This window comes from Clarias gariepinus, chromosome 9 (assembly GCF_024256425.1).
Source record: "Clarias gariepinus isolate MV-2021 ecotype Netherlands chromosome 9, CGAR_prim_01v2, whole genome shotgun sequence".
NCBI lineage: Eukaryota > Metazoa > Chordata > Actinopteri > Siluriformes > Clariidae > Clarias > Clarias gariepinus.
Genome location: NC_071108.1, coordinates 30,004,962 through 30,140,542, shown reverse-complemented (window position 1 = coordinate 30,140,542; position 135,581 = coordinate 30,004,962). Strand labels below are relative to the sequence as shown.

The 135,581-nt window shown below is 37.1% G+C and overlaps 3 protein-coding genes across 4 annotated transcripts; all 3 read left to right on the top strand.

Moving 5' to 3' along the window:
- The first annotated feature begins 50,955 nt into the window (after positions 1–50,955).
- Positions 50,956–74,298, top strand: adrb3a (adrenoceptor beta 3a). 2 transcript variants are annotated; one of them, XM_053503271.1, is made up of 2 exons: positions 50,956–52,864; positions 71,523–74,298. In XM_053503271.1, exons 1-2 carry the CDS (start codon positions 51,582–51,584, stop codon positions 71,548–71,550), a joined length of 1,311 nt encoding a protein of 436 aa, XP_053359246.1. In that variant the 5' UTR covers positions 50,956–51,581; the 3' UTR covers positions 71,551–74,298. The 2 variants fall into 2 exon arrangements, with proteins under 2 accessions (XP_053359246.1, XP_053359247.1); XM_053503272.1 differs by lacking the exon at positions 71,523–74,298 and adding an exon at positions 53,971–54,788.
- A 7,208-nt stretch (positions 74,299–81,506) lies between these two features.
- npm2a (nucleophosmin/nucleoplasmin, 2a) lies at positions 81,507–87,532 on the top strand. The gene is made up of 7 exons (XM_053503275.1): positions 81,507–81,838; positions 84,801–84,822; positions 85,165–85,291; positions 85,406–85,488; positions 86,536–86,646; positions 86,733–86,826; positions 86,915–87,532. The coding sequence occupies exons 1-7, from the start codon at positions 81,795–81,797 to the stop codon at positions 86,998–87,000; spliced, it is 567 nt and encodes a 188-aa protein (XP_053359250.1). The 5' UTR covers positions 81,507–81,794; the 3' UTR covers positions 87,001–87,532.
- A 286-nt stretch (positions 87,533–87,818) lies between these two features.
- Positions 87,819–101,290, top strand: got1l1 (glutamic-oxaloacetic transaminase 1 like 1). The gene is made up of 8 exons (XM_053503273.1): positions 87,819–87,989; positions 89,355–89,536; positions 93,564–93,687; positions 94,347–94,564; positions 95,184–95,334; positions 97,451–97,616; positions 98,792–98,934; positions 101,109–101,290. Exons 1-8 carry the CDS (start codon positions 87,869–87,871, stop codon positions 101,246–101,248), a joined length of 1,245 nt encoding a protein of 414 aa, XP_053359248.1. The 5' UTR covers positions 87,819–87,868; the 3' UTR covers positions 101,249–101,290.
- Positions 101,291–135,581: the final 34,291 nt, after the last annotated feature.

Genomic DNA, 135,581 nt, shown 5'->3' with positions numbered 1-135,581 from the left:
GTGTTTCCATGGTTTCCAAACAAAACCTTTTGACCAAGATACAGTACATTTTGTTAGACAGTCCCTGTGCATATTATTACTTCGGTCATATATACATTATATACAGTACTGTATATATTTATAGCTAAATGAGCAGTATAATGTACAAAACACTCTATATTTATATTTGAGAATGAAATGAAGGTTTTATTAAAAATAAGAAAAAAAACAGGCATCACTCCCAGGCTAAGACCTTTCATGCCTCACTTACTGAATGCAAATTGCACTCAATTTTTCCCGACTTGTTCCTCGGGCGAGCGGAAGATCAGAGCCTGGCACTATTGTCGGTGTTTGCATGATTTCGTGGTAATCAGACGAAGCACAATTTGTGTTTCTGTGCATATGTGGTTCTCATTTCAGTTCATGGAGTAGGAAGTATGTTTCCTCTCTGAGATAAATGAAGAGCTCAGGCTATTTCTGACTAATTGCCTGAAAGCACTAAGGCGCAGGGGCCTAGTAAAATACTAATCAAGTGAATCGGGACGGGAAAACGTAGCCATTTAAACGGACTTTTGGTCTTTTATGCAGACTTCCTCACGCTCACCAGATGAACGGCAAACAGGTAACAGTAATTGGAGAAGAAATGCGTGTGTAGATTTAAACAGACCGTGGAATATGTGAGAATTCTGTCCTAGACGTCTGTTGCCATTGGCCGGGGTCCTAATTAATAAGAGCTTTCAAGGAATAATGTATCTACATGCCAAATGAAACTCAGCGACACGTTTCATTATGGAAACGTTCTTTGGTTCAGTGCAAAACAAAAAACAAAAAATGAGCATAATATAATGTATATATATATATTTTTTTTTATATAAGAACGATTCTTTCTATCTACAATGAAAGAGGCAATATTATATCTGTTATTAAATCTGTCAAGACTGAATGTTGAAACATATATAGTGTGTTTGACTTGGCCTGAACAGGAATGAATGAGAGGTTAGTTACTGTAGTAATAACACAGTGCATGAAAATGTAACCCCACACCAAAAGATGACTTTTAAAGCTAGGGAATTCCAAGAATGCCAAACGCAAAGGTAGTAATGCTAGGTTGAGATTGTCAGTTGGTTTTCATCAGGTGTTTATTTATTATTATTATTCTTTGCCCCACCCTGGAAGTGCTGATTGAGATTTGGATCCTCGGAGTTCCCATTCGCACCTCAGGGCCATCAAAACCCGCTAACGACAGATATTCTCAGCGCGAGTCTATCACGCAGGGAAATAGCGAGCACCCGAGCAGGAGGCCGAGGTCGCGGGTATGGGTTGGGCTGGCCATATTTTGGTGGAGGTGGCCTTGAAGCAGCTGCATCCTCCAGTTTTCATCACCTACACAAAATAGGTTTCGGCCAAGTTCCCCACGAAAACCAGTTTCCACTTGCACCATATCAAAGGACTCATCAGAGGTGGCAAAAACAAGGCATTATCAGATAATGCTGTCTCTTAAAATAGCGAGAAAAAACACAAACAAAACAAAAAAATCCATGCATCCATTCACTTTTACCTGCCTTTACAAAACCTTGCCTGTTCACCCCAAACACCATACTGTACACATCTCTCATCTCTCATTCCATCTGTTCAACTTTTCACCATCTGAGCTAACTCATAAATCATGTTGAAACCCAGCACAATAAGGTTGCTAAGGCAAGGACTTTTCTACAGTTTATTTTCTGCCCGCCAGAGTTTGGAAATGAATCAACATTTAGCAATCAGAAGATTTAAAAATAAAACTGGCATTAAAAAAAAAAAAAAAAAGTTCTTTACAAAGAGTCTCTTGATCGAAAAAAAATAAAAAATCAGAATTGTTGCCGTGCCCTGCGATGGATTGGCATCCTGTTTGGGATGTACCCCGCCTCGTGCCCATAATCTCCTGGGATAGGCTCCAGGCTTCCCAGAACCCTGAACAGGATAAGCGGTAAAGAAAATGAATGAATGAATTGTTGCCCTGTCTAGAGTACACCCTGCCTAGTGCTCGAGTCCCCTGGGATAGGCTCCAGACCTCCTGTGACCTTATACAGGATAGGCGGCATAGAGAATAAGTGTGTATGCGCAAGAGAGAGACCAAAAGCTTTCTCTAGAAATGCTAAAGAAACATTTCTCTGTTGAAGAAGAAGCCACTAATCGTAACTCCACACTGAGCAACATGCTACACGTTAAACGTTAAACAGGACCCATGTTGTGGACAGAGTCTGCAATTACTGTATGTACAGTATGGTGGTGAGAAAACATTGGGTTAGAAGTGGTGGCTATGGTGCATGTGTGTGTGGAATGGCATCTGGTGGGTTTGTGGTTTGGTGGGTTCCAGTTTTTTGTGTTTTTTTACCCCCTGAGGCCCCACTAGTGTCTGCACATGTGCCTGGTAACGTACGCGGAGACATGGAGGACATGGAGACGAACGTGGAATATTTAAAAGAAACACAGGACATTAGAACATAGAATACAGAAAGTAGAACTACAGTAGGTAGAAGATATGGAGAAGACAAAACTGAACATAAAAAAAGACATGGAACACAAGTCAACATGAAAAACACACATTTTAATTTGGAGTGGACATAACGCAAGGGACATAGACATGGAACACACAGATGCCAATGAAGACCAAAAAAACAAATGTTGAATGAAGACAGGAAAATGGAAATGAGCATAGAACGCGGAAACATAAACACTGAAGACGGAAATGAACATGAAAACAAATGGAACACAGCAACGAAAATAGAACACGAGGAAACAGACAAACATGAAACGTAAGAAATGAGCACACAGTAGAACATGAAAACAAACGGGTTAGCGCAGACGTGAGCATGGAGGACGAAAATATAAACGTGGAAAATTTCTATGAACATACGAGGGTCGTTCAAGTCGAACCAGGACTTTTGATTGTGCAGAATAACAGAACACAGTTAGGAGAGTAAAACCTGACTTTAGTTCTCTAATCCCTGCTTCACTGATGCACTCATCCCAGAGATTCACTAGTGCTTGAATACCATCATGGGTAAAAAACTCTCAGTACCGGAGCCATGATCGACTGCTGCCTTTAAATCTGAAACGCTGGCCTCCCAGGAACTCCTTCAATGTCCCAAACATGTGGAAATGTCTTGCAGTGAGGTCAGGACTGTACATGGATGTCGCAAACAACTGTCGCCACCTCTGCCAGGGCCATTATTCACGGACATCCAAGGCTGAGTCTCATCACTGTACTGTGACTTCAATTGGTTTCAATTGGCTTCAATTGGTTTCTGTAAACGTCAATTGGTTTTACTCCTTTATCCACGAAAAATGTAAGCACAAGTCCCGGTTTGACTTGAACATCCGTGCATGAGGCATGAAATATACATGGAATAAATGGGGGTAAAAAAACACAGAAGTAAACATTTTGAAAAAATTTCGTCTTAAACAGAGCAAATTTTTAAAGAAAAAAAAAATTGCGCTAACAAAAAAACACCCTCCCGCAAAAAAACAAAAACAAACAAACAACAACAACACATCCTTGGTTAAAGACATTCTCAGGAAGCTAAGGGCGTTACTGGAAAAGCTCTAATCTGGTAACCAATCATGTCGTCTCTGTTATGGTTTTCATAGCCATTCAGCATTTCCAGCTATGAATACATATTCTAGCCACTTCGCCTGTCTTTTTCTTTTCTTTCGATTTTTTTTATCTTTAAACATAACGGACAAGTCAAAACAGGGTCCCGAGAGACATGCGACTCACATGGCTTACAATAACACTTACTCTCAAGTCAATTACAGATTGAGACACATAACAGGAATGGGAAATGACCAGCAATGTAAACACGAATCACTGAAGAGACACAGTAGAAACCACTACAGTATGTACTATGAGAACACAAAACTATGAGGTTTACAAAAGGCTACTTCAGACAATACGAAGAGTCTCCGCGACACACGGGACACACTGAAATGCCTGCTGGATAGCCAGACCGGCCAAGAGGAACTGGTGTGATATCTCGAAGCAACAACTTCCTCCTGGCTCACAATAGCACATTTGATTTCAGCCAGCGATCTTCCTTCATGATGCAAATCTATTTTAAAGGCGCATGCTCCTTCCCTGGATAAGCTTCACTGTGCAATCAGTGTTTTCTCACTGTACGAGCAAAACCCAGGCAAATCTAGCAACACCATTCCGTAGAGCTCGTGCTAAATATCTCTCAGCGGTAGCATTAGGCTAAAGTTAAGAACACGATTATAAATTAGAAAAACATTACATTATGTTTTCATCAGCTACCTCTACTTCTAGCTAAGCTCTTTCATTTTTTTCCCCTTCCCAAATCTTGAACTTTCACTGTGACATGAGCCGCGCCAAAACAATAAGCATATATCATGTAGCCCTGAGTGCTTATTAGCGTGAAACTTTAGCTTCGTTCCTGGTGCACCTCAGTCATTTACCGTGCACTCGCTACGGATGGGTTCTCCCCGTAATGCGAGGTCACCTTTAGCGACGTACGTCGTCAGAGAAAAGACCTAAGTCGATTAGCAGCCTCCTGATAAACGCGCGATTAGCTCCCGAGATAAGCGTCTCGCTAACACTTAATCGCATTGGAAGCCATCGGTTGAAGGTGTCCTGCCATCATTTGCGCCCGGTTGCGTCACCGCTGGATGAGATCGCTCGTGTTTCCGTTAAGTGGATGTGAGAAAAATGGACCTGTTTACGCGCGGCATTAAAACAAGAATTAAGCAAATGATATGACAAGTGGCGATAAAGGTAAGATGGGAATCTATGACATGGATTATTTGAGAATGTGGCAGGAACTTAGAAATTACTGGCAACTTGAAACTCTGAGGTTACAGGACTGCGAATAAATTAATGGCACTTAGGATTCAGTTTATTAGATATGATGAACTGCCTGAGAATTTGTGTTCCTCAATTAATTTTCATTACTACTCGTCATGTGATGGAGCTAATCCGCTTTACGCGCATTAGAACATGGAGATTTTTTTAAAATTATTATTTAGAAAGTGGAACTTTACTGTAGCTTCCTGGAAGTCGGCTAGTTACACGTTTCCCAGGTAACAACAATGAAAACACAACTATTTCAGAGGAAATAAACTTAGTGATAATTTTTCCCCCACATGGGGTGATAAACTTTTTTTTTTTTTTGCTTTTTTTATCTATCAAAACACATCTCCATCCTGCCTTGTTTTCTTTCCGTCTTTTTTTTTCCTTGTTAGCAGTTGCGCGCAGTCATGCCGGCGCCAAAATCATGATGGTTCAATGAAACAAGACAGACAGAAATTAAAAAGCATGATTCACATGGGTTCCATTTAAGCCGCGAGAACATGCAACCACATGCGGCAGTGTGGCCTTGTTTGCTTTTAAATAACGTCGTCTAATATTACAATGAAGATTGTACAGCAGGAGGGTTCATTTTTTCATCATCAGGTGATTACCTTGACCATTTGAAATGGAGATTGAAAAACCTGAGTATAGTCTAAGAATAAAAAACAATCAAGGTAGAAACATTCAAAATTATACCTCCATTTTTTTTCTCTTCAACTATATTTGTCTAAATAAATACAGGATGTGTTGTTAACAAGTTTAGCTTTTTTCGATGAAAAGTTAAATTTAGGGCTGCATAATATGCACACCATCAAGTTTATATCTGCACATTTAGAAAATGATTCGCTCAGAAAATCATGTTCAGAATGGTGCTAAAAACATTCGGGAAAAGAAAACGGATTAGAAAAAGACCAGACGCGATTTTTCCAATATCCCACTGCCTTCTGTAGACTCAGATTCATGTTTTTTTTAATATATATATATATATATATATATATATATAATTTGCAGATTTTGCATTTTTCCTATTACACTCAATATCTATAAATATATCTAAAATAATCCATGACCAAATACATACAAGGAGTGTTCAAGTCAAACCGGGACTTTTGCGCAGGGTAACAGAACATACCGTAGCTATGAGAGTAAAAACTAGCTTTATTCCTCTATATATAATCTCCTGCTACACTAATGCACTTATTCCAGTGTTGAAAGTTTTCTCAATATCCCAGAGCCATGATCGGCTATTCCATGGTTATGCCATGGAATATGAGCCCTTCCTTCCCTCACCATTCCCTTCTCATTCCATAATTTTGGTTCAAGTTAATCGTGCACAGTATTCAAAAAAACACCTTTTTTTTTTTTTTTTTTTTTTTTAAAGGAAAGACTAATTTCAGCATTTAGGTGTTACCATCAGGTTGCATCTTAAGGTAAACCATCAGCATTTACATTTATGATTGTACACTTTGTCAGTGATTAATATGAAGTCCCTCCCATCTAAGAGAGCTCGGCCAATCAGTTGCAGAGGCAACAGCATCACCCGGGAATCAAACTCATGATCTCAAGATGATAAAGCGGGCACTTGCAGGTGCTTTTCTTATTTTTAAGGATATACGTAATTGTCGATTTAGCCACTCACTCATCACTTTGATTAGGTTTTTCAGAAAAATGGAACATCTGTTTTGATGTACAGAGGCATAAATGCCAAAATCGCGTCTCTGTCGGAGACTTATGGTTCTGACTGTATTTGTTTATTATATCCTGTTTATTATGTGTAGGAAAATCAGGCCATTCAAAAGAGACGGAACAGAAAACAGACTGAACAAACAACCCGAGTGTTCTTATTTAAATAACCCAGTAATAGAACAGGTCCTTGCTCGCCGGCCGGCTTCTGCTATTTAAAACACAGTCACTGTTCCACAACAAGCAGGTAGATGAGATGCTATCAGACTCTACCCTCCTCTCGTTTCTCTCTCTTGCTATCCTGTCTCACCTCTTCAGTGACCGTGTCTCCGTTATGCACCCTCATCCAACATACAGACATGCCCACAGTATGATACTTTTTTTTCCCCCGAGCATAAGCTGTCTCTTTGCTTTGCAGATGCTTATCATGGCACCTTCAGTACATGCCAAGCTGGATTCCTGATGTTTTTTACACTTTGTAACCCTGCAAGCGCCACGAAGGCCCGCGCTGTCCTATTTAGCTTGCAATTACTGATCGTGTCACCGGTGACGTCCGTCTTATGTAATCCACTGTACAATCCTTGTCAAGCTGTTTATCTGGTGCAAATCTTTACATAACCAGTGAGGTTTCCTCTTCCGATTTAGCTTTTCTCTCTCTCTCTCTCTCTCTCTCTCTAAGCCAATTATATTTCTCTGAGCAACAAGCCCACTGTATATGAGGTCACATCAGGGTCATACTGTATAGATACCCCTTCCCCAGCTTGTTGATCAAATTTGGGCGTGGTTCAGCAGCTTATTTCCACACAGGCTGAAATGGCACGTTTGTAGGAAGAAAAGCAGTAAGTTAGAGACATAAGAAATGGCATTGGTGTTTCATTTTAATCAGTACCACACTTTAAGGAAGTAAAGTAATAACCAAAGTAAACCATAAGACCTTTAACTGGCGGCGTGGTTGCGTAGTGGTTAGCACTGTCACCCTGCACCTCCAGGGTCTGGGTTCGATACCCGCCTCAGGGTCTGTGTGCATGGAGTTTGCATGTTCTCCCCATGCTTAGTGGGTTTCCTCCGGGTACTCCAAGTTTCTCCCACAATCCAAAGACATGCAGATTACCCGAATTGGCATCCGTATGTATATCATCATCCCGCTCAGGGTGTACCCCAGTACCCCAGTAGTCCCCATGGCCCCCTGTAACCCTGTGTATGGGATAAAATGCTATGGACGGTGATGAGTGAGACCTTTAACGGAAAATCTGCATCCGATTGATTTGATGTATTTCATGAAGATATTTACATCATCATGAAGGTTTACAGGTCTACGAATCTTATCTTGTCTGAATAGTACAAAAGTCTAACCACTTCACAGACAGGCTCATGCTCAGACCAGTCAAGGGAGCAGTAACTCCAAAATAAAAACAGACAGAACCCAGGAGTCTCCGCCCACAGCTCCTCAGTTCAAAGTGTTCTCGAACATGAAATAATAATGTTTCAGGGAATGTCCTTTAGAACAAACAAGTCATGTTATGTCTCCATGTTTTGCTATTTGACACTTTTATTATTGATCCTGCTATAACTACAGTATACAACCACATGGCTATGTTCAACGTTTTTTTTTTTTTTTTTTACTGTCACTGTATTACACGGTGCACCACGATCCTAAAGAACGTCATTTGTTTCAAATGTATTCACAGAGTTACAGTATGACAATAAGGTGAACTTATTTAGGGCAAACAGTTTATTTAGGAGATTTTTAATATTTGTAATGTGGCATAGGGATCTGACCACGCTCTTCAGATTGCATCGCCTTCACTTCAGGTTCAATTCACACAGACATGACATAGACCTTAATCTTCATCCTTGTTTATCTTAAATCCAGAAGAAGAAATAAATACACAGACAATCTCAGACACTCTTACAAACATTTCTACAGAATGTATCTGAGCCTCAAAAGCAATTATAGTAGCCTGACCTCTAGTCTGTCTCTCTCTCTCTCTTTCTCTACTTGCTCTCTCTTTACTGTGGACCTTAAATAAACTATTGAATCATCCATGGGTTTTCAGATGTGTGTGTGTGTGTGTGTGTGTGTGTGCGTGTGTGTGTGTGTGTGTGTGTGTGTGTGCAGAAAAAAATATACCATATCCTTTTTCTATTTATGTATTAAACAAACCAGTTTGATTTTCCCAAAGTGTGACATCATATAAGATATTCTCCCTAATGTGACATCATATAAGATTGGTGCTCTGCATATGCTGGCTTAGTAGTAGATCATCTACACAAGGAGGAGTGAAACTAAAGGAGTTTGTTGCATGAAAAAAATGTTAACTTGATAAAAAAAATAGTTAAATATGGGACCTTTAAAATGTGAAAAAAATATAATGTGACCTGGGTTGGGTTGGGGAATTATATCGCTTTCTATGGCAAAAAAAAAAAAAGCTGGATGAGTGTACTGTATGTTGTTGTTCATGCTAACCTGCAGTGTTGCATAATTTTTCATATCATATCAGATTCAATTCTCTTAGAGTAGAAAATTAAATTAAACAAAAAGCTACAGTATGAGAGGGTGCAACATGCAACAATCAATAGAGTTTGCAGTGAAATTTATACATACAGTAGTAGATAGCTACAGTACAGTGTAAAGGACAGGAAAGGTGTTTGTGTGTACTGTATATTTGTCTGCGTGCATGTGTGTGTGTGTGGGGAGGGGGGGGGGTTACTCGAAAACATACTGTAGCACTGCATTGGTGGTTGTATGTAGCAGCATGTTGCGTGAGAAAGCAAGCCAAAACTGCAGGGATGGAATGCTCTTATCAGATCAGAGCATGACATGAATGTGAACGACCCGACCACAGTCCCTAGCATGGACTATCATATGAAAACTAGCTAATGAGCAGCTGCTGACTATCGAACCACAGAAGTCATTAGGAGCTCTAGGAAACCTGTACATTTATAGTAAAGCACATAACAGTCAAAAGTTTGTAATTCCACGAGTTTTTCTGATTGTTATTTCTTTCTGCATTATAAAACAATGCTGAAGGCGTCCAAAATATACATTTTCTTCGAACAGTTGATATTGAGATGTACAGTATCTGCTAGTTCTGCTCTGTAGATCCTTCATCGTGGCTCTAATCTGAGGTCCTGTTTGTAAATTGGTGATTTCTGAGGATGGTAACTCTAAATGAAGTCATGATTTGGATACGTTTTGGGTACATTTTGGTCTTGCTTTTCTAGGATGGTCTTCATGAGAGCCAGTTTTGTGCTTGACCCATTTATGCTTTATGGGTTTTGCAAATGCACTTTCAACAAGAACTGTTTCATAAGGGCTGACCTTCAGGTCTTAAAGTAACACTAGACGTTTGGTGTCTTCATTGTTACTTAATTACTGTATCTAATGCCATAAGTGTTAATTCATAGGTTTGAATGAAATCCAGTATTGCTTCAGAATGTATAAAATAAATCTGAACTTGTGTTAACTGAAGGTCCACTTAGAGAAAACAACTCATGATTTGAATCCCCTGTAAATAAAACCGGACTAAAGAATTTAGTATTTTAATGTATTATTTATTTATTTATTTATTGATTAATTGATTGATTTTTGCATATGACCTACTGCACAAAATGCTCACGTTACAGTATACTGCACATTTTGCTCTCTAATCCAAAATGATCTTGTCGGTCCCAGGATTTAGTTCCATATTAAACCAGATCAAACCCCACCCAGGTTAGATGACAATGCTATTATTTTGGTATGCTTTGTAAAACTATTTCTCATACTTTTTTTTTTTTAATGTTTTACAACATCCAGGAAACAACTTCATGTTATCTCTTTCACTATTCTGGAATCATGTTTTTGTTTTTTATTTCTCTTTAAGTTGATAAGATAAAAAAAGAAAATGCAGAAAAATACTTTCCATATTACAGAGGAACTTTAAACTCAAAACAATGTGGTTAGTCATTTAATGCTAAATAAAACCCTATGAATGGTGATATCACACTTGACACGTGCTTATGTGAGGCATCCTATAACATACTGTACTGTAGTATAATGTACAAGGTCAAAAGCATTAATAATGCATAAACGTGATTTTTTCTTGCAACTATAAACTGAAATAATTAATTTAGTGTATTTATGCAGAGAGAGAGAGAGAGATCTGACATAATGTAAACAAAACAAGGAATGTAAACAAACCAAGTATTCTGACATCAAAATTTTTTTTATTTATACATTAAGAATACATTAATTAACAGGGAACCCACAACTTTTAATTAGCCGTGTTTGTGCTGTTATTAGGATTTAAACAACAATCACTTCCCTCTAGAGCTCTATTTATTTGATTTGATAAAAAACTAAATTCAACTGTCCAATGTTTTTTTTTTTTGTTTTTTTTTTGCCCCACTTTGTATGCACAAAAAATGCACACTCATGCACGTTCACACATACATCAAGACAAGCGTGGTGGAGTGTGAAAGGCTGTTGGCTCTCCTATTGACAGGCCATTATCACAGCTGAACCACGACTGGCGTTGTAACTCCTGAGGACATGCAGCTAATCGCCTCACGCGCAGACGGAGATAAGAGCTCGCGGCCTCGACCCTGGTACCGGCCCTTCTCAGCGTGACTGAATATATCCTACAAAGCGTAACCTGGATGATTTTAGCTGCGGGTGTATTTATATCTGTATGAAGTGCATGAGTGAATAGGGAGTGTTATGCTCAAAGCCATAGTTAGAATTTCTGTGGATTAAGAGATGAGATGAGATGAGACTTTCCTAGTAACTCGGGGATTTCTTTTTCTTTTTTTCTTTTTTTTCCAAGGTCTATTACCAAGAACTCTCTGTATTTAAAGTTTACACACGTACTGTATATTCCCCTGGCGAGGTGGCATGGTACAGTAGCTTAGCACTTAGGATGTAACAGGTTAAAATCTCGGTTCTGATCTGGTTGTGTGGGGTTTGCGTGTTCTCCCGGTGCTTGGTGGGTTTCCTCCTAGACATGATTGGGATTTTCAATTACGTTTAGTGTATACAGTAGTTAGGTGTGTTCGTGAGTGTGTGTGTGTTTAACTTTTCCACATTCCTTAATAACCCTGAGATAGGCTTCAGACCCTCATGACCCTAAACAGGATTAGAGAAAGGCTGGATGGTTTCCTCTCTCAGCAATATATGCTTCATAATAAGAGCAAGTGTACAATTCCTTATTCTTTATTCAATAATCCAACCAGCCAATCATGCACATACTGTACAAGTCATGAGCTTCAGTTAATGAGTAACCGAACTGATCTCTGACATTGTTCCATTGTAGAATAAGTGCATTGGGTTCCACTACTACTGTACAGTATGTCTCCAGAATAGGAAACTGAGGCTACATCGTACACAGACTCACAGACACTAAGCAGAGCACTCTATCTAATCAACTTTCATCTCCATCGTCCTTAATTAACTGAAAAAAACAAAACAGTTGACAAATGATCGATGGTATTACGATACAAACATCTACCATTCATCACAGTTCTACTGTATGTTTTGTGCTTCATCTGTTTTGCTCAGCACTTCCCTGTACAGATGTTTCATCTCATGTTAAGTGTCGTATCATTCTGGGGAACTTTATTTCATTCCTAACATTACATTTGCCTGTGATAAGAGGAACAACAAGCCACGGTCTCCAAGAGAGTGTGTATACAGATGAAAAAAGTTTAACAGATGAGTTGGTTATGTAACAGTACAGATTAAAATGCTGAAGAGCTTTTAAATGTTACTTGTACTGTATGCTTAAAAGGCTTGGCGTACAGTACATTCTGTGCGAGGTGACGTCACAGTCGGCACAATCACGATCTAGTGAGTCAGAAATTACCCGCACTCCAGTTATAAACATTTTTTATTAAACTGCTGCGTGAGGAAAAATGTATCGCTCCCGGTGACGAGACATGGATTCATCACTACGAAAAAGTTCAAAGTCGGCCATCAGCTGGAAAATCGATTCTTACCGGGGTTTTTTTTGGATTCTCAAGGGCCAGTATTGGAACATTATTAGGTTCAACAATCAACAGTGCTCGTTACAGTGAGACGTTTATTAAAGACCTGAAGCTAAAATTTCGGACTGAACACGGAGGACTGACCCTTACGGAAAAAATATATTGTAAAATATAATGCAATATATAAATAAATAGTACATTTCCATATATAGAAAACTAGTGCTTATATTTATTAATATGTTGCAATAAACTGTATGAATGAACCATGTATGGCTATATATTGAAGACAAAAACCAATATATTTATACATATACAATAATTGTTTTATTAAAACATAATTTATTTTACACGCAGTTTTACTTTGTCAGTGTGCTCTGAATAACGCCTATAAAGTCCATGTTGTTCGAACTACATTAACATATAAGCATATTGTAATATAAAGAAATAGATATATTTAATCAAATTCATATATTGTATTATGAAGTACGTATCTTGTTAAATATAAAATTACATACATTAATATATACAGTACGTTTGAATATATTTTAATATATTTCTCAATATATAAAAAAGCGATAATTCCTATCGATATAACCTTTCAATATACTGTATATATATATATATATATATATATATATATATATATATATATATATATATATATATATAATATTATTCTGTATATTGTGAATATATATACAGTATATATATATTTTTTTTTTCTGGTAATTACTATGTAGTATCAGTTGATTTAGCTATGAGGTATATTGACATTATAAAATATTTCCAATTTACCAGTAGATCAGAACATGAAATCATTTAATACTGTATATTGACAGTTAATATATAGAGAAATATATTTTCCTTGCGTGAGGGGATATCCAAGGGTGTCGTGATCTTGCATGACAGTGCACGTCCGCACTCATCTGCCCACACTAAAAACCTAAAACTTTGTTTCGAGTTGCTAAAAGCATTCTCCCTGTAGTCCTCCATCAGACTTTTACCTAAAAGCAGCCCTACGAGGATGAAGATTCACTTCAGATGAAGTAGTAAAGACAGCGGTGCATTTGTGGCTCGCAGCTCAGCCTGAAACATTATGAAACAAAATAAATTCTACAGCCAGAATGTGGATCACTTTTTGACTCATCATCAGATAATTTAATTCCCAACATTACATTTTCCTGTGATAAGAGGAATAACGAGCCTTGTTCTCCAAGAGAGTGTGTATACAGATGAAAAAAAAAGCGAACTGTGTAACAAATGACTTGGTTAAGGAACGTATTACAACTTTACACACTGAAGAGCTCTTGAATGTTATTGTATGGTTAATACAGTACAGACACATACTAATACTAATGTAGTCTATACTATATCCATTTCTTGTACAGTAATTGTTGCACCATGGCCACTCCGCCTGTCTGTCTCTGTCTCCCTGTGATTAGCAGCATCAGTCCTTCTTTTATCTTTTGTGATCTCTGTGCTTGAGCTGGACTGCACTGTGCTAGCTATTTATAATCCGCGTCGGTCTTACGGCATCCAGTAAACGCCACTATTAATAATTAGCTAGCAGCAAATTACCATGAAAAAGAGCCTCCTGAGAAAAAGATGGTAATCGCCGTGAGAGCTGGTTAAATGCATGATAAGCAAGGGGAATAAACACAATAAACAAGTGATTAGGTGTGGGGAATGGCGTGAATGGTGCATGTGTGCGTGTTGCTTAGGACTCACGTTTCTACTAAACACAGCAGTTACTTTATTGACTGAAAGGCAAGTTCACCTTTCTAGCCATCTGTTGCATTCTCCCCCACACACACACACACACTTTGCTCCGTCCACTCAAACGAGCCCAGCGTCATCACGTCATGCACGTTTCTTTCATGCAGTCAACGGAGCCTCTGTCCCGCTCTATAAAGGTGCGCTCTGTTGCCATGCCATAACATGACCACCATACCATAAACATATTATCATATCTGAGAACTGACACCGTAATCAATGGAAGGGCTAAAGGGGATTTGAGACCAGACCGAGCATGTGTACTGTAAGGAAAAGAATGTTCAAACTGTGCATGTGTGTGCTCCGTGTGATTGACAGGTCCGCTCGTGGAGCCAGGTTTGCTAATGGTGGAGTCATGACTTTGACAGCGGCCTGGAAAATAAATAGCCTTTGCTCCTTTCTTCATCCATCCATCTCTCCCTTTCACTTTCTCTCTCACTCCTGTGCTAGGTCATGTCTACGGGCTAGAATATTAATCCTTTTTGTTGCTTAAAGAAAAAAAAAGGGGAATAGACACAGGCTGGTGAGGTTTGGCTAAAAGCATCCAGCGTTACTTTGACATGTCAGACAGCACATAAACTCTTTCAGGTATTTATTTATGCAGGAATTAAAAAACAAATACTTTTAAAAAATGTGCCGCGGCAAAAAGTCTAGACAAATTGCTCCTGTATGGAGGCATTTCCTGCTTACAGTCACACATGAAATTGATTATAAACCGTATTATTCTTGAAGGTTTAAATGAGGGTCAGTGTGGTACAGTATGGCGGCCTTAAAATGCACTTAAAATGGCAAATTCCATTTTTTTAAAACTATATACAGTTCTGAAATACTGTATACGAGAGTTTTGAGATAAGCTTCAATTACTGTACAAACTGCATTATTAGGTTAATGTAGCTTAACCCCTGTTACTGTACATTGAGCTACGTTCTTAAGATGTCCTCAAAAAAATGAATGAATGAACTCGTACAACTTGTTCTACATAGTACTATTGTCTCCTTTGATAATAGGAGCTCTTTTCTTGGAAATATTCCTAAAAATCCTGGTGAGCACATGTTCGAAGGAAGTTGCGGAAAGAACTTAATTAATGACGACATTGACCAGTTAACTAACACTTCTTGAGGAACTTCAGTAAAGTTCTCCAAGCAGTGTGCAGACTTGGAAGACTGGATCGCGTTCTGACCGAGTTGTCATTGGGACGTGGCTGTGTTGATGCTACAGGATGTAAATGGAGTTCTTACAACAAACCTATTCAAGCCTGTACTATGACCATGAAAAAGTTCCGTCCCATGTAATAAAATACCGAGGATTAGTACAAGTGTTGAAGAAATAGATACATGTACGTCTTGAGTCGTCGTTATAAGAGTGTGGTGCGATCACACTGGACCCCATAATAACGTGATTTGATCTCATCGGACAACGTGAGAGCATGATCATGTGTGATAGGACATCAGTGATAACATGATAAAGAACTCGACAGGGAAGTGGCTAAAACTGCAGGCATGATGCAAAGGTTTTTTTTTTATTATTATTATTATTATTTTGACCCCATTCCAACTGCATTCTTTAATATTTTTAGTACACAGCAGGAACTTACTGGTCTTTTGAGTGTGATGGGGCCCTTAGCTAACAAATAACTTCATCAAACCATGACGGTCACGCTGCATTCAAATTACCTTGGAAGGAGGAAACATCAATTTTAATATTCGATCGAGCAACAAAGTGGAGAAAAAAAACTGACCTGTCTAGTTCGTAAAGCTAGCCAGCTCACTAAAGTTAGTCATGTATCATTTCCTCCTCAATACAACAGTCTATAAATTCAACAAGTTTGAACAAGTCGTACAAAACACATTTTAATGTAATTTTTGTAAAATATATTTATGGTTTTTAATTTAAGGTGACTTTATAAGTAGAAAACTGGCTGTTTGTCGTTTAACATACTGTACTGTTTGTGAAAGAAAAAAATTATTTAAAAAAATTATGTTATACCCCTTCCACTCCAATTAGCTTTTCCGAATTTGATACCGACCGGCTACGGAGTCGTTGCGGTCGGTACCGATTCAGTTTATTTTTCAAGCGTAGTGAACCCACATCAAGCCGTTAATGATTTAAACAAATTCAAATTCAAGGACATGAACATATGACTCTACAGTGAATTCTAATACAAGGTAATAACAAAGCGTTGGTAACATAATAACGTTTATAATAGTGAGCCATTTAGGATTAAAACAATGTTATAGCAAGTCCTAAAGAACTGATAACGAAACCGTTCTGTAGCTACCTATATAGTATAAAGCGAAATTACAAGGAAACTAACAATTGTTACGAACTATTACCGAGGTGTTAGCGATGTGTCACTGACTTTATATCATCCTGTTAAACAGATAGAGGCCTGTTAAACAGACGACAACCTACCTGTATAAAAGAGCCGCCTGACTTCTGCATGTTCCAGTTGGAAGTCAGCCTCCGTCATGAGTGCTGCAGGCGGAGGGTTCCTCCTTTTAGTGTTATTGCTACAGCAGATTAATCGTATACAAGTATAGTAAATATCTACTGTAGTATAGTAAAGTGACTATTTCTTTGATTAACAATGTGTTTTTTTATTGTAAATCTAAATAAAATGTTGATGTAACTTATACAATGTGCTTTTATACTGTAGTAAATAGAATTTGATGACATTTGATGTATAAATGTTATAATGATATTAAAATTCATGAAAGAAATTTGACTCATCTTTCCAAAGTTTTGGAATGAAATTAAATGACCAATTGATGTGTATTTTAGAAAGTAAAATTATATGGGTAATTTGTCATCAGACCTTTTAGCATATTGCGTCTCAGACTTTAACATTTATCTTTTAATCTTATTTAATCATTAATATTTTCCTTACTATTAACTTTGTTCATTTTGTCATTACTTTCTTTACATTAAATACAAGAAATTATTTTTTTTGCTGCCGAACAGATAAAGACTTGATACCAATGCTTAAGAACTGATAACGACTCCGTAATGGTGCTTAAAATTTTAAGGTGTAAAAGAAAAATTTAGTTGGGAAACTTTTTAAACATGCTCCGAATTTTCGTCCCAACACTTACAACGTTAACACGACAGAATTCACACAGAGCCCAAAAGAAGCTGTAAGGACCCGTTACCAACCCCATACTGTTCCGAGCGCTCCAGGGGTCATAATGAATTTGCATCGATGTGAATTCTGTAGCAAATTCGGCCGAGTTCAATGAGATATTAAAGAACCAAATGTATAAAGCACGCAGCAGGATTTTTTTTTAGGTTACGTAGCAAGCTAGCTAGGTTTTATCTGCTTTGCTTAGTCAGCTTGGCTATTTTTACTGTTATGATACTTGAACTAGATGCTATATGGTGCTATAGCTATGAGGTAGGCTAGATTGCTCGATGCTAGGACTAAGACTGTTTAAACCGTAAATAATATATCTTCTATAAAAATTGTTTTAACATCTTATTGAATTAAATGCATGAAATACCATTTGTTATAATCAATGTTTTACAGTGTCCCTGGCTCTATGCCTGAGAAACACATCAGTGGTTTTCCCCACATGGCCACACATATGTTTTTCCGCTTAGTGCAATTTGGGGCGGTTTGGGAGAACATGACAGCTGAAGGCACCTTCACATGGAAGTCGGCTTAAGAATCAAAACGATCTAACCAGCTAAGCTGACTAGCGAAAACATGGAAACCTTGCTAGCTACTGTAGTTAAGTAATTTTTTTTAAATGTATGCTAGCTTTACTGGACTAGATAAGGTCAGGAGGTTGGCCTTCTCATTAAACATGATCAACTTGATAATATTTCAAGCTAATGCATTTTTGTTTTCGAAGTCATAAATTGATTGTGATCAAGATCTGAACGAGCCTAAATTTCACTAGCATGTCATGGTATTTCCTGCATCTCTGGGTGTTTTATGTACAAAAGAAAGGAATTCTACTCCATTAATACTTCCCATCTGTGGGGCTCACTGTGCTGCTCTCTCCCTCTCTCTCTCTCTCTCTCTCTTTAAATGCTGGTGTTTCAGCAGAAGAGCTTCTCACAGGTTCTCCAGCCCATTAATGTCAGAACTAACAGGATGAGTAGTGTTGACTGACACTTTACAGCTGTTTTTAAGGTTCTTTCTGGGCAGAGTTGTGCTGTTGTCCATACAATAAAATTTATTTTTTGCAGATGTGAGTTTTTACTGTCATGTGTCCAGTAGTAGAGATTTAACAAAAACAACTTTATTATTTATTGTCAAAAAAAAAGGACTCAGTGCAGCATTGAATAGCTATTATGGTCTTAAATGCATGAAATGTATAAAGGGTGTTCAAGTCAAACCGGGACTTTTGATATAGGGGACTCCCCTGCTACACTAATGCACTCATCCCAGCATTTCACTAGTTTTTAGATACCATCAAGGTAGAATGTTTTTTGAGTACGCCGGAGTCATGATCGCCCTGCCTCCTTCACACATGAAACGCTGGCCTCCCAGGAGCTCCAATATGGCCCCAAAAATGTAGAAATGGTTCCCACCTACAACCATCTTTTAAATGTCAATCGCTTTTACATCTTCATCCCATCACAAGTCTCAGTTTGATTGTATTTTCCTGTTATATTATTGTTGATTTTAGTTCATGCACTTAGGACTAAGGATATATTGAGTTTAATTGTTCAGTATTAGTTTCTATTTATATTTATCCACCTAATTTGTTTTGTTTTATTTATTTATTTGTAGTAAGTGCTTTATCTTGGTTAGAGTCACATATAGTAATGCAATAAGGCACACAAATAATGCATGGGACCCCACTCCCATGATGCACCACGATCACATCTCTATTAGCCAATACATCTCCAAAAAAGTATATATACTATGTAGATTTTTTTTCGACTCCACTGTGCTCAACTTCCTGACAGTGCAGTACACTACACTCTGCCACCCCAACCCCACCCCCAATATCATTTCGTACAAATAGCGTATTCAAGAAGCCCAAAATAATATAATGAAAGACAAAATGATTCAGGTTTTTTGGTTTGGTTATGACAAAAGGAAAATTATTTTGAAAACTCATTAAAAAAATTTGCTTTACTATTTAGGTTTTATTTTGTATATGTGATTAAAGATAATTCCCTTTTCAAATATAGTACTTCCATTATGTGCAAAGGAAATGAAATTCATTTCAATCAGCACCCAATGAACAAGCATGATTGGAAAAATTAAAAAGGCAGCAGTTTTTTTTTTTTATGATGGGTCTAAAAATATGACAAAAACTGTAAAAACTGTGATGAGTGTAGGGAGTGAAGATGTGCAGCGTTTACTAAGAGAAATTTGTCAGTTTGTAAATAATAATAATAATAATAATAATAATAATGATAATATAAAGACGTAGTAGTAAAGAAAGAAGATTAAAATAATAAATAATTTCTATTTTATTCTTTTTTCACTTTCTTCTCACTTTTTCATTTTCTTTCTCATCTCTTTCCATTTTCAGCATTTTTTTTTTACTTTTGTTTTCCTTGCTTTCTCTTCAGTTTCTCTCTCTCTCTCTCTCTTTCATCTCAATTAACAGCTCAGAGACTCACTTCTAAGTAATTCCTGTGAAAAAAGTAAAAAATGCCTGTCAGGTAAATAAACGTGAATAGATCAGGGGAAAAATGGTATGTCTTCATGAACAAAATCCTACAAGTCAACAAGTTGCTGATGAGGTGAATGATTAGTTTTTTTTCCTTTCCCAAACGTCCCATCCTATCCGGTAACCTGCTTCTCCCTGGGCAGATCTGCAACGACCACAAGCTTAATCACAAAGCCAGCTGCGTTCACATTCTCCCCTCCAGCACTATTCAACTTTAGCGAGGTCATATCATGTTAAGATAAATTATATTCAAATCCATCACCATATTTCTCAAGCAGATCATTTATCACTGTCAAAAAGAACATGCACGGAGCAGGAACTCGCTCCAGCAGGAAACCCAACAAAACCATAACAACATAAACACAACGACTGTGGCTTAATGATAACATGATCATTAACGCACTTACGAGAGGCACTTAAACCTCATGTAATGTCCCAAAATGTTGTATTCTGCTCCTACCACAGCAATTTACGAAAAAAATGTGTTATTTTTAACTGTTAATCTATTTTTAAAAATGTCCATAAAAAGGGAAAAAAATCCACAATTATGGACAAATTCCACACTTATGGACAGTCAATTTAACATATGAAATATCAGTTATGAATCACCTACAAATCAAAAGGCTATCATTTCAATTGAACCCTTTTGACTTTTTATTGTGTAAAAACTCCTATTTACGGCAAGATTATTTCACTCTTTCAATATTTATTTTTTCGATATGATCCGCTGCTACACTACTGCTCTTATCCTTGCGTTTCACTAGTGCTTGGATACCATCAAGGCAGAAAGTTTTCTCTGTATGTAGATCCATGATCAGACTGCATTCGTCATATCTAAAACACTGGCCTCCCAGGAACTCCTTTAATGGCCCAAACATGTCAGGACTGTATGGGGATGTAGCTATAACTCCCAGCCAAGTTCTTGTAATGTGCAAGTGGTGTTTGTGAATAATTGTGTGTACAGTTCCCACAGACATATGCATCTTTTTCTCAAGTTGTTGACAAGTTATCCAAGTTTCTCCTGAAGGATCAGGAGTTCCACTCACTGAATGTTCATAAAAACAACCGCACTGGGTTTCGAGCCACCTTAGACGGGATGGGCATGCATGGATGAAGTGCCCTAAGAATCTCATCATAATGTGTTGGAAGTCCCGGATTGATTTGAACACCCTTCGTTAAATATCCTTTCCAGGGGAGCATACGGTACATTATTATCATCTAACAAACGCAGTAGCACCGGCCGTCAGAAGCCAAGCCGGGTGTCACTTCATTACAGTTTGTGGTGTTGGACTTGCATTGCTCTTGCAGGCTGACGTAAAGAAGGTCAACACATCTGTCAACAAATATTTGTCATAGTTAATGGTGAAGCGAACTGGTGTGCTGAAGGAGTCGACTCGCTGGGACATGACATTTTCCATTTGCAGTCCTCACTCTGGGTGACTGCTCTAATCTGCACTTAACACTGTTAACAGAGTTCAACTGACCCCTGAGTAGACGATGCGTTGCTGGGCTTGTGACATAGTGTTATTACTGTTCTTACTTTGACGCAGTGTTTATCGAGGACATAGGTTACTGAGCTCATATGAGAAGATAAGACATTGTAGTGATGAATGTCTTCATTACTGTATTACCGCACATCCAACTTTCCTCTTCACCTTTAACCCTTTCTCTCACATTGGCAGCCTTTTTCAAAGCGCTTTTGATCATCTATCTTTATTTCTCTGGTTTTACACTACATGGCATGCTTGATTGCAGGTATGAAGTTAAAGAACAATGTTAGGGTTGAGAGCCTTAATGTTACGCTGATGTAAGTAAAGAATAAAAGACGTCTAAAGTCTAAAGTTGGCCTGAAATATTTTATTCTGATTCTACCAGCGCAATTTACGAATAATGTCCATGAAAGGGAAAACAAATTTACAAATATGGACAAATTCCACACTTATGGACAGTCAATTTAAAATATAAAATATCAGTTATGAATCACCTACAAATCTTGAGATTATCATTATATTATTTAATTTCATCTGAATCATGAGGCTGATTTTTGCTGTTCTAATGCATTCGCCATTTAGGTCTATTTTATACACAAATGCCTAAATAAAAGGCCACCATCCAATGCCTTTTTGCTGTAAAAATGTGTTCTTTTAATAAAGTTTTCTTTAGTTATTACTATTTTATTAGACCATTTGATATTGAAAACGAATGTGAATTGATTTTTTTTATTAATCAGCAATATTTTTTTTTATTAATAAAATATAAAATAAAATAAAAATATTTAAAATAAAATATTTTTTTGATTTTGCTTCCTTATGGCCAGACTTGTTATTTAATGTAGTGTTACCTGTTCTCTAGAGGTCCTGGAGGACTGTTTGTGTTTCTCTTTTTTAATCCAGTCCCTGTACCCTAATCTACCCTGTATCTAACTTAATGCATGAACTAGTGAGAAACAGGTGCAGATGGTGACAGATGATCAGACCAGTGATTAGTTATACTGGTGATGCTGACTGCTGAGTGGTTGGAACAGACGAGAGGGGAAATGAGGCTGCTGCTGAGGTACTGTATATAAACAACCCATTTAAAATTGCATCTTTGGGCACTTTGCAGTCTGTCACAGTTAAACATTTGTTTCAGTGTTTTTAATTTTATATACGTACATTACCTAGTTTAATTGAATCAAAAAAAAAAAATGGGAGGGAGGCTCAAGACTTTTGCACAATAAAGTTATATTAAAAACAAATACATCAAAAATCTGATTTCTGCAACAACAACTTTTTGTAAAGTAAAAATCTGTAAAAAAAAATATTTATAAATTAAATGTTTAAAAATTTTTGTTTTATAATTGTATCTAATTAGGCATCACGGTGGCTTAGTAAAAGTACTGTCGCTTTGCACCTCCAGGGTCCGGGTTTGATTCCCGGCCAGGTTTGATTTCCACCTCAGTGTGTGTGGAGTTTGCATGTCCTTCCCGTGCTTGTTGGGTTTCCTCCCACAGTCCAAAGACATACAGATTAGGCCGATTGGCTTTCCCAAACACGTCCATAGTGTGTAAGTGAGTATGTGTACTGGATTACCCCGCCTCGTGCCCTAAGTCACCTGGGATAGGCTCCAGCGGTAGGATAAAGCGGTAAAGACGATGAGTGAGAGTGGTAATTGTTTATTTGCACTATTAAATAGTTTAGACCCGAATGTTAACACTTCTAATAGATATCAAACATACTTTTATTTTACTTTTTTACTGCATTTCTGCACACTGTTAATTTTACACAGTAATAAAAAATTGCAATTTGACATGCTATTTTTTTTTATCTAAATAAATAATCTGTTCATTTAAAAAAAAAGAAAGAAAAAAAAGCTAATAATAACATGCTTTTTATCCATTAATAGTTACGTTAATCATGAAAGGAAGTCTAAAAGACAAACTACCTATAAAAAAAAAAAACATTTTTATTTCTCTCATGAATTTACCAATAATAATAATAATAATAATAATAATAATAAAGTGCAGCTTCTCCTCTTACCAAGAAACCACAAAGATCCCCTAAAGTCCTTCCTGATGTCCGAGGACTTTTCCCCTGAGAGTTTAAAAAGCACTGGAGTAAGGGGAGTATTTCTAAAAAAAGATGATAAATAACATATTAAATGTCTGCGATACTCCTTGCAGAATCTTTGCCAGAATTAAAATTTGTTTAGATGAAGAATTATTATGAAAGATATTACTGGAAAAATCTTAAAATATTCGAACGATTGCTACAATACTAACTTTGCAGCTGTAATTACAATCAAGGAAAAAAAATGAATGGAAACCTTCTGACCAATCAGAATGCAGAATCCAACAACAGTTTGCTATCATCTCATTAAATCTTTATATTTATTCCTTTTCCTTTCGCCTCATTAGTTTCTTGAGTGACACACAAAAAATGTATGGGTACGTTTTTTTTTGACAGATCAAAATGACTAAGCTGACAAAACAGAGCAGGCCAATAAACAGTGGAGTGCGGAATAATATTAAATCACACATCTATTTTGTAATAAAGAATTCCTTTAAATTTTAGCTTGTCACAGAACATTGTAAGATCTACACTGCTTATGCTCGAAAGGTTTACTGACAAACTCTTTTCCTCTTTAACGCTGACACATTTGGTTGTTTAGAGGAAACACAGGAGGGGCATCACCTCCCTGGAGAGCGCTATCCCACCCACAATGCCACGCTCCAGCCAGCGCCTTGTCACGCACCTGAACAGAGAGAGGGCTAATTTTAACTCGAATCCCAACACATGACCTGCTTTCCTTCACTCGAAGCTCAACCGGATCCAAGCAAGAAAAAACATGATAGTGTCAACTGCCACAGAATTTTCCTGTTGTACTTGGATCCTCCTTCAACTCTGGCTTGGCTATAGCACAAATTTTTGTTCTGACCCTATTGACGTAATGCATGTGCAGAACTTCAGGCTGGCGTTCTGGTACTTTAACTTTTTTTTTTTTGGTGTTTCTTTTTTTTCAGATATTTTGTTTGCATCTACTTTTTGCTTATGCTTTGCCTGGACAATAACTGTTAGAAAAACCTGGATGACATGAAGTCGCTTCAGTCTCCTTGTCACCAATATTAGCCAGCAACATTTACTTAATATTTAATAAACAAAAATAGTCTACGAGTTTACGTTAGATATTCATGTTTTAACATTTCATAATTGGGGTATGAATATTAATGCATACTATTTAAAAAAAAATACAAATTAATCATATGACCAAGTTTGACCCCAACGGCTTCCCATAATCACACCATGTGTGTGATAATGGCATGTTTAATGCGGATAATAAGGTGACTGAGGAAACATCACCACCAGCTGTGCTGAATGGCAAGTTTCATCATAAAAAGCTTCTAGAAACAAGATCATGTCCTTGAGCTACCTTTAAGGGGAACTATTTTTACAAGAAATATGGAAGTGGTCGCTCAGGTGGCTCAGGCTCTAGACTGCTGATTTTCGGATCTAAGGATCCGTGTTCGATCCCCACTGTCAGTGATTTGCCACACCTCATACAGTAGCACCCAGCCAGTGCATGCAGTGCCAGTTCCATTCGAGAGATTTTAATCTAACATCCATTAAATGCTAATGTTTTAAGATATTATAAAACTGCATAATCTGTTTTCTCTAACCAGTTGGTCATGCATTTCTTTATTCCATTGCACATTGCACGTTTATAATACAAGTAAATCTGAGTATTTTAAATTGTGATTAATCGCGGTTAATCGACTGTGAGTGTGATTAACTAGATTAAATATTTTTTATCTATTGACAGCACTATTTTATTCACATTTCATTTATAAGAAAAACAGACAAGCAGACAAGGGTGGTTTCCAGGGGTCTAATTAATAAAAAAATATAAATGCTACAGCTTAACCATAAATATTTGCACCCCTGTATATTTAATAGAATTTTCTCTTTGCCTTTATAACTCCACCCTCTTGAGCTATTTTTAGATCTCCTTGCATTCCAAAACAAATATTTTTCTGATCTTATAACTAACAACAACAACAAAAAAAAAAAACTTCCTTCAGATTTTACACGCCTTTTGGCAGTGGTTTTGTTTTTGGTATGTCTTCTTAGCTATTCTGGTATTATCACTGAAGATCTTAGATCTAGATAAATTGCAGAACACGGCTACATCTTCCTTCTTCTTAATGAACACTTTAGAAAAAGAAGAGAAAAATAATCCATTAAGTGCTTTCCTTTCCATCATACTGTATGAACTGTATTTTAACAGACCCTTTCCAAATCCGTTTAGCAGTTGGAAAGATTTTAGCCACTGTTTAATTATTTACACATTTTTTACCATAAAGTTCACAAAAAAAACATTTACAAAAAAAAAAAAAATACAGCTTGCTTAAATCATTTATTTCATTTCCTACTTTGTCCCCATAGACCGATTGTTCCTCGTTCCAGATTCTAAGATTTGATACTGAGATCCGAAAGACAGGCTTGGAAGAAAAATATGTTGTCGAGCATAGATCAAAATACTCAAGCACTCTCCAAGAGGTCTCACGATCATTATTATTTTAATTTTTTGACAATACACGACTGAAGATATACTGTATATCCTGTGATTTTAAATGTGTGTGTCCTAAAGCAGCATGCCCTGACACAAATTCTAATAATTCATAATCATTCTAGGTCATGACACATCTGAAAGATGAGATCGAAAAAAACATTTTTATTTTGTTGCGATCTGTGTGCCATGAAAACACCAGATAGACATCCTGAAACGCACAGAAGCCAGCCGTATCTCCAGACATCTCTCTCGGGTTTTGGCTCCAGGAGGAAACCTGTTATCTCGGACTAACTCTGCATGACATACTTGACGGCTGACAGTTCACGTGTCTGTGATTAATCTGTATTTTATTCTTTCTCTTTCACTCTTCCTTTTTTTTTTCTCTCACACACCCTGCGACACCCTTCTGTCTGAAAATACACACAGGAGAGACCTGGTTTGCACAGATGTACACGGCAAGATGAGTTCAAAAAGCATGGGATTACATCATCACTTTGTTTGTCCTCCTTCGTTTTACACACACACACACACACACATTTTCAGCCATGAATAGCAGCATTTAAATCCGCCACTTAAAAAAAAAAAAAAAGTCCCTTAATTCTCCAGATAAGACTCAGGTGTGCAGCGGGGCCTTAGCGCCCCTCCATGCCTGCTTAGCATTGAGAAAGAACCCATCTGCAAGCGTTTAAGCACTTAGCGGTGCCATTCTGATAATATTCGTTAATAATGTTACATTCTGAATTGGCACGCTCTCTCTTCCTCATGGGACAAGCTCTTAATGCGCTAAAGGGTACAGACGCACCAAAAGGCTTTTCACTACAACACCGTCTGCTCTATAGACAAAAAAAAAAAAAACAGCATGTGGTTCCACTCCCCAGGAAATGAGCGCGATTTCCTCACAACCTGATGGCCTTCCGCGCTCCCGATCTGCCCTCGGTGCCTTAAAAGCAGTAATCTCACGCTTTCCCGAACGTTTTTTTTTTTTTCCCTTTTCTTTCCACAATTATAACTGACATTTACTCATCTTGCTAATCATTATGTCTGAGGATCGTCTGAGAGAGAGTCCGTGGTGACTCGTAAAGCGGAAACAAACAAAATGTGTGCGCCCGGGCTTCCCATGCTCGAACGAGTTAGCATGTAGAACGGGAATATGAGACATGTGGCATCAAAGCGTGGTCACGAAACTCCAACGGCGGGAATAAAATAAAAACAGAGGGAGGCTTTTTTAAAAAAAATCCCTGGGAGATTGTGGTCTTCCCAGTGGCTTGTGGTCTTCTCATGCCCCGCTTCAGGGGATGTGGAGCAACAGTGCCAGGATTAGACTCTTCCTGCCCTCCTTAACATCCAGCTTGTTTTCTCTCTCTTTCTCTCGATCTCTTTTAGGGAAAACAACAAGATCCTGTATCTCCCTGGAGCATTTGGATTATACACAACAGCTCTATGTATTACTGTAGGTATGATGATTGTACACTCTGTAACTATGAAAGGAAGGGATAAGGTGTTGAAGTGGGTAAAGGAGTGAAAATCAAATATTATTCTTGGAAATTTAAGCATCTTGCGCCGGTTCTACTGTAATCCTCCACTCTAATTGGTCAGATAGTTTTGTATAACAGCGGTCTGACGTTAATGCAATTAATTTGCAGGGATTTGTATGGCGACTTGCAGAAGAGTCAGATCCGTTTTTGGGATTTGTACACACAATCATTCACCAACGCCAGGACTGTGGGAGGAAACAAAGCACCCACAGTAAAACCCACTAATCACGGGACGAGCATACAATCACAATGCTTTAATCGATTAAATTACCTGTAAGGCTTGTCAGATTTTCCTGAAAAGCTGCTTCGTCTATTGGTAAAAGCACTATACAAAATTTATACTGCTTGAGTATATGAAGAATCTTAAGTCACTTTGGAGTGTTTTCAATGAAATCTAAGTGGTGTAATGGTGTGCATTATAGTTTTGTTGAATAGGTTACTATATTAATGCATAGTCATTTCTAAACAACTTATTTTGTTTCTATAGTAACACCTCATACGCAGGAACTTGTACAGTTACACACTCACACATACGTCCTAATTAAGGATGAAATATGGATTTGAACAATATATGTGGTGCTTAACAAGGTAAAACAAAACTGTTTTGGGATCTAGTTTGTTAGGAGGCATTAATTTAACATTTATGGAAGGAGGCGTGACTTTTATTTCGAACTGGTTTGGAGCGAGGGGTCAATAACTCTCAGCTGAGCTCCTGTAATTTGCAAGTGCTGGTGGTGAATGATTGTGTGTACACTTCCCACAGATCTCTTTTACAAGATGGTGACAACTTATCTGTCGATTTTCTGTCGACGGATCAGGCGTTCCACTTACTGAACGCTCACAGGAATTACTGCAGCCGGCTCCGAGCCACCTCGGCTGGGATCGTCATCCACAGACTTTCGGGTGCCTTTAAGACCCTTGCTTTATGAGGCTGAAACTGTATTGTGCTTGAAGTCTTTCGTAAATGCCGTTCAGTTTTACGCCTTTATTCATAAGACATTTTTTGAAACGTCCTGATTTGAATTGATTAATCCCCCCACTGTATTCCGCTTCACGTCGTCACATGTGTAGTTTCATGTTTTTCATAACTACATGGACTGTTATGTTTTATTCGTTACTTTTATTGGAAAATTTATAATCAATAATTCATTTATTGTGGTTATATTTCTTCATCAATATAATAAGCATGTAAAGCAATCACAGACGGATAGTCCATCGCTCCAGAAAGGCCTAACGCAGGGGCAGGCCGGGTGCTCGCTCATGGCATAACGCCAAGCTCCTGTGGTCAGTTTTCCTTTGTGGCATGACTTAAAGATTCCAATCTCAGCAGAAGAACAGATAAACACACATGTTATACGAGTTCTAGAACAAATACTGCAGCTATAAATATACATATTTTTAAACTCTCTTACGTCCAGTGAAACAAATTATAATCAAGCGTAATCAGTTAATGATGGCGTGCAAGTTTTTTTTTGACTTCCATATTTGGATGGCATTTGAGATAGATCATGGATGCAAAGAGCACTTTTAAGGAGAGGGTCATATGTGATGTCGTGTTATGTACTGTACATTTTTTCATACGTAGGTTTTAATTTTCACATGTGAACACGATTAATTTGTTTTCATGCGATTCTTTTCCCCATGAGAATTTTTGACGTGTTATTTTTTTCCCACAGAATTAATTTTTTCTTCCTGCTATTTTTTTTCTCCCCACAGTATATACTGGCATTTGTTTTCCAGACAAAGTTGTACAATTAACCTATTTTTACATAAAATATTATGTTTTGTTTATGTTATAATTATGATTAAGTATGCATTCTTAGGTTATCTTTTTAGATGCAATTCCTCTGATGCAATCACAAACCTGTTGAATAAAGGACATTGCATATTGTGGATGCCTTTAGCATTGTTTTACAATGTAGAATGAAATAAAAAAGCAATAAAATGAAATTTATGGAATTGAAAGGTGTGTATATAAGATCCTTCCTTATGTAGGCAACAAAAGCTTGTTAAATAACCCAGAATACGTTTAATATTTTTTTATTTTTATAATAAACCCCCCTTTTGCTTTGATGGCAGCTTTGCACACCTGGAATGGTTTTCCATTAAGTTGAAGTTGAAGGAGTTCCCAGAGGTGTTGAGTACTTGCTGGCTTGTTTTACTTTACTGTTCGGTCCAACTCATCCAAAACAATCTCAGTTGGATCAGGTGATTGTAGAGAAAAGGTCATCTGATGTAGCACTCCATCACAATGCCTCTTGGACAAACAGCTTTTACATGACCTAGAAGTGTGTTTGGGGTCATTGTCCTGATGGAAAACAAATGACTGTCTGCATTGTTGCTGCAAAATTGCGGCCAAGTGTGCCCTCAATTTTGACTAAGTCACCAACATTGTCACTAGCAAAGGAGCCCCACACCATCACACCTCCTCCACCATGCTTCACAGTGGGAACCGCACATTCAGTAACCATCAATTCACCCTCTCTATGTCTAACAAAGACACAGCGGTTAGAACCAATAATCTCATCCCTTAGACAACAGGACAGTTTTCTACTTGTCTAACATATATTGCTTGTGTTTGTTGGCCCAAGTAAGTTTCTTCTGCGTGTTATTCCTGTGAAGTCATGGTTTCTTTACCTCAATTCAACCATGAAGGCCTGACTCATGCAGTCTCGTCTGAACAGTTGATGTTGAAATACGTCAGCCGCCTAAACTCTGAAAAGCATTTACAGTATGTGGGCTCCAATCTGAGTAGCTGTACATGAGGGAGGCTAAGGCTAATACACTTTTCCTCTGCAGCAGAGGAAGCTCTTGATTTTCCTTTCCTGGGATGGTCCTCATGAGTTTCACCATAGTGTTTTCGGTGACTGCACTTGGGGATACATACAAAGTTCTAGACATTTTTCATTGTCATGCATTGTCTTTTCTTTTTACTTAACTTGAGTGTTTCTTAGCATAATATTGATTTGTACAATAGCACTAATAGAGCTATGGACGCTGTACCCACCCTTTCTCTGCACAAGACAAATGATGGTCTAAAGAACATTAAGGAGGCAAGAAACGTCACAAATTAACTCCTGTGTACTGAAAACCATTCCAGGTGACTACCTTGTAAATCGACGAGTTTACCAAGCTATTAGTTTTATAACACGTTTTTTTTTTTTTTGTTATTATATAATTCCATATGTGTTATATTATAGCTTGGATGTCTTTAGTATGATTGTACAATGTTCTGTATGTATTTGTTACATGTGATTTCTACACATACCATAAAATAATTTTTATTAATGTTAATAATGTTAAATCCCCCCCCCCACCTTTTTTTAAACTTTTATTTTATTTTCATGTGATGTGTATGCTCATGATTTACATTTTTAGACTGTTTTTTTAGACATAATGCAATTGTTTTAATTGATCTTTTTCCCCCTGCAGAGTAATAAATTTTTTCTCAGGATTTTTATTTCAGATTTCTATTCACGTTACTTTTTATTTTTTTTTTTAATCAACTAATTCATTTTATAAATTTTGAACATACTACATTTTAACTATATTTTTATCACAGTTCCCTTTTTAACGCGATTTTTATTTCCAACAAAACGGATTGATTTTTATTTATGAGATCCGTTTTAACGCACATGGATTTCTTTTTGACAATGTTTACTAATCTAATTTTCCAGCCTAATTTATTTTTTCACAATTTATAAATGCTTCATTTATAAGAAATTTTTTTAAAGTAATTTTATATAAATTCTTTTTTTTTTAGTTAATTCAAAATGAATTTATAATTAGCATTTTAAAAATATTCCCCACCACCCGATTTTATGTATCACATTATTCACTTAATGTCTCGTTTGCGTTTACAATCTCAGTCATGTTATAAAATTGAAAGTGTTTCAAATGTAACATATTACATATTACTCAAATTATCACACGCCGCAATCTCCTTTCAAACTTCTTTCCTTATTAAGAAACAGAAATGTATTGATTTCTTTTCCCACACCTACAACATGTCAGGCTATAATGTGCATCTATACGTTAAAGTCACAAAGCTACAAACAACATTACAGATACTTTATTGTCGAGTCCTAAAGGAGGGGTTGTTGCTCAGGGGAGGCGGATCAGTGTTTTGCTCTAAACATTTCCTATTTCCTTTAGCGCTCTTGATTAGTCCCTCATGCTAATGGAGAATTTCCGGTGTTGAGAAAAAGGCCTGCAAACAAACCGAGGCAGGGCGATGCTAAATTACATATAAACAGCCCTGTCACGGCATACAAAGACAGAGATAGAAACAGAAAGATGAAAACGTTATGCAACATTTACACTGGCGATCTTCCTCCATGTGGAAATATTGTTTTAAAAAATGGTGAAGAGATTAGCAGTACCTGCTGAAGGTCTGAAACCACGCAAGACAAATAAGCCTGTCCCAGGCCACCCAGGATCTTTTGTGTCCAGTAAACACACCTGGGCTTTTCTGGCAGGTTGTCGGGAGTTAGTGTCCGGTCTCCGAGCAGCTGTAAAACCACCGTGTCCTGAATAGTCGGAAAGTGTTAGCTAACTTTCTGTATCAGTTTTTTTTCATAGTATAGATGGCCATAATCCCAATCGCTGGTGTATTCGAACACTTTTGGTCATTAATGGATTAAAAACATATAAACAAAAAAATGATTGAGAAGAATTTAAGCACAGTATGGTGATGATACTCTTATCCGCATTAAGGTGGCTCGGAGCCCAGTGCAGTCGTTCCCGTGAACATTCAGCAAGTGGAACGCCTGATCTTTAAACATTGACGGATAACTTCCCGCCAACTTGTGGAGGAGACTGTGGGAACTGTACACACAATCATTCACCAACACCACTTGCACATTACAGGAACTCGGCTGAGAGTTATCGCCACATTCCCTGTACAGTCCTGACCTCGTTCCAAGACATTTGTACATGTTTGGGCAGTTAAAGAAGTTTCTGGGAAAGGAACTTTCAGACATGAAGCAGGTGGCCCAATCATGATTTTGGAATACCTCGATGGTATCCATGCGCTTGTGATTAGATTAGCATTAGTGTAGCACGAGATTATATAGAGAAATAAAGGAGAGTTCTTACTCTTATAACTGTGTTCTATTATTCTGCTGCCGTCTGTCAATCAAAAATGACTCGAACGCCCCTTGTTTAAACAAGTTTTTAAACAGAACCTGATTAGGAGGCTATCCAAGAACTATCCAAAGAGCCCCAAGTTTCCACAAAAACTTGCATTTACTTACTTGACAGATCTGTTTATTTATGTGTGTGAGGGAAAGCACAACCCGGGCATTGTGATGAGTAGTTAACACCAAAAGCATTCAGGGTCAGCCTGTGAATATTGCCGTTATTACCAGAGAGTCCTAGTTTACCACCAGCATGCACAATCATGTCTTTTAAACTCATTCTGCATTCTGGGAAAAATAAATAGTTTATGCTTCTGTAAAAAAAAAAAAAAAAAAACACAATATGTCCATAGACATTATTTACATATTATATTTTATACCTTTTTTTTTTTCATTTATACTGTCTTTGTAAATCATCCCTAAATATATTTATAATATGTAAATTAGGATGTTGCTGATGTTGGAAGTTTTCTCCCTTGAAGCACTTTGGTCTTCCTATGATACTTTCCTCTCTAATCTAATCTCGAGTTCCACACTTCTCCCAAAGGACTAGGATTAACTTGCATTTTACTATTTAGACTGGCTCTCTAATTCACTCCCAGTGTCCGAACACATTTTCCCCGCTAATTAACCCCACATTCCCGTGAGGAGTCTCCGGAAGGTGCTTGGTAAACATAGAGCTCATGCCGCGAACGCACTCATAACATACTGTGGAAGGCCCAAGGCTGGCCGCATCAAGCAACTCCAAGATGCGTACTCTTTATAAGGCGCGTTTCCTTCCTTTGAAGGACAGAAGCGCAGGCTTGTAAACCTCTCTGCTTAAAATGCTTAACACAGGTAACGTCTGTTATGGAAATGGCCTCCAGCCCTGGAGGAAAAACCAGTTTACGAGGCATTCGGACAATGCGAAGACCATGCTGATTCCAGATACACAGTGATTTGTTGTTTCTTTCGACGATGGTGTGAATGCTCTGGAGCAATGCTTCCCAACTGACCCAGCTGAGCCTTCGTGTTTTGGGAAAGCAGTCCCAGGCGTGTTAAAGTATTAAGCGAATAAGACGCAGTTCAGGTTCTGTGCTCAGAGGCAGGGTTGTGAAAGAGCAGGTCTTGTACTCGATGTTAATTCATGTCATAAATCTGAGCAAACCCCAGAGGTATGATTTCTAATCAGCAGAGGGATCAAAACGCATGTAGACTATCACCCTTTATTGCACAAATGCGATTATTATCATGTTAGTCCCACAGCGACCAATAAACGTGCAAGAACCCCAGCTGCTTTGTCGAGGAATGATCAACTGCTTACGACTGTGTGGAGAAAGTTAAGCTGAATTTCCAATTTTATTTCTGCCAAGGAGTTGAGATATAGCTGAAGGATTTAGATGTCCAGCTGAGTTCATTTGGAGGAGAGGAAAAAAACAGATGAAAGAAAATGAAATAAAGTGTCTACATAACCATACCGTTGTTTCAACCGTTGTTGAAAAAGAATTATACCAAAAAATTCTCATCATATTATTACTTATTTCAACTGTTATTATACTCGCCGTACTCTCACTGGCAGCATCTTCTCCTGCCCATTCATATGCCATTATCCAATCATGTAAGAAACAGACCAGACAATTGGTTCCAGACTCCAATCTGTACAAATTTGACATGCTATTGTCTTTTTCTCAACGCAAACAAATCTGGCTACTTTTCTCTGATCTCTCTCATCAATGAGAGATTGGACAACTTCTACTGAAATTCCTACTTTTACATTATATTTTCTGGCTAATAATCAAATATAGTATGAGGGAGTGTTCCTATTAAAGTGGCTAGCATGTATGTATGGGAGTAGGTTAATTTTTTTTTCTTTCAGTAAAGATGTCCATTTGAGAAGGATGTACATTTATTCTTTAGATCACCATCAGCTATAAAACATGCGGCTCGACTACAGGATGCAATATCTCAGGACTCATCTTGTAGTTAAACTGAAACTGTTTTGAGGTTTCTTGGGCGGTATAGTATTCTAATAGTATTCTATTTATTCATCTTTTTCCAGATTGAAGGCCAAAGCCAACAAGATCTACTGTTAGTTTTTTTTCCTCTCTCTCTCTCTCTCTCTCTCTCTCAGTCTTACTCTGATAACCCATTACTACTTCTCTATTTTCAACATTTTCAATAGCTATAAGTGTAAGTACATACAGTAGTAGATGTGGCCTAGTTTATGAAAATAATAATAAAGTTTAAATTTCTCTATACATTTCTGTAACTTCTCAAAAGCTCACTTTTTTACTTTTTTTCTACAGCTCCTTTTTTTGTAATTTAATACACCAATTATTTAATTACAAAATTCATTATTAAGAAAAACTTCATAAAAAAAAAGAGTTTTTTAATATTTGCTCCATCACACTTTTTGCCCCCCAGTGTAGGGGATTATATAAAGAAATAAAGAGAGATTTTATTCTCATAACTCTTTTGATATTCTGCACGATAAAAAGTCTCAATTGAACTCTCAAGACCTCTGATCGTTTCCAATATCCGATAATAATGCAGCCATAATTCACGAATAGATTGTACAAGTATTAAGCATATGTTGGCTGGACTAATAGTTTTGTGCTAATTCTAGTAAAACTTTCAGCCTAGATTATCAAACTATGGCATTTCACCGATTTATGTTTTTTTTTTTTTTTTATCCACACTGGCTCTCATGAATATATAAAACTGTCCTGAGGTAGATAACAATCCTAACAATTCCAGTCTCAGGACATTCTTAATCTTATACAAGTCATTAACTGGTGAGAGGAGTTGGAAACAGGGAAAACACCCAACTATGCTGGCTTTGGTGTAAGCTGTCCAAGGTTACCTCAAGATTTCAATGTTTTGACTTACTTTATTCCTCTATACTGTAACTCATCATGCATGATTAACTGAGATGTCATCATTTAAATTAAATCAACTTTAAATGTATAATCTACGGTACTTGTGGAATATCAATTGATTCAGTTCTTTATTTGTCTTTAAGCAATCACATCGATTTATCCTGGTCAAGGTCATGATGAAGTCTGAGCTTATTATCCCAGGCATGAAAGTGCATTGACAAAGGGCATGTTATTTGTTTTATTGAACACCATGATACAAAATAATGATGAGATAAATGTGCTGCTCATATCGTCTACCACATTAATATTATAATTAAGCAAAATTATAAACTGTTTATAAAACTTCATCTTGTAATGGCTGAATCGGGACATATCTCAACTTGTGGCTTAACTGTATTGCCTCGTGCCTAAAGACAATACACCTACCAGTATGACTGCCAATGCTACCAGACAAAAATAACCACATTATTTATTTGTTTTTACCATAAAAAAAACTTTGTTCCAAAATCAGGAGATTGCTCTTGATCTAAGTAGTAGATAAAAGCTAAATGCACTAAACATCACATTTTTATCCTTCAAATGTATTCTATAATCATTACACATTATACCACTCCATGGTCCTCATAATCATCTCACAGAAGAACCGGCTTCACAATTATTCACTCAGTGGCTGAGATGAAACAGATCCCTCGGAAGATTTCTGCATATCACATCTCTGTTATGTGGAACAAGGTGCACGTAAGGCTCTTATGAAATCTCACGGGGCTGAGCTAATTCTGTATCATTGAGATAATCCTGCCCGGCCAAGAATAACCCTCTTCAGAGGGTTCTGACTGTCAGTAATCCATCCTCCCTCTGTCATTCCCATCTACAAACATTTTATCCGTTTAGCCATACACAGGCCGGAAAATATTTGTAGGCTATTCCAAGCTTTCGTATGAAGCTCAGGTGCATGGAATTTACAGTGAAGTAATTTGAGTTGAATAGCCAATAATTTCTTTTTTTAGCCTTCGCTTGCTCCAGGATTGAGGTGTGCATTAGGAAATACTTGTTAAATTAACATTTATTTTGTACATCTATAGTGATGTTTACCCCAGACAGGTACTCACTAAAATTTACAGCTTTAAAATTTAAATTTTGCATTTTCGCTATTTTCAGGTGCCCAAAATGCCCAATAAGTCAAAGTTTGGGAAAAATAGAAATTATATGCTTACTTTCCAAATCCATACACTGCAAGGGGCCAATCATATTTAATTAATAAAACACATCCAAAACAGTATACACCTTTGGAAGGATGTTAAGAACGTGCATGAGTTATTTACAATTTATGATGTATTTATAAATTAAATGGCACCTACTGTATTATGTAAAATCCATTTTTAAGTCTCTATTGTGCATGTAAAAACAAAAAATCTTACAAAAAAGCCTGCTTTTTTTTCCCCCCTATTTCTAGGAGAAGTAAGGTATATCGGTAGAATTTCATCTGTTCTGCGGCGAGTTCTTAAGGTAAATTTTCGTATTGCGAGACGCATTTTCTCATAGGAAATGATGTAAATGCGGATAATCGGTTCTAGCCACTGAAAATGTTACCAATGTTACCACTTTTGTTTGGTATAATAACAAATTACATATTGATTTATAAAACATTGTATTATGTCCCTCATAAGGGACAGGGTTTTTCTCAATCGTCATTTTCTTTGTTTTTATGTACCAAATATACTATTTATCACTGTACAGTATATACCAGACATGTGTCTCTGTGTGTGTTTTATTACTTCTCTCATTGATTGTATAAGAACTTAAATAAAAAAAACACTCTTCTGTATGTTCACACATCACCTTGTAGATTTTAGTGAGCAAATGAATGTAAAGCTGATGAATCTTAAAGTTCAAAAGGTGAAGGCTAGAAGAGAAAAGCCACAATCAGATAAAAGAGAAGCGAACTAATTGCAACAGAATAATCACTGCAGCAGATAGAGACGCAACAGTATCTCTAGATCTAAAACTTGCTCATATACATGACCTAAACTGCTTGTATAAATTCTCCAGAACAAAAGAGCACTAACCACAATGTGCTTGGGTTTGTGCAAACTGATAATAAAGGGTTCACTTGTGTGAGAATGAGGAAAGCTCTTCATACACATCAGAGCGGAAGTTTTTTTTTTTCCTTAAATAATTTTATTAGTTTCTCACTTGAATTTTGCTAAGTGCTCTACCACATTAAAGGTTGTAAAAAAAAAAAAAAAAAAAGTTCTGACTGGCTTTTAATTAAATGCATGTTTACAATGCTATAAAAAGTATTTGCCCCTTCCTGATTTTGTTTCGCACATTTTTTTTACACAAATGATTTAGATCATGTAACACATTTTAATATTACACAAAAAATAAACATCTGTTTTAGTTTTATGACGGATGTAATTGGATGAATCCCTTAAAAAAAAAAATTCAACTTTTGTCCCATCAGTCCACAGAATACTTTCCCAAATGTCTTGGGGATAATCAAGATGTTTTTTGGCAAATATAAGACGAGACTTTGTGTTCTTTTTGGTCAGCAGTGGCTTTCACCATGGAACTCTTATGGATGCCATTTTTGCCCAGTCTCTTTCTTATTGTTGAATCATGGACACTGACCTTAACTGAGGCAAGTCAGGGCTGCATAGATGTTGTTCTGGGTTCTTTTATGAGCTCCTGGATAAGCCATAGCTGTGTTATTGGATTAAATTTGGTAGGCCAGCCACATCTGGGAGGGTTCATCACTGTTCCAAGTTGTATCCATTTGTGGATAATGGCTCTCACCTTGGTTTGGTGGAGTCCCAAAGCCTAAGAAATGTCTTGGTAACCCTTTTCGGGCTAATGTTAATGATAGATGTTTCTCATCTGTTCTTGAGTTTCTTAATTCAGCGGCCCTAGCAGGAATCAGACCTGTGTGTGGCAAGTAAAATTTATATAAGCTTTCCAAAAATCCCATTTCATTCATGATTTAGCAAAGGGTGGATTACTTTCTCTCATAGCGCCAGGTAGGCTTGGGCAGATTTTTTCCCATAAAAAAATAAAATCATTATTTAAAAACTGCGTTTTGTACTGTATGTACTCAGGTTAACTTTGTGTAATGTTAAAATTAGTTTGATGATCTGAATCGTTCAAGTATGTAAAAAACAACAACACTGTAGTATGCAAAGTTCACCTTTTAGACATTTTTAGACAATGAGAAGTGTCTTCAGTCTGCATGAACACACACAAAATACATTCCTTGCTGTTTGTCCTTTTTCCATTCATGTATTGCTCTGAGCTTAAATAAGCAAATCAGATCCCCCCCCCCATAGAGCTTATGCAGCTACTGTATGTCACAATGTCATGTGATTTTTGTTTTTACAGCGATCTCCTTTGTCTCATATTCACACCTACAGTATATAGTCATCAACCTGTCTAGACGTTGTACTGAGTTCCAAAAGTTCTGCTCTATCTGAGTAATCTAGACAGCTGTCTCAAAATGTTATACGTCAAAGATTTAGATTTTAACAAAATGCATGTGAATGTTCCAGAGTTACTGTACCATCCTGTATCAAAACTGTAGGACTACAATATAGACACAGACATATTTTTAGTCCACGCCCTCCCTATGACATACAGCCCACGGTTAAACGCGTTTAGATTCAGATTTAAGTATCTGACACCAGGACGTTTTATTAATTATCTGCCTATAAACAATAACCCTCTGGCTGTAAACCTGATATACTGTAATGCACTAAAGAGTCATTGCCTGATTTCATTTATCATGCTTAGCCTTATTTGAGAAAATTTCTCAGGCATTTTTGCTGCTCTCCCGTTTATCATGTACTGAAAATAATAAATTTTAAAACAGGCTTACTGTTTGCTTTTGCAGCTATCACTGTTTGTTTTTTATAGCTTTAGCCAGCGCTTTCACTGGAGCCTCTCTGACATATTAAATTTCTATAAACTCCTCCTCCTGGACTTCCTCCATCAGCGATTGTGTACAAAGTTAATGTTCGTTCTCAGGGTATGTGCATTGGTGCCTGCTATTCTCTGGTTATTCAGACCTGCTCTAAAAATGTGCCTATATGTCGTGCACCTAGAGATTTTTTTTTCTGCTGGTAAAGAGAGAGTCGCACAAATAAATAGGAGTGCAGTGTCGAGCACTTCCTGCTAAAGTAAGTCTTTAAAAGGACATAAATTCATAATAGAAACAAAGGGAAAAGTTCTCAAGGAATGTATTTAATATTTACTACTTTGGGGAAAAATTATAATTCTGCTTGCATCAGACAAATTTTAAACAGATAGCAATATTCACATAAGAAAAAAATATTTATCACCTCGGGTAATGACCTACTGTTTCACTTGCAGTAGACCGGCAATATGGCGGCACCTACAAAGTCTCATCACTAGTTATGTCACTTGCACAAGCCTTACAGGGCTGTTGCATGAGACATCAGACCATTTTGTCTGCCAATCTGTCTCTCTGCGCATTGATAATGCTGGACAGTTGTTTTGCATGGAAAATGCCACAATATACAGGGTCAAAACTCTGACCCAGTTTTAGCAGTTTCCTACTGACAAAAAAAGAAAAGAGATTTGTGGTTATCAATCATCAATAAAGGAGGCGTGGCTAATAATGGAGGCTGGCCAATGATGTTGGTGTCACTGGTTCTTGTGTGCTAACCATGTTATCTCAGGAAGCATATTCATCAAATAAATATCTATTTATTTTAACAAAATACATACAATTAGCATTTCCCATACCTTCATTGTCAAATCACTGTTTCCTCAAAGCTTAAATTTGGTATTTTTTTTCAAGTCTATTTTTTTTTAGGATTTAATCCTACACACACTAAATGTCTAAATCACACTGGTGTAAGCGTATGCGAAGTGACCAGACAGGACAGATAGCAGAGTGAGAGGTGAATGGCAAGGTAGGAAGAAAGATAGATGCAAAACCGGTATGTTTAAAAACAGAATAAACTTCATTGGTATTCTGCTTAAACAATGTCAATCTGCCAGTCCACCATCCTGAAAAAGACCAGCTGGAGCTCAATAATATCCAATGACTCAACATACTCAGTTACCTTGTCTCTCGCCATGTGTTCAGTAAAATCCACAAGGGTAAACTTAGCCAGTGATTCATCATTATTTGGCTTGGTGGTATTACCTGTGACAGGCCTGATTGCCAGACAAAATTGTGAATGTTTTGCAACCTCATGAGCTCTATTGTGACCTTATACACCAAGAGACTCTCCTGCGACTCAGTGCTCAGCTCCAGACATCTACTGTAAGCTCAATTCGGCCAAGTTCCGCCAAGCTCTGCCATTCCCTGGGTATTTTCAAGAGGTATGGTAAATAAGCCTACGCTGTTAAAAAATAAGCCGGTTCAACATAAAAAAATAGTATAGTAACAAGTTGCACAACTTTAATTGCAAAGTTTACTCAACATTTAGAGAAATTTGCTGGCCAAACAAAATATTTCACATTGCTGTTTAGTTGACACAACGTGTACCCAGTTCTAAATCTTTGACTCAGCTTGTAATTTAATCATTTAAAAGTAATTAATTATATTTCTCTAGGGTTAACTTAGCCAAACTTTTCATCTACTCGATAAAGTAAGTTGTCTCCCATTGTAGCCCATTGAAATTGGCTCAAATAATTGTTTTACTACAAAAACAAGTTGGCCTAATAATACCCCAACAATTTAAACACACAAACATTGCTTACAAAACTTCATTCTGACAAAACTAGTCAAACTTAAAACAGTTTTATGCATAAAACAGGAGAATACACATTTTATTTCACTTTAAGGTCAGTAAAGTACCTGGATAACACCCGATGCTTATCAGTATCTTACTGATTATTTTAAATTACAATATCATAAGAATTTTTTAAAACTAGCAAGGATTTTACTTTTAAAGACTTTTTTTCCCCAATATGTCAAAAAAAGAGTCCATGGCAACGAAAGTTTGTTAAGTAGAGCGTGTCCAATAATAATCATTTGGATGGCTTCATAGGTGTACGTCCAGTTCTTTTGGAATTCCTGACCAAACATCACTCCTAAAGCTGCTGCACAGTCACCCAAGCTCTCAAGGACTACAGTACAGTCTTCTTAAACACCACAGCAACATCAACAGCTTTATCATGCTCGGCCAGTAGCTCCAAAAGGCCAACCGAAACCCCTCTGACCCCAATCCTCCACCGCTCAGCTCTGGTTAAAGAAAACAGGAGAAGTCTTGAAAAGACAAAGATGATACATTTCACAAAATAGTTATGATAAAAATAAACAATATTAATACGGCTATATACACCCAGACTGTGTTTGTTTCTGGAATTCTAGGGGCTCTATGCTAGTGGGTTAATGCTAAGTATTGTATAGAATCATATTCAAAAGGGTTTAATAGTTTTACCTGTTTGGATTGAATTAACCGGGTATCTACTCAATTTAAAGCAGCACTACTACTTAACTGTTCAACTCTTCTGGGTTTTTATTGAACTTTCGTCAGTTAAGCGGGTGGAGCAGGACGCTGTTGCTGTCAAGGAACAAGTGGGGGGAAAGGATACTGTAGAAACTGATCTGAAGGTTTAGCTGCCTAACTCCTAACTTGAGGGTCTTATAACATCGCGTGATTGCATCTCAGACTCAACTTAATTTTTTTGTTGTTTATTTAGTCTGTGTCCACAAAGTTTTTAAAAAACACAATGTTACCTGTTGTCTTAAAAAATGCCATTTTAAGAAGTTGGGCCAAAAATACAAAATCTAAATTTATCTAGTTGGAGTTTTTTCAGTGTAGGCTAGCGGGTAGTAGCTAACCGCAAACAGCTAACCTAGCATTTTCCCTTTATATTTCCCTACATATGCTTTATATTTTATATCACCAAATATTGAAGATGTCATCATGAATTATTTTTTAAATATTTTCCCCCTTTATTTTGTTTGTCAGAAAAGCCTGAAAATAAGTGCATAATAAGATTCCGAACATGAGTGTTTCCTTCTCTGTGTTCTAATTGGCCACAAAATTTCATTTCCACAAAAGGGCATTCAAGAGCAGTCAATTTAAAGCTTTAAAAGCTACAGGCACTGAAAAAGGACTTTAAGAAAAAAAAATGAGAAGCAAAATAAAAAACAAGCACGCCAGAATGCATGATCTGTGTTGTATTTTAGCTAGAAAAAGCTTTAAAAAGACAGTTGGAAAATAGCTAAGACTTATGGAACATGTTAAAAAGAAGTATAATACATTTCCTTTGAAGCTATAAATGGTTTTGCTGTTATGGTTAGAAGTTTTTTTATTTATTAATTTATTTGCATTTTTTAATAAGTTTTAAATCGTTGTTGCTGTTTCCCCAGTTTTGAGTCACATCAGGTTACAGTTGAAGCTTTAAAAGATTAAGACCACATTCCACACTACTCCTCTACATGAGTGAATTTAATTCGATGCCAAACACATTGTCTTTCTTCACTCTGTCCTTGACTGGCGGGCTACCCACTCTTTACTTCCCATGTGAGAAAAGGGGAGCCTCCCTGTACTTGCTGTGGGAAAAAAGAGCCTCACTTTTTTCATGAATACAGACCTAATCACCCACTGTTTATCGACAGGTCCAGCTGTGCCAGTCTTCTCCCAGCCTCTTGACCAGCATAAAAGCTATGCCATCTTCTCACGCATGGACTAAGAACCACCTGACGAGCCTGTCAGCTCCACTACTTACTGTATAGTGGCTGGACCGACTTGCGCTGTTATCACCAGCATGCAGTATAGGCACATAATCATGTGATGTTTACAAATCCACAAAAACCTGTCCATTACATACATATGTCCTTACATACAGTAGGAATAGCTACAATCATGCATAAACACTGGCACTGATAGGAGGATGATATGTTTTTCACGCACACACTCAACAGCGCTCAGTGAGCCGTACTTTCCCTTGACTCTGACAGATGCATTATGTAATAGATTATTGCAATGTGAGAGAGGACAGTGATATTTCATAATGTGAGGCCGTCTCTCTTTTAGTGCTCGATTTAATTAAACTCAGGCTGACTTCATATAAGCCTTTCACTAATGACACATTCCTGCTCGTTTGTTAAAGTAAAGATCCACCCTGAACTTGCATATTGATGTTTGTAGTCAATATGTGTCTTTTAGTTGTACCAAAGATTTATTTTGGGTTCTGAGTTAACTTTTTTTGGTTCAAGCTTTATATCACCATCAATGTTATATGACTGCACTCTGAAAGTGCTCCCTACTCTCTGATAGTGGGGATATTATAGTGTAATAACAGAAACTACACTAACCGGCCACTTCATTAGGTACACCCATTCAACTGTTTATTAATGCAACTATCAAATTAGCCAATCCAATGGCAGCATCTCAATAACAAAAGAACAGCAGAAGATTGAAAAAATATGGCCTGTTTATATGAGTCTGGATTTCTTCTGCAACATTTAGATATTAGTAATTAGATCTAAAACAGTATTAGATACAGAATTTGGTGCAAACAACATGAAAGCATGGATTCACCCTTCTGTGTATCAACGGATCAAGTTTTGATTGATTGAGTTACCAATTGAGTATGGTTTAAATGCCACAGCCTACCTGAGTACTGTTGCTGACAAGATGAGCACAGGCTAACATGCCATGTCACAAAGTTAAAATCATCTCAAACTGATTTCTTGAACATGACGATGAGTTCATGTTATTTAATAGGCCCCCACAATCACCTGATTTTAGGGATGTGTTGGAACAGGAGAGTCACATCAAGGATGTGCAGGCGAAACTCAGTGGTTTAGGTGTTGGACTACTCATCAGAAGGTAACAGGTTCCTGACCCCCACACTATTAAGTTGCCACTGTTGAGCCCTTGAGCAAGACCCTTAACCCTCAACTGCTCAGATGTAGAATTAGATAAAATGTAAGTTAGGTAAGGGTGTCTGCGAAATGCCATGAATGTAAATGTGCAGCCAACAGATCTGTATCAACTGTGTGATGCTATCATGTCAATATGGAGGATAATCTAGTCCAACCCAAAACTCATTAAATAAGAGTAACTTGTCTCATGAACTTTCACATGAATTACTAGGATTATGATGTTCACCAATAACATTATGTCTTACAGCAGCCATTACTTTGTGTAATTTTCTTATTTACACTGTATATGTACCCAATTAAGTTTATCCACAATCTGTGTCACCACCTTTTAACATGATGCTCTCAGCAAAATTCATTTCTTAGCTTGTGAAACATAAACTAATCAGTACATCAAGAATACCAGCTGTGCCACTTAAGCACCAGCATTTTTATCGGTTCTCATGTAAATGTCAGCATTTTTGCACACTGACCTTGTTTAGTGGTTTTTGTGGGTTGCAGCAGGATGTATAGTCTGTGTTCAAACACTGCCATATTCAGACTCTTGTGATTTGTCATCGTTCTTTATCTGGTGGGAAAAGCAATTTAGCATGAAGTGACAAGGCAGATGTGAAACTGTAATTGCCCTTTCTTAAGAATTAAAGTGAAAATGACAAATCATGATCGGAGGATTGGACAATGAATTGCACCAGCTCTGCTTTGTATACACAAATCATCAATGACCCATAAAATACAATAAGACTGGCACTGCAGCATATTTCTAAACAGCATCATAAATTGTTGGAACCAGGAAGGACAATTAATTAAAAGCATCCTGAACTGATGATGTAGGTTACGCCATGCTGAGCTAAAAAATGAAACCATATACTAATTCAATCGTCTGTTGTGCATGATTAAATTTTTAGACATTGTGGGTAATGAAAAAAGAGACTAATGTTTCCGATTTTAGCTTCTCTGGTCAGAAGGCCAAACCAAGTACTTAAGTGAGAGATGATGCAATGTACTGTAGTCAGTGTTGTGCAATTATCTTTAGAACAGTGGGTACGTGACATTGACGTAGAAATAAGCGGTATAATATTTTAATTAATGTTCTAATATAATAATAAAATTATAATAATAATATGATGTTATTATATTAATATTACTTGTAAATAATTTACTCTATGCTGTATTTTTGCAAGCAATCACTGCTAGCAAACTTGCCAAGAGGAACATACCACAAGCACAATAAAACAAGCAGCTTGTATGAGATGATTATAATTTTTAAACATTTAAAAAAACTCACTCAACATGTAAGTTTATGAGATCTAGCACCATCAAAAGCAGTTTATACTGTAATTGGTATTGTTTTCTCAGATAGCATTGAATTATGTAAACAGCTATAAATCTTCTTATAAATCCTGTTTTTCAGCTATTGATATTAGCAGTAAACAACCCTGCAACTCATATTACCATATCAGTTTAGCCTACTTAAGCTAGGGTTTACAGAAATTCTAGCAGCTTAGCAGGCTCACATTTTTAGCAGTAAAATATTATTACAGTTAATAATATGACTTGAAAATGTACCCAGTAATCATATTGGACAGATAGCGCTACATATCTGGTGTTAGTTATAAAATATAACTTAACAATTGAATTCTCTTGAGCCTTTTATTAGCCAAATAGCTAGCAGAAAGAAATAATAAACATTTGTAAACATGACTTTTAAAAATCCTGTCAGTGTAGCTTATACAGAAATTATATAAGAAATTAAAAGCATTATGAATAAATACGCTTTCTAAATTACCTCAGAAATCCTGACAGGTTAGCTACTGCTGTCCAAACCACTAGAAATATCAGTAAAGAATGATAAACATTTGCATATTTATGACTTCAAATCCTGTCAGGAATCTTGTGAGGTTAGTTTAACTTTTAGCTAAAATGATCAGTAAGAAAGATTTTGCAAATTGTAGGTTATTGTACATTGAATGTTTATAAATAGGGCTTTAAAACCATGTTAAATTATCATATGCTAGCCAAAAGCTATAAATATGACATTGAATCATGCCAAAAATGGTGTCAGATTAGTGTATTTGATCTAGTTAAAAGAATTAGCGATACAAAATAGTCAAACTTTGTAAATATTACCTCAAATCAGGTCAAAAGTCTTCTCAGGTTAGTGTATTTTTGCTGGCAGCTAGAATTAGCAATAAAAAATAGTGAAACTTTGTAAATATGTCATCAAATCCTGTCAGACTAAAATATTTGAGCTAGAAGCTAAAATTATTGATGAGAAATAGAGAAATTTTGTAAATATGACAACAAATCATATTAGAAATCCTGTCAGGTTAATGTATTTCAGCTACTGTAGTAGTCAGAATTAGGAATATAAATAGAGAAACTTTGTAAATGTGACTTCAAATTGGAAATCCTGTCAGGTTAGTGTTAGTGATGGGTCGTTCATGAACGATTCATTCTTTTTGAACAAATCTTTAATGTGACTTAGAAGAACAAGTAGTCTCGAAGAGTGATTCGTTCATTGTCTACTGGGCGCACATGCACAAATCATTGCAAAACCTCCGTAGGTTATGTACAGGAAACAGCATTTAGCGACTCTTTCTCAATGACTCTTCTACTCCGAGTCGTTCATTCTTTTGTCACATGACTCTCATAGACGCTATGCAGTGCAGTACACAGGAAACAGAATTGAACGGCTCTTAACGAGTCTTTACTGTAAATCCCGAGTCCTTTGTTCTTTTGTCATGTGACCCCCATAGATGCTATGTGGTGCAAAAGATTCAAAAGAACGAGCGACTCAGACTGAAAGATATAAGAGGTGAGCTACTCATTCTGTTTATTATAATATGTCCTTAGCTGCATTGTAATATTTTCATTACTGAAACTATAACCAAAATTTGTGTATGTAGACGTATTGGGGGTCTGTTTATTGAAAATGCAACTCTTTATTTTATTTCTAATCAAAAGAATAAGATGAACTAAATGACAAAAAAAGATTTGTTAATTTTGATAAACGAGATTTAAAGAACCGAGTCACTAAAATGATTCCAACTTCCCATCACTAGTTAGTGTAGCTAGTTCTTCGTAAAAATGACTTAAAGATCTTGTCTTTGTATTGTAGCTTATGTCAGCCAACTGGGTAGTTGGTAAATATTTCTAAAAACTGTATATCTTACAGTTAAGTCACAGTCAAGTCAAGCTATCTTCTGTTGTACAACTAGCAGGAACAGTAAGTAATGATGAACATTTGTATGCAGTAAATAAAAGCAAATACTATAAGGATTTTAACTTGTAGCCAAAACTATCAGTAAAAATATTGAATATTTAGAATTATGATTTCAAAATCCTGTCTGTTTGAGTTAACAGTAGAGGAGCAACAAAAAAAAAAAAACATTCAAAAGTATGACTTTTCTCTAAGAAATCTTGTCAGGTTAGCTTCTGTTAAACAATTTCCTAGACTTTAAGCAATTATAAGTTTGACGTTTTGAGGTTTGAATCAGCATGAGGACTGTGGCTGAACTAGAGCTCTACTCTAGTGTTAAAACTGTTGTAATTGGGACATTCCTCCCCGACAGTAACCCGAGCTCATGATCCAGACCCCTTGGAGCTGTGCAGGAATCAGCCCTGTGTTTTCACTGATGTGTTCCTTAACATAATTTGGCAAGCAGACTTCTCACTAAAGACTGAATGCTGTACTTCTGCGCAAGAAACTTCTCAGCTTTGGTAATAGTAGGCACTGATATGAGGAAACTTCTGGCTGCAGTTTGGGTTAGGATTATGTGTTGAAATGTAGCCCAATGTTCAGTGGAGGGTATTGCACATTCTGTTCTTTTGAAATCTAGAATTCATCAGTGGCTGGCAGATTAGATCAGAGTTCAGAATTACTTACTGATGCATAGGAAATCCTGCCCTGAAAGTTCACATGTGAAAACAAACAAACAGACAGACAGACAGACACACACACACACACACACACACACACACATGCAGACACCTCCATGTAACAATGCTGGTTAAAAAATAACAACAAGAATCAGAACAACGATTTGTTGCTCCGCCCTTTTTATGCATAGACGTGTGTGTGTGTGTGTGTGTGTGTGTGTGTGTGTGTGTGTGTGTGTGTGTGTGTGTGTGTTAAACAGGAAGGAACTACTCGTGGCTTTGGGTTCAAGACTATTCAAAGTTTTATGCCAACCAACTGCCTTGATTGGTCTTCCTGGTTGTAGTCTAGTTGGCGCGAGTGGTAGATCAGATAAGCATCAATTATTTTTAGTGCTGTGAGTGAGTGACGGTGGGGGTGGGGGTGGTGGTGGCTGTCATTGTATTGCAACACTAGAGAGACAGGAATGGCATTCTTAAGACATCAGGGCTACCATCATAATCTGGTATCAGAGGTGACATCAAAACAGCAATGTATAGTGTCTAATGAGAGAAAGACAGCAGAGAGGGAAAAAAAACATTAACAAGTGAATTTAATGTTGAGTACCTCAACCAATATTAACATAAAATGTATAATATCACATAAATAATTGATATCTTGCTAAGATATATGTTAAGAATATGATGTATTTTATGTAGACATGCACTATTAGTATTATTAGTAGTATTACTTTATATACATGTAACATTAATATTAATTATTGTGAATAAATAGAAGTTGACTGTTATACCAAAATAATCAATGAACGAATGAGGTGACAGGGTGTGGCCAGGTACAGTCTGAGTGTTTTATTCCTCTCATACCAAGCAAATGCTAATGATTTGAGTCATACTTTTATGCAATCATAGTTCCGAACATACAATCATGACTGAGTCATCTGTCCTTCCACGGGCAGCGATAACAAAACTGGAGTATTAAACTGTATGCACTGTATGACTCTGCATGTCACATGTTTTACAATTGTTAATTACACTAAGGTGCACAAAGCTATCTAGCTTTTAACATAAAGCTGAATCCTCAATCCCACTGTAACCGCTAATCAAGGCCCCAACTTGGTGTGTGTGACAATGAAATGTACACCTGACATAACGCACTAGTTTATCATTTAATGCTATTTGGGATTTACCTCTGGAACCTGGAAGTTAACAAAGCTGATATATTCAAGTGTAATAAGTGGAAATAAAAGGAAAAGATTTCCAAGATGTACAGGTCTGTCCACCACCTCCATGGTTTATTCTCCTCACCTTTTGACACTTTCGTACTGGTAAGAATTTAAAACTACTTTTACCCCTGGTAATTACTCTAACTTTTAGTTGGCAGTTCTGGTTAATAAATTCTGCCAGTCGAGGAATGATGTATGTTGGTGGAGCAAGATAACTGGTTAAATAAACAAACGAATCATAATCTGTTGATAATAAATACGTGTACAGTATAAAATCAATATCACTCAAGTTCAGGCTGCGTCCTTGCACCTACTATCACATTACAGCACTGCTGATATCCATCATCCTCCCATGTTACATTAGTTAATTGCTTAATTTGCTTGAATTGCTTGTCAGTATACAGTATGTTAGCCAATTAGTTAGCGGTAGCAGTGGGAAATAATGAAATTCTTTAAATATTTGTGATCTGTCAGGTATTACAGTGTGTTGTCCAGGTTAGTTCTGTACTATAGCCTAAAAACGAGCTCGCAGCTTTACGCCTGACTAGTACAAAGTGCCGACAATGAACGGCGACAATGAGCGCCAACAGTGTGTGCCGACAGTGAGTGGCGACAGGGCCTGATACACTGATAAAGAAACAATTACTCACATTTTAAAAATCTGTTTACGTTCTTTTTGAGCGTCCCTCATACAAATCTTTTGTCTTAGCTGCTACGATGGAAACACTAATGTGTTACAATGAGCGCAGTAATAAACACTTGTAGTCAGAATAAGAGTCGGAGCAGCTGTTGTAGGAAAGTCATTAATGCTTTCTAACAAATCAGGATCATATTTTTTCAAACAAAAAAAATTTTATTATCCTAAAAAGGTAAACATGAAATATGTTAAATCAGCAAAAAGCACATTAGGTTCAGTTGTTAGCTGAATTTGAAAAATTCTCAGACAGGTGTGACAGTTTCTGATTAATAGCTAGTTAAACGATTGTAAGGCTAAATAAAAATAGCTTTCAGAAGGCAGCAGGTGAAAAGGTCCATACAGCTGTGGCTGCTGTCCAAGGCCAAAATTTATATAATTATATAATATACATTATAATAAGAAAAAAAAATGTAGCAAGCAGACATTCAGCAGAACTGAAATGATCTTTAGGCAGAAACTGCAGAAAGTGTGAAAAGATCATTTTTTTCATCACTCCAGGAAAGGGGCTTTGTGCAAAACTTTTAAAGTTGAGGTAAACGTGGTTTGTACATCAACAAGAGTAAGATAAATAATCTGTGACACACCAGCCTTGTTTAACTAGTCGTGCATGCATTGGGCTGTGGAAGAAACAAACACATACACAGTTCACAGCTGTCTTCATCTCCCCGAACATACCCCTCCCCAAGCGAAACACTGCACACTGAATGTTACATCTACTGAGGCCGCGAGAGAGAAAGAGAGAGAGAGAGAGAGAGAGAGAGAGAGAGGTGGGGGAAACGACAAGTGGGAGGGAATAAAAGAGAGAGAGAGAGAGAGCAAATGGGTGCAGTGCCACAGTTCACTCGTATATTCGGAGCAGGAGTGTCAATGCTCCTTGAGCTTTGGCAGACGAAGCACCTTCACTTTATTGCACTCAAGGCAGTAACAGCAAATCATCGATGCCAAAAGAATGGACTGCATCTACAAGATGAGTGTTTATCTGCCTTTTTTTTCTTCTGGATAAATGAAGAGATTTTTTCACGAAAAAAAAAAGTAAAGACACGTTTGACTAATGACTGTCTTGCAAGGACTTATTTCAACTGACACAAAGCGTTTTTTCAAAAGTTCGCCTTCTTCAAGACATCTACAAGATCTTCAAAACATCCACTGCATAAACTTTTTTCCTTTACCTCAACAATTCTTCAGGATAAATCATGGTGAAGTGAAGAGGAATGATATGTTGTATTCTTGGAGGCACTGTGGTAGCTTGAGATTGTAAAATCGCACAAGTATGCCTGTGTCAAATCAAGCCACCGTCTGACGGACCCCCAACTTCTAAAAAAGAAATCGTATGTGTTCCAAGTCACATAAGCCGTGACGCATATCAGGAATGTCATTTTACTCATCGCTGGGGCTTGTTCACTTTCTTAACTTTAACACCAAGAGTCTGCTTTTAGTCTGGATGTTCTTTTAATCTATAATCATGAACTGCACCGAATCATCTTCTGATAACATCAATTTAGATTATACATTCTTGATTCCTGTGGTGATCATCATCATCATCATTATCGTGGGCAACCTGCTGGTCATCATTGCGATAGCACGGACGGGCGTGCTTCAGACCGTAACCAACATCTTCATCATGTCATTGGCATGCGCGGATCTCATCATGGGGGTGATGGTGGTGCCCCTCGGTGGCACCATTATTGTGACAGGTTGCTGGCACCTCGGTAATATATGGTGCAAATTATGGACGTCTGTAGATGTCTTGTGTGTGACTGCCAGTATTGAGACACTTTGTGTGATCGCAGTGGACCGATATATTGCAATCACAAGACCCCTCCGCCACAAAGTGCTACTTAGCAAGTGGCGAGTTCGACTGATTGTATGCTTAGTATGGGTCGTGTCTGCTTTAACGTCATTCCCACCTATAATGACTGACATTTGGAAGGCTGATGATGATATTGCTAAACAATTTTATAAGAATAATACATGTGATTTTATCACCAACAAAGGTTTTGCGATTGTATCATCAGGCATTTCCTTTTACATCCCTCTGCTCATCATGATTTTTGTTTACACCAAGGTGTTTATCATTGCTACGAAGCAAGTGCAACTAATAGGAAAGAGCCGGCAGCGGTTCCAGAATGAAAATGCGGCAAGCAACGGCAACTACAACCTACCATCAAGTCCAAGCAGTAGCAGTCTTTCTTCAGCCAGACGGAAATCCTCTAGACGAAGGCCATCCAGATTAAGTGTTGTGAAAGAGCACAAGGCTTTAAAGACACTCGGTATCATCATGGGATGCTTTACACTCTGCTGGCTGCCATTCTTTATAGCCAACATCATTAACGCCTTTTTTCCCAACCTGATAGAATCAGATAAATTCCGATTATTAAATTGGCTTGGTTACATCAACTCCGGCCTCAATCCCATAATCTACTGCAGAAGCAAAGAATTCCGTACAACCTTCAAAAGCCTTCTAGGATGCCCGTGGTTGCAAATACCGAGCATGAACTACCTTTATAAGGAACTTAGGACTCGATGTCCGTGTTTTCTGGGCTTGCCAGAAGTAGCCATGAACGGAGCTTTCCAGAAGGTTGCCAGCTCACAAGGGACAAAGTCGGACCGTGTGCCGCAGGAAGATGGGCAAGGAAGTCTAGGTAGCAGTCAGAGCAGCTACAAAAGTGAAAAGCCTTCGCCGGGACCTGCACGCTCCAACGGCAGCACACACTTCAGCGACTTCTCCGAAACAGAAACAGAGTTGTGAGTAAATATTTTCACTGTACTTCACTCAAAGCCATTATAATAATGATGTGATGATTTTGTTACTAAAAAAAACACACCACTTTCTAAAAACTGATATAAAAATGTAGAAATGCAATGTTATACATGCAATTTTTAGAATATGCATTTGAGCAGTGATTACATTTTATTTTGCTTGATTTTATGCAAGGTACATTTTAAATATAGAATCCAGGTATGTACACTGTAGGAAAAAAAAGCAGTTTCGAGATGGCAAGTGTTTAAACTCACAGAAGGTTTAATGTAACTTGTCACATTGGGGTTCATGGTCAAATCTGAAAAAGCAAACTTGAGAAAAATAAGTGCAGTCTCATAAACGCCCATGATTGCGGTCATTTAAGTGGTCAAGTGGTTTTTTAGCAGCCACTCGCTTCCCTCTGGGTGGCTTTTTTTTTTCTTTACTTATTTTTTTTTTATCTACACAGTAAACCACCAGTGCAGGATAGTTCTTCTAACTCAGGGTTTTACAGTCATTTATCAAGGAATGTTCCGACAAGGAGGCAAGAAGGAACATCTGGCTGAGAGTTAATATCACCACCTGATCTTATGTTTTCAAATATAAATATAGAAATTTAACAGATGTTAATGACTTTTAATATGCCAGTAAGTTTTTATGCATTTTTATAAAAGTTAAACATATGTAGAAATTTAGATATTTTATTATTATTATTATTATTATTATTATTAATAATAATAATAATAATAATAATAACTGGAGGTTGAGAAGTAAAAGCTTTTTGCAACCTGTGTTTTGGGTTAAAACAATATGTCTACAAAAAAAAGTGAAATAAAAAAAAAGAAAAGAATATTCCAACAAAACAGCAACCACAACAAAAAAAATTTTGTTCATATAATTTGTCTTAAAGGGATGAAAACATTTGATCAGTGAGCTGAGAAAGGTGAATATATATACCCTAATACAGTTCATAACATTATACGTAGCTCTTACTAATTATTTTGATGATCAGCGTGAACTGTTTAGACCTTCATGTTCGGCCCAGGCATCAGAATAATTGTTTTGCTTTGCAAACAAACGACTAAAATAGTAATTCTTTCTATTTATTCAGCTTTATAGGCAAGCCATGCCACTGAGTCAGCGCTCGTTTGCCGAAGGAGGGAACAGTGAAGGCTGTTCCTAGGAACGGCAGAGGACAGGCTTTAACTTAGATGTTAAAGAGGGGTAGACCCTGGAGACCACTACCTAGCTGAAATGAAGTGGAAAAAATGTCCACACGCACGCATAGACAAACACACAAACACGCACACACGGACTGGAAGGAGGAGGTTGGGTTTAATCGACGGGAAGAAGAAAACAAACAGCGCTTTTACTGTATTCGCTTCGTTACAAAATGTGCAGCTGGATTTCGAACAAACCCTTTTTTTAAATAGACTTTTAAACTCTTTTAATTTTTAAACCTTTTCACAAAGTAAACAAAGATCAAACTGTTTAATGAAAATAAATGAATGATTGTCCACTGCTGTTTGATACATGACTGTTGATTAATTAGTTCTTTTGATTGTTTTTTACTTTTTTTATAAGTGTTGCTTTAACAAGAGTAATTCAGATATATGGGGCTTAATTGTGTTATTTAAATGACATTATTATTATTATTATTATTATTATTATTATTACTACTAGCAACATTTGATTATGAATACGATAAAGCTTTTTGTACCAATATGTTTTTTAAACATTCCTGGAAGGAGTCTCCAGTGCCAGTGATTGACAGGACTTTGTGCTTTTTGATTTCTTGGTAACAAGAGGAGGAAACAGAGAGGGAGAGAGAGAGAGGAAGTGGAAGAGGCTGTTGAGGGAATCACTGTTTACCGCTAACTTGTTTTGCGGATGTTCCATAACATTAAACGTGTGTTGATTATTAATTAATTACAATTGCAATGCTTGGCAAACTGCACTGCTAAAACAGAAATGAAGCACTTGTTACAGAACTATAAGAGCGTGGCTGCTAATGTCACTAGGTCTGAAAGAGAAATAAGCTTTCTTCTTATTAATAAGATAATAACCATTTTGAGGGAACCATTTTTTTTCCATATGTAGAAATGACAGAAAAATTTGTCATAAAAATTTACCTGATTATCTAATCACTGTGCTGCACATATTATGTTACCTGCAATTTGGGCCCAGATGAACATCTGGTTTTATCATACAGTATATGATATATCATCAGATGCTCACTTGGTTTAAATGTCAACTTTGAGTAGGTTATAAAAAATATACCTGCAATGGAATTATATTACAGATGTTTTGTTTCTTTGTTGTTTACAAAAAAAAAAGACAATAATCACATTACTAGTCAGAAGCACAGTAGCCGGATGCACATCCACGATCAAGTGTTTGTGTGCTGAGTGAAATCAAATCAGTGCTATGAACTGCAAAAGGCCATCCGTGTCAACTGCGTTAAAAGCCTGTTTGCCAGCCATTGTATTAATACCTCGAGTCTCGTGGATGCTCTGCATAGCTCGCTGCTGTTTGTAATCAATCAGAGCCGGAGCACGCCGAACGTGTTTCACTGAGCAGGAACACTTCTAAAGATGCCATGAAAGTGGTTTTGGCTCAGTGTTTGGGTTCAAGATGGTGTTGATTATTAACACTCGTTTTTGGATGAGGGATTGATGTGCTGAGAAATAATAATAATAATAATAATAATAATAATAATAATAAAAATAATAATATGCAAAAATAGCAATTCGTGTCGGTCAAGACCTCTGTGCATGTCATCGATTATAGCCCTAGCCAGGAGCATGTTGCGCGTTAATTAACAATGAATGGAGACTTTTCGAGAAGCCGTTCCTGCACTCCCATGCACAGATGGAAGTATGATTATTTGAATGTGGCCTCAACAACAAAAACTGTTCAGTTGTAAAATGACTACATGTGAATGGAAATGCTGCTATTACATTAAACGTTTAGCGTGCTTCCAGAGCAGCGCGAGTGTATTTACTGGCGTGAGTTTGGAAGCACTCCCAGGAACTGATAAACTTTATCAGTGTACCACAACACTTCCGCTTCTCTGGAGAGGCTGTTTACCACCTAAGGGGAGCGTGGACTCGGCAAACAAGATGTTAATGGCCCTTCGCTTATTGGTTGAATAAGCACAGTACAGTTAAACACACAGACACAAAAATGAAAGCTGATTCAGAATATTCTACACGGAACGCCCTGAAATATTGAAGATAGTTGAGACTATTAATAGTATTATTTTTTCAGCTGTACTAGTTCTTATTCTCCTGTATTTATAAATAGTACAAATTATATTATATAATCATATTTAAGAGTATTTAATTTGTTTGTTTGAATTTAGTTTGAATGCATTTTTTATGTAAATTTTTTTTAACTGAATTTATAAACTGCTTTTCTATATTAAATAGTTTATTTAATTATAAATATTTAAATTCAAAGTAAGGCTTTAGAACAAATGAATATAAAAAAACAAACGAAAATACATTATCCCTAGGCTGCTGGTGCAGTGACTTGACTTGACGCCGTTAACACGCTCAGTGTCACAGTACAGTGAAATAATCCAACGCCGAGTCAAATCAAGCACACGGCATTAAAATGTCATAAGAACAACCCTGGGTTTATCCAAATGAGCCGTCAGAATCTCTGTGGCATGCTGGCCATTAGTTTGTGCTCAACACATTACAGGCAAATAAATCTTTATCTCTTTATCGCCTCCTGTTTGTTTTGATTCGCTGTTTTGGTGCCGGGCGTTTTCCAAACAGATCAGAGACTCGAGCTACTGGTGTCGATCTGTCTACACTCAACATGCTGGACGCTGAAGTCAGATTCCTGTGTGATAGGAAAAAAACAAAAAAACAAAAAACAGTGAACACCCAAGTCATCGGCGTTAATAAGTAGTGAAGTAGAGAAGTAAAGCAGACCTTTGTGCAACACTAATACTTTGTATGTTTTTTGTTAAGCCTTTTTTTTTTTTTTTTTTTTGAGAGAGGCTGCCTCCTTCGCCTATACAGTATATCATAATGACAGAACGAGGTGTAAACCAAACACATGCTCCGTCTGACTATTTCAGCTATTTTGGACAATTTTCCTATTTCTGCTCTTAGCTAAAAGAGGATAAAGCTTTGAAGGCGAAAACAATCCGTCATGATCTGTAACACGATCTGTACCATGTGCACTAACGCATATGCTGTGCATTAACCAACACATGCCATGCACTGATTACTACACTGGGCAGTTACAGGAGAGAAGAAGGAAGGAGGGAGATAGAATAAGCAATGAGGTCATGCTATACTTCAGGATATTAACACAGTATGGGGAATTTCTTAAAAATCAGCTGTCTGGGCCGAAGCCAGATCTTATTTTCAGATCATATTTTTAAAAGAACCTTGGCTCTTCTGAGAGATGTTTAAAATAGAACTGGCTGGAGGGGTAATGGTCAGTCCCTGTGGCCCAGACGTTGCAGGTTAAATCTGTTGGTTTCGTCCCGCCGTGCTTCCAAACATACTAACACATTACTTCATCTAGCACATGCCCTAATTCGTTCGCAAATGAAGTTCATTATAGAAATCAGATGATGTTGAAGGAAATGCGCCTGTAGCTCATGCGTGTCTTAAGCAAATTCCTGATGTGATCTGGCTCAACTTTACAGCCAGGAATGATCGTATATTGCATTATGTATTATTTATAGAAGTAGGGAATAAAACACTCAGAGACGTGCTGTTATACAGTAGACAGCATTCAACAGGATAGTGTGATGCAGCCTTACATGAAGCGCACCTACTGTACTGGTACTATCCTGATGCTGAATATTTTCCAGTAATATCACATCAAAGTGTTTTGTTTCTTTTATTTTACCATAGTAGTTATTCTGTTCGGTCATAATGAGGATTGACAGATAGTTACAGCTTCACTTTTTTCAGCTCTTAAATAAGACAAAACAGTGCAATTTGTCCTGGGACTGAGAAACCCCATCCGTGTCGGAAAACTTCCAAACTTTGGGGAAAAAGTTCCACCCGTGTCTGAAAAGTTCAAAATTAGTTTATTTCGAATTTTATTAATTGAAACACATTTTATTTATTATTTATTAATTTTTCATGTAAATGTTTTTAACTGAATTTATAAAATGCTTTTATATATTAAATAGTTAATTCAATTATAAATATTTAAATTCAAAGTAAGGCTTTAGAACATCTGCCCAGAATAAACAAACAAATTGTCTATGGTCCGCTAGTGCAGTCTTAATTATTATAATAAACATTTTAGAAAATAACTGAAACAGAAGTATTGGAACGATCGACGTTAACACGCTCAGTGTGACAATACGGTGAAATAATCAAATTAAGCACACGGCATTAAAATATCATAAGAACAAACCTGGGTTCATCCAAATGAGCTGCCTGGATCTGTGTGGCAGGCTGGCCATTAGTTTGTGCTCAACAGGCAAATAATTCTTTATCTCTTTATCGCCTCCTGTTTGTTTCGATTTGCTGTTTTGGTGTCAAACAGCTTTGACTTTGACTACCAAATACTGACCCTGCTGTGACTACTTCCAAAACTGCTAAATAAAAGGCAAAAATGAAACACTTCACGATACGAAGCATTAAAAAAAATGTAAGTCAAAGAGGTCACCATAGAAACGGTAAACTGCCGTTAGAGGAAACGAGTCCAGCCTGCGGCCAATCAGCTTAGAGCATTCAACAGCAACGTTTTATACATGATAAATTAACGTGTCTTTCACTTAATCTTTTAATGGCTTTCCAAACCCTAAGCAATGCTTCCTCGTCCGAACTGTAACATTTCGTAACTTTCCATATGATTTGGCAAACAAATTTGGGTCAGCGTTGAATAAATATTTAAAGACTTATTTATTTGGACAAGGGCCCCTTTAGCCATTACCCTACAGTACCAGAGCTCTCATTTGCATTCGAAAAATAAACAGTCTGGTTTCAACCCCTGTTAGAGTACTTATGAGATGTGACTTGTTAAAAAAAAAAAAAAAGGATGATTGATCCAATCAACAGCGTGCTCCTGTGCATGGAAGGAACTCCAGAGAGACTTCAGTTTGGATGATAAACACACAGGCTAACTTCAGGTTTGGGCTCTCATCACAGTTGTCGGATTGGAAGAGAGAGGATACATTATAAAATCATTAGCACCCATTAGAAGCAAAAACATAGAAGGACGTCTATTGAAATTGCGCGGGGTGTCTGCAGTTGCTCTGTGTAATCAGAGGAGGCAAGGGAGGTCTCCATGCTGAGGTAGGAACGAGGCGTGCCTTGGCGTAGGATGGAAAGAGGTTTAGGTGCCTTTGAAAGTGACTCCAATGCTTAAGTGCTTAATTGGCAGGTTTTGGGGCTGCCGGTTCACTCGGACCAAGTGACTGAAAGACTGAAGGAAAGGACATACTGTAATTCTCTTTCCAAAGAGCAGGCAAGTCATTACTTTCCTAGCTTGCATTGCAGAATGTTTGGTAACATGATGATGGAAAGCGCTTACAGAACTCGTGTTGAAGGTGAGGGTGAATTTGCTTTATTGCTCTGGTTGAGTGAGCAGGTGTTTTTGCTAGATAGAGGACAGCACCTTACAGTGGAAGCAGAGTGTCTGATTATCAACCACAGGTTTATTTTCATAGACAGAGATCAAGGTATTTGTCCACCACCCACATCAACACAGAGGAGCCGGGTGCATCGGTCACGTAGACATGGATGACATGCATGACAGTGAGGGAGGTTTGGTAACACACATGGGCTAATTCCACAGTTTCTAATTTTAACTATTTCTCCTTTTAGACCTAGAATTGGCTGGGTTCACCTTTTAACCTTCCTGGTAGAAGGTTTGTGTGCTGTAAGTCGCATTAGTTTATTTCTCATTAAACAGAAATATAAGAGCTATATGACACAGTGCAAATACAATTATGTAGGATTGTGGCTAAATTGATAACAATTAATCACAAAATTCTTTGTAAAAATAAAACAAGAGGAGACTGTAATCACCCAAAGATCACAGTGAAGCAGTGGTGGCTCAGGCTCTAGGTTAATGATGGGAGGGTTGGGGAGTCAAGCCCCATCCCTGGGTTGCCACTGTTGGGCCTTGTAAAGTTACACCCACACAAAATCATTTCGCTGTTGTCAGGCCCAAAACCCAGATGAGAAATGAGGAAGGTTGGGTGGCAGCCTAGCAGCCCAGCCCCATTAAAACCACCATTGCTTTAGAAATGATGTAACCTGTCACAAAATGTTCTGAACAGCACAAGAACAACAACAACTAATAACATCATCGTCAACTCACACTGTTTATGCGCTTTTTTGCAATGGACCTTTTTTCATATATGGATTCATGAATTTATTTGTACAGTATTTGCGTTTTATACTTTGTTTCTTTTTCTTTCACTATTAAAACATTTATTATTCAAGCCAATATTAACTTGAATAACCACATTTGGTAACTTGCAAGTGCCAGTATTACAGTAATAGCCTGAGAAAAAACACTTTTTTTTTTTTTTTTGGTATTTGCGCACATTGTTAGATTTAAAGAAATGTGCCTTTATCTGTGATTTTTTTTTTTTAAGAATTGTTTTATATACAGTTTATGTACACGGTTTGAAAAAATCTTTTTGGGAAAAGTTTTTTTTTTTTAAATCTTAGAAAAAGTCTTAAAAAATTTTATTTTAATTATTTAGTATGAAGTATCTCAATAAGTTACGGTTAAAAAAGCAAAAAAAAAAATATTTTATAAATATAAACATTAAGCTTTATTACGTATATAGTGTGTGCAAATCAATCAACCAATGAAACAATCAGCAGCATTTTCTCTCTTTTCTTATTTAAATTTATAAAAATTCTAATAAATAAACACAAAATACCCAGATAATGGCAGATCCAGGTGACCTCGGTACCAAAACAAGATTTAAAGGTAATGTAACCTGTGCTACTACAACTGCGTAAAAGTCACATCCGCATTCCTTTAATAGATCCTCCTGAGAGGTTACAAGTCTTTATGAGAGAAATATTTTTGCATGGGCTACAGTTGGCACGCAGCATAAAACTGAATTCCGACCATAAATCCCTCTATAACGGTTCATGGAGTACATCCACCTGCTGGCCTTTACAGTGTTAAGTACATAATACATTTTGCAGACTTTAGCCCGAAGGCACGATTAGACAATTAGACACACCACCGCAACCGCCACACACAAACCAGACAGCTCTATGGAAGGCTGATTCAGCCGAGATCCTGACAGCAACGGTGGAACACGATGCCAAAGTCACACTGTAATGAAAAGTGATTAAAAAAAAGCTACGGCAATTAATCTAGAGTTGGACAAAGAAATATAGCAACACTCTGATCACAGTCGCTAAGAGACGGCTCTTAGCTCTGGATAGGAGCGTCTGCCAAATGTCTAAATGTAATGTAAATAATAATATTCTGTTTACATTCTCATGAATCAAATGATGGTTTTATAGCCAGCAAACAAACCTGCAGCGCACTCTGTTCCTCATGTTACCCCTTCTCCCTGCAAAACAGTTCCAGTGTGTATGTTTTCAGCATTCTTGCACACGCCTCTCACATAAGGCTGTTTTCAGGAGTTAACGGAGACACAACAGATCTCGAGGTAGATCAATGCCAGAGAAACGTCTTCCTACAGAACCTGCCATAATTATTAACACATTTCAGGTGGGCAGCATCTGTCGACCTCGGGATTCAATCAGAATCACAACCTAAAGTCGAGCGTTTTAATTTCGCACCTCATCGCAGAACTTGAACGGTAAATCCATCTATTGTAATCTTCCTGACCTGAATATTATCAGAACAAACTGTTTCGACTTTGTTGCAAAACATTTCCCCAATCGCAATTGACAGCAACAGCAGGCTGTTTACATGGTTCCAGTTTCTCTTGCTTAGCGCAATCAAGTTGACCTGTTTGAAATGTTCTGTATTTCTGCATGAATTTTTTTTTATAGGATTTGACTTTTGATTAAATTTAATTAGAAAAATGTGCCATGTTTATAAAATGGTTTGAAGAAATTGCTGACATAAATAAAGAATAAGAACAAAAAAAAAACACAAGATATCTGAACACATGCGTTTCTCTCAGTTATCTCAAAAAAATCTTATCGATCTGACCTGGGGGTGATCTGATTTTCCGGACTGATAGATAGATATACAAGAAGATGCTAATTTGTTTGGTAATTCTGTTCAAGAATTCTGTTGACCAGATCCAAATAAGATTCAGAAGGAGTACAAACGAAAAACAAGACTGTAAGGACTGGAAAGAGTCAGAGAAGGATCACTCAGCCCAGGCGATTCCCTAATGGAAGCTATTCGTCCCTGCTGAAACAACAGAGTAAGCATCAGTGCAAGGGTACGCCACAAACTGTAAAAGTTCAATTAGATTTTGTCTGTGTAGTGCTTATAACAATAGATAAAAAAATGGAAAAAAAAATAAAAGTCCAAAAAAATGTGCATAACCTGTACACTCAATACTATATGATTCAGAACTCAGAAGTTGAGAGTACTGTAGTTGAAAGCATATTCAGTTAATGTACTGTTAAGAACAATGCAAGATGCAATCTGCACTCTTGGGACTGTTTTTGTACAAACAGAGCAGTGGAAATACTCTCCCAAATTCTGCTGGCGTTTTGTTGACAGCTGCCACTACGGTTACTTCTTCTGTTTTATGTCGTAGTACAAAAGCCCCTTCAGAAAGATCTGTTTGGCACCAAAAATCATATTAGTCGCGTTCTTCCCCAAACGGATGATTTCATTTAGAAATCACCTGGAGTCCACTTTACTTTGACATTTGCTGAAATTATAACTGGCCCTATTCAATCTTTTCGTGAATTTGGAGCAATGGCATATGTAACATGTCATTTAGCTGCTGACAAAGCTTGGTCAAACACTCCAGTGTTGTGGTTGGACTGGGCGGAGCAACTGATCTCACTGGTCGGAATTCCAAAGCAAATTTGTAGTGGTTATTTCGAGACCGGGGCACACAGAATTGTGACAGAAAGAAATCTGCAGATGTGTTTATGCTGAAATTCGACCTAAAGAACACTGTATTAATTCTTGGCTTCTGGTTAGGGTGCGGTAACAGGGGGTAGTGAGAAGAAGACAGTTTTAAAGTGGTCACAGTGTGCAGACTGTGTGAATCACTCAAGGCTAGCTAACTGCAATCGAATTATTGACAGAAACCACTGAGAAGTGTTTCCCGGGGAAAGAAATGGCATTTGAATCTCACGGTACGCATCAGGAATTAGCTGGCACTGACTTTTGAAGATTGATGTGCACAGCCTTGTTCTAAGGAAAAAATGTTAAATGCATAGACAAAGAATTCACATAAATCCTGATAGTTATGTACTGAACTGTCCTAGATTCATAAATTTTTATTACATTCATTGCACAATGAGGAATTGAGAAATTTCTTAGTTATAGCCCAGTTTTAGGCTTTTCATATAAATTAACTTTAGATTAAAGGCTAACCGGCATGAAAATGTACGAGGTTTGACATTCACACAAACGTTTATTTCCGGATAAAATAAATTATTTGGAACAGTCTTGCAGTAAAACCATTGGAAAATCTATCTAATAACTATCTATCATTAAGAATTGAACATAGAATATGGAATTAAACTCAATGTCTTTTGCGAATAATTACATTTAGGATGCATCCGTCATTAATCATATTTTAAATGAATTCGAATCAAATATTGAACTATTTGGGATTAATCACACAGTAAAGCATTTCAGACTAATCACATTATTTTAAAAGATGCAGAATAATCACATATCTGTTACATTTTTACTTAGTATTAATTACACTGTCAAGCTTTTTGAGATTAATCAATTCTTTTGGAAAAAAAAGTATCACATAGTAAAGCATTTTGGACTTATCTTAAAGAATTTGGGATTAATCATGTTATAAAAGCATCTTGCGATTAATCTCAATGCATTTTAAATTACCTATATTGTAAAGCACTTAATTAATTAGCAATGGGTACAAAATGTTTCGATTATTCACACAGTAAAACATTTAGGATTTATCACCCTTTAAAGCATGTTGAGATTAATCAAACATGTAGTACAAAAAAATTGAAAATAATAGTAAAACATTTATAATTAATCACATTATAAAACATTTGGGATTAATCTTAAAACATTTCAGACTGATCATGTTGTAAGAAAATTGGGATTAATTAGCCATAAAGTAGAAAAATAGAAATGATTCTATAGTAAAGTGTTCGAGATTAATTGCATTATGAAGCATTTTGGGATTAATCACACTGTGTCAATCACAGCAGAACAGTTGAGATTAATAACACTGTAAACCGTTTGTGGGATTTGTCTCCTACCTGTACATGCTGCAGATTTGTATTTGTGGTTTATTTCATTGTCGGATGTTAGACTCCATAATTAAAATAATGATAAAAGTTCACATTTTTACTCGAACAGGTACAAAAGATTTGTAATCTCTCTGCAATCTACACTTAACTGAATACTTCACAAGCATTCTTTGGTTAGTGTTCATAGCTTTCTAAAGGGGTTCTACTGAAACTGGAAGTTTAAAAATAAAATATTCCTATGCAGAACCTTTATAGGTGTGGAGTGTAGCCTCAATGGACAATAACAAACTCTCTTTGTGAATATTAAAGATATGCAGACGATTTATCTCGGTGTCCGATACTTCTCTCATCCACATCGGAAAGTCCCACTCTGTTGCTTTTCACCACTCCCTGTGATTCCTCCTACAATCCTCAAAACAACAGAAATGATGCCGCACCCAAATCCTCAGGACTATGTAGAGAGCACCAGTAAATAAATGGCTATGTCTTTAAGATGTGTCAGAGATTTTCTCATGATTGTTTAGACAATAAAATGGACGACAGGAATACATTTATATAACATGCTATGCAATTCCCAGTTGCATCTATATCCCACTGTATGCCCTCCATACTTTCTACGATTGCAGCAAAGCCGGGCAACTTGTGTCAGATTTCCTTTCACAGAGAAGGCATGAAACAAGTCCGTTCAGTGAAAGGGATCTAAATGCAGTGTTTTATTATTTTTTTATCGATTGATTGAAATCTGGCATTGAGTTACATTCTGTGTGAGAAAAGAAAAAAAAAACTTTACACAATTCACTGCCTTGGGTGTAAATAACATCTTACAGGAAAATGACGGGCCCCTTCAGTGTACATGGAGAACCTATTTAATGTAATATAAATCATCCGTGTCCATTGTTGGCCCACATTAACACACTGACGGGCTCATTTCCCTCTCAGCTGTACTATGTGACAGGTATTGTACTGGAAATATATGGTGGTCAAAGATGACGGGCTCAGTAAATCACTGGAACGTCACACAGGGATGCAATAAAGAAACTTGAATGCAGAAGTGACCTCAAAGAACTAGCTCCACTCCTGTTGCCTTAGGCGCTGTCATGGTGGGGATTTTTCTTTTTTTTTGTGGCAGTGGTTTTGGCTGTAAATAAACAGGTTTATTGAGACTCCCGGCACATGCAGTCACCCACGGTGAAGTTAATATATAGCTGCCATAAGGTGGTCCTGACTGAGGCAAAGGGCAAAAGGTTACACGACATATGGAGAGCAGCACAAACTGAGGACTGGATTGTGGTATGAGGAGTTCGCTTTATCTCAATGTCTAATGAGCCGGGGGGGGAAACAAAAATAAATAAAACAAACACACAATATTAGATACATTTATGTGCAAGTAATCAAATCAAATGTTATTATTGTATGAATGCGGAATAGCTACCAGAAATGACTTACAATTCTTTGGAGTATTGTTGTACACATGCTCTAAAATTGATCCCATGCTTCCATGTATAGTAATCGTGGTGCTGTAGTATGTGAGACGCCAACAATAGCAGAAAAATGTTTGAAAGAGAAGTTAGCAGAGAAAGCCTCTTAGTCATCCGATTGTATCTAAGGTATGAGGTTGGCTATGTGCACAATGCTGCTCAAATGCAGGCTGTGTGACCTCATGAACACATACCTAAATTTAAGTTACTCTTTAAGCAAACCCTATTACAGCTCGCATGATCAAGTTACAATTAGTAAGGAGAGTCTGTAATTATATGAGGGGCGTTCAAGTCAATCCAGGACATTTGATTGTGAAGAATAACAGAACACTGGACCCATGATTGAACCGCCTGGAACTAAAACACTGGCATCTCAGGAACTCCATTGAAAAGAAATGACCTGGTTTGATCACAAAAGGCTTTTTTTTTGTTGTGCGCTCAAGTCAATGTGCATTAAAGTAGTAATCAAAAAAAATTCTAGAATGTTCTTCTTCCAGAGTAATTGTAGAAATCTTTATACATATATATATATAATCCCCTGCTACACTAATGCACAATGCAAAGATATGACAGTTCTGCCTGATTTTAAAATGCTTACCTCCCAGGAACTCCTTTAATGGCTCACACATGTGGAATTGGCTTGGAGAGAGGTTCAGACTGTATGGGTGAAGTGGCAATAAGTTCCTGTAATGACCAAGTGGTGTTCTCTTCAGCAAGTTAGGGACATGTTTCTACGTCAAACAGATGTTTCACTCAATGAAAGTTCATGGAAATGACTACTCCGATCCACCTCGGCCAGGATTCACGGATGTACAGCCTTCTTTAAAATGTTTGCATGATTAAAATGTTTTACTGCAGCTAAGACTCTCATCAATGTATTGTAAAAGTCCATTCAAAAGATTTTACGCCTTCATTCATGAGAATCACAAGTGCCAAATTTGACTTGAACGCCCCCCATACTGTATATTACAGATGCTCAAGATATACAGTACACATCTGGTCTTTTTAGATTCTGTTCTAAAAAAAAAAATAGCTGGATTAAAATATGATTGTTCTATAACCTTCACTATGCAAATCATCTAATGCCACTTGTGTTCCTTGTGTATGTCGTTTTATATAGTTTTATGCAAAAAGATAAAAATCGTGAATGTGCAAGGTATTTGAATTCCGTAGAGACCTCAATTGAGTCCATTATGCTGTATTTGTGGACCCTTCACCTGTCAGATTTGCATTAATATGTATCTGGTTTAGTGGTGTAACAGGATAGTGACAGTGTAATCTGTCATTTTTTTCCCCAGGTCATAAATTTAAATCTTAATAAGAAAAACAAAGAGGAAAGGAACCACGAAGGAGTCAAAGCTAGTGGAAAATCTCCAATGAAATGATTCGATCCAGTTCAGCTTGTGTTTGGTAGAGTTGTAATTAACTGTGAGGAGGGAAACGAAAGACGAACTGTTGAAATTGATTATACGCTTCTTTCCTTTACTGCTCACTGAGCAAGATTAAAAAAAAAAAAAAAAAAAAAGATTAAACCAGTGATTAAACATCTGCCTCTGCTCTTTTAAATTTTCAGAATCAACATTCAGGGCATAAAACCAGCAAAGTAAACACACATGGATTTAATACCGATTACTGATTATACATAAAGCTAACTGGAAGTAAACACGATTCCAATTACACAATATCGAAAACAACACTAGTGGAAGGATACAAAACGTTCTCCTGTTACCCTTTATTAATTCCTGTTAATCAAAATGTACTATCCATTATCTGGAGGAACTGGAAATATTTTTTTGTTTGTTTTTTTAAAGAATGTGAATTTTATTTTAGAAATAAACATCAGTCCTGTCTGGCTGGAATCAAGACTTTAGGATCTAAAGCTGCATTGTCAAGTTTGACCATTTGGAAAAAAATATTTTAATGCAAGCAATCCACAAGGACGAATTCCTTGCCGTGTGCTCAAAAACTCTAAACCTTTATTTCTCTATATAATCCTCTGCTATACTAACGCACCTCTTCCTGCTTCACATCTAAATTGCTTGTCCTCCAGGAACTCCTTTAATGACCCAAACATATGGAAATGCCTTGGAGTGAGATCAGGACTGTATGAGGGATGTGGCATTAACTCCCAGCCCAGATCCTCTGATGTGCAATTGTTGTGGTGAGGAGTATTAGAAAGACGTTTTGTGATCAAGTGTTTTTTTCCATGAAAGGAAAGGGCCATTAAAGTAGTTCCTGGAAGGCCAGTGTTTTAGATTTGATCAGGCATTCCGATCATAGACCTATTTTTTTTTTTTTTTGATTATTTGTGGTAGAAATGTGGTGAATAGGTCGTGCAGCTTGGTTAATTTTGGTACCACCTAGAACCAATCCTGAGCTTTGGTTACACTGTGGGGAGCTTTACTTGTTCTTTTAATGTCCTCTACTTGTAGTTGTTTACTTGTAACTGGCTATAGCTATGAATATGTGCCTGCATACTGCCTGCATCATCAAATTGCACCCAGTCTTTCTAGGATCGTCTCCAGATCCAGGACAGTGACCAGGATAATGCAATTAAACTTGCAAAGTCTTAGTGGTTATCACTGTTAGATCACACCTTCAGGCTTGGGGGTTCAAATTTTGCCCCTGGTCTGTGTGCATTTAGTTTGCATCCTCCCCCGGTACTTGGTGAGTTTCCTCTGCATACTCTGGTTTTTCACCACAGCCCATAGACCTGAGTTATAGCTGAATCCCATTTCCAAAGTGCACATAGTTTAGACTTTTTGTGTGTGCCCTGCGATTGCTCGGCACTCTATCCAGGTTGTACACTGCCTTGTATCCTGAGTTTCCTGAGATAGGCTCCAGACCCTTTTGGCCCTACACAGACTAAGTGGTATGGATGATGGATTGATGGATTGATGATTAGAGTTCCTGCACTGTAGCTTCTTGTATGCTTTCGAATCCTTGAGTAGCAGCTCTAGAAATCAACTAAACTCTTACCAGGAAGTAACAAAGTGGTTACTGAAGATGGATGAATGATGAATGGTATAGCATTATACTGATAACTGCCCCACTGTTTTTGCCTATAAATGATTTTTTAAAAATCTGGGGTAATGGATCCTTTAAATTATTTCCTCATAACAGGGCCATTGGGTACAATGGTGTTTGGTATCCCTCTGGCCTTTCCAAGAATAGCCTTGTAAGAAAAAAAAAGAAAAAACAGTCAGCAGCAGAAATGCATAAGTGGGAAAAATACAGGGAAAGGTTTGAGATGAGTTAGCAGAATGGTAATATGAAGAAACATTAGACATGGGCCAGGTGGCCATTATGGGCAAGACTGCAAAGAGAGACTTGATTCAAATATTTTCAGACCATCAATCATCGAAATCAGCAGACGTCTGGGTCTGACACCTCACTGACGCATTCGACCAAATACAGCAGCGGGCCATGGAACAGAATCAAATCATTTACTTCAACTGAGAACAATTATTCAAAATGATTAATTGGTTGGTATTTTTAAGCTGGGACTCAAACCCAGGGTAATCTGATTGTTTGAGCCGAGAAATTACTGTAGTAGTAGAGAAGTGGAGTAGAGTGGACTGGTGTTGGTTTGTATAAAGTGGACAACCAGTGCTTGAGGTTACTGTGACCAAGGGCCGGCAATGGATTGTTTCATTTCATGTATGTCAAACTGCAATTCAGTAAAGGGCTGAAGCTACCAAGGACACTAGATTTGCCTTGACGGAACACAGAGACATAAATGGCTTTAGGTCACCGTCAAGAGTTTTGACGAAAAAAAAAAGTTGAAATTTGGAAGGAGACCAGGCAAGTCTTCAGCTGTCTAGTTTTGGTAGGTCTGTTCCTACTATAGTCTCAGATTCATTCTCTTGGCTGCCTGGACTGGAACTCAATATGGTGTTGTCCTTCTGTAGCCTACCTGCTTGAAGGTTTTGGCGGGTTGAGACGCATTCTTGCTCATGGAAGTAGGTACCGTTGTTTAAACCAGTCTGGCCATTTTCCTTCACCAGTGTCCCACAAGCTGAACTCCAAATTTGAGATCCAACCTGCTGCACAGTAAGATAGGATTTGGTGTTGTGGTATTTGTAAACATTTATTTTTATATGTGATATCATTAAACAAGATTGTTAGAGCTTAAACAGTAATGTCACTGAACTTTATTTTCAAGTGATAGAGAACTGAGTGTCCTTCTGAAACTGCTTGCACTGAGGTTTTACGACTATTTAATTTAATAGACTTATGGAAATATATTAGTTATTGCAGCATTACTTAAATGTAATATATTACCCTAGGTTCATTTCTGCCATAAGTACAAATATCCAACTTTTTTATTTTTATTTTTTGCTTTGAGATTTAAACAGAAGTGTAACCACTATAGTGTTGATGCCAATCAAAAGCTTTCTTGCTTTCCAGGTGCACAAACAAGGCTTTAAAATGACATCACTTACGATCGGACTCATGACCACACACCTAAGCCCGGGAGGATTGAAGTAAAGGGCCTGGCCCTCTCAGAACATTGCTTAGTTTGTTTTTTCCCTCTTTTTCCTCCGATAGGACATAAACGTTGGGTATTGTTTATCTGTTCCTGTGGAGACATGTACAGTAGCTGCGATAGGATCGGAATCTGCGGCATTCGGAGTGATGAAGGGAGCGGTGATGAGATCAGAGGTGGAGGAAGGGGAATGGCATGAAGGAGAGAAAGATGAGCGACAGCCTATGTTAAACGAAAAGCGCACGAGGGAAGCAATGGTCTCCTGGGGCTACTCGGTTTTCTTTTCTTTAACACAGTCGGATTTAGGGCAGGATGTTTTATGGGAAAGGCTAAGGCAGGAGTTATGAGTGGATACATTTCTAACCCACAGAAATCAAATAATCTGAAACAGAAAGTGATACATACTGTAAGAGGGCACTTAGATACAGGGACTTTAAACGTTGTGTGAGCCTTTAAACTGTAGCACTAAAGCCATAGTTATGTGGGGCGTGTCTCTGCGTTTTTTCTGTCAATTCCAGGTCACGCATTTTTGCCAAGTTTAACAAGTCAGCCAAGTAGATGAGAAAACTGGCTTTTTATATATACATATGGACGTTTAAGAAATGAGCCCACAGATTTTACAGACAAAGGAAAGAGTGAGAGAGAGAGAGAGAGAGAGAGAGAGAGCCCTCTAGCTTTATTAATGAACAATACTGCATTGTGAGGTCATACTGTATCTTTTGGGGAATTACAGTAAGTTAGTTATACTTATTATAATTATGATTTTTTTTTTTTAAAGGAAACAATTTAATGCTGGCTGAATTATTGTTATTAAGTTACTTATACATTATACATGTGTGTTTTTCTTTTTTTTTTCGAGTCTCAAAAAAATATTAGGACATGCACATGTCAGAATTTGGGATATTAGTACTAGGGATTCAGGAGTGCTGTTTTATAAAAATCTTTTATTATATATTGATTTATTATATATATATATATATATATATATATATATATATATATATATATATATAATTATTATTATTATTTTTTTTTTTACATATTAATATATAAATATAGCCTATTATATTTAAATTATATATATATATAAAACAGCCTGCACTTTAGTTTGGTTTATAATGTATACAGTACATTTAAAACCAAAGGACTTACAGATGGTTTAAGGATCTGTGGTGTTGTGTGCTGTTCATGATTTGCCATTAATTTTCATGAAAAAGCTTTCACAAAAAGCTAAGAACACTTCTGCCAGAATCACGCTATATATTAAAAGGATTATATTAAAAGAGGTCTGGCAACACTTCTAACAAAATCTCTGTCTATTTATCTTTTCCAGTTCCACCTTACAGCGGCTGGGAGAATGAGAGTCCAGAGCTTGGCAGAAAAACAGAGCAGGAAAGCGAAAGGAAAAAGAGAGAATGCGAGTGCAAGCTAATTTCAGCCAAGATTGGATAAACTTTCTGGCCAGCAGGCCAAGGACTGCACAAGAGCCACAAAAGCAACCTCACAAAATGACTTCGATGAAATACACACGCAAGATAAACCGAATGGGAACGGCTGATCGGACGGTGACACGCACAGAGACGGCTCACGCACAAAAGCGGATGGACACGCCGGAGAACAAGTCCAGGCTGCTATTACTTTTTAGCCTATAGGGCAAGAAATAAAAAAACTGGATCAAACCAGTTAAGCTGGGTCAGAGTGATGGACAACAATTTACAAGGGGCTTGTGGAAGCCAAGTTAGATCTGGGTGACGTGAAGTAGTCTCAAAGCAATCAAAAGTTTGCAGACTTTCTCACAGGTCGAATCCATCCCAGCGAGTTTCTATCTTTCATAAGCAAGGACTTGAAAAAAAACACTTTTGGCGCACAAACACCTACACCCGACATTTTTATGATTTTTTTTTTAAAGCACAACGGATGTAGTCTGTCATTTAGAATATAGGAAAATAGTGGTTGAAACCAAATTTTGTACTTAATGTTAAATTATTTCCTATTTATTTTATTCCCCAATTTTACCTGTGAATGTGCAAAGAGTTTATAAGAACGATACAGGTGTTCATGTCGTACAGGTCCATGTCTGTTCACTGACATGTATAGCTAATAGTATGGTAGCTTTTTCTGTTTGTTTGTTTTTTTTCTTCTTTTTGTATTAAAAAAAGAGTCCTTTATAAGCTGCGAACACAATGTGCACACAATTTAAAACCCTAGAGCTCACCTCCAGGAAAATAAATAAATAAATATATATAAAAGAAAAAAAGGAGAATCTAGGAGAATTTAGAGCTGCTAAGGTTTCTAATAATTCGTTCAAACACAAACACAAAAAAAATTGATGTGTAGCCTCAGTCATCTAATCCCTGAGGCATGACAAACAATATTATTCTGTATTATACTTTTGTTTAACTAGCATTTTATACTAACACACAAAAAAATCCCCCAACCTAAAATTTATTCTAACATTAAAAGAAAAACAACTGATTACACTTTCTCTAGTGTAACGCAGCGGTCTTTCATTATCAGGTGCAATCGTTGAGATTTCAATTTCTGCCAGGAAAGTAACTGAAAAAAGAAAATGAATAATAATAGGAAACGCAATGACGGACACAATTTCTGTGGATCTCAGGATATTTGTTGTGCCCTCTGACACAGTTCTTGTTTGTTTGCTTGTTTTTGTTTTTGTTTTGTTTTGTTTTGTTTCAGAGGAATCAATCGGTAGCATCTGTACTGCTTTCGAGCTGTGTACATAATTCCTTGTTCAATGTGACTTTCTTATAACATTAATAAAGCGTATAAATAACAGGATGTAAAAAAAATATATATCCAGGGCTGCACAATGTTAAATAAGAGAGAGAGAGAGAGAGATTTATTACAATGCTATCATTGCGGTCTTTATAAATTGGTTATTGTGGTCAAACCGATTAAATAAAGCCTAATCCTGGAGTTATGAGCCATTCTTAGTAGAGATTTAACCGTTCAACTTAAGAATTTTACTAAAGCTAATCCCTTAATACTAAAACACGGCCATCATAAGACCAGTCACAGACCGTTTGAACAGATTACTGGAAGAGCAGCACTACTTCGAAGCCAAAAATGCCTTATTTTAATGTAAGTGTACCACTATATACACACACACGTCACACAGCGTTGATTGTGATTGTATGATTCATTATGCAGCCCTATAAAAAAATATAAATAAATTAATTAATGAAAACTTAAAGATTCTGATTCAATTTTTTGTGTTTTGGTTTTAAAAAAAGGAAGGAACGGACGAACGAATGAAGGAAGAGGGGATGGAACGTAAAAGGAAGTTAAGGGAAGAAAGTGAAAAAAGGAAATAACGGAAGGAAGACATAGAATAAAGAAGAATGCAGTGAAAAAGGAAGCAACAAAGCAGAAGAAAGAAGGTTATGGGAAGGGAAGATAGTGTAAAAAGTAAGGGAGGAAATTAGCAAGCAAAACAAGGAAAGAAAGGGAAGGAATGGAAAAATGGAAGGAACAAAACTGAAAGAAGGAATTAAGAGGAAGGAAGAAAGGAAAGGAGGAAAGCAAATTACTGATGAAAGGTAAAAAGTCAAGAAGGGCACAAGCAATAATAGAAAAGGAACAAGTGAAAAAAGGGAAGGACGTTAAAAGGAAGAAAGGAAGTTACATGTCTGGAGGGAAGAAAGAAAAGAAGATAGGAAGGAGCGACTGAGTGGCAGAAAGGGAAGGTAGGAATGAAAGGAATGGAAAGCAGGTAGAAACGAAAGAATGAAAGCAATATTAAAGTAAGGAAACAATTAAGAAAACGGAATGAAATGAAGGGAGCTAAGGAAGGAAGAAAACAATCAGAAAATAAAATTTTTTAAAAAGTGGATAAAAGAAGAAAGCAAAAAAGTGTAAACTGGTTATTAACGCAAACAAAATATATGTATTTATAATGTACAAATCTTATATGCTTGAAATGCAAAAAAAAAGCATTTCTTGAAATCCAAAAACTTTCTAAAGCTCTCTTTCGAAATCTCACAAGGTTCTCCAAGTTAAGCCAGATAAAGCTTGCAGTGATAATGGAATTAAACTGGCATGACTGTTTTATCAACTCTAGCAGTTTCTTCAGCTCAAACGTACATCCGGCTTAGCTTCATCTATCATCTCAGACAGGTGAACATTTCAAGGAGCGACTACAAAACAGAGTGGACGCGGAGACACTGGGAGACAGACAGGCTTTCTGGAAGTGTACAGTCCATCACCTGAGACTTGAGCACTGAGTAACAGTAGCCCACGTACAGATTCTCCAAAGTAAATATACGGTTCAGTTGGAAAGCACATCAGCGGGCAAGGTGTCTCTAAAAACACTGTCCAATTCACCTGATATGATCAAATTATAACCACATGCAAGACTGTTCTTCCTGGACATGGACTCAGGAAGAGTTTTATATCGCAATAATGTTTTTGCCATGCAATTCATCCAGTGTTAATAAATATATAATGTCCATCTGGAAAAATGACTAATAAGGATAGGTGGAGTTAGTTCTGAAAGTACTCGCAATAAAAACTGAGCCGTTGTTGGGTTACACTTAGTCAGCATACCCAAGCACCCCACCCCACCCCAAACACTCCCAACCCAACAACAACACAGAGCTAGCTGAGTCCTACAACCTATTTCACAACTTGTCCCCAAACAGATAGGAACTGTGCTTTTTTTTTTTTTTTTTTTGGGGTCATTAAAAGTAAACTGCAGCACTCGGCAGGGTGTTGAAGTCCAGATAAGGAGACACACAAGATAACAGAGGGATAGCGTGAGTCGTGTGTGCACCTTCTTAGAACTCACTAAAGATGAAACAGGAATTCATTTCAAGACTAAAGATTAAAAGATCTTAGGCTTTTAGCACAAGTGGCTTTTACCGTAGGTCGAGGCAACATTACAGCCAAACCATAAAACTGAACAGCTGGGGGTTAAAGGACTTGCTCGGGGGCGACACGCAGGAATTTACAAAGGTGATTTCATGGCTATAGGGTGTCGTGTGTGTGTGTCTGTGTCCTACTGATATCTCACTTAAAAATAGGAATGGAAAGTGAAAATAGATATGTCCATTTCCACTATAAGTATACTGTATTTTACTGAAAATGTCACATCTTTTTTTAAAATGTTATATTATTTTGTGTAAATCGTGTTAGGTTTGGTTACCTTAACACAAAATATTTGCGTATAAAAGTCACATGTTTAACAGGAAGTTACATCACCAAATTAAAAAAATTTAAGAGCATGAAGGAAACAAAGAGAAATTTCAATGTACGTTTTTTTTCACTGATATTATGATATTAATTAATGAAAACACTTAAATACTGTAGACCCGTGTGACCCCGTATAAAAAAAATACATTGAATACATTATGAACATTTAAGGATTATATACCTTGCAATTTTTCTATGTATAAAACCTTGAGCCATAACCTTGAGAAGTAAAAAAAAGATTTTTTTTTTGCCTGATACGATAAATTCATGTCTAATATTAAATTTTACAATGACATCACCTACAAAAATACTCACTCCAAAAAGTGATATCTTAGTGAGAGAAAATATCTTAAACCAATCTTATTCAAATATATCTATTTTAGATTATTGAGTATTAATTGCATTTCTAACTTTTAAAGTTAAAAATTCTAAGCATTTATTTCAAACTAGCAAAATTATCTTTCAATTAAATTAAAAAAATATTCTCAAAAATTCATAAAATTTGTCTGTAAACAGGCCTAATAATTTTATATTTGCTGTGTTATACCTTTAATTGAAAAATCCACTATTTTGACTAAACTCACTTTGCAAGGATATCACTTTTTACAGTGCAACAGCTTCGTATTTAGCCAACAACTACTTTTTAAGATATATGAGAAATACAAAGGGCGGTCAAGTCAAACTGGGAATTGCGAATGCAGGTGTGAATAAAGGTTTAAAAGCGCTTGACGTTTACAGAAAACTTTCGAACCTTAGCCACGGTAAAACACTAAATGCTACAAACATTTTAAAGAAACTGACAGATAACTCGTCGCCAACTTGCAGAGTAGACGAATCTGTCTGTGGGAACTGTACACAAACCTTTTCGCCAAAACACCAATTGCAACTTACAGGAACTCGGCTGGGAGTTATTGCCACATCCCCCATACAGTCCTGACCTCGCTCCAAGCCATTTCCACATGTTTGAGCCATTAAAGCAGTTCATGGGAGGTCATCGTTTTAGACGTGAAGCAGGCAGTCTGATCAGAACGGCTCCGGGGTTCTCCTGCACAATCCTCAGTTCCAGTTTGACTTGAAAACCTTTCTTACATTTAAAAATCACTGGATACTGAAAATAAGTATAAAAATAAACTGTAAAAAAAAGGCTATATGTTTGTACTACAAATTGTCTTACTTATGCAATGAAGGAACCCTTTTAAAAAATTTAAAGGGAGCAAGGTTTTTTTTTTTTTTTTTTAACTGTGTTTGATATCTCCCAAATGCAAAAGAGCAAAAATCTGAAGATGTTTAAAAATTTTATTTGAAGGCATTAAAAAAAGAAAAGAAAAGTAAGGGCCTTTGCCAGCTGTCACTATTAAATAAATAAGTGTGTAATATATGTAGTTACACTGCAAATATACAGTAGTTTCCACCCCAGGTTTAATCTGGCATATCCACATCATCCAAAAGTCAACAGTCTCTACTCTGGCTTAATTATGGCCTATTTCAGGGTTTCTCAATACACCGTGCTCAGCACATTTTTTCAATTCCTCTTCTTGAAAAAAAAAAAGCAGCATGGCTTGAAATCCAGAACTGGCCCTCCATCTGGACCCATTCCAACCACCTCCATCTTTAGATACACATTCCAGATCCCTGTTTTTCTTAAGTCCTCTTCAATCATTTGGGACTTTTCCTCTTCTTCCACTTTTTACAGGCCCCTAGGACCCGATTCGAATCATGTGGGACTACTAAAAAGAAAAAAAAAATTAAGAATATGCTTTGGCATCACACCAGGCTGAGGAAAACGATATTATTGCAGCACTAATACACTGGTTTGACAGTTTATTCATTAATGCATTCATTCATTCATATGTATGATGGCTCCAGCACCAAACTGTGAAAATCTGGCTGGAATGTGGAAATACAAGACTGAACAGAAACACCAGTTTAGTAAAGAAGTATCCAGTCTACAGTACCTACCTGCATAGTTTTGGAACGTGATGGAAACCACAGCATGATTGTGTTTTTACAACAGTTCTCCAAACAAGAAATTAACACTCAATGTTAGACCAAATATGTTCATTTTTTTCCCTCAGACAATGGTAATGGTTACCATAGAAGCAGAACAAATGGGAGTGTTTTGCCATGACAACATCAGACTGACTGACATCCTGAAGTTCAATGGAACAATTGAATTGGAATCTTCTGTAGCAAAAAAAAATTGCTGTTATAGTAAGCATGAGCAGTCTTGGAATGCTGCTTAGTCCAATTAAATCAGTACTGTAGATGTATTAGTGGACTAATGGTTGTAAAATATACCCTAGGTATGTCTTTTTATATACTTGGTGCCAGAGTCAGTAATCAGGAGAACACTCCCAGTGGGCCACTTAACTGCTGGACAGTGCACTTACTGTATCCCAGCGTATTACTAGTGCTTGGATACCATCAAGGTGGTAAGTTTTCTCAGTAGCGCAGAGCCATGATCAGACTGCCTGCCTCACGTCTGAAAAGCTGGCCTCCCAGGAAGTCCTTCAAAGGGCCAAGCATGTGGAAATGGCTTGGGGTGGGGTGACGACTGTATAAGGAATGTGGTAACAACTTCAGGTTGAGTTTTTGTAATGTTCAGTGTAAGTGTGTCTTCCACAAGATGGAGACAAGTTATCTATCGGCTTTCAAAGATCTGGCGTTCCACTCACTGAAAGTTCACAGGAACGACGGCAGTGGGCTCGCTCCGAGTCACCTGGGCAGGGATCACCATTCACGGACGTACAGGATTCTTTAAAATGTTCGCGGTATTTAAGTGTTTTAGTGCAGCTAAGAGTCTAATCACTACTTTGCTGGAGGTCTTGTAAATGTCAAATAATTTATACCTTCATTCATGAGAAATTCCATCACAAGTCCTGGTCTGAATCGGACGTCCTTTATACATTGTGGTAAATCATGGCAAATTTCTAGAGGTAATAATACTTTTGAGTATGTATGATATGCATTTTCAATAGAAGGGTTACTGATGTACTGTTGGAGAAAATATAGCAAGAAGCACCATGGAGGAAACACTGGAGGGGACAGCAGATCAGGATTCTCTTGTGGTAAAAGTTGTGGACCATCATCCATGGAGTAAAGGACACCAATGCAGACACCGTACTTCTCCCTGATAGATACTGCTCAAGTTGCCACCTGTACTGTATGCTCATTCTAGTTTATGGTACAAATGCCATTTATGAAAGACTGTTGTGGACTGTGGAACATCTACCGGTAAAGATTTCACAGATGTACTGAAACAGACGTGGGGGCCAAAGCAAAGCCGTGCCTTGAGACCATTTTGAAGTAGGAGTTTGGCCTGACTGCTCCAATCTTCCTTTGTATTTTTGTACGTACTGTAGAAACACAGAGAATGGGTATTTTCTCAGCTCAGTGTCTGGACAACAGAATAGAGGACAGCCTCACAGCTGCAAAAGATGGACAGCTGTGAGCTAGAGGTGCAGACTGCACTCCTAGAGAGATAGGTCAGTATAATGAAAATAAATGCAAGCAGAACTTTTCAAAGATGACCCAATGGCCTCACCAGATGTTGACTTTTGGGTCACCATAATTCTGTGACACTTAGCCTACGTGGAAGATCTTTTTTTTTTGCTTGTCTTGGCCACAAGAGGCAAGTAGGATCCCCAAATCAGCTCTCTAAAAATCAGTAAATTTTTCTTTTGTCAATCAGTAAATGCCTGCTTAAATTCAATGCTAATGCTACTGTTGTCACTGTCTAGCCTGGCATCCCAGTCCGAAGGGCTGATTTAGCCTGTTTGGAGGGCTACACTGTGAAGACAGGAGGTAAGCTACCAGAGTTAAACCTGAAAAATAGGATCTGTGCCGTGTGGTTCACCTCATCATTACTCAGTACAACCCACTCGCTGATTTCTACAATGCCACTGGACTCAACACTTAGAACAAGAAGAACAAGCTAAGAAGCGGTTTGACACAGAAACACCTGGATTCTACCTTCATGAAAATGTGCATTAGCATGGTTTACACCTAATGCTAATAATGTGAACTCCTCATGTTTACAGACAATGACCAGGTCTGGACTGGGATTCTGGCACACCAGGCATTTTCCCAGTGAGTGGACACACTTTGGGGCCAATACAATATATATTCCAGCTTATCATACAGGGACAGCAGCCCATTGGCTTGTCTTTTACACTGACAGCGAATGAGCAATCATGGGCGCAATAGGCAAAATGATAAAGTATTTTGCTCTGCCCATACAAAAAATTTTTTCATGCCATCCTTCACGCCTTCTTCTGCATCTCAGCAGCAAGGTGGTATGGAAAAGCTACTTGGGAAAAAAGTTAAAAGGTTTGGTAAAAGTTAGGACTTTGAATTGTGCAGAATACCAGAACGCAGATATACCCTGCTACACTAATGCACCTATCTCAGTGTTTCACTAGTGCTTGGATACCATCAAGGTAGAATGTTTCCTCAGTACACCGGAGCCGTGGCCGAACTCCTTTAATGAACCAAACATGTGGAAATGGCTTGGAGCAAAGTCAGGACTGTACGGGGGATGTAGCAATAACTCCCAGCCGAGTTCCTGTAATGATCATGTGGTGTTCGGATTGTGCATACAGTTCCCACAAAGGGATGTGTTTCTTCCACTAGTTGGCGACAACTTATTCGTCAATTTTCAAAAATCCGGTGTTCATGAGTACAACTGCAGTGGGCTGTGAGCCACCTCAGCCTGGGAATGTCATTCATGAACATATGGCCTTCTTTAAAACGTTTGCACAATTAAAATATTTTACTGCGGTTAAGAGCCTCCTTACTGTAGAAAGTCCCAGTTTGACTTGAACATCCCTCGCAGTACACTTCTCTGTCTCTTTTTTATCCATATCCACCATGGAAAGGTCTGGTCTGGTCTTTGGGTATGAAGTCCTGAGCTGAAAATTGGTCCCACCATGGCCCTGCCTCTACAGTACTTACCGGCTTGGTGTTAGAACTTGACCTATACTGTACATAACCTCCATCTTTCTCCTTTTACTTGATTACTGTATTTTAAAATGCTCTTTTCATGCTTTAATATGCAAATGGCAGATATTTAAAAAAGCTGATTTTAATCATCCCGTGATGACCCCTGATCTCAAGTCCAACACATCCAAGATCAGAGGCAGAAGAATTTGACACTTGTTATCAGCTCTGTTGCGTCGCTCTTTTACACAAGAACAGAGCTTCAGCACATGCAAGATAAACTCTGCATTCCTACATGCAAGACCAAGTGCTTTGTATTCATGTGTACATCCGGCTGCACAGTCAGTGGTGGTAAACTGCATAAACGTACCTGATCGGGGCGCGTGGATAGTCTCTGTTTCTAATCAAAAGACAATCCTGATTTTTATTTTTTATTTTACATTGAAAACATTCATTTCAAATCTGTCCGTGTTATTGTATGAGCATATCACGTGTTTATCAAATAAATCCAAGAACCACAATTAGGATCTGTGTGAAACCAATTTTTATATTATTATTATTATAATTATTATTAATAAAGTCAAACACTGGTCAATAGGGAAACAAATTGATGTAGTGTGAGACAAAAATCCCAACAGACTCCTCAATGTTTTTACTGGCAGCAGAGGGATTACAGCAATTACAGCTCAGACAGCAATATGTCCGAATTCATTAACATTAACAATTAAAGATACGGCAGTTAAAGAAGTGAAAAGTGAATAGCCTACTTATTTTTTTTAAATAGTGGGGTGATAGAACCCCTTGTTCTCTGCCATCTAATGTAAGCAATCACTTTAAGATGTTTTAGTGAAACAATCTGGACTTGTGCTATTAAGGCCAACCTTTATCAAAGACCCCATAATTAACATTAATAAAAGGCTGATACTTATCAATAGGATGGCAGATCCCTATGGTGTGAGTGCCGGGTGGTTACCTGTTTAAAGCTCGTTTTTGCTAGTTGTGCTAGTTGTGTGCCATTACATTTACCTGTAGGAATGCGATGTAAAAGTAAGAGCCACAGGTAAAGTGTGTTTTACAACTACCTAATACTGCCTCATAGCCCCAGGGTCCTGAGTTCAATCTTGAGCTCAGGTTACTCTCTTTTGCACGTTGGATGCAGTATGCTAAATTGCCCCTAGATGTAAAGAAGTATGGGTTGTGTGAAAACACTAATACAACCGACTTAAGCAGTATTTTTGTTGTCCCAATCCACTATAGCTACATCAGACCTATTACGCCAAATTTACTTTTCCAGGTCTGTGTGAAGACGCAAAAAACAAGGGCAAAAAGATCAGCTGTTTGTACTTTTCCATTTTTGTATTCACTTGGGCTTATACAAGAAAATTAGATTCTCCACAATTGTGACCTCATATAACAAAAGATTCTCCCCCAGCTCAGTGTTCACATCAGCCTGGTTATGCTCAGCTCCGCTGTCCTGTGGGATCCATCTGATGAGCTACAGTAAGTAAGACCAGGCTAATACAGAAGGTGTTTTAACTCCAGAAATATTAAGGATGCCATTGTGAACCTAATGCTCTTACATACAATATATAGAGATACATAGTTCATTATAGCATTAAAAAGTTCAACAAAAAAAGTATTATATGTATATATGGTTTTACATTACTGTTCAATCCATTTAAACATACTTGTGTCACCCATTATAGGTAATTTAAAGGGTATATTTCATTCTTATTCCATAACATTTGCACTAAACGTTATCTCTACTACACCAGTGAGACCATCTACCACCCTGAATAATAATCAGACTATTCCACAAGGAACATTCTTCCCAGAAATTTTCCCTATACAGAATGTCACCAAAATCATGGAAAGATGAAAAATACTGTTGTGGTCTCAAGGTCACATACACTCATCAGGAAGATGAATGCCATGGAAACATCGGACTTGCAATCATTTGTTTGAACGGAGCTCCTTCTGGGGCAGCAAACCACAATAACTTGGAACCTCACGTTTAATTTGTTTTGGGGTTTTCTGATATCATTACAGAATCAAAAGTAAAGGATACAGTAAAAGGCTCTTAGATTATTTTTTCATTGAAGCTTAAAATCAAACCACAAGTTATTGGGAGGTGCAGCCACTCTGCCCAGGTCTGGAAGACAACCCAAACAGCCGAACTGAAAATTGATTTGGGTGGTCTAGGATAACTCAGGAACCACATACTGTAGGTGCAGGGCTGCTATAACACAGAAGCTCCTGGAGCTCCCATTTCATTGTCTAGAGTCATGCAAGCTTCAAGCCACCATGAATTGAAAACCTGTGGGCCATGAAAGGAGTAAAGGTGAGGCACTCAACCCTAAGAACGCTGTACCACCTGTTAAACATGTTGGTTAGTTAGCTTCATGCTTTGGGACTTTTCGCTGCCAGTGGAACTCTGGTGCGTTACACAAATTGGATGGAATGATGGAGAAGGAGGAAACCTTAGAATTAAAGAACAGTTGAAATATGAAGACAATTGAGTATTCTAAGTATAAACACTGATTAAAACCTGTTGTGAAATTTATTTTTTAAAAAGGCTAACTTTAGGCTTTTGGAGTCTCAATCCTATTAAACTCTTTCATGTGATGTCACACAACATCTGTCCTCCATGGTCCTGCAAACTTCTGGATGGCAAAAGCGACATTACTTAACTGATGCCAGTCTTAAACCTACATTCAGAACCGGCAATGCAAGCTTTTTTAGCAGAAGTAACATTTGATAAAGTTATACTTGTCTCCTTAGTAACTGTCCCTGAACCACCCTTGGAAAAATTTATATCTGCAAGTTAATATCATCACTACCTTTTTTAAATCTAGATTAAGTTCTCTATGAAGATTCTCAGACATCTAAGTAAGGTTATCTGGGAGTCACATCAACTGGACTTCACTACTCATCCAAGTAGCTTCTTCAGTGTGAATGAGACAATCAGACCTGCTACAACATGCTACATATGAAAATAATCAGCAGAACAGAAGCTGCCTGTTGCTAGGTTACCCTTTTATCTGTGTGACAAAGCATCAGGTAATGAGGTCATCATATAATCATCAGGTAATATTTTTGTTATTTTTTGGACCCGAAATACACCTTGTATGTAATTATCATAAAAAGACATAATAGGTTAATGTCGGTTAACAGTGCTTCTGCTATCCACTGTTGTGACACAGTCACGTGTATGCAAAAGATCAATTGAAAATTTGGTGACTCTGTTTAATGGTCCGGTCTGTACCAGGAAACCAACAAATTTGATTGACTTCTAACAATTTTTCCAGGAAGAGCTATCACATATCCAAGCAGAATTCTGCCATGAGTATATTTTTTATTTTATTTTTTATTGTCTGTATAATTTTGACCCTGTGCTGGTTTTAGAGCCCAAAATAAAAATTAAACTTTGTTTTGTTCTATTAAAAAAAAATGTTTGATGAGCAATCATTCTGTCCCAGAAAAAAAAAAAAAAAATTTCAAGCCCAATATTACCATGAACTGCATGAGCATGCATGAACATCTGGGCAGAACAGTGTGTTTTTTATTTATTTATTATTTTTTCAAGAACATTGCCCATGTCCAAGATTCTTTTAAATGGACAACTTTGTTACTCAAATTATAGTTTGAAAGCAAATTATTCCTCTTAAACTGTTATTATTTTTATTGTGTTTTTGCCAATTTTCTGTTCTTAAGAAAACAAGGGAACAAAAAAAGCCTGTAGTCCTTTTTTATTGCCTGAGCAAGGTCTGCTTTTTTTCATTGCTTTAAATGTTGATGGTGTTAATAGTAGTGGTAATAATAATAATAATAATAATAATAATAATAATGCAAAAAAAAATAATTTATAAGTTTGCATGTTTTGTGGGTTTCCCTCCAGGTAATCCCGTTTCCTCCCACACTCCAAAAACATGCAGATTAGGCTAATTGGCGTTCCCAAATTGCCCATAGTGTATTAATAAGCGTGTGTGTGTATTATGTGTGTGTTCTGCGACTGATTGCCACCCTGTCCAGAGTGTTCCCCGCCTCGTGCCCTAAGTCCCCTGAGATGGGCCCCAGGCCCCCTGCGACCCTGTATACAGGATAAAGCGGTTTAGACAATATAGGTGTGAGTGAGTGAGTGAGTGAGTCAGTAAAGGGATAAAATTCACTCCAATAGAATCACCAACCTGTCACTTTAACACCGACTCTCAAATGGTCTCCACCTCCTTATTTACAGAAAGGTACACTTTTTTTTTTGGCAAGGAGCAGAACACTTTATTATAATTATTATTATTATTTACTTTCACACTGAACTCCATGTTTGGTCAATAGAAGGCATATTGTTAAAAGGTCTGCGCTGCCCTCTAGCGGTCATTTGAGCATAGTGGCATTTCAGAAATCACCTGAGGTTCATTACTCACTGATTATTGTTTTTTCCCCATGAATTCCTGGCGTCCTCGAGTCTGAATTTGCCTTGTCTTTCAGTAAGTTCAAATCTCATAAATATTAAAATAATATTAGGAATTTCCAAACACAAAGCTGGAGGAATATTACTTGTTTCAAACTAAAGCATAATTAAAAAAAATATATATATATATATATATATATATGTTTTTGGAGATGAAATTAATGACTTCTTTTCATTTGGATTCTAGTTGAAGCATATCCATGGATGTTCTTTAAAGAACATATGCTGTATAACTTTATCTCATGCATTTCCTTTGATCCAGCTAAAGCTTGAGAAATGGCCTTTTTTCTTTGTCTTAAAGGCATGAACAACTCTTTGTATCCTTTGTAACTCTTTGTACCCAACTTTGCCTGTGTAGCGAGGTGAGGCCTGGAATTTCAGTGAAATGACAACCTGCGTTGCTGAAGACGACTCCATATCTTTAGTCAGCCTGTCAGATATCACCAGCTCTTCATCCATTTCTGATAAAGTCTGTGTGCACTGGGGTAGGACTTGGCTTTTTCTTTGGTATCATCTTTTTTTCTTCTTTTTTTTTTTGTCTGACTGAGTAACACCATCCATATGCTCATTCTCCATTGATATGTTTGTCTTTTGTCCAGGATGCGAGCTCAGTTCCAGCCAAACCACAGCCGTGTTCGAGGCAGAAGATGATCTTTTGGAGAACCAGTTCTTCATTAAAACAGTAAGATCACTCATCGGTTCCTAAGTGATGGATTGTCTTCCATGAGCTTCCATGAGAACGAAACCAAATTTACCTTGAAGCCTGTGTCTGGAATTTGTCTTCCATAGCAAGAGGACTTTCATTCATTTGGAATATCTTTAAAAGAAGATAGGACTGGATAAGTAGCAACATTTGGACCTGATCAATAGTGCATGAAAACCCACCCCACCCTTTTCCTTCCTCCAATACACTCAATCACACACACACTCACACTATTATTAGTTCAGCAAATAGGAAAATATTAGATGGCTTGGTGCCAGGCCACCCGCATCACTTTCATTTGGCCTGCATGTGGCCATGGAACAATGGCAATTAACTCATCCAAATCTGGCTCCCAGAACAGAGCAGCAACCCAACCGTTAGGATATCTTGGCTGAGAACGTGATAGGAACCAGAGCATACAGCTAAACCCCACTTCTGGCCCAAAACTGCAATCCTTTTCAAGATGTACATATGGTTTTATGAATCCAGCTAAGTTTTTCAAAACTTAAATGCGTATCCTTACAGTAGTCTTGCCACTGTATTTATCTCCAAAACATGGGTAGCTGTTCCACCTTAGTCAATTCATTTGATATTGTGTGCTTGGAGTATTGGGGATGAATGGCAGTCCATTCTTCCATTTACATTTTTTACATTTACATTTAGGCGTTTGGCAGACGCTCTTATACAGAGCGACTTACATTTTTATCTCATTACATATCTGAGCAGTTGAGGGTTAAGGGCCTTGCTCAAGGGCCCAACAGTGGCAACTTGGTGATTGTGGCCCTCTTCCACCCATCCACCCCCAATCACCAGTAGGTAGCTTCATTAAATCATTCGGTTTCTGATGAGGATCCAAAGTTATCCTATATATATATATATATATATATATATATATATATATATATATATATATATATATATATACACACACACACAATAACCTTGGTCTCTTCTATGTTAAAGTCAAGCAAATCATTTCAAGATAAGTGATTTGTATTTTATTCCACTTTCCATCTGCTGGTGCAGATATGCCTCAGCGCACAGGCAAGTGACGAGATGCATGTAATTGCTGTATCTGATGGAGTAGGCGAGTCCAAGCCTGTCCCGATCGCCACCCTGCGTCACTGTATGCCCACAGTGAGTTGAACTGCAAGCTTAACTTTCTACTTTTCTAGGACAATCTGTTCAAGCTACATGCACTTAACTTTTAAATGCATTTTCAGGTCAGCTTTCCTGCTTTGGAGCTCATGCCACCTGTTACCTTTAGTTTGTGTTCAGGCAAAGGGCCGGTGTTCATCTCTGCGCAACACATTACACGTAAGCACTGAGGATATAGTGGAAATAACTTTTGTGTAAGGTTTTTTTTTTTAATAATTCAATGTTCCATTGCTGCTTTTTTTCTTAGTTAATCCTACTGAAAACATAGAGGAGGCAGAAGAAGAAGACGGTGGAGGAGGAGGAAGCTTCTTGGTTGATGATTCAACAGACTGAACCATCGTGACGTGTCATGGATGAACTTGACTATATTTTGGGATCGAAACGTACAGCTTGGATCTGTGGGTTCAAATATTAGCATGTGTGCTGAAATGAAAGTGTATGATTTATGAATCGAAGAAGAAGCAGAGAACCATGTGAGCTGAAACACCTCGTCAGTCTAGGAGTGTATTCAGGGAAGCGGGCTGAATGTAATGTGATGTTATGTGATGTGATTTGTCTGCCTTTTTTTGTTTTAGAACTAATCAGATACAGATGCTGAACCCCTGATCAAGTGATTGCTGAAATCAATCACTGAGCTGCAAATGAGAGAGGAGCAAATATGATTGCTGTATTGAATCCAACCATGTATATGTATGTAAATATATGGACCGAAGCAGGTTTGATCATCTGTCTGATCCTGAACGATAATGATTTGTACTGTTAATGTAATGAACGTGGTGTGTTTTTCAAATGAAAATGCAATTAAATGTCAATTTTTTTTTATCACCTGATACAAATCAGCTTGGATCTCAAATTAAATATTGAGAGGGGAAGTTAAATATTTTTTTAAAAGCCCTGAACACTTTATAAGCAATTATTCTTTAAAAAAAAAAAATATATATATATATATAATTGAACACAGTTGAACTTTTCTAAGCCGTTGGTACTACTGTATGACCTAACAATAGGCTGCGTCCCAAATCAACACCACAGTTTACTCTCAATGGCCTAGTGCACTATTTAGGCATATTATGGGATTTAGGACACGCCCATGGCTGCCTGGTTACGGGTAAGCGTTTCATAGCAACAGCCAGTAAACACACCTCGTCCAAACTGGATTAAAGCGAAACATCGTCAGTAAAACATCCTTTTCCACACAATAATGGAATCCGCTCTGTCTGCGTTCCGGGAAAGCACTGCGCCTGCGCACAACCCCGAGGAGAAACTTCTGGCAGATTTCCAGCGCGACTCGCATCCCGACAAGGTCTGCCTCGTGCGCAGGGGTGAGTGACGCAACTGCAGGAATTGGTGGCGCGCGTGAACCATAATTTACTGTACCTGTGGAGCTGTTTCACAGCAACCAAATGTCAAATATATGGGGGGAAAAAAACTGGGTCTTAAATATCAGGATTATAACATGCAGGTTTAAATGTACACCAGATTCTTAAAACGAATTAAATCTCATTAAAATCTCATAGAAAAAAAACTATGAAAATGCAGCCGAGATACAGTATATAGACCAAAGTATTAGGCCAAATCTGTTAGTTATTGATTTCAGGTGTTTTAATCAGTTCACTTATCCCCAGTGAAGGGCCACAAAGAATGTGGCTTCAGCATACCAAGATATCTTAATTCGGATTTAATTCACAATAAAATCTGTATCTAAATGTAATTGAGATGTACAGTAATTGGTCATTTAATTAATATTAATTTAACTTTAATAAAAAAAAAAAATTGGCAAAATTGCCAGGCCATTGAAGCATACTGTATTAAATTATAATCTAGAATTAAATTAAAATTTAATCTAGATCAAAATCTGGATGGAAATGCACTGAAGTTGTACCTGAGCATCTCAAACAAATTAATTTGCATTTAATTCACATCACTGGGTGTAAATGCAACTGAAGTGTACCATTAAGTTCCATGCATCTTCCTTTAGATTTAATTCACATCAAAATCCAGGTGTAAATGCATTTGAGATATACATGGTTAAATCTATTTACACAAATAGCTAAATGCATCCACTAGCAGACTGGAGGCTCATTGATAAACTGTCCATAATATGCAAAGTAGCCCATTTTATTCGGCCAATAATGTTTATATGTTGTTTTGTTGTAAATAAGAGCTGTTATGCATTTCACTAAAGATGGTGACTGGTAAGGCCCAGGTGGCTGACATGTAAGTTCGGCCTACACAATATGCATTTAAAATAATAAAAATCCTCTAATAGAGCATTTATTTCTAAATTATTACATTTTTAGCTAACACACAGTTTCATTTTAAAGTTCTTGTGTGGCTAAGGGTTACACAGGCTATGGCAACCCTTTATTCAAATAATACAAATAAAATGGTGTGTTTGGTTCATCTTTCTGATTGGTTTAATGCACATGCATTTCAGCTTCTTCTTTCATTTGTTGCCATACAGTAACATTACTAATGTGGATAATCCTAATCCAGATATTGTCTGGATTATTAATATGAATACCATGACCAAACACGCATTAAATCATTTGCATATATGTTCCATGTATCAATATATTTGATTAGTAAATCAGACAGGGAATTGATCAGTCTGTGCCAGGAAACACCGGTGGACCTCTAACGCACACAAACTAATTACCAACCTTTGTGCTCATCTTCCTCTTCAGAATGTCTGGGTGAGGACGGCCAGCCCGTAGTGGTTCCTCTCATCCGCAAAATTAAACAGCAAATTGCCACTGACCCCACCCTTATCCCTGAGTACCAACCTCCCTTTGGCATCGCAGAGTTCAACAGCAGGGCAACACAGCTGGCCTTAGGCCGGGACAGCCGTGCCATTTTGGAAAATAGGGTGAGTTGTCAGTTTCCACTTGTACTAAATGCTCCTTTGGGTTTATTTACTGTATTCCATGCATATTTTTCGCAATACAATCTGTAACAGATTGTGCAGTAATGTGTCAACAAAACATCCTCGAATAAACCGTAACATTCTTCAATGTGCTTGAATGAGTAATAAGGATATTTTAATTGCATTATGTCGTTTTATTGTCAGAATTTAGAAGTCTTAAATGAAATGTCATCATTGTTAAAAAGCTGAGATTTTATTTCTTTTTAGAACTTTTCAGACAGAACCTGAATGTTATTAGTGGCACTAAATCATCAGCATGCCACGTTATGCAAAACCCCAGAACTCAGCTTACGAACTAAGACAGCAACATCAGACTGACATCCTAGAGCTACGGTGTGTCTAGATACGATATGACTCTCTTTGTTGAAATCGCTCGTTAAATTCACTAGCTTTTTATTCATCAGCGACGACTTGCCGGCTGAATACACTGATAACGCCAGTGACGCGATATCTACACGCTGTAGTTTGTTTAGACGAGGAAGAAGAACGGGAGACGCCTTCGTCTGGATGTTGGGTTCACCTGTAAAGCAGCAAAGGCTGGTGTTTATTTTAAATATGCCCTCGTGTGTCACCTTCATTTATCACTGTGGATGGTAACAGAAGAGCATGCTTGGATTATACAAAATTCCAGGAAATGAGCGAGACAGCTACTGAGAGATAATTTGCCCTCCATTGAATTTCTACCGATTTTCTATAGTGAGCGTTTGCCATTTATGACTTTCCTCCCATTACACAGAAGCGTAGCTTTCACTACGGTGAAATCTTCTTACATGTATAGTTTAATTTGCCCTGTAATTTGAAATCCATTCACAAGGTAGTAACTGTCAAGTAGAAAGACCATCAAGCAATTCAAAAGCTTAACACTGATTTTATTTTTAACCTGCGTTTTTATCCCTGCCGAGCAGCTAGGGTTATGTAAGCAGCCTTCAATTAAATCATCTGTAAAGAATACCCTTTTTTTTTTCTCCTTTTTTTTTATTTTCATCTGTTTTGATTTTTTGGACGGATTTATTCAGACACATTCAAATGGGTTAAGTCAAAACCTAGTTTGATGAAAAAAAAAAAAAAAATCATAAGAAGCCGTTTGAACATCCTGTACCGAACCATGAACCATGCTTGAATCTGTGTGAAGTGTGAAGGTAGTGTATTCTCTTCTGGGTACTCCCCCAACAGACCGGAGACACGCCCAGACTGACTGCTGTTCTCAATCTGCCTGTAGTGTATGATCTCGTGTTTAAGTACATGTGCATCTGTGTCATGTGATGGATCGGCACCTTGTGCCTTGTGCCCTTGAGCTTGCCTGGGCAGCCTCCTGGGGCCTCATGTATAAAACTTTGCGTAGATTTCATCCTTAAAATGTGCGTACGCACATAAGGCAGAATTTGCGTACGCACAAAAGTTTTCAGATTTATAAAACCGTACGTACGCCAGAACCTGCGCAAGGTTCGCTTAATAAATCACAATTATCTGAATATTGTGCGTAGGTGCACGTGCTTATAGCTTACCCCAATCTCCTCCTGAAATAACCATATTTGGAGGTTAAGACCGCCTATTTTGAATATGTATGATCTCCCTGCATATTAATACGACCGATAATTGTCATTGATCTGTTTGGCTAAAAATGGAAAAACAGAAACGAAAAGCAAAAAAAAAGAAAGTTCACCGACTGCGAGATGGAGGTACTGCTGTCTGAGGTGGAGGGCCGAAAAAAAGTTTTATTTGGTGGGCGCTCTGCGGGCATTTCAAATAAAAGAAAGATGGTAGAATGGGAGCAAGTATAACAGAAGCAGTCAATGCTGTTACATCGGTGCCTCGTACAGTCCAAGAGACCAAAAAAATGGTCAGACTTAAAAGTAGTCGTTAAAAAAAAGAATATGTGCACACAGGCGCAGTGTCGTAACAACTGGTGGTGGTCAAGGAATCACTGACCTCTCAGCCTTTGATGTAAGGGTGGGCGCGATTATAGGGGAAACAGGATTAAGTGGAGTTCTTCCAGAATTCCAAAGTGATACGGATGTGATTCGCAGTGACGATGCTAAGTAATTGATCTATCTACACATTATATAAGTTTTTGTCTGTTTAAAATTCTGCTTTTTTATTGTGGATAATTTAAATCAACCAATTCAAATTCCGCGGAAGTGGAAAGTCCTAAAATATCCAAGTGACAAATCTAGCAATAGATGCAGCTGTCCTTAAGATACGTTTATTAAAACAGTCGATTTTCCTGTTTATTCATATGCAAATAAAAAATAACTTAAAAAGACAACACCACTTGTACTTGAACACACAGCGCGGTTTCTCCGCGAGGGTCTTTCCAATACTGGCCGTAATTCAGAACACAATTCCAAGAGGATGGCTCTTGGAAATCGAAATCGGCTCATGAGCCAATCATCATCATGAGCAAGGAAATCTTCACGGTCTCTGAAAACACGCTCCCTCCGTAGAGCGCATTAGCAAGGTCTTCTAACAGCGCTAGAGCATCAATTATGGTGATATGTTATATACGCACATACCTTTTTATAGCCCATTCATTAGAAAAAAGTAAATTCAAAGTATTTGCACTTGGTTAAGAATGCTGATAATGATAATTCAGGTTGATGCAATTTGATTAATTGGGTGATGACTATTTTAAATAGTTATTGCTATTTGGGCCAGTTGGTGTCGCCAAAACACATACTCTTTTAAAAGAGTGCGTACGCACGGTCAAGAGCATCCTTACGGTGCGCACTTATTTACGCCAAGTTTATTTTTTATAAATCCCGATATGTGCGTGGAAAAATGCGTACGCATATTTCTATGCCCATTTTGGGCGTACGCAACGTTTATACATCAGGCCCCTGGATTTAAGGCTCTGCTGCTATAGACATCACGGTCCTATGGTCTGCTCAGTTACTCTCAGTATTATACATTTTCTTATTACACACAGATTACATCACATTCTTTGTCCAATTACTTTCAGTGTCGCTGTGCTTTGCACAATTACTTCGATTTGCACTTTTGTTGTCAGTTTGCCACACATACAATTATACATCAAGTAATCAATTGTACTTCATGTTATTTATTAATTCCCTTTTTTAAACTTGTGATTCATAAGCAAATACCTAAATGTAAATATGCTTTATTATACTGTATGCTTCTTTGTCATTACCCTGCATCTACAATGTGCAATCACATCTACAAACCTGTCTTTCTGTTCCTGTCTCTATAACTAATTATCCATCCATCTATCTATCAGTCTAAATAAATAAATAAATAAATGAATGAATAATTGAATAAATGAATATACTGAATCCTGCGCATGACTTTTGTCGCCAAATGAGTGACGAATGGTGCATCACTTCTAAATGCCAAACTCAAGGAATTCTGTAAATATGACCGGTTTATGAGTGGAACATTACAAAACGAGAACATATCTTAAGGCAAATCAGTGCAGGTTTTTTGCCCTAGCCCAGAAACACACTCCTGATAATCACCGAGTGCTCCATTCGAACTGCGAGTCCTTTTTCATGCAATATTAAACCAAAAAAAAAAGATTTCTGCGCTGATGCTATTTGAAGGGCGACAAGTGCTTAAGGCTATCAGATGACACACACACACTCTAACTGCTGCCCTTTCAACATTGTGCTCCATAATATAGTCCTAAAGCAGAGGAAAAACAGCAGGAGTACAGATGTAAACAACATACTTGATTGCTAGATAGGAAAGTAATTTCACTGAAGGGGGGAAACATGAGGTGTAATAGAAATCCAGAATTGCTTGCTTTGTTTTTTTTTTTTTTGTGCATTTATAAGGAAACCACGCCACAGCCTTCACTGCATTACTGCTACATTGCATTTCTCAGTAGAAACACATCAGGGGACCATTATTTAGGAAATCACGTCAGAAAAGAGGACTGTTGTGTCCTTAGGTAACAGCGTGGAGTCCTTATGATTGAACAAATGGCTCTTTAATAATGCTTGGCTCTCTGCAGGTTTTAGGCGTGCAGGCGGTGGGGAGCTCTGGAGCAGTGCGTCTGGGAGCAGAGTTACTAAAGCGCTGCTACTGTGACAGCACATCCTGGACTGGCCATGTTCTCCTGTCTTCTGTATGTGACGGTGTGTATGATGGTAGCATTGATATGAAGGTTATTTATTCTTTAGTCTTAGGACATGAGTGAGTCATTAACTGGAAAACTAAAAAGAAAACAGTGAAAGCAGCACGGTGGTGTAGTGGTTAGCACCGTCACCTTGAACCCTTCAGGGTCAGGGTTCAATTCCCCCCTTGGAGTCTGATTGAGGAGTTTGAATGTTATCGCCATGCTTAGTGGCTTTCCTTGAGGTACTCACACTTCAAAGACATGCAAATTATGCTAATTGGCGCTCCCAAATTGCCCGTAATGTGTGAATGTGAATGTTGACCAGAGGTCCTACCACGGTTGTAAAAATGGGAATAAACACAATGGTCACCATTGGCCTCCACTGCCCGTAGTTGGACTACAGAGGTACCTAGATGGATGGAACTTGTGTAGTCCATTGGTATAAAAAAAAGACGTCACATATATATATATAACACTATATTCAAATAATGTAATTTATAGGGCATGATAGAAATAATGCAAAACAATTTTTAGACCAGCAATTTAGACCATTTTAAATCTCAACACTCATCATATTAAACAGCTTTGAAAAATGCATGAGATACTAAACTAAAAAGCTGTCAGAAGCGCCCCCTTATTGTTGAGCTACTGTACATTTCTGGTGGGATTTGTTTACAGAGACATTACCTGGTATCTTCGAGGCAGGAGGCATCGTGGCGGTGAGGCGATACCGCTACTGGGACGGCAAGAAGAACGAAGTGTGTGTGGAGGAAATGGTAGAGGACCTACAGGACGCTCCGGAACGAAGCGTGGTGGTCCTGTCCGCCTCAGGACACCGTCCCACCGGAGCCGATCTCTCACAGGACGAATGGAAACGTGTGACTGAAATCCTGCTGGTATAATATTGTTTAGTTTCTTTTTAGTTACATGTAGCTTAACCACAATATATAATATGTTCTACTTGGTCTGTAAAAATCAAGAGCCTCTGGCGTGCTGCAGTGTCTTACACCAGGACATGGGCAGCAGATCCTTTGGGTGCTGTGGGTTGCAGGGTGGGGTCTCCATGAATTAGACTTGTTTGCCCAGTGCATTCTTGATGGGTTCTTGATTGGATTGGATTCTGAGAAGTTTTAAGGCTGGGTTGGTGACCTGGGTTGGCCCCTGTGGACATGGGTGAGCATTGCGTGCCCATGACCCTGTTACCAGTTTGCTGTTGTATCGTTGGTAATCAGTGTTGTGTAGGTTAACTGTTGATGTTATGTATATGATCAGATTACGTACATAAACTAAAACATAAAAATAAAAACTCAAATTCAACATTTTCAACACAGTAATTGCAACTTTTAGCGAGTAAGATTAATTCATATAATCAGCAAAGTCTAACTGAGAAACCTACTCTATAGGGAACTGTGAATACACTGTTGCAGGAAGCTAGTCTTTGACTTATTATAGTTTAATCATGAGTGTTGTATCAGGTATGTCTTTATTCAATACCTCTCTTTTCTCCCCTCTCAGAAACGCCGGCTTCTTCCATTCTTTTTGCTGCCGGCTCAGGGTTTGTGCAGCAGGGACCTTAATCAGGACTCCTGGCCACTGAGATACTGTGTATCTATGGGAATGGAACTAATGTGTGCTCAGTCATTCTCGCACAACTTCAGCCTTTATGGTGAGAGCATACAGAAATATAATAGCATGTCTTTGCACCTCCAGGTTCTGGGTTCGATTCCTGCATCAGGGTCTGTGTACATAGAGTTTAAATGTTCTTCTCATCCTTGGTGGGTTTCCTCCAGGTTCTCCAGTTTCCTGCCACAGTCCAAAGACATGTACATGTCCAGTACTATATACCCTGCCTCGTGCCACAAGTCTCCTCAGATAAGCTCCAGGCCCCTTGCGACCCTGTATACAGAATAAAGTGGTGTAAAAGATTACTCTTAATATGTATGATATTTAAAAGAAAAAAATACATTATGAGTATTTATTTATGTATTTCATTTGATCTTGTTTTGCTGAAGGCCACGTTTTCATTGAAAAGAATGGAGGGGGGGGGCAATAAGTGGGGTTTTGGCTGTATGATCTGGCAACCCGGTCAGCAACATGCCTGAGACAGATTTTCGCTCAGGAATGGGCCCAAATCTAACTCCATGAAATAGCAATAACATTTAATTTTTCTCTATGATGGTAAAACTTTGTATTTAATCTGTGGTTCACATAAATGATCGGATCAACTCCGGACCGTTATACCGCTACTAAACACAGCAAAGCACTAATGACTTTGAACCCCAAGGCAACAAGAGCCTGCCTGACCAACCATACTCTTTAGACATATGGAGACAATGACTTGTAGTGAGAATAACCTAATAACAAGAACAAGGGCTGTATTCAGTGTTCTGAAGTGCTGTTTTATGTTCCCTATTTGTCCTTTCTGGATTTAAAATCAAGTTTCGAGCTGTAGAAAGTGGTCTAAATGCTATTGAAAAACCCGATCTTACAAAAAGATCTGGCAACCTCGTGACTGTGAGGTTTTTACCCAAACTGAATGTGATGCCCAGAATATCTCCTTAAGCATGTGAAGACAAAACACAATCCTTCTGTGTACATATTTAAAATCTCACTTTGTTCACAACCCAGGCAGGCAAATACCATATAACACTGTGTAAAGCATAATGTTCCTGCATGTGTTTGGTAAATATGTTGCATTTTTATGCAATTTTGCAGTAAACACTTTTAGTAAAATTCTAATTAAATCAAATCACATTTCATTTTGTATTGTCACAAAGCAGCTAGACAGAAATATATAAATCCTGGATATCATTTTTAACTTAAATATTCAGTGCAAGCCAGTGGAAATAGTGGAAATATTTTTTTTTTTAAAAATCAGCAAGACAGCATGAGGAAGAAACCTGGAGGGGACCAAAGTGTAAACGATACTTATTTGTGTGACTGCGGATAGTGCAATTATAAATAATTCCTGTTCATATCTGCTATATTGGTAAAAGTGTAACTTTGTAACTAGGAACTTCATTAAAGGTCCCATACCTGCATATTTCTTTAGCGAGGTCTCAGAGTTTTCACAGGTCTCTGAATTCCTCTAAAGTTTGTGTGATAGTTGATGTTCCAGCTAAAATACCATCGTTGTCATTATCTATAACGCTTTATTCCATATATATGGTCGCGGGGGGCCTGGAGCCTATCAGAGGAGGCTTACTGCACGAGGTGGGGAACACCCTGGATGGGGTGCCAATCCATAATAGTCCAGCTGAGATACCACTTAGATAATGCATTTTTCTTATATCTCGCACTCCATGTTTTCAACAGCTGAGCTGCAACAAGCCAGGTGAGGGGATCTTCTTATATGAGGTCATAAGAGGGGGAAATGGAATGGAATTTTTTAATCCTGGCCAATACAAACATGGAAAAAGGACGAAAGGTGTATGCACATACACACTGGAGATCTGAATGTCCAAAAATGATTAATATGTGAATTTTTGTGAATTTGCATAATAGCTCCCCTTTAAAGTAATAAAATGAAGTCTCTTTTGTTGAAATTATCAACTAGAGGTTTGTTTATGGCAACTGTAGACCTAAGCCAAGGTTATATAGGCTGCCCATATGGACCTTTCAAGTACTGTAGTTCTAACTCACTCCAACCAGAGCTAGGGTGTCACGTTGGATCAGGCAGGTTCAGAGAGCAGAACAGGGTCGGGTCACTGGTGTCTCAGGAGTTTCTCAGTAACCCTTTACTTTGCACTTGTCTCATGTTGTACCCAATCTCACAATTCTAGGAGAGAGAGTGGCTCAGCTTCTGTGTGTTCTGAAGGAGAACACCACACTGGTGGCTGTCCAATCCCAGGCAGAGAAGATCGTCCAAACACTCTGGTCCCGCCCACCAGTGGAAGGGGCCAGAGTGGTGACAACTGTGCTCAGCAATCCTGCCCATATGGTGGAATGGTAAGTCCAGTCTTTTTACAGGAAAACACTTCTGATTGATTTTTCGAAAACTTTATTTATAGCTTGACTTTTGTGCTTTGGATAGCTTTAAAGAAAAAATACAAATAGCAGCAAAAGAAAAAAATACAAATAGCAAAAAAAGTTAAAAACCCAAATAACACCTGTATCATATTTAGAAACATAAACAGGAAGGACCATCTGTTAAAACGAAAAAAAAAAACAGCACAGTTTAAAACAGAAGTTTAAATTTTTACACTTAACTGTATAAACATGTTTCTTAAAAAATCCCCATCCACTTTAAAATGACATCTGCCAGTGGATTGTTTTAGGAGGAATCAGGAAATTGAACCCAGAAAAGTCATTATATCTAACCCCAATCCATAATCCAAAAAATAAATAAATAAATAATGATAATAATAAATTACACAGACTAGGATTTAGTTTGACTTCCTTTATTGTGGATTACATCACATAATATGGTGGATAGCTCATGGGTGAATATGGTTCCTCATGCTCCCAGAACCACTCTTTCACTATTTGAATGTGTGTGTTTGTGGCATCAGAGAAGAAAAACTCTGCTGATGTGATACCCTGGTCATTCAGTACATTCAGGTTGTTATCTGATCTTATTTTATTGCCACATAAGGTGTGTGAAGATGCTTTTACGTTCACTATTAAAAATAGCTCTGATTTCTACTGTTGATGTTTTTTTGCAAAGCCACTTGATCTCCATACACCATATTTATTCCAAGAAGTTTCTGCAATTTTCTTCCAGGTTATAGATATGTGATAAATAGTTTTTTACTCAATTCCAAATATCCTTAGTTGTTTTCTTCGCTTGAAGCAGGCTACTGAATGTTTTGTATTAGACGGGGCAATATTAAATTTGTTTATTATTGTTTATAGCTATTAATAAATTTGTACCTTTTAGTTTCGTCTGGCAACCTTGAAGGCATGAACTGTATACAGGTGATCATAATCAATTGACTGACTCATTCAGAAATATAATTTAAGCAGCTGTATACAGTACGAATACGAGGACATTCCCCCATGTAAATATGGCCAAATGTTGAATACGCTTAATAAGTCCATCCTTGAATAAAGCCCTTATCAGTTCTCTTAGGGAAATGCTTCATGCATTGTCAAGTGACTGCTTTCTATGCCATTTCCATCAGGCAGGAAGGACTAAAAGGCACAGTGGAGAGATGCATGCTGATGAAGGAACGTCTCCGGGAGAAGTTGCGGCTGTTAGGAAGCCCAGGCACATGGGAGCACTTGATTAAGTCGAGAGGACTCTACTGTTGTATTGGGCTCTCTGGTGAGCAATGTGTGCATTAACAAATCATTTAAATAAAGGAAGTAAATTCTACCAGTAATAGCAGCTATCTGACAACTGTCACACATTCATTCTTGGAAGATCAAGACAGAGATCGAATTTGTACCTGAAAGGAAGTTTAGAATGTTTTTGCACACACACACACACACACACACACACACACACACACACACACACACACACACACACACACACACACACACACTAAGGTACAGTAGGGTTATGTAAAGGTGTAAAGCTTTTTATTGTTGGTGCCAAAAGATGATTTTTACAACAAACTGCTAAACAAAAGTTTATCTATTCTGCATGAACACATGTACACATGAACAGAAAAAATGAGAAAAAAAAGAGAATATAAACACCTGCTGTGTGCCCCTTGTAAATTTTTGTATATCCGGGCTTAAACAAGCAAATCAGATTTTCCACCTAGTGTGACCTCACATACCAAGAAACCCTCCCCTGTCTCAATGCTCAGCTCCGCCCAGCTCTGGTGTTCCCTGGGTACCAGTTTTATGAGCTACAATACCACTATTGGTAGCCTAGCCTTTTTCAGCTTTTAGTTGTGTTTTATCTTTTATTTCACTAAATATTGCCGGCACAGTGGTGTCAGGTTCGATTCCCTCCTCGGTGTCTGGAGTGCATGGAGTTTGCATGGTTTTCCTATGCATTGTGGGTTCCCTCTGGGTACTTTAGTTTCCACCCACAGTCCCAAGACATGCATATTAGGCTAATTGGTGTTCCCAAATTGCCCGTAGTGTGTGAATGTTAACCAGAGGTCCTACCACGGTTGTGAAAATGGGAATAAATACAATGGTCACCATTGGCCTCCACAGTCCCTATTGGACTACAGAGGTTCCTAGATGGATGGATGACTAAATATAACTTATATTTAGGTTCACTAAATATTGAGGATGTCATTATAAATTAAATATATATAATTATATACATTACTGTGCAAAAGTCTTAATCTATCATTAATTTCATCTATATCAATTAATGTGAAGAAACGAGAAGTGACTCAAAACTTTTACACAGTACCCTATATTTTTCCCTTTGTTTTCTTTCCCAGAAATGTGAGTGGGAAATGCTTGATAAGGTCCCAAACACCGTTTCCAATCCTTGCATTCACAAAACCCAACATTCCAAAAATTTATGACATTTCCTAAAATATATTGACTTTTCACAAGAAACAAAAAAATTTCACAAAACACAACCATGTTTCCCGAAACACAAAAATATTACACTGTAACATACAGTACTAGCGCATTTCTCAAAAAACAAAAAGATTCCACAAATCACAACATTTTCCACAACATAAAAACTTTTCACAAAACACAAATATGTTTATCAAAACACACAAAAAAATCAACAAAACACAACAACTTTTATCGAAACACATTTCAAAATTACAGAAAAATGTGAGAACAAAATTAGTAAAATGTGGTTGAGTTTCGGAAAATGTTCTTTTTTTGGAAACGTCTTGAAATTTTGTACTTCAGGGCCACCGTACTTTTGACTCATCTGCAGTTTGAACACAGTGTTCAATGCCTCATCCATGATGGTTAAACAATAACGCAGTCGTGTGTAACAAGGAACTGTGGGTTTTTCTTGACATTTAGACAAACTCCAAGTCATTTGTTTTTTCTTCGGTTCTGTATTTCTGCATCTCAAAGTGCTTCAGCATTTAATTGGGGAAATCTGAAGTCTCTTTTCAGAGTGTTCAAAAAGAGCTGGCTGTCCTTTTTCAAAACGTTTGCGTCTAATGAGAGGCTGAACATGTGCACAATCTGATGTTTAAACTGCAACTCGTCACAATGTAAAATGTCATTTCACTAGTAATCACTGCCTTGATCTTTTGCTAATGAATAAGTAAGAATAGAAGTGCAGGAATGATGTCTGTTGTAAATGGTGGAAAATTGTCTGTCTGACATCAGTACTGTAGCAGAGTGTGAAAAAAGATGATTGAGCTGAATTTATGTGCACTCTCTTGTTCTGTTTTTTTTTTTTTTTTTTTTTCCCCCATCAGAAAATTCTGAACAGGAGCTTTACATCAGTGACTCATTTACTCTAGAGTGATTATAAAGAGAACGGTGGAACCGACAGGTCAACAAATGGATGCATGTTTTTAACCATTTTCAATCGTTTTTGTCTATTAGTTCAGCAGGTGGGGTTTTTGCTCAAGCAGAGGCACGTGTATCTGCTCCCGGGTGGCTGCGTCAACGTGAGTGCCATCAACAGCGGTAACCTTGACTACGTAGCAGAATCTCTTCATCTGACTTTAACCACTCCACTCTGACCTTGACTGACGTCACACAGCATTTAAAACTATGTCTTAAATGTCGAAATCATGTAGTTACAGTACGTACTTAAACTATATATATAAACCATAGATTTAGCATGAATATATAACTTCAGTTTCTAGTTACATTAAGTGTTGTGAAATGTCTGCAAAACAGGTTAATTTAAATAAAGTTATCAGATTCTGTACATTTTGAGAGCTATAACCATTTGTTCTTCACCAGCCCCTCTATTTTTATTTTTTGTTCTCTCCATCATGACGTTAATACAACATGTTACAGTCTGTTGCTGAGAAACCAGAAAGCATCCTGTAGAGTCTGCCATGACGGAAAAAACGTAGACTGACACAAAGCACCCAACACTGGATGAGTGTTGTAATATGGATGTAAGGATATTATGACAACAGGGTTTTTTTTTTTTTTCCAAAAATAAAAATCGCTTTGATGAAATGAGGTTGAGATTTAATGAAGGCTCCAAACACCATCTCAAAACTGTAACCTTTATTTTGAGTGTTTATACTCAACATCTGTCACACAGTTACAGCATTTGGCAGACCCTCATCCAAAGCGACTTACATTTTTTAAAAGTTCCTTCTTAAGCCTAAAAGTTGCTGCTAGTGACGAAATTCTAAGAAAATTCTTAGAATTATGACATTTTCTTAGAATTTCCCCCTAAATTTAGGACTAAATCTTAGTAAAGATAAAAATAATTTACAAAACATCTTAGCCCTAAAACAGCTTGTAAGGTGAATAAAAAAAAATAAAAAAATCAGTATGGTAAATAAATGTAAAAACTTAAATATAGTAACTGTTCTGTTACAGTTATTGTTAAATAATACTTAAGAAATAATCGTTTGTTTATGGTTATCTCCCCCTAATGGACATCATGATAATTACATACTGTAGCAGTTACCATGTGACTAATCAGCATCTTTATCTCATGTCACGCATCTCTTAGTGTTCCAATGTTCCCTCTCTTAACAATTTATTTTCTGTTAGAAATATTACCGTGAGGTACATCTTAGGTCCCAAGTTTCCCATTTGGCTGCTTTCAAATGTAATATTCCGGTAAATTGCTGTCGTATCTTTTTTGTAAGAGTCATGGCAGTACATGCATCAACAACATGTTCCCTAGTGGTCCAGTGGTACGCACGCAGTGTTCTTGCTGAAGCGATTGACGATTCAACCTATCGGTCTGGTATCAATATTATTTTGAAGCTGATTTCGCAACATTGTGTTATTCGTTATCATTATTCCATCATCACGTTGTCTGGCGTCATTTCATCAAAGTAATTCTAACTTTCAAAAACAACCTCATTAGCCAGATTAACGTCACCAGAATGTGTAAACAGCAGAAAGTCCTGCTGGGAAGAGTCCTTTAGTAAGTGTTAAATCAACAGTTCCTTAAAGAAATCTTTGCCATATGAATGATTATGCATTTTCAGTTGTAAATATCCAAATTATTTCAAGTACTTGATATCATATACACATCTAACAGATCTGATTATATCTAGACGAACACTAGCATTAAATCTGCAGCCTAATCAAGTGCAATTCATGTCGCACTGCAGTGCAGTTGTTTCAGAATAAAAAGTGTACAATGTCATTATGTTGTTTTTCCAGATGCTTGATTCGTTTTTCAGACAATGTCTAAATAATGAAACTATTTATGCAACCGTGTAATAAACTCAAGGTCCCATTCCAGGCTGGAAGAAATTCATGGACCTGTTACAATCGCAGCACAGATCTAGATGAACTTCAGAACTTTGACATTTAGTCCATTTAGGGACTTAACTCCTTTAGAATAAACTGGAACTGCAGCCTCTTTAGCCAGCAAAACAATTATTAAAATAATAAATCCCTTTATTTCTCTATAAAATCCCCTGCTACACTAATGCACTTATACCAGCATTTTACAAGCGCTTAGATAACATCAAGGTAGAAAGTTTTCTCAGTACGCCAGAGCCATAATCAGACTGCCTGCTTCACATCTGAAACGCTGGCCTCCCAGGAACTCCTTCAATGGGCAAATCATGTGGAAATCAATTGGAGCGAGGTCCCAGCCGAGTGTGTAAGTGGTGTTGGTGAATGATTGTGTTCCCAAAGACTGATGCGTCTCTTCCGCAAGCTGGTGACACGTTATTTGTCTATTTTCAATAATCACGCATAGCTTTCGCTAATTGGTTTACATTTCAACATTCTCTTCATCATCATCATCATCCTGCGCTTGAAGTCTTCTGTAAATTCATTCAAGTCCCAGTTTTCCAAACACCCCTCGTATTTTGGAATAAAATATAAAACGACCATCGAAGGCAAAAGTGAACGTTATATGCCATAGTTTTATTATCTGCTACAAAGTAAATTGATGTTTATAAAGTATACCTTGTTCCTTGGATTATTTTCACAAATCCATTTGCAGGTGGTTAAACCTACTGTACGTTATGTTTCTTATGAATCACTTAAGTTTAATTTAAAATAAAGTCCAATTTCCACATCCTGTGGACGGTGACACCACATCAGCAGTGCCATAAAGGAACCTGTATACGTGCTGCTTTTAATCTCCACGCTGGCTGAACCCATCATCTGGTCCTGATAACCGGGCCACAAATCAGCCAAATGTTTTCTAGAAATTACTTCCACTGATGACTCACGCTCCCGGTAAATGCAGGCCGGCCCTAAAGAGTCTATTTCTTATTTACACAAATATGAGCGCGCATCACGGAACATGAATGAACGTTTGATCAAAAAAACCCACACGTCAACTCTATTCCTCTTGATCTCTGTCAACAAGATACAATCAGCGGTGCACTCTTCTGAGTCAGGCCACAAATAAGAGCGGGGGGAACACAAATATCTAGGGTATGAATGGCTTCAAGGCAAAGTAGAAAAATAAGAAGAAATAATGAAAAAAAGAAAGAAAATAGCATTTACAAACATAACCCTTTAAACCCTGTAAAGTCCCAGATTATGTTAATTTATTTTAAAGCATATTCAGTAACTGCGTTCAGTAAATACTTCCTCATGCAAGAAACAAACATAAGTCTGTATTTTTAAGTGTTTCTCAACAACTTTAATGGCCATTCGAAATCAAAATTCAGTGCAAGGGGAAAAAATGACTAAAACACAAGGGAGGTTGCCACTATACTAAAATAATCAATGTTTGTTAGTGTTACCCGGTATTAAATTGAGTTACTGTTCACCCTGAAGTTGATTACTTTCCAATAGCAACATGCCCTGAAATGCTTTATTGCTATTGAACCACAACAACTTAACAACTTTCAATTAAAATTACATTAATTTAATCCATTTATAATTACTTTTTTGTTTCAAGGAATATAATGGAACGTTCAAGGACCAATTTGCTGCCATTCCTTATCCTATGGCAACTATAAAGATTTAAACCTTATTACTAAGAAACTCAAACCCGTCCAGCCTAAAGACTGTTCTAAATATTTACAGATTTATATTTCGCTGTTACAAAATGCTAACTTTTATAATGTTTATGTTTTTAGTGATTTAGTTTATACTGTACTGTGCAAATGATTAAGTCACCCTATGTTTTTAGTACCACATTTGTTAGAGATTTTTTTAGTTAATTCATTATAGAGTGAAATGCATTTCTGATCTTTAAACATAAGTATTGTACCACAAAATTAAAAGTAGCAGAAAAATACTTGTTTTCCAGAAAAGAAAGCAGCACATTATATAAATGAAAAAAATAAAATTAAAATAAGCATAATGAAAGCTGTCTGGTTTTGCATGACGAAAGAGCAGATGCAACAGTAAAAGTGTTCAGAAGAACTGTGAGTGGTTCTATAGGATGCTCAGTAAAAACTAAGAGCTAATTTCCTTATAAAATTGCATAAATTGCAAAAGTCCGGCGATGGTGTGAACTATAGTGTATTATTTTAAATGTTTCACATAATTTTCAGCAATGTTTGTATTTAAAAATGTTTTGTGTTTAAAAAAAAAACACTCTTTTGTTCCAAGTTGGTGCCATGACAATTAAATCATGAGTTTCCTATACCTTTTACTGAAAATCATTCAACATTTTTATTGATGCAATGTATGATATTTACTGTATGTGGCCACAAACACAACTGCAGGCTGATTTATTCAGTGGAGTTATATAGCATTTTGCTAAATCATCCAAAATTCGCACTGATTCAATCCAAACAATTTTTATCATAATATTTTAACATTTGTGCTTTTTAATACACTTGACTCAAAGAAACTTGTTGCCAAAATAATCTCTAACAAGCTTTTAAATGCTTTTTGGAGAGAAAATGCCAACATAGAGGTAATATTTTTAAATGGCTGGAACGGATTTTTTGCATTTACATTAATTCCTATGGGAAAATGCTTTTTACAATACAAAATTTCGGCTTAAGAACTCGTCTCTAGAACTGATTAGTTTTGTATGCCAAGGTACCACTGTATAGTATGCCATTGAAAACTAAAGAAAGAAGTAGTGTGCATACTGTAAAATTAGCTAACTAAGAATCAGCATCATCGATTGCATTATTTGTGTCCAAAGACCTATGGATTGAAAGGTCGAAGGTGAATGCTCAATCCATGAGAGCTACAGATTTTTTTTATTATTATTTTTAACTGCAATCCCTCCAGGCCACTTTGAATAGTGGGATTATTAAGACATGAACTCACAATCGTGTGGCTATAGGGCAAAATAGGGCTATGGGTATGCCGTTCTCACATTCTAACACTACCAGTTATTTAATCTAATATTACAGGTTGGATGGCTACTGTATATGTGAAATATGATAGAGGCTGGATGTAGCAGAGAGAGAGAGAGAGACTCACTCGTCTACTTTAAGTCTCAGTAGATAGTGTAATAACACAATAGGTGCACTTAGCACATCACAGAATTGGTATAACAACTTGGGAGTGCTGCTGTGAGAAAATGGCTGCTGCAAGCATTATTGTATGTCTTTCCCAGTGGATATATGAAATTCAGGCTGTTATGTAGTCAGGATAAATGTCTCGTGAGTGCACGCCTACCAGTTGTTTTCTGCAGTCAACTTATACATGACAAACGCTGGACATACCAATTTGCTTCATTGTGTTTCTTTCTGCATCATGCAATTTACCACGTGATGAAGCCTACACACACACTCACGTTATTATGATGGAAAGATACACTCACCATGTATGGCAGAAAAACAACAGAGGATAAAAGACAAAGGGCTTACAAAGTACAAATGATGGAAGACAATGATGTCAATGGAGGATCTGACCTCTTAGAGTGAATTAAAGCTTTCATAGGATATATGATTTACAGGCTATTTATCACGTCAAGCCTAAAATGAAAGCCTCTATTACCATGTCATCCTCCATTTAGAGATTTCTATCGTTTCCTTTAATTTATCTAAAAATGTATCTTATGTGGGGGTTGGTCTAACCTTATAATAACCTTCACTCTTTTTGGAATGCTTTTCACTAGATTGTGGAGCACAGCTGTGGGAATTTGTTCTCATTCAGCCACAAGAGCATTTATGAGGTCACTCAGTGATGTCAGATAAAAAGGCCTGTTCTGCATTCCAGTTCCTCCCAAAGGTGTTCAGTGGGGTGGAGGTCAGGGCTCTGTACGAGCCGCTCAAGTTTATCAACACCAGCTTTGACGAGTGATATCTATATGGACCTCACTTTTTGAAAAAGGTCATCGTCATTCTGGAACAGGTTTGGACCCCTTAGTGCTACACACTAAAAAACGCTGGGTTATTTTTTCTACCCAAGCGCTGGGTTGCCTCTGTTGGGTCATTTTTCTGGGTTATTTACAAAGAATTGGGTAGTTTTTGTGTAACCAAGATGCTGGGTTGAAGTTTGCTTGGCCCCTCCCCCAAAGTTGACCGGTGTATTCAGCGGCTGTCAGCTTCGTGTCTTCTCTATGACGTTAAATACAAGGTCTGTATACACATGTTCACTCACCTAAGTCACATATGACTGAAAAATTATTACTATATGTGAGATTTATTACTGTTACCGTGTTAAGGTTACACTCAAAAATTTAGGCTGGTCTGAGGTAAGATAATTTAGCTGACAATAGCTGCTATAGTTAGCCAAAGATCCCCACCTGTGTGTGAAGGAAACGGCTAAGATGTCTGAGCTTTTTAGATTTCTCTGTAGAATGTGTGCAGGGTGACGAAGATGGTGAAGTGATGAATGAACGCTAAACTGTTAACTGTAGTGCTAGCATGACGCAAGCATTTAGTTAGGTTGCTAGCGTTAGCAACCACATTAACATTAGAACTTTATTAATCTCACTGCTTGAAAAAATAAAATGCTGGGGTCAAATATGTATACCTGCTAACCCTCCCGATTTTCCCTAAAGACTCCCACTTTTCACTAGCTATTTCTCCCGCATTTCTCCCAAGTAATAACAATATTTCACACCTTTCCCCATTTGGCAAGTATGCTAATATGTCACAAGTAACTGCTGCATGTAAGCTAACCAGGTAGCCCTCTCTAACCAAAGTTGCTTGTGACTCAGGCTAAATTAACTATCAGTCAACGCGCCAACTATGGGAAAAGGTACTACAGCTGTACAGATAACTACTGGATGGAAGTATTAATATTTGGGTGATTGTAATGTGCCAGTATGGCACCGGCTATGACAATGCATTTTCTCGGTAATTAGCTTAAAATCAACACAGACCACAAGATTAACTAGGCTGACTTAAAAAAAAAAATATATATATATATATATATATATTTTTTTTTTTTTTTGGAGCTTAATCCTAAAGGCCATGCTTATTTTACTGTTTTATTTTTTGGTAGTAGCTGTCTCCATGTTTTGTTTCAGGTTACCTATACCCTAGCTTTGTCATTATATATTTAGTATCAATCCTATTACACACTAAATTAATAGTCTTATTCAGTTTAATCTTTGCTATTCAACAAAATTTTTACTTTCTTACATTTCTTTCTTTCTAAGGTTGGAACCAACATGGTGGAATACCTCCAGCAGGCTGAAGTGTCAAGGCCGTACCCTACATCCTGACGTTGGGAGATAATGACCAGCGCTGCTCTCAGGCATTCGTCATTCTGGTGGGACAGGCTCTGGAGCAATGCACACTACTTGGGGCGGTTGATGTGTGCTTCAAGGCATTTTATATTTTTGACATTAACTATCCAAAGCAGTGTGCTCCTGTTTAGGACTTTTTGTAATGTTGCTATGAAATAGCGAGGCCTACTTGAAAAGTCATAGACAGTGTTTGTATGTTAAAATGAGACCAGGGCTGGATAGTTTTGTTCTGCAGAAAAGATATCTAATGTCACAAAGAGATCCTGCTCTGTAGAAGCTGCCTTAGCCTATTTGTGTTAATACTCCATTCTGCCCTTGTGAGAAATAGTATAGTAATGATGTCGCTGTTGATTATCTGCTTTTGTGCTTTTAAAAAATAAATGTTTTTTTATGAACATTTAAGAGGATGTTGTTTATTGCATATACAGTAAGTTTGGTTTACAAAACTTGGAAGTTTTTTTGTAATTGACAAGTATATCAAAGTAATTTAACTAGATAGATATGTTTTTTTTTTATTTACTGTAAACCATGAAAATAATAATAACCTATTTGTGAGGTAAAATTACCCCAACATTCCAGTTAAAATAAATTAACATCTGGATAGAACATTTGACCAATTTATGTGGTAGAATCAACCCAGCATTATAGCTAAATATGACCTAGCATTTGGATTGAATATTTAACCCATCTAAACCGAACACCGGCTATGTTGTGTGTACGTCCGGTATGTCCGGGAGGAATTGGTTTGAAGAAGAAGAGTTCTCCCTAATTTAGTTGTTCCTATTCCCACCCATGACACCCTTATGGCTTATGAGCAACAACTTCCAACACGGAGGGTGTAAGCAAATATGTGCTTTCTCAATCACAGTTAAAGCCGCCCACTGCATCTTTTCAAACTACAGTGGAACCTTGGATTACGAGCATAATTCGTAGCTCGTATTTCAAAACACTCGTAAACCGAATCGAATTTCTCAAAAAAATAAAGACAAAAAATATTTAACAAAAAAAAAAGAGTGAAAATAAAACAACTTAACCTGCACTTTCCCTTTAAAAATAAATCCATAATTCCGTTTGTGCGCGCAGGCCCTGTATATATAGAAGCTAAACCACGTTACTCATTATCTGAGGTTTCACTGTACTGCTTTCTGAAAATTAGTGTGCAGCATAACACACTTACAGAAAAGCGCTATCCAATCCCTTTCTCAATTTGTGAGCTCACAGACCATGAGCCAATTGCTATGATTGATGTGGGAGTGTGAAAGTGTGTGCAATCTGCTTTCTCTAGGCTCCCAGCTGCGGATGGGAATCACCTGGGAATCAAGCTCGAGACCTCTGAATGGCAGGGACGAGCCATTTGCCGCTGCACCAACACACAGCCCGTGTCCACCTATCTTTGACCATATAGCATGCTTGATTTCCCTGCTTTTGCCTATTTCTCTTTCATTCCCTCATCTCTAACTCCATTTTCTGACAAAACCATTTTCTCCCTTCATATGTTGCTCATTTTTTTATACGTGTTTCAACCAGTGATGTATAATTAGAGGTATATTCAAAGCCCTGAGTGTCTGCTGAGTGTCTGAGAGGAGATGCTTTTTACCAACAGGCACTGACAATATGGGTAATTACTCAGGATCACAGGGAAAGCCATTAGCACCTTGAAATTAGGTGTCTATCCTGACCCTACTTTCACTTACTGTGTGCTTACACAACCGCGCATATATACCGAAAGCAAACGCAGCTTTCAGTGCGCTTGAGCTAATGTATCAGCTCTGGTGCACTGGTTAATCTATTAAAAGTACTGCCACCAAGGTGAAGGTCAATTCTTCCAATAGAATTCATGAGAAACATGGCTGTATGCATGGGAAGAAGGATGTAGGAGCAAATGGATCTGTACATCTCAGTTCATGACCAGTGGCTTTTCTCTTTAACCAACTAATGAACAATCCACCGTACATGAATGTGGAAGAAATATAGTGTACAAAAACCAACAGGAGACATGTATTTTAAGGCCTTGTAATCTAACCAAGTTCAGAGATCCCTTTTGTCATTTTAACAACCACGTTTTAGGTGAATGGCGGCAGTTAGCGTTGGTGCATCACGGCTGTAGGATTTGATCTTTTCCAAATGATAATGTCCACATCCAATTTTGGAAATCAAGGCTTCCCAGGGATTGGTTCTTTGGACCACTCCATTTGAACAACTTTCTAGGCCCAAGTCTAGAGTTAAATAGCCATCTAAATTGTAGTCTAATGAGCACTCTTTTCTTGTACTCAGTGTTTCTATCTAAAGTCGCCATAACCCTGGTCAAGGTAAAGCCGTACTCAAGATGAACAAATGAATAGATTGTTCAAAATATCTTTTTTTATTCGAGTCAACATGGCCCTGGATGTTTTAGTTCAGATGGAGCACCATTTATTACTATTATGCTACTTTATATTCATTACAGCTTAGTCATCTAGCCCAGTGGTCCTCATCTTTATTCCTAGAGGACCATGGCCCTGCATATTACAGCGTTTTCCCTGCTCTACCATTAATTTAAAAAAATAAACATTAATTAGTGATTAGTCAAATCAGGTATGCTGGTACAGTAGCTGACAAAACACTAAAATACTTGGACTGGAGATAAGAACCACTGATCTAGCTTAAACAAATCTACCTGTCTGCAACAGGACCTGTACATATTCCAGAAGGAGAGTTTGGGGAAATGTTCTTCGATTGGCTACACTTATTATATCTCCTTATTTTTAAAGGGCACCTATTGTGCAAAATTCACTTTTTAGAGACTCAGATGGGTCTCTATTGTGCTTGTACAACATAAAATATAGGGGGGGAAAAAGACATTCCCTGTTTCCTTTTTTTTTGTTTTGTTTTTTATTTGTTTTTGGTATTGGCCAGGGCTTAAACACAGCAATAAAATTACTCATGTGACCTCATATAAAAAGATCCCCTCCCTCCAAGAGTAACGTATTTACTAAGACACTGAAACAGCACATTTGAAGGAGGAGTGAAATAAAGGAAGGGATAAAAAAATGCATTTAAGTCATGTTTCAGCTGGAGAATTAACAAACACACTTTGAAGGAGTATAGAGACCTGTGTTTTAAAAAATAAATGGGATTTTTAACTGTTTCATCAGCTTTCCCTGCATTAACCTCAACCTTTAGCAAAGGAATTTTGCATAGTTCTTAAGAAGTCATACGTAAGGTAATCTAACCTGAAACTAGTGATATACTGTATAGAGGAAAAACAGTGGTATTAAACACATTAATTTTAAACAGAGTGGTGAGATTAAAGATCGATCAAAGGCACTGTCCCAAGCTTGTGGTTTGAGTTTATTAGGTGGTCCATTTGCACCCAATAAGACACAGAGCCTAGCAGGCAAACCCTGACAGGCAGCTCCAACACAGTAAATTGCTGAGTATTGATTTGGGCAGAAAAGTCTAATAGTAGGTTTTGATCAAGGTACTCGGTGAATCAAATGACAGTCTTTTAAAAGACAACAGAAACAAAGTCAAGTGGAGGCGGTAAAGCCATAAATCTGTGAACCCGTTGGTGCACTTTTCCGTCAAAACAACAAAACACTTTTGATCTGAAGAACACATCTATGTAAAATCAAACTTATCTCCTTTTCCCTAGAAAACCTCTGTGAAGCATCTGGGGAGAAAAACATCAACAGAGGTTTTTAGGCTTTGTAACTGCAACCTGCTAAATAAAGTACTTATTATTGAAGCGCCTGGAGAAGAAGCCTTTTATCTTCACTCCTTGAAGAAGAACATAATGTCCTCGTTTAAAGAGCATGAAGAATGCTGAAGCATCCTCGGCTTCCCCAGATAACCCAGTGTAGTGACGAAGTAGAAAGAAATGTCACAAATGATGTGGGTGCGAATAAGTTAACCATGTTGCTTCAAGAGAGAGAGAGTGACTGCATTAAACAAAGTTGTTTATGTTAGAGGCTAAAAAGTCCTTAGGGAAGGACTCAGAAGTATATAAAGTAATATAGTGTATTGCATGTACTGTAGTGTACAGTAGGTCTATGTTCCAGTAATGATTCCTTTAAAAGTAATCTTCCTTTAAAAGATTTTTCTACCAATAAGCTACCAATGCCCAGATCATTCATTTAAATAAATTCTTAATAAATAAATAATTTCTTATTTAAAAAAAGACTTTAACACATAAAAAAGACACTTTTTTTTACCTGTAAGCATGGCCTCTATCTGTGATACACTCAGTGTTTTTCATTATCAATAAAATATTGTTTCATTGACAGTCCTTTATTTGCATGCACAATTTGACCAAATTTATAAATGATTTCTGTATACAAACCAGATTTAACAGTATACTATACTCAAGGACTTTTCTGCATGTTGACACCCTCTATATAAAGTGTTCAACTCAAACCGGGACATCGTTATACTGTAAGAGTAAAACCTATGGTCATTTCATTGTATCAGTCTTTACCAGACTGTGGGCCTTTAAAGGTTGTTCGTAGCAAATAAATAAAAAAAAAGGTGGTAATTTTTTATTTCGTAAAGGCAGTCCGATCATGGCTCTGTCATACTGAGAAATCTATTTTCATGGTATGCAAGCACTAGTGAAAAGCTGGGGAAAGTGCACTAGTGTAGCAAGGGATCATATAGAGAAATAACAGAAGTTTTTACTCTTAAAACTATGTTCTGTTATTCTGCACAATCATAAGTCCAGGATTGACTTGAACGCCTCTTGTGGAAGCATGGGCTATTTAACATTTTATAAAAGAAATTTTCACCATGGAGAAACCACTGGCTAAAGTTTTGGATAAAACTACCACATTCCCTGCTGAAAGTGACATCATTTGTCATAACCACTGGCAAAATTTGCCATCTTAAAAATCCTATCTTAAAAAAATATTATAATATTTTTACTAAATTCATAAAATGTGATTATTTAAAAGAAAATCAACCAAATGTTCACGCTTATTGCTAAGTGTTATTTTCCAGACAACTTGCCACTGTATATAATACAGCCAGTATGCATGTTTGGGTGCTGGTGGGGGTGTTTCTGTGTGAGTCAAGGCTAGCTATTCAAAGCGGTTTAGTGCCAGGCCAGTTTATTAGCTGTCACACATTTCATAATAGCCGGAGTGGGCTTGCTTTCACACTAAAAAGCAAGACCTACAAATTGCTTCCTCTTTGATCTCAGAAAAGAATATTTCATATACTCAAAAAAAAACACACACACACACACAAGTACACACACCTAAAGCATCATACACAAGCATGTCTAAATAAATAAATGAATGAATAAATAAATAACAGTAGTGCTCACATTTTACATTCTGATCTCAAGTTGCATTATATTTCAAAAGTGGATTTCAGGAACTAACAGAGAATTAACATGAGCTAAAAGTAATTGTTTTCCTGCTGATTTACTTTTCTGATTAGACATTTAAATAGAATGTCATAATGTTTTTTAATGAGTTTTTTTATTCATCTTGTTCAGATAACAATTAAATAGTTTTTGTCATTTTCTAAATAAAAAAAGAACAAAGGAAAGTGTTTCATTAAATGTCTGTTTTTTTTTTAGCATTCATGTTCATTTGGGAATGAGATACAATAATGCACTATAGACCACTATAAAGCACATTTCTATGGAGGCAGATCGGTCTCATAAATAATTCACACAAAAGACACGATGTTCACGTGCGTAACCCAATTTACATGCGTAAAACCCAATTTAATATATATTATATTTTCGAAAATAATACAGTTAACCATCATCTTTATAAACCCTCATCAAATGTTTGTCAATCAAGACAGTCACAGTTTTTAATTTGGAATAGATGTTTCTATGTGTCACAGGGTATTCTGTTGTATCTGAATACCACCAGATTTGCTGTTATTTCATTAACAAATGTGTATAATATAATGGATTAAAGCTGCATATTTGCAAATTTGCTTTGGTGCCGTCACTGAGCCAGAGAGCGGTTGTCATTTATTGGTATTATTAAACAGTATCACAAACAGCCTCATCAGTCACCATTATTTCTTATAATATGATTTCCATACAATAATTCAAATTATCAGAGGTACTGGAATAAAAGTTTTAAATTCTGAGATAAACACCAATGTCTATACAAACCAAAATAGAGTTTTTGAAAATTTTTAAACATTTTAAAACTAACTTTAGCTTTAAATAAAGGTCGTATCATTTGTATCAGGAGGTGAAGACAAGTGGGTGCAAAAAATGTACTTAATTCATCCAAGAGATTAGTTAAAAATGTTGTTTTATCCAGTAATGCAATAAGTAAATCCTTGAGTCTTGTGGGAAAATTATGTTTAATGTAAAGAATCAAAATTCATGGCTCTCAATTTATCCATTTATGCAGCTTAGAGTGAATTATAAATAATTATAAAAGACTGTTTCAACAGGTGACAAGAGTTAACTGATCAAATAAAATAACACCAGCATTACAGATTAGAAGCGTTATGAAGTCTTTACAGAGCATAAGTAGCAGACACATCTCACCATTAACTGTTCAAAGAAGATTAATGCATTTTTTGGATGCCTTCAGCATTCCTTTACAATGTAGAAAGAAATAAACATCAGGAACCATCATGGAGTTAAAAAGTGACCCCAAACCTGTGAACGGGAGTGGGAGATATATATATCTGCAAATGAACCGTAGGTAGTCAATGTTCAGTGACTGTCTCTCCAAGACAAGAACCAACGATCATAAAGTCATTAAAGAATGTACTGCTGGAACGATTCCTAAATTGTGAAAAAAAACTGTGAGAAACATGTAATGAAGGTGAAGTGTGTTATTCCGGGTGTTATTTTTGGCGAAGTTCATTAATTAAACATTATAAAATAAAGTAATAACTTAGACATGCATCCTGTTCTTGGTTGGAGTCGGTAAAACTTGATTTTCGTTGTAATTAACTCAGACTGCGCAAAAGGTGTGCAAAGCTGAGCTACTCGAGCGCTCCTGGAGGGCTGTGATTGGTTGAATGGTGAGGTCGCATCTGATTGGCTAAAGAGTACGAGTGACGTATTTTTGAGACTTTTGGCATGTTGGAGTCAGGAAAGTCTCAAAAATACACACACACACAAATCCAGCGATATTCACACACGTAAATTGATTTTCACATACAAAAAAATTGTATATTATGAATATGTATATTTTTTATGCACGTGAATGTGTTTTTTGTGAATATTTTTTTTTTCGTGCACGTGAATTGGGTTATGCACGTGAACATCGTGTCTTTTGTGAGAACTATTTATGAGACCGATCTGCCTCCATACATTTCAGCCTGTAAGTACTTCTAACAATATTCAGCGCCGGAGGGAAAAAAAACTGTGAGAAGACCAAGGTCATGGATAAATAGAGATCTGCAAATGCATGTTCGTTCTTAACATTATGTTCTATGGAATAATAAAAAAAAAACATTCAATAGTGTCTCCCTGCACATTTTGAAATTAGGTGTTTCACTGGATCTTTATATGGATATAAAAGTAGAACAGAATGACTTATTGAAGACATTTTGTGAGAAGAAGAAAAGTGGTTCATGTATTCTATTACATTTCTACGATAGGCGCTCTTTTATTCATTTCCAAAGTAGAAACGTGAAACCTAATTTTTTTAAATATTATCTTCTTTCTAAATATACACTAGCCGGCTAAAAAACAAGTTCCCAATTCAAACAGGCCAAATTATCCGTCTGCATCAAGCAGAAACAGCAATTAAAGAGATTTGAAAGAGCTAGAACTGGGTTAAAGTGATGCATAGTGCGCACTGTACAAGCGTCTGGATGCAGTGTTATGACCTGGAGTTGCTTCAATCAGTTAGGTCTAGGCTCAGTAACTTTGTGACAATAAACTGAAGTCAGCTGATGACCTGCTATAAATGTACTGAATGACCAGAATATCACATCTATGGAGTTTTCCTTCCCTGATGGCACAGACATATTCCAGGACTCAAATTGTGAAAAAGTGGTTCTGTGAGCATAAGAAATCATTTTTACACATGAACTACCCACTATATTGTGTGCTCTAATCAAAACTAAATGTAATTAGCCAGGTAGTATGATAAAAGCGCATATAAAAATATGTATTAAAAAAAACATTATTCTGTTTTTTTCCTTGAAATATCAAAAAATTCACTGTGCTCATCCCAGGTCACCCCTGAACCATATGTAATGGTTTTGACCTGTCAGAGACATAATCTTCTCCCACCCTGATGGGGGATAATCACACTGTAAATTTCTTGTCTACAAAAATGGACAGTGACTGAAAATAAGCCTGACCTTATCCTACCTAGCACACAGATAGCCAAGATTTTTTTCCAGCTTGTACACTTGGAAGTTCAGCTATCTATAAACCCAAAGATGAAATTGAGCATGTTAATTTCTTGCTAACAATAAAAAAAAAACATGAAATGTGTAAGAGCTTAGAGGCGAAACAACCTTATGGACATAATGAAACATGACTATGACAGTCCCGGTTCCCAACCCTGGTCCAGGAGGGCCACATTCCCTGCACACTGTAAATGTTTTTTGCAGCTCCCAGTACACTTGATTTAACTAATCAGATCATTAACAACCTTTTTCTAATTGAAGTGGGTGTGATAGTGCAGGGAAAAAACTCAAATGTGTAGGGCAGAGGGTCGTCCATGACCAGAGTTGGGTTCTTGAACCATTTAGCCTGTGTAGGATTTTCTTTTCTTTTATTATTAGGTTTTTTAATGAGGTGCCAACGTATTACAGGGGAAATTCACTTACATACACCTAATCAAACACTGTGGACAATTTGGAAAAGTCAATTAGTCATAACACCAACGCCAGGTGAATTTAATAATATTGATTATTAATTATATACCAATAAACTGGTACAAATTGCTGAAGGAGGCAGAGCTGTTTTAGTGGCACGGGGGGGGAGCCTACACCATATTGGGCATAATGTTTTAAGGTTTTATTGGTACAGTATGGCTGATCAGTTTATATATATTTACTGTATATATACTCTCTAATTCGTATTCGCTTTATTCGCTCTCACATCCCTCCTTTACTCCTGACAATCACTATGTACAGTACAGTAGGTGGACTTTATTCATGCCTGAAGTTGTGATGTATCCGAGCTAGCTAATTATGTTTGTAAATAATGTTTTTTTAATACTCGATTGTAATCAACACTTCTGACTAAGAACTACTGCTACAGGATTGTACGATTAATTTGAACATTCATTTTTTACCTTGAAGTCTTGAGTTTTTTAGGATAAAATGTAATCAATGTGATGTGCACTTAATTACTCACTCATATTTACTCATTTTTTACACCCCTAAGAACACCTTATGCAATTTGAATTTGAAATCTTACCTATGACTATGGGAAGAAACTGGAGGAAACCCACCAAGCACGGGGAGAGCATGCAAACTCCACGCACGCAGACTTCGAGGTGGGAATCAAACCCTCAACCCGGGAGGTGCAGGGCAACAGTGTTAACCACTAAGCCACTACGCCACTTCATTTTATTGCTATATTCTAATAATTGTGTTGTCATGTAGTCCTTTACTAGCACTGCAGCATGCATCTTTGCAAAATGTTAAAGGAAATACAATACTATTAATTATAAACCTTTATTTGAGGCAGGACATTAAACAAATCATCAATTGAATCTGGTTAAACAGGGTTAAAATATATCCTTTTGAAGACACTGAAACTCCTGGACTTTGACATATGAACTGACAATTCATCTGTGTTCATAAACAAATTTCACCATAATTACATTTCGCCAAGATCACATTTACAGAAATGTCAGGACGTGAAAAAGTGAAACAAAGCAATTTGGCTCCTAGTAGGCCTAAGGCTGTTTAAAGAATAAAACCAATCAAGGGCTGATCAAATTAAACTTTTTGACTTTTTAAAAAAAGCTTAAACATTGCATCTGACAGGTAGCGCATGCTGGCAGTCTGTGTCATTTCATTGTGTAGGGCTGATGAAAACATTCCTCTATGCAAAACCTTAGCACCTTACTGAAACACACAACTCGAATTTATATTAAATGAAATTTCAAAAACTCTTGAAGACAAAAACTATTCATTTCTCTTTTATTCAACCTCAGGGCTTTTTGATAAATGCTCACATGCCAGGACCAAGGTTGCCTAATTACTTAGTACTGCTTTAATTTAAAGGTCAGACGGATGGTATTGTCAAGTACAGATCCCGCATAAGTCTACGCCATTACCCTGAATGTGCGCATTTTTTGCTGCATGAAACCTTTCTGACAACACAACGACGATATAACCACGAGAAAAGAATTGCTGTTAATGTATTCAAACCTTTTGGAGCCTCAATTAAGTGTGGCTGAAAAAAATAATTAAGGTACTGTGGGAGAAAAAAAAAATCCCACACAAAAGTCCTCTAACCGTGACGGCTCTGTTAATGAATGAGTCATTTCCCGTGCACATATGGACATGTTTACCATTTTTATTTAACATATTAAAAAGATCAAATAATAATTTGAGCTTACTGACTCGATTTCCATGTGCAAACCGTAAACTTTCATATAATACATGTTCTATACTGTAAGTGGTGTTAAGCTGGTTGGAAGACCATTGGAGATACTGTACATCTCCAGTAACCAAACAAAAAAAAGTGAAAGAATAAGAAAAAACCTTATTGAGACAACATTAGGAACAAGAAAGACTTTAGAGGAATAAGCAAGCCTTTGATTGGCTAATTATCGCAGTGATTAATATGTTTCAGCTGGCAACATTTTGTTTACCCCTTAACTTATGTAGTGAGTAGCTTCTCATTTTCTTAAACAACTATGACAGAACTATCCCCCGGTCAGGAAAAAAAATGCTACAGTATTTCAGAAGGGTCAAATTATTGCTTTGCATCAAGCAAAGAAAACAACAAAGTAACTGTATGGAAAAAATATAGTCAAAAAAATCATGATCAGACCCTTGGTTTAAAAACATTTGGCAGACGCCCTTATCCAGAGCGACTTGCATTTCAATTCAATTTTATTTTATTTGTATAGTGTTTTTAACAATTGTCATTGTCGCAAAGCAGCTTTACACAATTAAAAGAATTATTTAAGTTTGTATGGAATGTGAATGTGCATGAATCAATATGGTCAGATCGTCCCTGATGAGCAAGCCGAGGGCGACAGTGGCAAGAAAAAACTTTCATACTGTGTGTTTGGTGGCAGCCAATTCAGCTAACAGTTGACGTTAATTGATGTTAATATGGAGTCAGGTAGTTATTGGAGGCTACAGTACTGTAGACCCAGTTGCATTTGTATTTCATTATACATGTGAGCAGTTGAGGGTTTAGTGCCTTGTTCATGTGATTTGAACCTGAGAGCTTTCAAAACTGTAGTCCAGTGCTTTAACCACTGAGCTATGCCAGGTCCGATTGCTTCAACTGGTCAGGTCTAGGCTCAGCATTGTTATGTGGCAATAAAATGAAGTCAGAATCTTGCACTCTCTACATGCTGTGATGCAAGGTTTGTTATGCAATTGTTTAAACAACATTCTGCAATCACACAACCACCCTAATGTTTCATGAGAGTCGAATCACTCCATAAAGTCTTCTCCAGCACATCCTGATTCCTTTTAACGTGGTTAAGGTCAGGTCTTTGTGGAGCTCAGTTCAGGTGTACTGTATATCACATCATTCTAGAAGTAGATGCCATAATAAGTGACATGTGGGGAAATAATGGGGGCTCAAGGTCAGAACCCTGTCCCTACCCAACTTTTCCTTTGCATTCACAGACATGTCAATGCTTAGTAAAATCTATAGAGCTCTCTATTGGTAGGAATATATCATCTTAACTGGAATGAAGTAATAAAAGCCAAAAAGTTAACCACAGTTGCGTCTTTCCTTGGCATTACTTGACATAAATCGACATCAAATATGACTGAAAGATTTTACATACTTATAATTGATATGCAAGCATATAATAATGCATAGAATAGATGTTTAAAATAGATAACATTTTATTGTAAATAGTATGAATAGTATGAAAGCAGACTGACAGAGAGTGGTTCCATCGCTTAAGTGGTGTAAGTGTTGGGGATCAGGTCCACACAGCGATGATTTTAAACAAGAGATCAACACTCTTACCTTGCCATTCAAATGCCCATCTTAAGAATCTTCGCCTTAAGAACTGAAATTTTGAGGCATAAAAGTAAACGGACCGAGCTGAACCAAGTGTTTTGATTTAAAAGCAGCCAGTGTCAAGAGGAATCATAAATTAAAGTGAGGTTTAATGTCTATTTATTTCATATTTCACTTCATGTTTCACATGACTTTCCTTAATTATTTTTTACAGTTTGTAAAAATATGATTATAGTGTTGGAAATTAGTATTATTGGCCATTTTTTTCGGGTGGCTGGAATGGATTATTTACATTTACATTATTTCCTATGGGAAAATGTGTTTTGCAATACAAAAGTTTGCGTTAAGAACTCACCTCTGGAATGGATTCAGTTTGTATGCTGAGGTCTGCTTGTGTTGCTCTTTGAATCATTCTGCGGGCGTTTTCTAAAAAGGGCATCAGAATGTTTTCCTTCTGTTACCAAGACATGTCAGCTGGACACAATCGCATGGAAAATTCCGTGTATGGTGTACGTCATGCTTTAAGCAGATGAGGGTTGGGTTAACCATGATAAAGTGAGGCTCTACTGAGCATGATGGTAATTTTACCTTACCTGTGTTCTTAATGTGACAAGGTAAACAAAATTATGAATTGAAAATTGAATTATTGATTCTTGTCACTGTACTGGTATCGTTCTATTGACCTCTAGGTAATGATCTGAGCTAAAAATATATATTTAAAAAATCCATTCGATTGACTCTGAATTCAATTAAAATGTTTTTAAAAAATCATAAAATGATGACAGACAGAGGCAGCAATTCTCAGTGCTCGTGTCTTCGGGTCAATTATAGTTAATTTAGTGGATCAAGTGAAGTTCATTTTAAACGTGGAAGAAAATCTAAAACAGTTTATCCTCCCCTAGTGTGTAGCAGACAGCAACAGGTCAGGGCAGGTCAAGAAAACTGCTAAGGCAAATCACGCGAGTGCTTGGTTTATCAGATTGTACTGTGAAAATTATGAATATTAATACACAGATGTCTGTGCTGGTTCTGAAAAGAGAGCAAGAGAGAAGGTGTGTGTGTGTGTGTGTGAGAGAGAGAGAGAGAGAGAGAGAGAGAGAGAGAGAGTTCATCTATTAAGCTGTCCTTGATGAAATAATGCTTCTTCCACACAATGTGCCCATTGGGGCAATATGACAATATAAATGTTATGAAGTCGTACATGCCAGTATATATTTATAAAGACAGTGTGACATGCCCATGAGATAGAAAAGTGTTGCTAAGAATGTCTGAGATGTGAGTAACGCGCGTAGGTTCATACTCCGCACTTGATCTTTCGTTACCAGAGCTACAGGCTATATAAATAAAGATGCCAAATCGTACGGCAAACACAAGTGCGTCATGAATGTCCCTGTGGCTAGTAAAATCTATACATTCGCTGCCATATTGTGGTACTTAGCTGCCCTGTCTAAAAATCACTTTAGTCGTAGTAAGGACAAAAATGAGAAAAAGGAGAAGCAAAAAAAATCAATGGTCATTTAAAGTCTGTCATATCAAAAGTTATCCCCAGAGCAGCAGAGAGGTAAATCAGTCATGGCCCTGCCTTTAATTACTCACAAAGAAGCTGTTATTTCACAATGATCTTAAATTACCTACAATTTCTGAAGCTACAATAGACCAAATTGGCAGGAAGGGGGACAGGTGTAAAAAAAAGTGCCAAACATCTGTAGTAAGTGTGTTTTAATTATATGAGAATTAATTGGGTTGCCTTTATCCCTTAGTGAATTCATAAAACAATGTTTCTTTTGACTTCCATCTCTTTGAAGCAGAAGATAATATATCATTTTAATGTGCAAAATCCAACTTCAAAGATATTAAAGCATCAGGAAACTGGTGTTGTGTCAAGATGATAAATTCAGATCTCTTTACCAAGAAAGACCTTTCTAAAGCATAAAGTTCACACAGACATAATCCATAAGGTCAGATGTGCCAAGTAATGAAATACAACTACCCTGTCACTGTACTTTAGTAGTTTTTTAGGTATCTGTACCTTATTTGAGTATTTCCCATATGTTATACTTTTTACTTCTACTTTTTTATGAAAAGCTTGTATTTTCACTCATCATATTTTATATGGAGACTCTAATCTAAATATAAGCATTTACGCTGTACCTCACACTATATCACGACTAAGGTACAACTCACATGGGAAGGACAGAAGCAAAACGTTTAGTGATTCGGGATTTTTTCGGGCTCCTTTTTTCAATAAGCAGAGGTATTTATCAGTAAAGTAAGATCAGAATTGATCTATCAAATCAGATAACCTACTGAATGTTGCACATTTGGTTTGTGTTTTATGTCCATTTATTAAAAAATAATAATAATAAGCCTATAATTATAATCTTTTGGCACATCTATTACCTACATTGTATTCTGTAGGGTGTAGCTAGCAAAACTAGCAAAGTAATGTGAGACGCTAACAATGCTACCCACCACTGATTTTATTAATGTCAAAAAAGACTTGCATATTAATTTAATCAACAGAATAAACTTTGTTTGTGTTAAGAATACTTTAAATATTGTTTAAATATTTAGATATAGATATACAGTATTTCAAGAAAATCAGTGTCTTTATGGAGTACTTTTTCTTTTGTGCTTAAAGTATACAGTGCCTTTCAGTAGTTTTCATACACCTGAACTTTCCACATTTTGTCACGTTATAACCACATCCTTAAAGGTATTTTATTGGGATTTTATGTGATTGACCAACACAATGTGCCACATAATTGTGGAAGTGGAAGAAGAATGACAAATGGTTTTCAAAATGTTTTAAATTTGCAAAAGACACTAAAACATCATCACATCACAATCGATTTTTCCTCGTAGGAGTCACTCTATAAACTCGTTAAGCAGATATGTTACACTAAAGGAGTTTAAGTCAGTAAACATATCTGCTAGTCGTGAAGATTAAACATTTTCATTTTGTTTCATATTCATTTTTTTCTGTGGCATACACTATGGTCTGTGCTTCTCTCTGCTTCTGCTAATATCCCCCCCTAATTACAGGACCAGCATCCCAAATGAACCCTGTATCTCATCTTTTTATCTATTTAAAACGAATGCATTTTAAAATTGTGTTGATGAGGGCGGAAGTGAAAGCGTTCCCAAATGAATAATGTGTGCTGTGACAGATGTAGACGGATAATGGTAATGATGTGGGAATGATGACTGATTATGTACCCTACTGGGTAAAATAGTTGACAATTTTCTTATTTGAACCCATAATTCAGGACTTGCCTGGTTGACAATTCTCATTTTCATGAACACTTTAAGACAAAGAGACTTAATTGTCATAGGGATTATACAACAAAATGTTTTTAACATCATAATTAGGCAAATAATTACAGTTAAATTATAAAAAATCTGTATTCCATAATAGTCTAACATAGTTGATTGTCAGTGAATATGCACAATAACAATAAGCACTGTGTTTAAAATGCATGCCACAGAGAAGAATGTGGCGCTGGTCACATGGCAAAAAAGAGTCCTGTTAATTAATTTAATCATCTCATCTGCTATACCGCTTTAACCTGTATTCAGGGTCACGGGGGGCCTGGAGCCCATCCCAGGAGGCTTAGGGTACACCCTGGACAGGGTGCCAATCTATCGCAGGGCACACACAAACATAGTTACACACATCGGGCAATTTGAGAATGCCAGTTCTTAACCTGCATGTCTTTGGACTGTGGGAGGAAACCGGAGTACTCGGAGAAAACCCACCAAGCACGAGTGGCGCCTTAATTTAATTAATTTAGTTATATTAAAAAATTACTTATAGTATAGAATTTATAAACAAAAAACAAACAAAAATACATTTAATAACAATAAATTAAAAAGTAGTTGCTGTGAACTCTAATAGGTTTTAGAGATTTTTTTAATGGTATATATATTTTTTTTTAATTATATTTTATTGTAACTTTTGTAAATCTGTAAATTTTAGGTTTATACATTCCATTTCATATTTTTAAATTACATTTTTCTTTGTTTTTATTAGAAATTCTATATTTAGTTTAATTGTATTCTTATAGTGCAATTTGCCTTTTATTTTAGTAAAATCTTTCTATTATAGGTCACGGACAGTTGTAGAGGCATTTCACTGTATATGGTCGTGTCCATGACAAATTGAATTTTTTACTTGAAACAAACAAACACTCAATTGCAAAAGCAAACATTGCAATAATGGTCACTTTTAAGCTAAGCGGAGCATAGGATGCACATAACATTTGAGTGTTATTATAGCATATTTTCCCTTAATAAGTAAAATATTATATTTTTGAAGACACTGTTTACAATAAGTATATTTATTAATAACAGACATGTATTGTCCCCCAAATTATAGAACAACTCTTATTCTATTATTATAATTTTTCTTTTTTAACTGACTAGCTGTCAACATGGAATCAGACTTCATTCATGGTTAAGCTGGGGCGTGATGATGCCTAAGAGTATAAATCTCATGTCAATTCCACCCAGACAGCCTATAGACAGTAGCTGTGACTCACAGCATCTCAAAAGCATGATGTTCTACCATACAGTAAATGTATTGTTTCTTTTAGCAAATAAATATCATGCACTGTAGCTTAAAAAGTTCAAAATAGAAATAAACAATGAGGTATTCAACAATTCAATACAGTCTCGTCGTTCAGTATTAATTATAGACATTCCAAGCAAAAAATGACAGATTCATAAACCGGGCACGCTCGCACTGTAAAATTTGATATTAAAACCAGACGAATCGAACATGGTGCAAAGGAGAGCTCCTTAGTGAACAAATGAGAACATGCCACTCAAAGGCAAAGTCCATTTAATAGTTCAACCTTTTGACCCAAATCTAGCCAGGATGATCATTAAACCAGTATGGAAAGGACGTCCAGCATATTTCTGATTTCAATAATATTCTACTGTATAATGCTTTGTTACAGCAAAAGTTTTCCTAGAATGAAGAAAATTATAAACAGACGTTGTACCAATATTATGAGAATATGACCAAATGATCCTGAGTAAGAAACTAAGTCAAGTTCACTTAAGATTATCATTAAAATGATTTACCATGTGTAAGCTCTATTAAAATATACAGTGTTTTGCAAAAGCATTCATCCCACTTGAACTTTTTCACATTTTGTCATGTTACAACCAAAAATGTCAATGTATTTCATTGGACACAAATGCAAACCTACTACGTAAAACTGACAGGCCAGGCAAGGAGATCATTATTAAGAGAAGCAGTCTAGAGGCCCATGGTACTGTAACTACGGAGGAGCTGCAGAAATCCACAGCTCAGGTGGGAGAATCTGTACTCAGGATAACTATTAGTCATGCAAATACATTTATGTTCATACATTTACATTTACACTAACATCTCTGGTTGTAACATGACAAAATGTAAAAATAAAAAAATCCCGGTTTGATGTTCAAGTCAAACCGGGACTTTTGGGATAACCATGACCTGACTGAATGACTAAAAATCATCAAACACAGTGTATTGTACATTGCTGTTAAGGTCAAACTGGGACTTTGTGCAGAATAAAAGCACACAGTAATAAAAGTAATAAAAACTCTCTTTATTTTTCTATATAATCCCCTGCTACACTAATGCACTTATGTCCGGTTTAACAAGTCCCGGTTTAACTTGAACATCCCCCATACCATAACGTATTCCGATTAAGATTGCATGGCACTAAGGCAGCTGTCAAATAAGCAAATTGCTTTTAGTCAAACAAATGATTTAGCTGAATCTCATGAATTATTCACAAGCGAGCCATAACACAACAACGGAATACAAACAGTCTGAATAAATTAAACATGAGCTTTCGGTGTAGCAAACATGATCCGAAGATACCAGCACGTATTCACTTTTGTCCTGTGACACTTCTGCAGAAAACACTGATTAACCTTGCTTACCCTGCAGATTTCTCAGCCCTCAGGCAAAGTTTCTTTCTTTGAGTTTATTAAAAGCAAGGAAAAAAGAGATTCAGTGGCGACTTTCCGTCAAACTGGCTCACTCTTACATAAGCCAGACTGTTAGCAATGACAAGCTATGCATCACAAAAAAAAACTCAGAAATGTGCAAATATATTCTATTCATACTGACCTGAAAAGTTTTCAGTCAAGGTAATTAAATGGTTTCAGTAAGAGATAGCAATTACTGTTTGGCATAACCACCATGGGTTTGGGCGATTCAAATGGCCACAAGGCTAATCAGGTGAGTGTAAAACTGGTCAATAGGCAGTGACTTGAGAGAGTTTTCAGTAATCAAGCAGATTAGCTAATCAGAGATGCAGTCAAAGAGATTTCTGTGCAGATAACACATAGGATATTCTTGCTATTTTAACAGACTCTCTTCACATTTTGTCCTATCAGAGACGGAATAACACTCTCTCTAGTGATTTGCTTCTGAGTTATTGGGGTTGTTTTTTTGTTTTGTTTTGTTTTTTTTACACAAATTCATGTCTTTTCTGTAACTTCTAAAGGGTTCTTGGACAGACACAAATATGGTTATATAATAAAATGCTGTTTAATATTCCAAAATGACAAAAATAAAAACATACAGGTGCTTTTTGATAAATTATAACTATTTATTAAACTGTTAGCCATAATCATTAAAAATGAAAGAAATAAACATTTGAAATATAGCAGCCTGTGTTTAATAAAGCACAGCCATCTAATATATGGATGGTATTATTATTATTATTATTATTATTTAAACGATTAATGGGTATTTCTATTACTGGAGTGACAATGAAACACGCATTTAACCAATAAAAACAATATATTAACACAGTATTTCAGATAACAGCAACTATCTAATTTTGTACAATGAATATTTTTTTTATGTAACACGGGTTTCTTAGTAACAGGGTTTAAATAGTAATGTTTTTTTTTTGTTGTTGTTTTTGTTATTTTTGTTTGTGTGTGACAAGTTACCATACAAGCAAGCTAATGTCTCAGTGACTTTAAGCACATGATGATCATAATTTGCTTAATTAGCAATTAATAATAATGAATAAGGGAATTTAAAAAATAAAGGAAGAGAATGAAGTTTCTTTAAAAAAAAAAAAAAAAAAGCAGGATGAGATCAGGCAAAGTTTCTTGAAAAGAAAAGTTTTAGGTTAAAAGACTCCAGAGTTAGGATTTTTAAAACACCATTCATGTATAACACATGATGCTTTAATAATTATTGTTTTAAAGTATTTTACTGATGACATAATAATAATAATAATAAGAAGAAGAAGAAGAAGACCACAACAACATCAACAACAACAACAATAATAATAATATGATAATAATAATAATAATAATAATAATATAACCTATACGAAAAATGTAAAATAAAGTATTTGTATTAACTTCTACATTTATTTTTGCCTGTATCCTCATGATTAAGCTTGTTTGTTTGTTTATTAAGCTAATGTCATTTGTCATTGTCCTAGACCTGACCCCGCGTGCATCCGCAGTGGCCGCGCGCGAAGCTCTGTGAGACTCCGCCCCAAGCCTCGCGCTTGTCAAAGCGGGAAACCTAAGAGGCGCGAGAACGCGCGCGCCGGGCTCTCAAACTAGCGCGAGCGCCACGCAAACCAATGCGAGTGAAAGACTGCTGATCTGAGCTTTAAAGAACAATCTGCGACACACCAGCATCAGGTGAGCTCGCTCTAAACACTACACACTGTATGCGTCACTGAGTTTAACGGACGTAATGAGAGGAAGCAATTACAGCACATGCTTGAATTGTAATTAACATTAATGATTAGTTATGGTCTAATGGAACTACAGCTAAGATGAATTCTTATGCAGGATTTGTTTATTTGTTTGTTTGTTTATGTATCATAATTTAGGAAACTATAGTAGCATTTCATCTTAGTCCTTCTGATCAGCTGCTGGATCTGTAGTTATGCATCTGTTTGACATAAAATGGATTTTTTGTGTTTATTCGTTGTTATTTATTAGTAATCCATGACCAAGCACTGATTTTATTTCATGGTCATTTTATTTTATGGTCATTACAAAATGAACTTCCCTATTGTGTAATAAATTCTGACAATCTGTTCCCAGCTTGTTTACTAATTCTACCTTTAATGTGGGTATAGAAGAACAAATGGAATGCTGCAATATAGTGTGTAAACGTGTTTAACTGGAGCCTGGCTTGATCATGCTTTAAACACCTTATAATAATTAACAAAAATGGTCAAGATCCAGGGGAGTGTTAATACATGCATCTGATGACCAGGCAATCTTACAGCCTCATAATGGCTATAATCTGAAGTGCTATTTGTTAATTTGTGAATTTTGAAGCTGATAACTCTAAATGAAGTTCTCCTTGGCAGCAGTGGTGAGTTTTGTTTCCTGGGATGGTCTTCATGAGAGACAGTTTTATTATGGAGCTTTATGAGTTTTGAAAATGCATTTAACAGTACTGACAATATACTGTGATATGTGTTATTTCATAGTTTGGACATTTCCAGTAGTGTTCTAGAATATAAAAAAAAAATCGAAAATGGTGTCCAAACCTTTGACTGGTACTCTGTATATATACATGCACATATATACAGGTGCATCTCAATAAATTAGAATATTATCAAAAATGATTGATTTATTTTAGTCATTTAATTCAAAATGTGATGATTATGGCTTACAGCTAATGAAAATCCAAAATTCAGTATCTCAAAAAATTTGAAACTTTTAAAAATGTTTAATATTGGAGATTCATGGTGTCATACTCTAATAAGCTAATTAACACCAAACACCTGCAAAGGATTTCTGAGCCTTTGAATGGTCTCTCAGTCTGATACAGTAGGCTACACAATTATGAGGAAGAATTCTGACTAGACAGTTGTCCAGAAGACGATCAATGACACCCTGCACATGGAGTGTAAAACACAAAAGCAACATGAATAAAAGCAGCCTTGAGAGGATTGTAAAATGAAGCTCATTCTAGAATTTAGGAGAGATGGATCCCACGAGGATTGGACTGCAGCTGGAGTCAGAGCTTCAAGAGCCATCACGCAGAGGCGTATCCAGGACATGGGCTACAACTGTTACGTTTCTTGTACCAAGCCACACTTAAACCAGAGACAGAGACTCCTTACCTGGGCTAAGGAGTGGAGTGTTGTTCAGTGGGTCCAAGTCCTCTTTTCAGATGATAGAAAATTTTGCATTTCATTTGGCAATGAAAGTCCCAAAGTCATGAGGAAGAGAGGAGAGGCACAGAATCCATGTTGCTTGAGGTCCAGTGTAAAGTTGGCACAGTCAGTGGTGGTTTGGGGAGCCGTGTCATCTGCTGGTGTTGGTCCACTCTGTTTTATCAAGTCCAAGGTTGGCGCAGTCTTTAACAGGAAGTTTTAGCGCACTTCATGCTTTCCTCTGCTGACCAGTTTTATGGAGATGCTAATATTATTTTACAGCAGAACTTGGCACCTGCCCACACTTCCAAAAGTATTAATACTGTACTTGGTTTAAGGACCATGGTATCCCTGTGCTTGATTGTCCAGCAATCTCACCTGACGTAAACCTCTTAAGAACGTATGGAGTATTGTGAAGAGGAAGATGCGAGACACCAGATCCAATAATGCAAAGAGCTGAAGGCTGCTATCAGAGCAATTTGGGCTTCCATAAGACCTCAGCAGTGCCATAAACTGATCGCCTTCATGCCACGCCACATTGCTGCAGTAATTCATGCAAAATGAGCCTTGACTATGTAATGAGTGCTGTACATGTTCATACTTCTTAGTAGTCCAACATTGCTGTGTTAAAATCTCTTTTTTCAATTAGTCTTAAGTAATATTAAAATTTTCCAAGATACTGAATTTTCATTAGCTGTAAGCCATAATCATTAAAAATAAAATAAAAAAACATTTGGGATACACTGTATCACTTACTCACTTTTTGTCTATACCACTTAATCCTGTATACAGGGTGGCCTGGAGCTTATCCCAGGAAACTTGGGGCACAAGGCGGGGTATGCATCCAAGGGCACCCACACACTATGGCCAATTTGGGACTGTCAGTTAGCCTAATCTGCATGTCATTGGACTGTGAGCGAAAACCGGAGTACCCAGAGGAAACCCACCAAGCACGGGGCGAACATGCAAACTCCATGCACCCAGAGGCAGAAATCGAACCTGGCCAGAAATCGAACCTGGACCCTGGAGGTGCAAGGCAACGGTGCCAACCATTGGTTTAAGGACCACTGCATTTGTTTCCGTGAGCATTCAGCAAATGAAACACCTGGTCCTTAAAAATCAACTGAGAACTTGCCACCTACTTGTGGAAGAAACTTACCTGTCTGTATGAACTGTATACATACAGTAGTCATTCACAAGGACCACTTGCACATTACAGGAACCTCAGCTAGGAGTTATTGACACATTGCTCATACAGTCCTGACCTCGATCCAAGCTATTTCCACATGTTTGGGCCATTAAAGGAGTTCCTGAGAGTTTTGGCGATATCCAAGTACTAGTGAAAAGCTGGGATAAGTGCATTAGTGTAGCAGGGAAATATATCGAGAAATAAGGGGACATATTAAAACTCTCACAAGTTTGTCAAGGGGCATGCATTTGTCTGAGTACTTTTATGGAGAATAGAAGTTCTTTAAAAATACATATTTTTACCTTAGTAATTTCAAATGTTATGAATTAGAGTCCATGTGACCACCTAGTTCTTCTGGCCTGCTTTCACCTGATTGACTTTTTCATGCAAGTGCCAATAACAGAGAGAAGCTGATATTTTAAGATAATATTTATGCAAATTCTGCAGGTCTGTGGTGCAGCAGGTAGCGTTTCCATCTCACATCTCCAGGGTCCCAGGTTTTATCATGTACTCAGGATCTTGCCTGTGTGGAGTTTCACATGCTTTACCACATCTGCCCGGGTCTCATCTGGCTATTCTGTTTTCCGAGTACACCATAAAAACACATTGTAGTAAGTGGACTAACAGATCCAAAATCCCTCCTAGGCTCTAACATGTTCATGTACGGTTTAGTGTTAGAAACTGGTGATACGCGGTATTCCCAGAATAGTCTGTAGATCTACAGTACTTTGACAATAATGTGTATAAAGTGAGGATTCAATATGAACAAATGAATGAATTTTTTATCAGCCTCATTTAATCAGTCTGCTCACTGAGCAGGTGATTTTTTTTTTCATAGACGCTGAAGGACTCCTGCTGAAAGGATTTTAATTTAAGAATTGAACAGCTTGCTAAAACACACTTGAGAGTGAAGCCAATCCACATGTCTGATAAACGCCCATTAAGTCAGACGTCGTACTGAGATTGAACATTTGAACAAGCATTGTACAGGGGGAAATCTGATCTATTAAAGAAAACTGCTTGCATTACAGTTTCTAGCATAGAAATATGCGTACTGTAGAGAAAACATTTTATTTTTTATTTTTTTTCACATTGGTTCCCACCATTAGTTGCAATACAGACATCATAGCATGCACAGTGGGTTCCCCTGACTAGCACGCAGGGCTTCAGGATGAGGTCTTTAATACTCCAGGCTTCTTAAGAGAGCTTCAAAAAATAAAAAATAAAGAAGAGATATTACTACTTATTCCATGAAAATACCCTTAAGATGACTTTAGTCAGTTTGTCCGGGAAGATGTCTGGGTTGTTAACCTATTTAGGACTTTTATGCGTCCCCCAATGGCTCTCCAGTATGGTTCTGCAAATGTCCTGCATTCCTCACTGGGTCAAATTATTTGGAAGGAAACAAAGTAATTGGACAAAAAGATGGCTCTTGAAGCGAGCTTTTAGAGAAATCAACATTGCTAGTAGGCTAGTCACATATGACCTGGCCCTCTCTGGCTAATTTATTTTATTGACTCTTGCCGGATAAGGCACTGGAGCTTCACAAGAAATAAATAGTGAAGCACAAAATTGCCTGGAAATAGGAGCACCTGTAAATAAACATGATGGACTTTAAAGAAGAAGCCATCACGTTGTAAAGGCTGGTGAAATGGAAAAACTGATCGCTTCACATGTTTATCTCGTCACGTAAGTATCAGTATTAATACGACATAGAACCATTTTATATTTTAATACCAAGGAGAATAAAAGTAATAAGGAAAAAAAGTGGTTTTCATTTCATATTTGAATTTGCAGGTAGAAATGGCTTAAATGCTCTTTAAATAACCGTTCTTTGTATCTAAGCAATGCATTTAAAATGAATTTATTTACTTGACCCGTTTTTTTTTTTCTCATATAAAGGAACCCAACTGAGACCAGTCTTTACTTCAACATTGCATCGACATTTAATCACATTTAGACAACAGAGTATAATTTTTTTACTGCTTTCTTAATTGCCTTATACTTCAGCGCATCACACAGTATGGAAATGATTAAAGGCTCGTTTCCTGCAGTGTACACATCATTAGCATTTAAACTAGAATGCATTGTTGCCTTGTGGATATCTAGAACGTTGCGCACAGGACAAAGGTCAACGGCGTACTCGAGGTGCTTGAAGCTAAATATTGTATTTTAGATCACTTTACAAGCACAGTACGATGCACTGCATGGAAGGAAAAAAAATTACACTTCTGTCATTACTAGATGCTATCTGATTATGATGCGGTGGACATACTGCTCATTAAAATATCTTTTTGGCACAGTCAACGAGGACATAATGAAAAATTGATATCAGTTAATGAAGGCATTGGAGTAAATTTGCTGATAGCATCGCATAAGCCTTATGTACAGTCACTTAAGTTCCAACTTGTATATATATATATATGGAAGAAACCAACCAAGAACATGTAAACTTCACGCACCCAGACCTGATGCATGAATCGAACCCGCAACCCTGGAAGTGCAGGGACACAGTGCTAACCACTACGCCACCAGTCCTACTGTTTCACCTAAAAACAATGTATTCTTATTATTTTACAACGTTTTTACCTCTTCATAATCCACCTTAATGTGCAGTTTTTTACATTCCCGCCTAACTGCACTATTAAAAACCTGTGTATCATAGGATTCTCTTTAATTAACTTGACTTTTGAATTTTAACCTTGAAAGACATTCATTTATTTTGTTGCTGTAGGCATTTGTCTAAAAAAATTAATAAAAGAGTTTGATAGTTAAAGGCCAAGGGAAATTAATAAGTACAAAATCAGAGCGAAATAGACGCCTTTCAGAAAATGTGGCTTTAGGAGCTTATCAGGGCGAAGCAACAGTCTGATGACACAGGAAGCCCTCTGAAATTGTACCGAGCAAAATGGCTAAAGGTCAGACCATTTTTTCTCAGGTAAACATAATCACACAGGATGTAAAGCCCCATAAGGTGGAAGAAGTATATTTCTGAAACAGACAATCTTTTGATCTTGAGCTCTTTTACAAGTTCCGTATACAGTGTACTTCTCTGTAGCGCTCGGGGATAGAGTTCAGTGTTTGAACAGACTGAACTCAAGGCCAACTCATCAGACGTGAACGCCTTCAAAATAATGTATCTAATTTTACACTTTTCAAAGCACGTATGTTATGCACAGACAATGGGGGGAATAGAAAGTTTTTATACCACAGTGCTAGTTTCTGTGTCAACAGATTTTTATAGCAGCAGCAGCTCTGACAGTAGCTCAGAAAAATCATCGGTTCATATTACTGTAGACACTGACATGATGACTTGTATGGTGAATACATACTGGAATGGATTTGGTTTCTTTTTTTGTTTGTTTGTTTTTTAATTAGTCTTGTAAGGAGTCTCCAGTGTCAGTTCAAGCCAAGCTTTAGGGTAATTTTTAGATTTCCAACTCACAATAATTGTGACTATAAATGGTGAGAGGAAAAAAAACTATCCGTTTAGTCAAATCATCGTGGTATACGAGGAAAAAAACTATTTGCAACATGCATTAACATTGTCATTGTCAAAAAGTCATTGCCCCTTCTTAATTTTTTTATATACTGTATATGTATTTGTATATTTGTCACACTGAAATGATTCGGATCACCAAACAAATTGCAATATTGCACATTAAATAAATAAAAACATTCCGTTTTTAAACGATGATTTCATTCATTAAGGGGAAAAAAGCTATCCAAACCTGCGTGAAAATGTAATTGCCCCAAAACCTAATAACTGGTTTGAGCCACCATTGGCAGCAACGACTGCAATTAAGCATTTGTAAATCTGCACTGGCAAATCTTTATAGAATTGTTTTAATTCAGCCACATTGAAGGATTTTAAGGAATGAACAGGCTATTTAAAGATCTTAGTCGGATTAAAGTTTTTTTTTTAGCCATTTAGATCTGAAATTGCTGGTGTGTTTCGGATCATTGTCCTGCTGAATAACCCAAATGTGCTTAAGCTTGACGTCACGAACTGATGGCCAGACATTCTCCTTCAGGATTTTCTGGTAGAGGGCAGACTTCATGCTTCTGAATTCTATTATGAGCTCCTGGATGAGTCCTTGTTGTGCTCTAGGAGTAATTTTGGTAGGCAGGACATTCCTGGGAAGGTTTACCACCATTCCAAGTTTTCTCCAGTTGTGGGTAATGGCTCTTACCGTGGTTCAGTGGAGTCCCAAAGCCTTGTAGCCCTTTTCAGACTGATGCATGACAATGACATGTATTCCATCTGTTTGATTAGATGTTTGTTTCTCATCCATTTCTAATTGTGGCATGATGCAAGTCTTTTAGCGGGCTTGACGTTGTGAGCCAGGTTTTATTTAAGTGATTTCTTAATTCAGCAGGTCTGGCAGTAATCAGGCCTTGGTGGGGCAAGTAGGGCTGAAATGATGATTCCTCGAGTAAATCGAGTAATTCGATTACAAAAAATGATCGACGCAAAATCTTCTGCCTCAAAGCTTCTTATAATTAATTTTTAAACACTTGCATTATGTTTTTCGCAATTATTTGTTGACAGTGCGCTAGCTGCCAATAAACACCGACGAAGAAGAAGCGCTTACGTCACACAAAAAGCGGAAGGAGACGCAAACAGTTGGCTGTGTATGAATTAGATGAAGCGGTCTGGTGCGGGCAACAAAATAGAAGGAAGCGATTAGCAGCGAGCCAAAAGATGAAGAAACCAGCAAGAGAAAACGACAGAAATTGTCAGTAAAGGTTTATATGTTATACCTGAAATGTAGATTTTAAAACTTTTAGTTCTGAAAGTTTAGTTGCACACCTTAGTGATTTTGTATAATTATTAACATCAATG

Excerpts from the sequence above, each read along its gene's own strand:
- got1l1 (XM_053503273.1), top strand. The coding sequence starts at position 87,869 with ATGGAATCCGCTCTGTCTGCGTTCCGGGAAAGCACTGCGCCTGCGCAC. Across the intron at positions 94,565-95,183 it reads GTGTGACTGAAATCCTGCTG|AAACGCCGGCTTCTTCCATT; the intron begins GTATAATATTGT and ends CTCCCCTCTCAG. Across the intron at positions 98,935-101,108 it reads CTGTTGTATTGGGCTCTCTG|TTCAGCAGGTGGGGTTTTTG; the intron begins GTGAGCAATGTG and ends TTTGTCTATTAG.
- npm2a (XM_053503275.1), top strand. The coding sequence starts at position 81,795 with ATGCTCAGCTCCGCTGTCCTGTGGGATCCATCTGATGAGCTACA. Across the intron at positions 84,823-85,164 it reads TGAATTTGCCTTGTCTTTCA|CGAGGTGAGGCCTGGAATTT; the intron begins GTAAGTTCAAAT and ends TTGCCTGTGTAG. Across the intron at positions 85,489-86,535 it reads ACCAGTTCTTCATTAAAACA|ATATGCCTCAGCGCACAGGC; the intron begins GTAAGATCACTC and ends CTGCTGGTGCAG.
- adrb3a (XM_053503271.1), top strand. The coding sequence starts at position 51,582 with ATGAACTGCACCGAATCATCTTCTGATAACATCAATTTAGATTATACA. Across the intron at positions 52,865-71,522 it reads TCCGAAACAGAAACAGAGTT|TTCCACCTTACAGCGGCTGG; the intron begins GTGAGTAAATAT and ends TATCTTTTCCAG.